Source organism: Pyrgilauda ruficollis, unplaced genomic scaffold (genome assembly GCF_017590135.1).
Source record: "Pyrgilauda ruficollis isolate IOZ18807 unplaced genomic scaffold, ASM1759013v1 scaffold8, whole genome shotgun sequence".
Taxonomy (NCBI): Eukaryota; Metazoa; Chordata; class Aves; order Passeriformes; family Passeridae; genus Pyrgilauda; species Pyrgilauda ruficollis.
The window spans coordinates 8,299,830-8,444,008 of NW_024529932.1; the positions used below are offsets into that span (position 1 = coordinate 8,299,830).

The following is a 144,179-nucleotide window of genomic DNA, read 5'->3' on the forward strand; positions in this document are numbered from 1 at the left end:
CCATGAGATTTTGTCATGCAATTTTTTCCATGTGATCAGGGGGGAGTCCTGCTAAGGCAGCTGTATGGCTTCTGATAGCCAGGCCAGTCTGGGTGTTCTTTCACAATGTGGCAGTTGTGCCGTGTTCTTGTAGCTGTGTTGCATCCTCAAAGACTCTCCAATAAGAGAGAGAATTTCCATGGCTTTTCTTTAAATTCTGAGCTGAGTATCAGAGATATGTGGTGTACACACCAAATGTGCCTAGAATAGATATATCAAATTTTCAGCTAATCAAAAGATCTAACTGTCTTTCCTACTGGCATTTTCACTTATATTTGTCTCTCCTTTTAGCCTGCTTTTAGAGACTTGTGGAGAAAAGGAATGCTTCCCAAAGAAAGACAAATGAGATAAGCCATCAAATTAGTTCATTTCAGCTGCTTTGTTCAAGTGACAGCTCAAAAGGACAGCAGGCTAAATGACTCAGAAGCGTGAGAAGAATTTTAGTACAATTTATTATCTTGACACCCATTATATAATCTTTGTTTTGTGCTGTACATCAGAAACTGTCTCATTAAATAAATTTCCAAGCATTTTATTATTTTCTTTACTTAAATCTATTTTTAAGCAATTCCTTTCCCAACACCTAAAGATTAGTTTTCTGATGGATGTCTGGGGACAGTTCACAGGATTTTTATATACATCTACATCACATGCCACATGCAGAGCAGACGCCCATGTTTTAGAATTGCTGTCTTACTGTTTTTGTCAACTTTTGGCCTCCATCCTTTTTTAGATTTGAGCTCTGTTGGCAAGTCCATATGCATTGTACTCTCTCATGTCTTTTGTCTTTTTGTCTTGCCTCAATTTACCTCAGTATTGGTGACTGGGATATTTTGGTGTAATTTTTGGTTTTGCTTTTCTTTCCCTTTCAAGGTCAGATTTTAGGAACCAGAGAGGCAGAGCTGAGAAGCAGCATGCTACTTCCCAGTGCTTCTGAAGGTTGCAGGGGGTACAGGCAGAAAAAAACACGAGAGATGCTTATGAATGCCAGATCCTGATCTGAGACACCTGACAACTCTTATCTATGCTGCTTGAACTGAATCAGACTGGGCATCAACTTTATCCACAGTTAAACAAGAGGCTGAGTTTAATAAGAGCACAGATGGAGACTGCAGTGATAGTCTGGCCTAAGAAGGTGTAGAACAAGCCATTGCAAATCTTGATAAAACTTAAATATCCTAATGGTCTACACCACCTATTTTATAAATGTTACATAAATGCTTCCTTTTCAGTTGAATTTATTACCTTATTGTTAAAAAGTTCATGGGGAAAGGACAGATCATTTACACCCTTTTACACCCTGTAGAAGAGAGATCTGCTCTGAATTCACTTCATGGCTCCCCAACAGACCATTATTCTGGTGATGGAGACTGCGCCAGGCATACTGGTGAGCTGCCTGGCTGGTGGCTATCCTCCCTCTGGAGAACAGAACTTTATTTATAACCTCAATTTATCTAATTCCAGTTTCCAATCACTAGAGTTTGTAGTGCTTCATTTGCTAGATTCAAGAGCCCTTTCACAAGCCAAGTTGAAATTAAAATGGCAATCTCTTCCTTTAAATCTTTCTGAAGCCACTCAGTACAAGTGCTGCTTCTCCAGCTCTGACCCCTCTGGGATGGATCCTGTGCTCTTCTCCTCATCCCAGGCACTTTTTTCTTCCTCCTGTCCCTTACTGTGATCCCCCAGGAGGAATGGTGTGGGTGCTGGTCCTCTGCTCTCACACAGCTGGTGAACCAGACACCTAAGGCAAAGAATACATATTTAGGTCAAAAGCTTTCAATACAAAGTAAACATTTCTGTTCTGTTAATGTTCAGTTTCAGAGCTATTTACTATCCCCTAATGCAGTCTGGTCCCTCACTGCCATCCTCAGGGCTTTGAAAGGAAATTTTCATCAGCCCATCCAAATTAGCCAAGTAAACATGGAACTGCAGTTCCTTCCAGGTGTTTTTTTCTTTTTTGCTACCTTTTTGCATTTCATCTCTGTCAGTTTATTTCATGCAGAAAACCTCTTTAACTCTGGAGACAGAGGCACTCTGTTCCATTTGGCAATCATTATCAGAGTACTAAGAGACAAGAAAATGCATTTATGAACATTTCATAGTGAAAGTCTGGCACCTCTTGTTCTGTAGTCATTGGCTTTACTGGTCCAGGAGGACAATTTCTGCATGCTGTTCTCTTTTTATAGCATGGTCCTAATCCAGGACAGCATTGAGCTGTTTTTTAGCATTCTATTCAACAGTTTGAATGCAAAAACATGACTGAACTGAGTCCTGTATTGGGACCTTTTTGGCATTAAGTTAAATGGAAAACCTGCACTACGGAAATGTAATTTGCATCAAAAATAAAAAAGTGTATTTTCATTTTGCACTTTTCTTCTACAAAGTGCTTTCAAAATATTAATTAATTAATCCCACAGTGATTTTGGCATTCAAACATCGATTAAAACTTTCTGTAAATGTTAATGTGCCACTGAACTTTGAAAATGTAGACTGTACTGGAAAGTGTGTTGAAGCACTGTAGACTGGATTGAAAATGTAGACTGTACTGAAAATGTATTCTGTCAAAAATGCTCTTCTGAAGCATAAAAGCTAAAGAATGACAGATTATTCTTAATAATATTGTTCAAAGATGCTTAAAGGTCAGATGTGCATTTTAAAACTTTCCCCTTCTGAAGAGAAACTCTTACCCCTTTGAACTGTTGTTATCAAGCCCTTCTTTGGACTTTCTGTGACCCAGCCCTTCCACTTCATCTCATCCACCTCTAAACATGAATGTTTTTTCTATTGACTCAGTGTTAGTGAAATCCTTCTGTAGCAACCAAACACAAAGCAAAATAAGAACTTCATTTGCAGATAACTTTTGTGTAATGAAAATGCTGATACGCCCAGAGCAAACAACTAGAAGTTGTACCAAAGCAACCAGCCAAAAATGAAACCAATGTAAAACAACAACTCTTCTCCAAGTAAGCTGAGCATCCTGGGAAGGAGAAGGGGCTTCAGAAATTTTTCAATGACTTTGTTTATGGAAGTATCTTGGACCTATGTCAGTGCCTACAAACAAAGATTTCTGAGCATTAAGTAGTATTAAAAAATTACAACGAAAGTACATGATAATAAGCAGTCAGTGAGCTTGCTCTGACATCCTCTGACATCTTGATTTCATCCTGTAATATTCCCAGTGGAGTTATAAGCAGAGTGATACTATAAATGGTGTAAAACTAGAGTTAGACCCTGAAACAAGACCTTGTTGAATGCATGCCAAGGTGGCTTCTTGTTCCATGAGATTGCCTTCCCTCTTACACAAACAAAATGAACATAGGTAAAAAACAGCCAAAAAAGATCTCTGAGTTTTATGGCTCCTCACACAGAATTTTGTAATGAGGACCCTGTCTGAGGACTACTTCCCAGGTGCTATCTTTCCTTGCGGTCAAGCATTTCCAGTTGGCTGTGTAAGAGCGTGCACTTCTCAGTCGGGCTCAGACCCATCTGAAAGGGTTCCATTTAAATATTCACTAAGTATCACTTGTTCAGCATGCTTAATGACTTTTGCAATTATTTACAACTCACATACTAAATTTCATATGATCTTGTGCTGTCTTCATTAGCTCTAATGAAGACAGGCAGTAAGGTAAAAAGAGTCAGATCTGCAAAGGGATTTGGAGACTAAATTTATCTTTCCCGTCCAGTAAAGGGGCGTCTGCTCCATGTTCAGACATATTCTTGTAAATTCAAAGATGAATTGATGCTTCTCTTTTGAGAAGTGGAGTTCTGTTTTCAGAAGTGGAGTAGCAGCAGCAATTGCTTAGGATTATTCTGTCCTGGTGGGCTCGCAGACCTGCAGTGTGTCTCAGGAGGAGTCTGAGCACAACTGAGAGACGTGAACTCTTAAAACTGACTCAGGTTGTTCCAGAAACAAAACTGCCCCCACATGCCCAGACAAGGGAAGAAGGGCCCGCTTGCCCTGACTAACACCAGTCTCAGTCTGATCCTCAGACCATATCCTCAGCTGATGAATTTGCCCTACAGAAAGCTCTGAGGGCAAACTCATTTTTCAACTGATGAGAAGTGAACTGACAGCTGGTGTATGGTCTCTGTCCCTTAGGGGTGGCTTTCCCAAAAGAAAAGCTAGGCAAAAGTTTCAGTATTAAGGTAATTTAAAAGAAAGAGGGAAAAAAAATTCCTTCCCTGCCCCAAGTTAAAAAGCATAACCAGGGCATCCGGGTTATGCTTCTTATACTGGTAAGAAATAATCTCCTTCTGCTGCTGACATCACTTTATGAAGAAAATTTTGCAGCTGGTGAACAACCAAAGATATTTTCTTAGGGATAAAAATGGATCTTCTCTAAATAATCTGACTGAAATCCTGCTGTGGCAAATTCCTGGAGACACTGGGACAAGGCAGCATAACTCACTCTGGAATACAGACTGACAGACAAACCCATGAGTTAAATCAGAAAGCAGAGCAAATGATGCAGTGCTCTCCCTTGCAGAGCTGTGTGAATTATTTGCTGTGATTATTTTAGTTGAATTTAGATGTTTTATGTCTTTGCTGAATGGCTCAGAGAAGACAGGGTTCTCTAACTTTTTTTCAGGTTTCTTTATTTCATTTAATCAATGTGTGTACTGGATGGATGTGAGCTGTGAAATCCTTCTACAAGCTGGTTACAGGACAAAAAAAGCCCCAAACAACAACAACAACAACAATAACAGCAACAACAACAGCAACTAAAAAAAATCCCAAAAAACCAAAACAAAAACAAATAAAACCCCACCCCAAACAAAATCAATACAAATTGATACGTTTAGCATCTTTGGAGAACTGGCAGGTTCTTATAATAAATGGTGAATGCTGGATGTGAGTCCTAGGGGAGAAGTGTCATTATACAGATGGCTTTTTTACAGTAATTTTTGTTGGGGGAAAGAGGCAAGGTCACAACTATCCCAGCCAGAAATAAGGAAAGGGGCTTAGTTAGGGTGCACAGGCCAGGAGAAAGACTGGTGAGGCTCATGCAGTCCTTGGACTATAACTCACAGTGCTCCTCCAAATGGGCACCAACAATATGGCCTGGAAGAGCTGGAGTGTGCTTGGAGTGATCACATGGCTCTGGAGAAAATAGTCAAGACCATGGGGTCCCACAAGGCTTCTACCTGATCCTACTGAGAGGGAAGGGCTTGAGGAGAAGGTGATACATCCTTCAGGTCCACGGCCAGTTCCATAGCCAGCATTGTCAATAGGGAGTGTTTGGTTGACCGGGCCCTTCAAACCACAAGACACTGTTTGAGGCTATAGGGTAAGTGTGGAGAGACAGGACACCCTGACTCAGTGGCCTTCTCTAGTAGAATGATTGTGTTTCTGGATGAAAGGAGAGCAGTATCTTCCACAATATCTTCGGATGCACGCGAGGACATGATGGTCTGGAAGGTGGACAAGCAGATGGTTTTGATAGTTGGACAGCAGTGTTTAATGGGCTGTACTCCTTCTGGAGGACAAGAACAAGGGGAATAACACATGTCTATCAATTATCTAAAGGAGAAGACAGAATTCCCCCCTCAGCAAGGCTGCAGATAGCACCAAACCTGGGGTGCAACTGGGATCCAGGACCATGTGGCAGGGAAGGCTTTCCCTAGGCACACTCTGCTCTGCTTGCCCATTGTTGCCCACTGTTGATGTTGCTAGAAGATTCCGCTTGCTTCTTTTTCTTGGAGGTTTCAGGAACAAAGGGACATCATGATGACTTAAGTTTTAAAACCTTTATTTGTGTTAGTAACTTTCCTGCTGCTTCTTCTTCTCTTCCTGCTCCTGGTAGCTTTGAGTGTTGCTCATGGGGAAGAAGAATGTGAGAATTCTGCCCACATTTGGAAACCGAAGAGACAGATGATGAATTTGTCATTTACAAAAAGCTTTTACTTCTGTTCTTCATGCACTGAAGAAAGAAGTGCCTCCTCTTGAAACCAACAGAAGTGCTTTCCTTAGTAGGTTTCCCATATAGCCCTTCAAATCTCTAGGACTCACTTGGGCTTGTTTTGCCCTGAGGTCTTTTTTGTTCTTTGAGGTTGGAAGTTAGAGAAGAGGAAGCTGGTTTTGAGGTTTGCCTCTCACCTGCTCCCTCGTCTCTTGTTTTTCTTGCTTTTTCTCCTTCTCATTATGTGTTTTGATGACTTATGCTTTCAGAGAAACAAGGTGCTTCTGGGAATGTCTGCTGCTATTCAGATGCCTGGAGGAAAAAAAACTTTTGTAGGAAGTTGTTGAAGTTACTACTAAAATCATGTTCATTTTATGTTCTTCTTTCCAACTGTAATAATCTCTGTTACACTTAAGGGCATTATCCTGATCAAGAAGTCTTGTCTATAGCTTGGCCTACATTTCAGTGGAATATTCAGTAAACACTTTCTTCCTTTTTGGAGATTCAGGGACTCAAGAGATGTGGGAAGAGCAATTGCCAGTGAAAACTGATGCCAAAAAGTTGTTGAAAACATCAGTCTTCTCCATGACAGTTGTTACCAGATCCCCTGTCTTATTCATTACGAGGGGTGTTGCAAAGTCAGCAAAGCCATGCAGAAGTCCTTGGAGGTGTGACACATGATGCTACCAGAAGACACAGCACAGAGCAGTCTCATTTTCTAGCACACATGTCCTGATGCAGAGAGGAGTGCAATACAGAGCTGGAGGCATTGCAGTGATTGCTTTTGAAATTAGGATCTATCAGAACATAGTCTCAAATTTCCCTAAGTCATGATCAAAATGCTTCCATTGTGCAATACATGAAGGAAGGAGATTTCCTTGTGTTATTGTTTGGGAAAAATAGCCTTCAATTTCATTATACTCAGCTTTTTCAGTGCTGAATCCCATACTATTACATGGATCCCAGAGATGATGCTCCTGGGAAAATGTGAAACATTGAGTTACAAATCCAAATGGCAGCAGTATGTCCACCCATACTGTGGGTGGACAGTATGTCGGATCTTCTCAAGTCAGCCCTCCTCAGCCTTGCAGGGGCCTGCAAGCCTCTACAACGAGGTTTAAAGCTGCACATCTGGCACTGTGCTGCTCCCAGGGGAAGACAAGGGGCCTATGCGAGCTATGTGAGCACAAGACAGTGATCATTGTTGGACAAGCATATGCACTGCAGCCTGCTCTGGCAGGTCAGAATCGTCTCTCAAGCTGTGCCAGCAGATTATAGCAGACATTATCCAAATTTACCTCAGGAGGCCATACTTGCAACCCAGCACTCTGTGCTGAGCTCTTTGCAAATAGGGAGTCTGGCTTTGATTACTGCTTTGGTATAACTACTTGTTAAAACTGGAGGCTTAACATTTATACTTCCAAAAAATAATTCAGGGCTGTAGTTCCTTATGTTCTTCATTAATCTTGCAATATTTGTTGTTTCTAAGGCTGCACAGATGTAGGAACATGATTATCCCAGGTAGGCTGCACACATGTAGGAACATGTGCTTTTGGCTTGATCTGTAACCACATCCAGGTGGGTGCAGATGCCATGAAGCTCCCTTCATCCATCAGTGCCAAGACACTGTGTGTGTGCTCATACTTCAGCTTCTCACCTCCTGGCATGGAGCAGAACAAGCCACAGCCTTTGATGTTTTCACTGATTTTGTCAGCTCTCCTTGTTGTGGTCAGAAAGCAGGGAAATATTCGTTCCCATGCAATTAAAGGTAGTACATTTTAACACACTCAGGAGGAGGGAACTGGGCACAAATAATAATTAATTCAGTTGCCTAACTGAACTTCTGAAACCATCTAGAGTCTGATTTGATAGTGTTGGATTTTTTCCCCATAATTTGATTTTTGTGGCCATGCATTACCTCACTGGCATGCTCAGTGGAGTCAAAAAATAACAGTTCCAGCCATTAAATCTGGCAATGTAATGTAACATGCTGCTATTAAGCTTCTGAAGGAGTGAGAAGTGATTTTTTAGTATAGGGATTGACTCTCAGTGGTACAAGTCTTCGCAAGCTGCCCTGAAGCATTATTTGTAAGCAACTATCTTTTCTGCATAAGAAAGTTCTTACAGTACAGCCTAGAGTTTTTTTTGTTCTCTGGAAGCAAACATACAGATGCTTCTTGCAAAATATAGCCATAAGACTTCTGATCTTGAGTTTATTCTAAATAAGAAATCCTTTCCTATAATGGAAAATCCTGATCAAATTTAATTCTGAGAGCTGAAAATCAACAGTGATTAAAACCTCACTGTCTAGACCAAAGCGATATATGTTTTAATGATAAATCCAAATGGTTGAATTAAGCAGCTATATCTGTCTAATATTCTTTGATCTTCAAATTGGTTCTCCAGCTCCTTTTGTAGTACAGTACACAAATACATTAGCAGACTCTAATCTGGCAGTTAAGAACATAACAATGTCAAATGGCTTGAATTTGAATTAAATTAAATTCAGACTGGAATACAGCGAACAGTTTTAATAGTGAATGTTGTACCTTTTGATCAGATTATTATTCATAAACTATATAAAATTATTAAATTATAGAGACAAAATGATCCAATTTAATTTTTAAAATGCAAATTCCCTGATAGCCTTTTCCTTCCAGAACATACCACATTCCTAAAGAAATATTTTAAATGCATTAAATCAGTGGCCACCTGAGAAAACAGTAGATGCATCACTACTACACAGCAATGAACTTACTGCTCATGCCCTACACAATACATCTGTGCAAGCATGTCTCTGTTACTGAGTTGCCCCTAAAATGAAGTTGCCATTGCCTGAAGAGTTCCAGTCCAGCTGCATTAAGGGCATTGTCCAAACGTCTCTTAAACACTGCCAAGCTTGGGACACTGACCACCTTTCCAGGAAGTCTGTTCCAGTGTTCAACCACTGGTAAAGAAATGTTCCATCTAGGTAAAGAAATATTTCTTGATGTCCTGTCTGAACCTCCCCTACTGCAGAGCTGAACCATTCCCACACAACCTGACACTGGATATCAGGGAGAAGTGCTCAGCACCTCCCTCTTTACTTCCCCTCCTCAGGAAGTTGTGAAGTGAGATGAGGTTTCCACTCAGCCTCCTTTATCCAAACTAAAAAATTCCCAAAGTCAGCTTAGGTGTATTAGCTTCAAAAAATGGTCAGGCTTCAGAAGTTTGGAACTTTTTTAACTGGAAGTGTTTAACAACAAGTAGTCCTTGGGGCTGGCCATACAATTAAGTCCTGATCATCCAAGGCAGAAGGCCTGTTAGTAACCCTCATGTTATGGTCACACAGGTAACAATGGAGGCAGAATTGCCCATCATGGTGGCAACTTCAAAAGTTTTGCAAGAATGAACAGTCACAGACAAAGAATTGCAAAACTGTGTCTTCTAGGGAGCCTGGCCATTCAACAAACACATTCCCCTTGTCAAGTCCATCATCAGCTCCCTGGGTGCTTAGTCATGTTGAGGAATGCCACCACTCCTAAGAGTAGTCGGCGTTCAGTCTTCTTTATTCACTGCTCTTTATTTATTTATTTCTGCAAATAAAGCGGCCACCCCTGTGAAGACGGGTTATAACCTGATTGCAAACTGGCCAGTTTGTTACCTGTTCAGCTGGTGCCATTGAAGGTTCTTCATGCAGGACTGTAGGACTGCTGAATCTTTCCCTTGTTCCTGGTGAAGAATATATTACTCACCAAACTGACTCCAGATTATCTGTGCTCAGTCTTACACCACAGGGATTTCAAAGACTGCAAATGGAAGAGAAATGATAGCTTGGAACTTCCTTAGTAGTTAGTGAGCTGCATCCCTGTGTTGAACACATATGCTTAACACCAGCAACTGTGAAGACAGAAACATTTTCATGTGTTAAACAGAATGAAACAGAACCACACATCAATCAGTCTCTGTGACAAATAACATGAGATGAAAAGAGTTCTGAAGCTGAGTTGCAGATTGGAGAAGTACATGAGCATGTGCAACCAGGCTGAGCCAGCTAGTTAGTACAAAAGCACATTACAAGGATTATTTTTGACATACATTCCTAAAAGTCTAACACTTGAGCTAGCTTCACACCAAAGAAGACCAGATTCAAGTCACACTTTGCAATGATATTTAAATATTTGCACTCACCACAAGCAGAAAGTTATTGACAGTCATCCTGTTGGACTCATTAGAACAGAATCTGTTTTCTGCAATATTCTACCATCCTTTTCCTGTCAGAAATGAAAGTAGACCATGCTGGCAGACTAAGGCATGTCTTCACTATTTTGATGATCTATGAGTAAAAAGGCAGTGGCTAATTAAGGTGCAGAGGGTTAATGTGAATGGAAGCACAGAGTGCCCTAAGATGTTGTTGACTTTCCGTTTTTTTGCAACTATTTGTTGGGTACTGCCAAAAGTGCTTGTTTTGAATAAACAGCTCCGCAGAACTTTTTGTTTTCATAAAATTCTGCTTTTGTTTCTCTGAAGCATCAGTGAGAAAAATCAGGTCTGCGGATTCTGTACAGCTCAGATAGCTTTTAGATTTGCTAAATAGCACATTATAACTTGTTTGTAGTTGTTATTTCTTCACTAAAACCTAGATGGACTGGTTATCCAAATGTTTTCTATTCCTGTCATATCTACTGGAGTATGACTTGCTCCAGTAGAATACTCCAATGTTCAAAACCTACCAACAGAGGGGTACCAGAAAATAATTTGACTCACAGCATTTTCTTGATAGGGCAGTAACCACAGGCTGGGAAGGATCTTTGAAAGTTTCCAGGTCTCTGAAAGTTTGTAAGTGCTGTTAGCCCAGGACTTCAACTGTGTTACCCAAAGGTGAGCAGTGTCAGGGCTCTGACAGCACTGAGAGGCTCTGCAAGTCCTTCCCCTCTCCCGTGGATTTGGCTGCCTGTGTTCCAAGCCTGCCCTGATACAGTGTGCCTGGGTAACCTTGGCTCAGAGATGCAGCACAAGAGCTGGAAGACTTTGGGGCCTCACTTCACTGGGGAGCTGTGTTAAAATGACCTCAGTCCTTGCTTGAGCTTCATTGCAGGGTGCCTGCACCCAGCGTTGTCCCACACTTCCCCTGCCCCAGCCTGGTGACCTGAATTCCTGGCTTGGCCGTGGCCCTGCCTTGCCACTGCAGACCTGTCTGGCAATCACTGGGCTGTGGATGTGGACACAGCACCTGCTCTGCCCTTACTGTCTAGGTGCCATGGGGATGGCACCTTGGCGGAATGGGGACAGCCGTGCTACTGTAGCTGTCACCCTTGGCTCCCACACCACCTTCCTCCATGAAGCAGCCCGCAGCTGCTGCTCTCTGACAAGCAGATGGTGCAAACAATTTCAAAGTCTGTAGAGGATTTTTAATTTCAAGTACATAAAGCATTCAGAAATTAGTATTTCTATTGTTCCTGCATTTTCTTTCTAAAACTGAAAAATGAGCATTACTCCAGGGGCTGCCAGTAGCATATTTGCCTTTCAAGACCGTTTATCAGTTTAATGCAGAGATTTGCATTGAATCCATTTTTATCTGAATTAGATCTAATGAGCAGACACACATTTTCTTCATGACTGTTCTATGTGCCAAAACTGCTCAAGTTTAGAATCAATATTGCATTATTGTGCACCTGTGACAATATGGCTAATAGCTTGTTTCCCAGCTTTTTTACCTGTTGGCTGCACATGAAATCTTTTTCAATCCAATACCTCTTAGGTTGGAATTTAAGCTTGCTATTTCAGGACCTGTCAATTTAAACATTCCCATATCACACTGTCCAAAGGTTGCTTGGCACCCAAATGACACCATGACACACAAAGCTGCCCATGTGTGGGAGTATCTTCCTCAAAGGAATGGCAATTCTGAGCGGTTTTGACAAACTGGAACCAAACATTGAAATCCAGCTTCTGAAGAGCAAAATTCAACACCAGGAGATCATATTATTTAGCATTTTCAAAACTTACTGTTAGTAATGTTAGACATTTTGTGACTCTTTTCTGAACTGGAGCTGGTATAAAGGTCTACTGACACTTTGTGGATGTGTTTAATCCACATTTGGGAAGTCTTAGAACTGGTTCATAGACCTCTTGTTCCCAAAATTATAAACAAGTCCAGTCTTTTTTAATGTTATGACTAATTTTATGTGCCAATAGTAAGAGAGTAACTGTAATGTAACACAAATTACAAATTTTTTTTATCAGTATTGGGAAATAGCTATTGCCCCAGGTGCAATATTTCGGAGTAGTGTGATTTTAGAACTACAGAGGGAAAATGAATGATGAACATCTATGTCAAAGAGTATGTCTTTATATAAATGTTGAAAAACACCTTGAATTGCAGGAGCAAAAAGAATGTACTTTGCTTTTCCAAAACAGCATCACAACAAAATTTGAAAAGAGAAAAAATATTGTTTGAATGAAAGAATATGATGAGCAAGGTCACCTTGTGGTGACTTCATGCCTAAACTGCTAGTGGTGTATAAGCATGCCTGTTAGACTCTCACAGGAATCAAAACAAAGACCATCAATTTTGAATGTTTTTAATCCATAATCTCAAAGTAGGTATCAGATGTCCAGCAGGGAAAACATGCAGATGAGGAACGGTGTAGCCTGATGTAAGCAGTGATGGGAGCAACAATGAAATCATACATACCATGAAAAATGAGATATGAACAATGGCGATTAAGAAGGCACCTGAGAAGGTGGGGGTTTTACACCATTTGGTGTCCTCAGCTGAAGATTTCTATTATTTTCAGGTGAAGATATTGATGTCTTTTGGGAAATATGCTATAGCCAAGCAGATAATGATTTACTCAAATATACAGTTATATGATGAAAACAAGTACATTTTTTTTTCTGCCATTTTGGTACAAACCAGAGAAAATCAGACACTCAATTAGATTATAATTGGAAAATGGATGGCTATCTGTCAAACTCCTTTGTAAAAGCCCTTTCTAAATCTGTCTGATTGGTGTTGTCATACTCGATTTTTCCTGTAAGGAAAACAGATTGCTTGCTTCTTTATGATAAATTGCTGTACCAATGTACTCAGAACACCCCTTAATGCTGGTATAACCTAGTTAGATGCACCGTATTATCAAAATTTTCATTTCTGCATAAATTTATCAGGCGACAGGACTGCTGTAGTTTTAGAGCACCTGCCCATCTTATGTCTACTTATTATATTACAGATGCTGCTTCTTTAATTTTCTTATGTGCTTCTCTGGAGTTCATAGTGTTCCAATGAATTTGTAGTTGATATTGTAAGAGTGCAGTTTGTGTTAGCTGAGCAGAATGGTTGTGCATCAGTCCTATTTTTTGTTTTTCAATGAAAAATGCACATCCAGGCACTATTTTCCAGTGAACTCAGCAGTCACTGTACAGATGTGTAATGGTGTTGTACTAAGAGAGGATTCCTATTCCAACCACTGGAGTTAAAACTGAAATGTACAGAAGAAAATCTAAAGCATATCATGCTGGAGTTGGGCTCTAGACTATTACAATGGTTTCTCCCTAAAATTAACAGCACATTTGTGAAATTTCCTGTTAAATATTATTTTTAAATGATCACTGATTGTATTTAATGTCTGATTTAGTTATACACACAACTCTCAGACACAAAATCAGAAGCCAGGAGGCACTATAAAATTAAAAATAATTCAGAAGTGGTAAAGCAAAGCATCACTGAAGAATTTTTTATTTCTTCTAATAAAAGAAGTTTTATTTGTCACCTTCAAAACCAACAGGTTTCTTTTCAAAGTAAAGCCAAAGCTTGTTTCAAAACTGTATTGTGTCACAACTGACTACACATTTCAGCCTCACTTAGGTGGCCCTTTCCAACAGGGAGCTGTTTAACCAGAAAGCCCTTGAGAGTCTCTGACCTTGGGAGAGTGGATCAACCTGCCCAGAGATGCTGACCTGCTTGGGCAGACCAGCAGGATGTTTGTGGCTGGGATATATCAGGACCCCCTCACCTCACTGTGGCATGTTTGGAGAAGCTCTGCTCAGCTTTTGTGTCAGCTGTGCCTTTAATGCAATGCTCTCCTTTATTTTTGTGGTCTGCTTCTCCTAATTCCATGTTCCCACAGTCCCTTAACCCATAATTGTGTTCAGGGAACTGAGGCAACCTGCTCTTTCTGAGGCTATTTTCCATGATAAACAAAATTACAACATGTAAAAGTGCTAATAAATGGCACATCCCTCAGGAGAGAAGGCATTACCTCCGCATTATCCCATTTTCTGCTTATTCAAAGACTCTCAAGGTCAAAGAGACCGAGGCTTCCCTCGAAGCAATGCTAATGCCAGACTGGCTGTGCATGCCAAGCTGCCAGCCCAAAGGTTATGTGTTACAGGCTTTGACTGTCAATATTACTATACTGCTGCTTTTCTTTCCTATTTACCATTCCCCTGCACTGCACCAATTTTATGTCAGGCTTTCAAAAAGTCTCTTCTTCCCTTTTCATCTGAAATTTTCGAAACAGCAAGTGAAGAGGCAGACTATATATAAATATTTACATACATTATGCAAAAAAAAAGGAAAAAAGGTTGAGGGAACTATCTTAGGAGGATAAAGCACTTGAATTCAAGAATTAAAAAGAGTAGGACTATCTGCATAGTTTTAATTTATTCTCCTGCCCTCCTTATATAAAACTGAAGTGCTGAACTGAGTTATCGTATCTCAAGAGACTTGTAATTTATTCTCTTTGGTTTTTTTAAGCTCAGACTGAATCACATTTCTGATAACCTAATGCAAACAAATACTCTGGGCTGCAGTGTTCCTTCCAAGAATGGGTGTGATCATACGCTGCTACAGAAACTGATAAGCAAGCAAAAATATTACAAAGAAATCAAACCTGCAAGCTTTGTATGACGCACTAAAAAAAATCTTCAATTAAAACATGGTCTTAAAAGAAACCTGTCATCCAGGCTGCTATGTGACACACTGACAAAAGCAAATTCAAGTTGGCAGTTCCATTCCAAACTTCTTTTTAAATTTTTAATCTATTAAAAGGACCTGTGAATATATTTGCATTAGGAAAGGCACATACAGAGGTTTAAAAGCTGTCTGTGCTCTTACGGAGGGAGAGAACACTTGGGACTGGGATTTTCTTTCTCATCTGTCCGCCCTACATGTAAGGACAGCATCAGGTTGCTAAGGGCAGAGAAAGAAGGTGTGCTACATTCCCTGGCTGCCTGCTGGGTCCTGAGAGAAGGGGAACTGGGAGAGAAATGAAAGGAGAATTCCTGTACCTCATGACTGGCACATGAATTCTGCTGTTACTGGAATCAGAAAGTCAACATTTTGCAGTGTTGCCATTGGGCTCCCTTAAGGGCTGTGCCACAGCAGACAGACCTGAGGGTGAAGACTTCTTTGATGGTGGAATGAAGATGACAATTCAGACCAAACATGGGGTTTTTTAACACCTAGTGTACACAGTAACAGTCTCCACCCCAGCTTAAAAGAAAAAACTGAGTTTCAGAGAAAATATTGATGGGAGAAGGGACTGGATGATCATTCTTCCCTTATGAGACAAAAGTAAAAGGCTTTGCATGAGGCCATAAACTGAGAGACCACTATTAAACCTGTATCAAGTGCTGTAGAGATTGTGCTCCTGAGGCTGGTGCAAACAGTTTGCACCACGGTATATCCCAGAGGGAATTCCGAGTTACAAAACCTTCCACTGACCCAGCATCTTTAAATCTTTAAACTTTAACCTTCCACTGACCCAGCATCTTTAAATGCGTCTTCGCAGAGTTCAGCTCTGTTGCAGTTATATTTTTTATTCTCCCTCTGTTCAAATATTGCATATTCTGGTCACAGGGTCAGACACTTTAAAAAACATGATTTTCAGTCAGTGCCCAGTCCATTCAAAGAATTTCAGATACAAAGTTTGCAGAGCTGCCTCTGCTCTAATTCTCTGAGCAAATGTTGCAGGCTGCAAATGTCTGTGTTTGTGTCGGAGATGTTTACAACTCTGTACATGGAGAGAACTTCCCCAACAGGGAAGTGACGACTGCTTTCAGGCTAAAAAAGATCTATTTCCTATCTTTCTTGAAAATCCACAGCAAAATCTGCCCAAGTTCTTCTGTTCTGAAATTTGAAAACTAAACATTGTGGAAAACTTAAGGAAAACGTTAAGATATGCACAGAACATTAACTATAGCTCATGATTTCATAAAGTGTTGTATCGTGATTTTTGTTTTATCAGTGGGTCTATGGTTTGATTTGTGATTTAGTAGTTTTCCTTGGTGCTGGTATTTCTTTTGTCTCCACCCTTTTCCCAGAAATGTCGTCAGCTAGTTTCTATTTCTCCAAATTTTACCCATTTCCTAAGACTGTTTTTCTTCCTTGGAAGTTTATTGGTTCGCTCCTGTTATCCCCCGCCTGGGTTTTTACTCCCAACTCTCCTGATTTGTTGGAAGATGGGTCTGCCCCTGCCTTTCCCCTGAGATATAAGTCTTTGTCGGCCCCCGAATCGGGGCCCAGGAAGAAAGAGGGGAAGAAACACCATCAAATAAAGTTTCCCTGGGACCCCTGTGCGCTGCCTGTGTTTTATTCTGCGCCGAAACAACTGACAACTGGGATTCAAGGAGCTCCAGGGGGAAAACTGCCGCCCCTCACTCTCAACATCAGCTAGCTGGGGAAGCAAAGCGGCAGAATAAAGTAAATTTTAAAATATTTAAACTACGTTTGCTAAAGTGGATTTCTTCAAATCCAAGGTTTTATCCCTTCTGCTAACTTTGCATGAAAATCAGCTATTTCTATAATTATATTTTGTAGTGACATTTCAAATATTGTTTAATTACTGTTCACAGCAGCCTTGAGAGTTGATGGAAGTTAGAATAAATCAGTAGATTAAAAAATCTTTAACACAAGTAGTCACTATTTGTTCAGGTTTTAATCTTCAAAACCCAGCGATTAAGGATAAGGTGATGAGACAGCACATCACATCCAACAAAGTGGACTGAAAAGCCAATTCTGCAGATACAGATCTCCTCAGGACTCCAGCAGACAGATGTTGCCTTTCCCAAAGGATACATTGGTGGGAGGCTGACCACATAGCTGAGTGATTGTCACTACTGTGACCTTAGCACAAACCAGAGACATTCCAAAAAGGGGAAACTCCGTGCATGGTCCCCACACCTGCAACTGCTCTTAAACTTTTATCTGCAAACTGTTGCTAGAGGGAATTGTTTGCTCATATGTAGTTTCTGGAAGGTTTAATTTCTGCTTTAACCAGATGGATTTCCTTGGAAATGTTAGTTGTGAGAAGAACCTGAAAGAGAATCCATAGACAATTGAATTAAAGGTAATTCACAAAATATCTACAATAGCACTCAGGGGTCATTCCATCTATGCTTTTTACTGTTATTCTAAGATATGCAATTATTTCCTCAGTGTCTTAGGAGAAAAAAAAGGTTTAGATTATTTCCTATTAACACTAATGCCAGAATACAAACTTTACCTGAATGTCTTAGGCACAGTGTAGTTGAAAAAGGGCCATACCTTTCAGTAGTGTACGGACAAAAAACAACAAATGCTAATCCTTAAAGTCTTTGGGATTTGCTGCAGCTGCCACCAATTAGAAATCACATATTCTGCTGTTAAAAAGGAGAATAAAAATAAAAAGGATACAAAGGTTTTAGTTTACTCCCTGTGTGACTGCAACTGCAGGTCACTCAGCCTCACCTGAAAACTTCCTCCCTGAGTGAGGCCTCTTATAGAGCATTTCTGAGGACAAGAAGCATTTGGCTGGGAACAGTTGGTACAGATTTACTAAGGATAAACTCTGCCTGACCAGCTTGATGGCCTTTGGTTATAAAATGACCAGATTCTTCAAGAGGAGAGCAGTACAGAGTGGTTCAAGGAGAGCACCACACAGGGGTCTCCACTGGGACTTGTCTGCTTAACAACTTCATCAGAATCTGGAGGAGGTGACTGAGTGCACTCTGGTTGTGCTTGCACACACCAGCATGGATTTATGAAGGTGAAATCTTCCTGACCAACCTGATAACTATCTGCAGTGAAAAGACAGGTTTGGTGGCTGTAGAGAGAGTGGTGGAGTGTTTTTTCAAAAAAAAGAGTATTTAATTATTACATTATCCTATAAGTGACTCCCTGATAGCAAATTAAAATTGTATTGCAACTATTTCCCTTAGACAAATGTAAATTTTGTTCTCAGTACCAAATATTTTCTCATTCTGTGCTGTGGTGCTACTTGGAATCAAATACTGTTGGGAGGATGATGTTGGCAAAGGAGCAGTCAGAAAAAAAAACCAAAAAATGAGGGATAAGGCAATGTTAAAGACAGTGAAAGTTACAAAGAAACCCTCTCCCCATTCTCACCTCTCTGTAACTGCACTGGGGTACTCTGGAGAGGGGAAAAGGTGAAGTGAGATTTGTCTCTGGTTTCATTGGCATCAAAAGCGAGCTTCATGAAGTGAAAAAGAATTTATACTCTGTATATAGTGTTGCCATCAAAAAAAGCAATGAGTTTCAGAGCTCTCTCTGTACATTGCATCTTGAAAATTGAAGTAATCACAGATGATTGTTTAAACATGAGTGGAAAACAGCTAAGCAAGATTTTTAAGAAATGGTTTTTTCCTCAGCAACACTTGGTCATGGGGCTTAATAGTGACTTACAATGGCTATAGCTATTTAGTCAAGCAGTTTTGCAGGAAAAGTTAGCAGTTATTAGTCTTGTATTTCTCTTCTCTTGGACAGTTCTAGTCTAAGACTGGAAGAACAAATTACGCTAAGTTCTGCTTTCTGCCATTTTTAGATAAGCTTCTGAAATAGGTTACAGAAATACAGAAAAAAAATACTATATATTCTCTGAGGAAGACTCCTCAGTTGCAGACACCTCAGATCAGCAGGGCAGGAGGCATTCCTGCCTCCTGCAAGATATCTGCACTGGGATCAGACTGCAAAATAAACACCTGCTCCCTACACCAGCACCAGCACTACTCCACATTAGGCTGGATTTAAGTTGCTATTCTCACTGAAGTCCGTACACACTCACCAAAGCAATTGTCATTGACACAAATGAAATTGCATTCTTGAAGTAATTCTCTGAGCTTTCACCAATGAAGCACTGTGCAAAGCACAAAGCATAATAATGCTTCTTAAAATTACAATGATGGTAGAGTAACCTTATGTCTGTTGTGCTTCTTAGGGGGGTTTTTGATCATGTATAATATGATATGATAGATTTTAATGTACTGCAAGTCACTGAAATGCTCTCATTTAAAAATAATTTTGAAATTACTGTTTTCCCAATTTGTTGCTGATGTCAAGGCTTTTATATTGTGTAAACTCTTAATCATCGATTCGTCAGAAGGCACCACCTTGTTTAGGTAAGTCACTATTAAATTTTTTAACTAGGAGGGTGGATGAAGATTCCCAAAGCCAAGAACATCAACATTCACCTTTCGCTCAGAGTAAAACTGAAAAGCAGCTAAGTGCCTCCAAGAAATGAGAGGAGCCTTTGCCCAAAAAGCATATTGCACATGAATGTGGTTAGAAACTGAGCTGCATGAAAGGCAGAGGTGGTGCTGCTCCCAGGCTGATCAACAACTGAGTGCTAAGAGAGTGTGTGATTTTGGGGTGGGGAGTGGTAGATGGGGAATGGGAGATACTCAGAAGGAGCTCCCACAAATTGCTTGTACCCTGAGGAAACATAACTTGGAGCATCTCTTTGGAGAATTAATCAATTCGTATGATAAATTCATAAAGCCCCAAATACCAATAAATCTGGCCAAATAATTAGCCTTCTTTCACCATCTGTGAGGAAAGCAGGCAGCAAATTACAGCCACTCTTCTCACGTTGGACAGCACAATTTACAGCATTTAAAGCCCAACAGAGCACTTGGGCTGAGTGCTGGGCAGCAGAGTGCTGGGCACTGACAGACTCATTTAATGATGTATGTCTTCCCCCAAAGACACCCACGTGCTCAGCACTGCTGAATGTAAAGGCACCTCACTGACATTTCAAACACATGGCTGAAACTTTCCTCCTCCCCAGAGCCTGTGCCCCAGCACCAAGAAAAGCTAAATCCACTGCTAGAAAAAGGACCTTGTAAAAGGTGAAGCATGGGTTTAATCCCTCAGCTTCAGCTGTAGTTGGCTGTTTTCTGCAAGCCACAGAGCAGGCTGAGGGCATTGCAATCATCACCTGCTTCTGGGCTGAGCAGGTACAAAGACTCTGCTCCCTGTAAGGAGCATCCCCCAGGCCAGATTCAGGCAAAATTTTTGTCATCCATGTGGACAGCAAGACATCAACTCCAGCCCACCAATAACTGTGGGGCTTCAACATGAACCCTTGGTCTCCACCAGTATTCTTTTTACAACATGAAAAGACGTAAGTGATGAGGTAAGAGGCAGGGATATCTCATCAGTTTTGTGCTGAAATAAATGCTGACCTTTAAAAATGGGCTTTTATGTCATGTGGAAACTCACACAAGATAAATGAAGAAGCAGTTAGAGGCTGTGATTGAGGCTGCTCCACATGCCCTGTCCTCTACCACTCAACCTCCCCTCCCAGGTACCAGTGCTGAAGCCATGGTGGGCAGGTCTGTGAAGGGAACAGAGCCAGCTGAAAACTGTGCCCTCAGATGTCCACGGGCTTCTCCAGAGGACAAACACAACACATGCTTTGTGTTTAACTTGTGCTGTCAAGCAGTACCTTTTAGAAGTAGCATCTCATTGCACTTCAGTTCTTCAGCATTGTGACAAATTCAACCTTTTGCTTGATGGATTGCAGTAGTGAAAAGGGGACAGTAGCCTAAGCATGTGAATCATGAATAGGATGAAGGAGGTCTTTTACAGCAAAGAGAGGCAAACTGGAAGAACATTTATTGATTCAGCTTTATTTATTATTTTGCAATATACCAAGGTACAGGACCTGTTCTAAACACCTAATACACAAAACATTTATTAAAACTTGAGCAGTTTATTTTTAAGCAAAGAGTTATAATTTAAAAAACCTCCACATCTGTTTCTTGCACCGATCAGTTGTATTTTAGAAAGTTTTAAGTATTCTTTTCAGAAAGTTTATCAAAGCTCTTTTCCTGACAAACTAAGTGAGACAAAATGACAAACATAGATATGAACAGCAGTGTTCTCATTTGCATTTAGATAAACATTGTAAACACAGCTTAAGTAGTAGCGATTCTGAGAATACTTAAATGGCTTCTAGTTGTAAATGCTACGCTCCACTTAGCTTAAATAGTTACTTTCTATGCATCATTAGATTTGCATTAGACACCCTGTACTTCTACATTCAAACCAAGGTCAGCCTTGAAAACATCAGGCAGGGTGTGGATTTTGAATGGGATCATCATATCCAGAATATTGGGCCAAACTATAATCTGGCGGAAATAGGCTGGAGGATTTCGAAACAATTGTACAAAAGATGTGACTTGAAAATAAATTTGAAACAAAAAAGTTAAATATGGCACACACCTAACTGGATTGAGTGGATACAGCCCCTGCTCTTCCTAGGCACAGCTCCAGATCCTCTGGAAATTCAAACCCAGTGTTTCCACTGGGACCCTCTGAGCCTGACACACCTCAGTGGCAGAGAGGTCTGCCCACATATCTGTGTTTGCTGATTCAGGGTAAACTCATCCTCAATTATATCCATCAAAAACTGTCTGGCAATAGCACCAGAAATGTGTTCTCCTGCAATAATTTTAATAATAATTACATTATAGAAATAATTTAAAGGTAAATTTATATTGGCTGTTCTGCCAAGTCTGATTTATATGAATAGTTCTTCTTATTCCTTCATCATATTCTGTAACTTGTTTCAAATTCAAGAACAAAATATGTGGTATTGAAGTAAGGAAAGTTAGAGAAGAAACTTGGTCTAGTCAAATTTAAAGGACACAATTTTTACAAACAAAAAATCATGGATAAAGAACAAATTTAAAAGCAATCAGAAGCCTAGTATATGGAATAGAGAAGAGAAACTGGGAAAGGCTTTTCTCCAGAAAGCTATTTTAACTTCTCTACATTTTTTTATGATTATATCTGACTTGAGGGAGACGATAAGCCTGTGAGTTAAAACCAAAAACTAGAGCAGAAGCTTAAGTACAATTTTAAAATGGTTTCTTCTTTTTGCAACTGCTGAGACAAGTCACAGAGAGAGTAAAGAAAGAAGCTGATGAGTGAACTTTGCTTTCTGTTTCTTTCTGGAGACTTCCAGTGCCTGGAATCAAGGAGGAGAAAGTCCCATTTGCTCCCATATGGCAGTGCAGCTCACACACAAGGGTCTGACTCTCTCGTGGCCCATCTGTCAGTCAGTGCCTGCAGGACAATCACCCAAAGGCACCAGTGCAAACACTCCTCTGTTTCACGTTGCTCTACTGGCTCTAATACTCTCCTTTGCTGCATCCAGGTAGGACTAACTACAGGCTAAGCTGGATGCTGATCCTGTAAATGTGGGACAGTAAGGCACTTGCAGAAAAGGTCCAGCATCAATAGCCAGCCCAAGCTTTTTATCCCATGTGCATATCAAGTTTTCCTGGCTGCAGCACTGCTCAGTGATCACACAAGTCCCAGCTGCCTTCAGGCACAGGCAGGTAATTCAGCTGCCATGGCCAACAAGGAGGCAGGGGTAGGCACCATTCCTGTGTGACTCCTTCTAAGGACCTCCCCAGTCCCAGTGACAGCTGGGCCACCCTGTTGCATGTCCAGCTCAGTCTTTGTCCAGTGACTATCCATGTGCCACCCCTGAAACAGCGGAAGAAGGTCAGAATAGAGGAATGTCTTTACATTAGACATGGAGCAGAATAAAGGGAGGGAAGCACAGGGTAACGATATTCTCTTCATCTCACCCTCTCTGCATGGCAATGATTTATTTTCTAGTCCAGCCAGTGCATTCTCATTATTTTATTTTCATCCCTTTGTGGCCAAATTTGATTTTGCCTCCATTGCTTGCTGTACAGGGCTGTACCTTGCAAGGAGTCTGAGGTCTGTTTCTCTGAGCTACCACTGCATGGCACCAGCCAGCTCTTACCAGAGTTCAGTCAGTCAGAGCTTATTACATCTTCCTTCCCTAGTCAGACATAATATTAAGAATTAAAAAATTAACATAATACTAAACTAACATAATACAGAATTTAAAACCCATCATCCTGTAACCTGTAACAGTTTATGAAATTCAATGGGTGCCCAGAAGGGCATGGGATGATCTGCCTTGCCTCTAGTGCACTTATTTCTCAAATGGTTGTGGGCATAAAAGGTCTGGGGTCTCTGCCTCTTGGGCTTTGTCACCTACAATGATGGAATTCCATCTCATATATTGACCTGTTGTCTGTTCTCCAGGAATGAGAAGATATTGCTTCCTGTTTCACAGTACATCTCACAGTTTATATACACCTCTTTCAGTTTATATACATCTGGGCCCAAAATCTCTTCTATTGAGAATGCTATTTAAAGGCTTCTAGGTTGTAGAGTCCCTTCACTGGCTCATGCATACCTTTTGGACACGGTTGCTCCTGAGATCTTTTTGAAGTTATCCCAGGATGTTTAAAACCCATTAAAATGGCTGGTACTTTAAAACCTTGAAGGTATTTTTTCTAGATTGCTTCATGCTATTCTCACAATGACAATCTTCTTCATTTCTTATGACTTACACATCCAGTGGAAGAGAAGCAGCAAACTATGACAAGTTTAAATGCTGCTTTGATTACAGCTTTGTTCACTGTCCAATACAAGTCAGCAGCCAGAAGGTGAATGTCCAGATACACGATTCTCTATCGCAGATGACATAATGAGTGATTTGAACCTCGTAAGTTTGCTGGACAAAGATTGAAGTGAAGCAACAGCTCAGTTTATATTTATTGGATAATATATTCAAACATACTGAAATATTTATATTTCTCTCATGGGGAAATAATAGAAAACTTATTATGTACTGCAGAAAATAATAAACTCATAAGCATTTTACTTTTTATGCATAATTAAGCTAGTCACTGTTTCTGTTCCTGTGGTGTGCAACATAAATCATTGATAAGCAATTAAAATACAAAATAAGCTTTTGAAAACATTAAGCTAACATAAAATTATTCACTTGTCACATTAAATGAACATTTATCCAATTCCTACAGCGTAGCTGTGTGACCTCCAGCTATCTACTATATTTTGATACCTCTGAGAAATAATTTTATCCTTAGAAACTTCTAAACACCTTAAGACTTAAAATGAAACTTTATATGCTCTTTATGCAAATGATCTCATCAAAAATTCCAGTTGCACTCAGACTGATCACACAAACCAAGGAAAACCAGTGATCTCTTTTGACTTGCTGCTCTGTTGGGGTACCTCTTCCAGTTGCACTCAGACTGATCACACAAACCAAGGAAAACCAGTGATCTCTTTTTGCTGCTCTGTTGGGGTACCTTTTTTTTTAAGTCTTTTGGTTTAGTTATCTGCTTTTTGCAGTCTTTTGGCTAGTATCAATCACCTCAGTGAGGAGGCTTAACTGTCCTGTTTGTGATTTCATCCTTTTCATGAAACCAAATTAAACTTTTGGTTTAATTGACTCGATGCCAGACTGGACCAGCCTGGGAGATGCAAAGAAGTAGCAGTGGCTCAGCACATGTCAGGGGGCTCACAGTGCATCTCAGAGGGCTCACAGAGGCTGTGTAGTTGGCTTTTTTGGCTCTACCTGCACTGCTAGAGGTAAAGAAAGCAGTAGGCTGCCACCTAAATCCATTCAGGTATAGTCTAAAACTTAACTCTATTCTGCTGGTAGTGTGTGTGGATGCACTCAAAAACCTTCACAGTGGATTATGCTGATTTCTGCTTGACCACAGCTACTAAAGCCTCTAAAATCCATTGATGTCTTTCCAAAACCCATAGACCCAGCTGGAATAACAATTTTTAGGACATTTTCATCTCTTTAAAAGCTTGAATCTGAGGCATTAATAAAACAAACCACTGGATAATAGAAATGTATCAGCCTATTTTACGCATGGGGAAGCAAATGCATTGATAACTTGATGCAGGTCCCATGTAAAGAGGAAAACAATGCCAGCAAGACCCATGTGGCACAAACTCATACACCTTCCTAAATTCAGGTCCTGCCCCAGAAAGATAAAATAAAAATATTTATTAAATCAACATAACCCTAGTCTGACTGCTGTTCAAAAAGAGTGAACATCATCTATGCTGGAATCTGGAAGACTCTACTCCTGCCTGAAAACAGTGTCACAGAGCAGATTGAGTCAGTCTAACTCAGTGCACCTTCCCCACCTCTGTAGCCAGCACACAGCAGTGTGAGATCTACAGGCTGTGAAGAGAGAACAAACTGGGAAGTAAAATGTGGATTTGTTTTATGAGAAAAAATTGGAGAGGTTTTAGATGGAAGAAGTGGAAAACATATCCAGAGACAAAAAAGGAACTGAGAAAGAAAAAAGGGAAATTATAAAAGTGGGAGAGAAAATATCCAGACTCACACTGCAAGTATTCAATTTCACTTGTACAAAATGAGAGTCTATTGCTCAGAATGCCTTTGCAGTCAAGGGAAAGAAAATCTCCACTGCAAGAGGGATTCATACTCAGTCCCCCATAGAGGGAAATTAAACTGAAATGGGTAAAAGAATAGGAGCAGGAGGAAGAGAGTGCTGGAAATGTGCTGTGATTACAAAGTGTTTGTGAACTGGCTTGGGATGCAAGCAGCATCACAAGAGACCTTGGCCAGCAGAAGATAAAAATAATCTGTCCAAGAAGTTGCAGGTTAAGCAGGAAAGCCTGACAAGCAGAGGCCATATACCCTAAGCACAACTGAATTATCTTTTTGTTCATACATACACTCACATTTAATTAAGTTATGATATTGTCAAGCCTTTGGCATGCTGCCTGCTGTATAAACATTACTGGCACAGATATTCTATAATTCCATTACAGACTTACTAATTCAAATGGAGGAGCAGGCAGGCATGAAACCAGCTGGAAATTTCATCTGAAACTCACCTCCGGTTCAGACAGAGAAATGCAGTGTGCCAGGGTGGCAGCAATGTCTTCACTCACAGGAGCCACCCAAGGTCTCTGCCCTTCTCTTTAGTGTATTAGCAGACAAACATCCAAGTCATTCTTGTTATCAGCACAGCAGCTAAGGATGATCCCCATGCACAACATCATCTGAGCTTGAAGGAGCTGCTGTTGGATTATTAGGTTTGCTATTGGTGGGATTCAATTATTCCTGCAGTATTTATGTAAGAGTAATGCAAAGGGGCTCCAGCTGGGACCAAGCTTCCATTTTACTGGGAGACAGTTTCTTTCTCAAAAGGGGCTTGCAGTTTCAGCTGATGATACACAGACAGAGGGAAAACAGAGGCAACAAGAAGAGATTTTATTATGGTGGCACAGAAATACAGGCAGCAGGCAGACACTAATTCTAAAATGACACTTTTATATTAGCAGACATCCAGTTAAAGCATAACCACGTACCCTTTAACAGTTAAAATAGAAGAAAGGCAATTTTAGACCAATAAAATAAACAAAATGTCATATATCATAATAACAAGAAAATGTATGTTAGACATGCAGAAACATTACACTGTGGAAGCTAAAGATGGAGAAAAATATTTTACCAACAGAAATGGAATACTCCTTAAAAAATATTTTATCACCATTATCACCAGATTTGGAAGCTCCTTAATTCTTATCTCCCCACTGTGCTATTGTCCTGTACTATTTGTAATTGAAAGTCCATGCTTTGACATACATAAACTAAAAACTGACAGACTGGGGCTCTTATCTTAGATTCCACAAATCCTAGAACAGTAGTTTTCACCACAAACAGCACACTAGAGATTCAATTTTTAGCTGCTTTTTTTAACTTACCTTAAGAATTAAAGCTTCTTCTTCCAAAGTCTTGTTTGATGTCAGCTCAGGGGCTAGGCTGGTTTGCAGTGCTTGGTCTGATTAATTTTCCTCACCAAATTTACCCAGCTTATGTGAGTCCTCAGAGACCCTCCTGGGTCCAGGAGGGAAGCCCTGCATGCTGTAATGGACAAATATCTGACTCCGTGTCCTGTGGTAGAAATGGGATACTTTAGAGCTGGGGAATTATCACACACAAAAGATAACAGGTGGCCATTCTCAGAAGCTCAGGATTGAAGAATTCACAAGGATTGAGATTCAGACTTCCATTAACACTTATGCTCTTGATTACTCTTTTACCAATAATGTTATTTTGCCGACATCAAGAGCAGGTTTGTCTAAGTCCTAAGGACCTGTACTGCACAAAGATGTAGGCAGCATTTCTGATACTCTGCCTTACACCAGCATCATGAAACCACCTCTTCAAAGCAGGACACTAGTTATGTGACTGTGATGTGCCCACCAGTTTTTCTAATTAACAGGTGTTTTTCTACCTGCCAACCCACCATGAGCTTCTCTTTCTCAGAAGCATTTGTTGAACAGTAGCATCTGGTCTCTTCTTTTAAAAAATATTGCAAGCATGTAAAGATTTTTGTAAAGGTACCATGGATTTTTCCTGTGTCCCACTGAATGTTGAACTAGGAAAGCCATTAAGAGCAATGGACTAAAGCAAAATAAATTCAGTGCAGTTTCTTCAGTTCCTGTTGACTTCCTTCATACAAAGTACCAATCATTAAATGATAAAGAAAATAGATATTTGCCTACTATATTCACTTGTTTTCACAGTATTGTAACTCATGTATTTTTAATAAAAGCTTCCAACATAAAAAAAATTATATCTTAATCTGCTCCTTCTCCTATTTGTTCAAGGCACTGTTTTTTACTTCTCAGCTGCTGGATCTTAAATTTTCTTTTGCATCAGCCCAAGTTATTTGTACCATTTGCATTACCCACTCTTGAAGCACTTCTCTGACACTCCCTGGTTACAGAGTTAATAAAGATGGGGTTGGTTTCTAGTTCTTGTAAGGCTGATTATGTGTGTGTTTATATATGCATACATACATGTGTGTACTCTACATATCTGTATCAACGTAGCAAACAGATACTTGCATCAACACATTTAAACTCTAACGCAACTGAATTTTCACTTGTCTTTTAAAAGCCTGTTTGCACAAACTGAACAACTCAATCCAATCAATGCTGCACTCCAACTGCTGTTGCTCCAAAAAAAACCCCAACAAAACCATAATCATTCTATTAGAAGACTTCTGAAGTCCCCAAATTGGCTTCTATAAATAAATCATATGTGTTTTAGAATTCCTACCACATTCAGGAGGTCTTCACTCTTTCAGCAGTCCTTCAGGAAAAATTACTGCTTTCATCTGACCTCCCTCCCTCCCTTCCTTCCATTTTCTGATTTCTTAAAGGCATTTAGACAAGCAGTGCTACACAGCCCTATGGCCAGCACATCTGATTTTATCCAATCCAACTGAACCAATGTACTTGCACTGCAACCAGCAATCTGTTATTTTCCCGTTTCATCCCAAAAGGTGACCAAGAGATAACAATGATTTCTGCAAACAGGAGCAGTCTGACTGCTAGAGTTGAAATGCAAATAAATATCCTATTGCACTCCAGGGAAAACATTCTAAATGAACAACGCAAATAATCTAAAGATCCTAACAAGTAATTAGGCAGAAACAATGATATCAGAAAGATCAGTCTCTTTGTAATTCACTGTTTTCACTCACATGAGAAGAGTAATTGTGGTATGTGGAAATACAACACCAGAGTACAACCTCTACCCACACAATTTTACTATACAAAATTAATCTAATACATTTTCCTAATGTTGTACAGGCAGCTAATTAATTGTAGACCACATAACCATCACAAGATTAACAAAATGCTTTTATGCAGGTAGAAAACACTGCTGCTGAGAATATTATTCTATTCAGTAAACAGTGTTTGAACTTAATAACTGCAGGAAAATTCCATTTCTCTAACAAAGAGACCAGTGACCTCACTGAATAAGCAGTTCACTGTGCCTTTCTTAAAAGCTCTCAATTAGGATGAGGAGCACATTGTACAACAGATACAAGGATTGAGAATCCACTCACCTGATGGCAGCTGTGATAAATTACTGAAAACTTTGCTGCTGAAGCTGAGAAAACATAGGGTATTCATTTTAAAAAGAAAACATTTTCAAGGCATTATTTTTTTGATTTTTGTCTGTGCGCTGTTTTAAATGCAAATCCCAAGTTATTTCAATAGGGAATAATTTAAATATATCAATATGCCCCTATGATGAAAAATAACAAATGAGTATTTGTGTACTTATTTGCAGAAGATAACACAGACCTGTGCTTAATTGAAAGATACTGTAAAGCAGTGTGTGCATATATATAGAAGTCCACTTTAATAAATACGTAATACATTCATGAAATTATTATTGTAAAATATTACATATACAGCTTACTACATATAACATGCAATGATACATATAAAATCTTTAATCATTTTTATACAGGTTATTAATATTTTTGCTAGTCTTATTGCATTTCCCTTCTGCACTAGTTATTAAGATTGCTATCTATGATACCTTAAAGCCAAAACCAGCAGTTTTGATATTGATACAAAGGCAAAAACTGAAAACAGTGGTGAAAACAGGTGGTACCAAATTCATGGGGCAGAATGTTTAACTCCAACACTGCAAAACAAAAAATCAAAACAGTCACACCATGGAAAGTTTGATATTCGTTGACACCAAGTAGCAGTATCACTCAGCTGAGCGAGGTAATTCCAGAAACCAGGAGGGAGCTTTAGAGCCCCTGCAGCAGGAGCACATTCTCCCCTCCTCTGAGCAAACCAGTGTCACATCCAACAGCTGAGAAACCACTGCCTGCTCAAGCAGCACCAGGCTGCCGAAGCAGGGCACACCAAGCTCCTGATTTCTGTCTCTGGACAAAGATTCCCAGGGATTAAGTGGATCTGACTGGCTACTTGGGTGAACTTCAGCCTACTTCATGATTAAAGGAAAGCAATTTTTTAGAACACTGAACCAAGTCTGGAAACATTAAGCTATAGGGACAAGAGAAACTCACAACTGGGAAATCTTAACCAGGACTTTGAAGTTGTAACACAGATACTACTATTTAACCTTGAGGGCAAAAAAACCCCAAAAACGCAAATAATAGGATTGAAGCAAGTTCAGCTGCTTTGAGTACTTAGAACAAAGGAAAACTAAGAACTTCTGTGAGTTAAAAGCTAGCATTAGTATACCTTTTCTGTTATGTTTACTTTTCATCATTTGCATTACAGTATTGAAGTCTTTACATGCAATTTTTTTACTCATATCTTCCATTAACTTACTAGAGTTTGGTAATGGTACCAATACATTTTCTCCTCAGCTCAAAGACAACCTTGCCAGCAGGAATTGTAAGCATGCTGGGACTAACCCCACTGAAAGTTGTTGCAGCAAAAGTACCTCAGATGGGTGTGTTAGAGGTCCTATGGTACCAAGGGCACAGCACGAGGCACACCAAGACACACAGAAACAGGACAGAAATGAGACACCTGTCTACTCAGGCGTTTTAACAAAAAAGGGGCAAGTTTGCAATGAAAATCTCAGAGCTCTTGCGGAATACCTGACTAGACTTAAATGCCTGTGTTTATGAGGTGATTACCAAGTCCAAAGTGAGACATTTATACAACTTTAATAAGTATGAACCTGAAGAAAACTCATACAATCCCTTCAGAGCTTTGCCATTTATAAGTATAGCGTTATTATTACCAAAGCTCTTTAAGTCCTTCCAAGTTCTGGCATTGCCTATTGGTCTGGCATTCCATCTTGGTTATGCTGGGAACCTTGGTGTTCCTGCCCCAAATGTCAAAAGGCATCACTAAATCCCTAGGACATATCTGGCAAGCATCCTGGCAAACCTTTGAAGTACTCTAAAAGGTGTTGGAAAACAGAAGATGCGTTTCAATCGAAATACCCGTTTCCTTACTGTTTAAGTCACTTATAAATACAAAACAGGTTTTCACATGTTTTAAAGAAAAGTCTTGTGCAAGTAAAAGAGCTTTTTTCTGTGTGAAGAACTACAGCCTAAAAAACCTTTGTGTTCCATGTCCTAATTAATAAACAAATCTTCAGAAATTTCATTTTAAGCAACACTGGGCAGCACTGTAATCTTGTATTTGAAAATGTGCATCTCCCTAAGAGTGTTAAACTTCACAGTATGCCAGTTTCGACCACAAGATGAGAAACACTCCAGCACAGAATGCACCAATATTATGTCCTATTTGTCAGAAACTGGGTTGCATGTCATAAAATTAAAATTGGAAGACGCTAAGTAGTGGAGAACTGGTCCAGACCTTGGCTTCATGATTTATCCCAAGGATGTCATTAAGAGTGTACAGTTTCATGGTCCCACAATTTGTTTCCAAAATAGCAAAGGAGTGCTAGACAAGTGATTCAATAATCTTACCTCTGTCTTGTTCTAAGTAATAGCAAGATAAAATAATAACCACAAGTCGTCAATACAAACACAAATTAGTCCACATTTTATTGCAGTAAAGAAAATATACCCAATCTTAAAAGAAACAGGACTCATATACAGTGTCTGACCACAAAAATCTGCATGTGCAGAGCAAGAAAATAACATATTACAAAAAATGACTTTTTGAAAAAAAAAAACACTTTATTTCAAATGCTGTCTCCCTTGAAAATTCAGAATTTTTTTTCACGCTTACATTTTCTACAAAGAGTGAAGTAATCAAAACTACCTGAATTCTGGAGGATAATGAAGCACACCTGCAGAAATAGGCAGCAGTTAAGGCTGACAGTCTCAACTGCTGTTTTAGACATGGTTGCATCAATTCTGCCAAGAACCACTTATCTTCTTGGTAGGATGTAGCAGTATAACCCTGTAAAGCTCCAACAAAGGGCACTCTATGCTGACTTGCATAACCATCTTTTCACCTTTTTTGCAAATCATCTCCTTATTGCAGTGTCTTGGGTAAAGACAGTTGTTTAAGGTTGAGCTGTTGCCTGGATGTTTCCCAGAGCACACATACAACAACCTCATATACATTACTTCTGCTGATACATCTCTGATTTCTTCTTCAAGATGAGCATACTTGATTAACATCAGCGGCCTTGATCCCAAGAGACAGTAACAATCTACATCTTGTAGTTTACAGACTCTGTAAAATGCTGAGTGAACTCACATGGTCCACTTTTCCGTTACAGATTTTCACATCAAATGGCACCTGTCTCTTGTCACAGAGTTAATAACTGCCTTGAACCCAGTTTTACCCCCTGAAGCTCCTAACCCACTCGACCGTTTTTGATGTTAAGATACAAAAATTTTGAACAAGTCCAAAATAAAACACATCTATTCACTTTTAACAATCTTTTCACTGAAGACCAAAACTTCTACAATTTATTTTTTGGTCAGAGACTGTTAATAAATACTTCTCAGAAACACCGTGTTGATATGCCACCTAGGACAACCTAGCATCTAATCTACATCTGAAATCTGAGAATTTGAGAAACGGGAGGACAGGTCAATGATGATCCATAGGGAAAAAGTCTACCCAGCTGCAGCCACTGCTGGGAAAGGCTCATGTGGAGCAGAGCTTGTGTTTTTACAGCTTCTTACCCTCACAGGCATGTGGTACAGTTATGTCAAGGACACTATGCAGAAAACAAAACAGATGAAGGAATGGAGCTCTGGAGAAGGAAACGAAAGGCCCTGAGGCTTTTAGATATAAATGGGACAGAAGAATGATGGGAGACAGCAAAGGTCACCTCACCTGCTCTGGACTGGGCCAACAACTTGACCTAGCGAGGGAAGCTGGAGCTGTTCTCAAATGGCAGAGGGACTCCGTGGCCATTAGGACTGTATGCTGTGGACATGCAAGTAAGTCAGTGTTGTGGCTTGTGTGGAGAAAAGGCTCAATTATATTTTTATCAGCAAAAGGTGTGAGGGTGAATTAAAAAAGAAATTTATCTTTTTTACTGTGAAATTACATTAATTTATTTGTACACACTAACAACACTTATTTCAGTATGTGCCTCCACAGCACAGATATCCAGAAAAACTTACTTCTGACTTTAAGAAGGATCATTCACATTCCTAAGGAGTCAGAATGTCCTGCTGGCCTTTTAGCAGCATGCTTTTAGTCAAAAATTCCCTAACGATCCAGCTGCTCTTTCCCACTGAGGTAAAACAAGTATAACAATTGTGTCCATTTGCACTGACATGAAACAACCTGGCTCAAGTGGCTCTTCAAAAGGCATTACCATCACCTACCCTTATCGCTATTAAAATTAAAAAAGAGATTAACCTTATTTTTCAAACAGTTCAGTGTAAATTAAAAGACAGAAGAAATCACATTGTGAGAAACTGCAGTCTTCCAGAAAATTCTTTATGAACCACTCTAAACTAAGATTTTACTTCATGGAAAACTAACCAAAACAAACTCTTTCCAATTAGATACAGTCTTGAAAACTATCATATTTCTTGCAAGAAAACCAAGCACAATTTTCTAATTTAACAAAATTGGCTTCTCCTCTACTTACATGCAAGCACAATAATAGAAATAATTTCATTAATACTTTTAAAACTCTTTCCAATGAAAGAAAATGTCTGGTTTAAGACACTTATTTCATGCAAAAATAACTACTCTCTAATATGAAATTAATTCTCTTGTCCTCAGAAATCTAGATTGGAAATTCTTCTATTCAGCTTATCCCATATTTGCAGTTTGATTCATTGTCCTAGCAAAAAAATTGGCAACTTCAAACTGTCTGGCAAAGCTGCAATTGATGGGTCCAGTTACTGACTGGCATACACTGGACCTCTGTGGATTGCAAATTATTTATTGCAAGTTGAATTTCATTTTCCTAAAAGACAAAAAATCTGGAATACATGACTTAGAATTTGTATATAAAATATTCTGTATTTTTTTAAACTTCAGACATGAAGTTACTGAACATCTAATTTAGCCCCTGTGGAGACTGGAGGGAAGAGTCATTGCTTCACTGATTGGCAGTTTTGGAGGGGAACAAAAAGCAAAACATGAAAAACTGTGATTAGCATGCAGGATGAGAGACTCAGAAATGGAAAAAAAATTAATCAGCACTGGAAGCAGGAGAGTTTAGCAGCATGTTTGAATTCAGAATTATTCAGTGGAGTTCAGAACTCCAAATGCTTGTATAATACTTGTAACATTCATCCTCTCTCACAAAATTTTCTTCATCTTTGTAATAAGGCATAGATTCAGTGGTTACTCTACAAGTAGATTCTCCTTTTCATGGTGTACACCAGAACACAGGGTGCACACTAGTTGTACACAACCCCAAATTCAATGAAAATCTATGTTTAACTGTAGGATAGAAGGTAATTATCTTTGTGCAAAGATCATTCTGTTCAGTATGTTTTCTTAAATTTAGATGGACCACACTGTATCTATGATTTCTAAAAAGAAGATTGAGAAGTAATGGCACAAAACAGGATTCATTTTGAAAAAGAAGACAAAATATTTTAGATGTGTACTCAAGATCTACAGATCTCCAGAAACCTTCATTTGATGTTAGGACAGCAAAATGTTGTGTCATCAGACATTACAAGACTATTTGGAAAAAAGTAAATAGCTTTCTTTTTCTCTTTGGGCTCCCTCCCATGACTGACACAAATGCAAGCCAAGGAAAACTGAACTGCTGCTTGCCTTGCATCTATTGCTGAGAAAAAAAATACAAAAAAGAAGTGTTAAAAGACAAATACCAAGTAATGTACAGGAAGCTCTAATTAACAAAGATAAGAAGTGAAAAGACTATGAAATATTTGCAAGTTAATTCCCTGTCTCAAACTATTTTTGCACACATGTAGCTCCAAGACTGCTACAGACCTTTTCAGCCTGGCATTACACAAAGACCAAGTATTGTACAGCATAGAATTTGTATCATTTTTTTAATTTGTCCATCTGAGAATAAATGAATAATTTTTGTCAGAGAAAAAGCAGTATCATAATTTAAGCTTCAGCATAAATTAGTATGGAAACACATTTTTATATACTAAATACTTCTTCACTAATAAACAACATTATTGTACAACTGCTTTCTGTTCCTAGCCTGGATAATTACTGAAATGTAAGAACCACAGGCAAGGAGATGCAAAAAGGCTGATTTAGGCTTCTCATTCGGAATTCCTTCAGTAAGGAAATGTCTTCCTTACAATTCCAATGCAGTGCAATAAAAATCAGGTTGTCAGCTTAAATAGGGAAAGGTACATTTAATTTACATATGTGCACTTATTCCCATACTTCAAATTAAACAGGATAACAGCATAAGAACTTTGACAAGTTTCTTTTTCTTATATACAGTCTTATCTTGAATGTGAACTCTGTTTCACTGGACCCTCCTGCTTTGAACAGAAATTGTCCCAATATGCAGAATCCTCAGGCGCGACAGGAATACCAGATGCAACTAAATCTTCAAAAGTCAATACTGTAAATTGTGGTTGGTTAGGCTCCATGGAATGGACCTAATGAAAACACAGATTAGCATAACATTAATCAATAAATATCAATTTTCTTCCTGTAAAATTCTCTGTAAAATTTAAACTACACATTGCTTACTGAAGAAGAAAGAAGACAGTCTATATTTGAGACTAATGTCACTTCCCCTTCATTTAGGCTATGCAGTAACTATTAGAAGCATGTAACAGGCCATACAGAAAAATCAAGCTTTTTGTTGAAACACAGTTCACAAAACTGATGGAACAAAGGCTACAGAATGCTGCAAGTATGCCATAATGACTGTTTAAGTCCAGTAAAGAAGAGGAAGACTACCAACAAATTGTACTTCATTCTTCAGCAGATATGATTATTTGAGACAATTGTGCGAGGATTTATTCCACTAGGTGTGCTTGTTTGTACTCATTTTTATACCAGTAGTCACTGATGTTTTGCATGCTTCTCTCAGACTCAAGTGCTACTTAAACAGTAAAGCGGCCATAATCAACCCGCAATTCCCCATGTTAAAACCAATTAAATGTGGACTGAGATATTACAGATGATGGTGTCACACTCTCCATGTTCATCACTCCAAGTAAAAAAAAAAAAAATCACATTTCAAAGAAGAAAAAGATTTGGGTTGTTTTTTTTTTTTGAGCACGCTACTGCGCAGCCTGCTGTATGCCATCTCCAAATGTAATTGTTTGCAGACAGCAGGGCAGATAGTACAGCCTGCATGAATCAAACATAAACATAGTTGATTCTTCTAAATGGGTATTTGCTGGAGCGACCTATTCTTAATGTTTAATATTTCATAAAATTCTGTAGGGCTCCTCTGCAGTGGTGTTACTCAGTACATCAGACAAACGGACTCATTTTTGATGAGCCTGTCAGGGTCTCTCTGTGTGGCACTACAGCCCTCTGTTTATCAGCCACTCCTCCCAGTTTGGTGTCACAGCAAACCTGCTGAGGGTGCACTGCACCATCATCCAGTTCATTAAAGAAGGTCTTACACAGGACTGGACCAGTACTGATCACTGGTAACTGGCCTCCAACCAGACTTCGTACCTCTGTGACCACACCCTGGGCCCAAATGTTCAGCCAGTTTCCAGTACACCCCACTGTTTGCTTACCCAGCTCTCAGCATTTTTCTAGGAGGATCTTATGAGAGACAGTGCCAGAGACAGAAGGTAGTGAAATACAGGTAGACAATTAACCACTGCTCTAACCTCATCTACCAGGCCAGTCATTTCATGGCAGAAATGTACCAAATTGGTTGAGCATGATTTTCTCTTGGCAAAGGTAGGCTGACTAGTCCTGATGATTTCTTTGGCCTTGCTGCACCTGGAAACGGTGTTCAGGACTGGTGTTCAGCACTAGCTGTTCTACCACCTTTCCAGCAATCACAGTGAAGCTGTCAGACCTGTAATTGCCTGGGTCCTCCTTCCTCCAGTCTTCGGGCACTTCTCTCAGTCTCCATGATCAACCAAAGATTATTGAGAGGGGCCCTACAATGCCAGCTGCATCCCATAAGTATTACTGACTTACACACATCCAGTTTGCTCAAGCATTCCCTGACCTAATCCTTTTCCTCCAAGGGTGCATCTTCCTTGCTCCTTCCTCTTCCATCCCTGCAACCTGGGATTCCTGATGTCCAGCCTTGCTAATAAATACTGATGCAAAGGTGGCATTCAGCACCTCAGCCTCTTTCAACATTTGTCTTGTTGAGTAAAACCCTTCCCCCTTGGCTTCTTTGCACTAGAGAAGTGCTTCTTGTTGCTTTGAACATCCCTGGTCAGATTAAATTCTATTTGGGCTTTAGCTTTTTAAACTTCATCCCTGGATGCTCAGATAATATTTCTGTTTTCTTCTCATGTTACCCATCCTTGCTCCCACCCTCTGTATGCTTCCCTTTCTATGTCCACATTTGGCCAGGAGCTCCCTGTTAATCCATGCAGACCTCCTGGCCTTTTTGCCTGACTTCATATGCAGTGAGATGGAACTCTCTTGAGAGTGGAGGAGATGATCCTTGAATGTTAAGCAGCTTTCTTGGGCTCAGCTTTCCTCTGATGCCTTATCCCACAGGACCTCTCTTTGTCATTCGAGGAGGAGAAAGTTTGCTCTCATGTTAAAGATTGTCATCCTCACTGCCCTAGGATCCTGAACTCCACCATCTCGTACTGTTGGAATCCTGCAGCCACAGACAGATCTGTGACTCATCATGTTTATTCCTCATCCTGAGTGCACTGATGTACAGGCACTTCAGAGGCACTCCAGCACGTTGAGTTTCAGGAGAAGATTTGGGGAACTGTGACTTGTAGACCCTTCCTTACTTACATCCAAGTGCTGGAGGTGACTCAGTCCAAGGTCAGTTTTGAGAATTTTGTTATCCCTTTCCGTCACATCGGTGAAGGTAGGTCAGTAAACAGGCAAAAAGCAAAAATGCTCCACTTCAGTATTTGAGCAATAGGCTACTATTAAGAATAAATGTGGAGAACAACAAAATGGTTTGTGCTTGTTGTAACAACACAGAAGAACTCTTAGCTGTCAAGCAAAAAGCAAAAAAGACTGAGCTGCCTCTCACTTTACATCCCTTGCACAAGTGACATGGTGGTGAGACATTTCTGCTCATCTGACAATTTGGTAAAGCTGCAGGAATGGTGCCTAGAGCCATGCAAGTGACATTACAGATGAATACCTAATATGAACCAAGCCTCTGAGATAAGCAGTTGTTAACAGATGTAGTGTGAACTTCAGCACAGGCTTGTCTGAAGGAAGCGCATCCTGACCGAATGCATCACGACTCTTGTGAAGTACAGCAAGCAATAGATAGAAGACACCTTATATCCTAACACAGGATTTATAAAGAATTTTAAATGCAGCCATCTTTTATGGAGACTAGCCTCAGATAAATGTCTAGATCTAGGTTAAGAGCACAGATAAACATTCTGTTTCCTCAAGCATTTAGCAGTCACTAGCATTTTAATAAAATTGTTGACACCAGAGATTTTTAATTACAGTACATCGACATAACAATTGGTCTTTCCTGGGAATTGTAGGTATATGCCATCATTTTGTGAAGAAAGCTGAAAATAGATGTTCTTCAAGCAGGCCATAATGAATTACTCTTGCAATTGTAGAGAGGGAACAGACACAAACACTGACATCCTAAAACAACTGGGTAACATTTATACACACGTTAAGCTAGAATGAACAACTTTTTCTTTCAACACACCTAGCAATAAATAGAATAATTTTTACGGTTCTTCTAAAAAGAGAGAAGGCAATGTTCATTTTCTCCATGTTCCTGTTAGAAGGAGGCCTAAAAAGGCACAATGCAACAGTACATAAATTTTCACTTAATTTCCTTACTGGAGAGTCTCAGAATGCTCTCTTGTTCTGCTTAAAGTGACCTTTCTTCATTGAACTGAAATAATGAAATTTAGGCCATCAAAAATTTAGTCAGTGGACAAGGAAGCCTTTGAGACTCTTGATTCAAAGACTTTTCATCATAACCTTTGATATCATGACTATTTTTTCTATGGTACGTTTACGGTAAGTAACCATGATGGTGAAGTACTTAACACTTAAAAATCCTGGATTCTTGTAGAATGCTTAGGTAATTGTCTTTCGAAATAACAGCCACCTTCTTTTAACCTCAGACTAAGAATTATCAGTATTCCTGTCAGAAGGATAATGTGCAACCCACCAGGAACTTAAGTATGTCCTGCCAAAAAAAATGAACATAATTTCTTAGAAAAAATTTGCCCACTGATTTATCAGAGTAAATCCTCAAAGGGAGTTAAATACCTCTTTTTCTCAATCTAACCAATACTAGTTAAAAGGTCTGCATCCCTTTGTTATCCACATAGACTTTGTTACCATGATAGATAGTGTGCATTACCACTTCCATGCTTTTATCCTTTCCTATACTAATTTTCTTTTTTTTTTTTTTTTTTCTAGTTCCTGGTAGAATCTTTGTATCTAAATAACAGAAAACAACTAACCAATTTTCTTGTGAGCAACTACAACACCAGAGAAAAATCTGGCAATTTGTCACACTCTCATCTGCTGACTGTCTGGCTGTTTTGGCTACAACTTGCCAATCTGCCTGTCCCTTAAATTTGACTTTTATTGCTATTTTCATGACTGAGGTATGTTTTAAATTACACAGAAAATCATGAAAATCTTTTAAGTAGTTTTTCTCTTTCTCTCTACAGAGACACCACATGGAATGAAGACTAACACTGCTGCTCTTCCCATCTGTTGGTTGTTGCTGCTTGTCTCAAGGGTTATCTTGTCATAATGGTGTTTGAGCAATGGATCTGCTCTGGGATACACGCACCAACAGTCCCCCCCTATAATCAACTTGGTGAGGTGTCACACAAGTTTAGCAGTCCAGATTGGCTCACTGTTTCCATTTCCCTCTGTGAAAACCATCTCTCCCACATGAGTATTAGCAGGCTGTGACAATAATCACTTAATCTTCTCTTGAATGAACACATTAAATACATGCATTACAGACTTGATATAATCAGTGCTGTCCTCTGAAACTATTTCTCCTTCCCAGACCTTTCCTGAAATAGGCACAACAGAACTAGAGGAAACACTTCAGTAACACTGCTTGGTTCTGGTTAATACCATGCCTAAGATAAGCCTTCTTGGCCCTGTATATGAGATGACACACTTTAAGCTACAGCGTAAGTTTATATTCAAATGATCACCAAGAGATGACACTACTTCACAATTCCTTACATCAGAATCCTTCTGTACAAATCCCTCCTGTTTCCCAAGCGCCACTGCAACATGATGATTGTCATCCAAGCGGGTTTCCTAGTGAAGATGAAAAATGGCAATGTAAATGCATTTTCTTTACTCTGTTTCCAGAGTATAGACTATATAAGTATTTACAGTATGGTTCAGAACAATAGCACAAGATCATTTAAAATACTTTAAAATAATGACATTCAAAAAGCAATAGTACTTGTCAGCAGCTTTGTAGGAGAGCTCAACGATGCAGATACATTAAAATGTTCACAGGGCTGAGGACAGATTACTATGGGTTACCACCACCTTATCCATTTGTAGATATTTGCATTCAAGTGTGTGATCTAAGCATTCCTTTACCAGTCCCTTCTAAGCTCAAAACCATATAACCCATCTTAGCTATCCTTTTCCAGTGAGATGAACTGTGAACCTCAAGAAGGTATTCTGAAAAACAGTGATGTCCGTGCAAACTTAAACCAATTACTCTCTCCCTCTTGGCTTCAGACAGCATGTAAGAGCACAACTTTGAATTCCTGACATAGTCTGAGTACTGCTACGTGTAAATATGAATCAACATTTTTACATGTAGAACTATATATTTAGTAATATAGTTTTTTACCTATTTAATAGTTTGGTTTGAAAGTGTTTTATTCTAGAAAGACTAAAAAATTATCCTAAACCATTTCAGGAAAAAGAACCCCAAAGACATTTACTGTTTCTGAATAACGCTTATTCCACAGCCAAGCCATTGACTTTTAAAAATATATATATATCTAAGGGGATGAAATAAAATTTTCCCTGCTGATTTATTCTGAAGTTTTCATGTAATTTCTAAACTAGAAATAAAGAATAACAAGAATTTTTCCTAGGAAGGTGATCCAATATTGCCATTAGTTTGAAAATTAGAAAGTCATTGGGATTTTCTCCTGGGACTTAAGACTGAATCTCCAATTTTGGCTTCCTTAGGAAATATTCTAACTGCTGCACTATACTATAATATAAAGAAAGCACCCTGATTTCCTCCTATTTCCTCTGACAGGTTGTTGGTTGCCTCATTTTTCTCTCCTTTTAATCTAAGCAAAATGTCTTTTAGAACAATGGTGTCAGTGTGCATCGGGCTTTTCTACAGTTCATCTACTATATAGAATTTTCAAAGGCTTAGGTTGCCAGGATACCATTTCTGTCATACCAAAACAGCCCTCTGCACACATATATATATATATATATATATATATAAATATTTTTATTTTTTTTAAAAAAGCCAAGCTGCTCAGCTCAAATCTACTCAGCCAAGGCAGCAGCCACTCCAGTCATGTGCAGCACCAGTACAACTGTAAGGTTGGGGGATGTGTCCGGCAAACCTGGAGCCTTGGCTGAGAGGTGCTGGTCTATGGTTTTACTTCGATCTCTTCAACACCAAAACTGTGCTTTAGCAGTGAAGTTTAGAACTCTCACCTACTTAAAAAAAAAACAAACCATCAAGCTTGTGTTGTCATACCTTTCTGCAAAGTGCTAGTAAGAAAATGAATATTTCAATTCTGTCGAGATTAAGAAAAAATACTTAATATAAGAAAAACTAATAAACCTACAGAATAAGCAGTACTTTATATGACTGCAAGAGCTATAAATGTACTTCCTATGGGGTATTTTACTGGGTTTTCCACTCCTTTACTAGGATACAAAACTGAAAGTAAGTCAAGCATAAAGAATGCTATCTCAGAGGTAACCACTTGTAGTCAGTGTGCACATTTCTGTAACTTCCTCAAAAATAAGAAAGACTATGAATACTAGGTGCTTGATCAGGTGTTGCTAAACCGCTTCTGTAGTTCTGGGATGGCAGTGTTTTGTGTTCTTCTAGATAGAAAAATTACTATCCCTTTTTAATTACTTCGTTTTCCACTCTTCTTTCTTTTTTTTTGCATGTCCAAGAGGTCAAGGACAGATCGGAACAGAGGGCACAGTACAGCACATTCAGCAATGGCTTACACCTGTAATCAGAAGCCTACAAACAGCTTTAAGCACAGAATTTTCTTTTTGTGAGGTCAACTTATATTACTTCTTGTTTGTTCAACTAAAAACATATTACAGATACTATTTCACATATTGTTAGGAAAATCATGGTTTTTTTACGTTCAAAGCTGCATTTAACAGGCAGTGATTGTTTAGATAGACCTTCCCTGCAGAGACCCTGCCCAATGAACAGTAAATGAAAAAAAGTTCCATTTCATTTATTTCATTTATCCTCTGTGGTCACAAGAGAGTTTTCAGCATCTTACAATAAAACATAAACTATGTCCTTCATCTATCTTTGCTGTTTCAGAGCAATGTAAATCCAAATGAAATACAGAAAGGAACATCTTTCCTGGCCTTTACTAGTGGCCAGCAAAAACCTTAAGCAATGGAATTAATGAAACATACTGAAACTATAAAAAACAGTGGATCAGCTTGTTTCCCTGGAGATATTGCTATACCAGTTTATAAAATTAGTATCTTAAATGGAAATAGATGATTAACAAAAAGAGGACAATCCTATAGAATTCCTTCAGGGTAGGGAGATTGTTCTATTAAGACTCCTCTCTATAAACCAGAAGTCATATAATGGACCAAAATTTGTTTTTGTCTGCACAGAACAAAAGTGTTACTAGAGCACACAGAGATTTACAATGATCTCATTTCAAAGACTCGGCAGAACGATGTGTCTGGAATTCAAATCACTATGAATTCACTCAACAACAGACAGCTTATGATGAATCTGTATCTTCCCAGCTAGCAGAACTGATTGATGAGTGAATCCAGTTGGATTAGCTAGTCTTAGAAATGAAAGTTTCTATTCTTATTTATTCCTGACAATGCAACAGGATTAACTTCTCTTATTGAGGGTGAAAGATGCCAACTACAGTTGCACACCAGCAATTACTAAATATGTTTCAAATTGACCCAGGCAATCTCTCTTTTGAAATTCATGTTCTGGAAGTAATTTATTTGCATATAAACAAATCAAGCAAATATTTGTTGTGAAAAAATGCAAAAAGTTATCTGTGCAACAGCAGTCCTGCCAGGTGATTCTTAATCCCAGAGCAAAGTTTAGGACAAATCATGTGCTTCCTGTAGAAAATAATTGTATCCGAAGTTGAAATAGGCACAAAAACAAGTGCGTTATGTCTCATTTAAGATTCTTCTTTAATATCGATTCCAGTAAGTACTATCCAGTTATTCTTCCTGATCAATTGTACACAACTGGGACGAATAAGGGAAGGGTCACAAATACATTTAACATTTTGCAAATCACTAACTAGGAATTTATTTTTCATAATCTCATAGAATGGCTTACATTGGAAGGGACCCCAAAGATCATATCGTTCCAACACCCCTGCCTTGGACAGGGACACCTTCCATTACACCAGGTTGCTCAGGGCCCCATCCAATCTAGCCTTAGACACTTCCAGGAATGGGACATCCACAACTTCTCTGGGATACCTTTTCCTGTGCCAATATACTTTTCCATACACAAGATCTGCTACAAATCTGTCTATCTTATAAACTTACATTGATCTCTTTAAATGATGGAACTTTTCATAGCTGTTTTCAATAAACTTCTTCCGTTTTTACTAGAATTAACTACTAATTCCTTCTTGTCATCGTAGTAGGCAGCTCATACCACACAGCAGGACGCTATGAGAAACTGGAGTCCTTGACTTTGTTCCAATGTGTTAACAGCACTGTTCTCATCCTGAATTCAAAACACAGCAGTATGCCAGCTACTAAGAAGAAAATTAACTGTACCAGAGATGAAACTACGACAATTTCCCAAGTCTATTTTCTTCAAAGGAAGTAAACGGAGCATATAGAATAACCCATAATAATCATCATCATCATCATCATAATGACTCCATACTAAATCAACACCCTGACAAAATACTCTTATCACTCTTCACTGGCCTAGCTGTCCTTTAGTTATTGCCAAACAAAGTCACCTTTTTAAAATGAGGAAAGTATGTACTGTCTACATGAATAAAGCATATTCAACATATACAGCAGACATATCTTAAAATTAAATTGATGCTTTTAAACAAAGCTTTTTTTCCTCCAACTCCTTCCAAAACAGCTGAAGGGAATCTGCGTAGCACTCTCTAGAGTAATATAAAAAAAAAGACCCTAAATCAAGACCAAACAAGAAGAGCCTGTTTCTGATCAATTGCCTTCCACTCAAGCCAAAAAATGTGGGGTGTGAATGAGGGCAAAGATATCCTGAGCAAAACTAAACCCTTGGTAAAAGGACAACACACAGTCAACTACATGACATAGTAGTTAATTTGGTATTTACAATGATATAAGACAAACCTTTTTTTCACTGTTCATAGAAAAATCTATCTCCAATTTGAATTGGCTTTGCTCCGACTGTGAACAGTTACAGGGTGTCTAAAAAGTGTCAACTTTGATTTGTTCTGATTCATTAGTATTTCTCTTGACCTTTTAGTCATGACAAGCGTAAGGTGGAGGATCTTTTCCTGGTCTTTATGAATTTAAAGTTATCTTTTTCATATTACATGGTACTTTCTGAATAAAATTTCAGAATATTTTGCGCAATTTAAATGGATAAAATCCCCTTTACGTCTCCCTTCCATTTTTAGTAAATTAGCTTCTCTTTAAAACTGAAATGAAAAAATCAAAAATATGTGATAATTGAATTTTAAACAGTCTTGTTCTCTTTGATCATTTCCTTTCACTAAGATATAGGCAGTTCTGAATGTAAAAGTGAGGTTAATATTTTTTTTTATTTGATAGAAAAAGCTCCCTAAAGTAAAATTGGCACAACAGGGAACCTAAGGAAAAGACTGTATCAGTAATATGTAGTTTTACAAGTGACTCTTTCAGGTTTCTCCAAATTAGTGTTTTCAGCTAAAAAGTTATTTCAAAAATCTGATGATACAAAAAACCCCCAAACTTTTCTAAGTAAGAAAATGGACACAAAATTTAAAAAAACTTGGGAAGAGACAAAAGAGTAAAGCAACGCTTAATTTTTGGCCCTCTGGAGATTGGTAACTGTAAAATATTTTATTTATTTTAATGAATGTTGATATTTAAAAGAAATTATATCCCAACTGAGCTTGTATTTAAAGGAAACTTGATATTAAGCCCTTTCTTTGAAATACAGGAATCTGCCTCATTATAATGCTGCACTCTTGGGAAGCAGGTTGGCAAGCGTGGAAGTGGAGACATTCCTCAGACAAAAACTGCACGAATGTTCTAACAGTAATTACTAAGTAATATGGAAAATCCAAACAATTAGAAAGCATTTAAGTATTACAGGGAGCAATCTGCATCATCATCTTCAGGCTATTTCTGTCAATCAACCACAGGCACATCAAAGTCCAAAATTAGGAGCTCTAGAATTCAATGGAGACAGGCAGTTGTTCCCTTGGCCATGGGGCACTGCAGCAACACAGAAAGCATTCTGGCACAAGAGATATCACAGGCCTTCCCAATAACTTCCTTTGCCAGTGTAATTCCAACTAGCGAATTTCATGACATGCTAATATTGCTATACTATAAAGGAGTTGAGTAAGAGGACTGATTTAGTATGCATAGACTTGTAACACAAAACCAAAAATGGACAGGAATGCTGAATGAAGGAATGAACTGTGAGGAAAGAAACTCATACTCTGAAATTAAACATTACTGGAACATTCATGCTTTCAGACCACATACACAGCGTATGTGTAGTTTGTATACTAAAGAAAATAAATATACAGCAGAAATTTGTCATTTAGACAGTTCTATTGGAACAGCCGTCTCCAACAACACAGGTATTTTCAAAATGCAAATATGTATTTGAAACTGAATAATCTTACTGAAAAGTGCAATTGACAGTTTGTTCCATTTTTTGCTTTTTTTAAAGGGGTTAAACAAACATGCCTCTGGGGTGTAGAGATATGGGGTTGTCATTTATTTTGTTTTTAAAGCTTGTTTTTTAGGTAATTAAATAATTTGAGATTACTATGAATCAGAATCATCTCAGCTGGAATACACCTTCAACACCAGCAAGTCCGACTGTTAACCCAGCGCTGCCAGGTCCATCAGAAAACATATCCCTATCAGTTTTTCCCCATGTATCCTTTAAGCTACATGAGATGGTATTTTCAAAATGCAAATATGTATTTGAAACTGAATAATCTTACTGAAAAGTGCAATTGACAGTTTGTTCCATTTTTTGCTTTTTTTAAAGGGGTTAAACAAACATGCCTCTGGGGTGTAGAGATATGGGGTTGTCATTTATTTTGTTTTTAAAGCTTGTTTTTTAGGTAATTAAATAATTTGAGATCACTATGAATCAGAATCATCTCAGCAGGAATACACCTTCAACACCAGCAAGTCCGACTGTTAACCCAGCGCTGCCAGGTCCATCAGAAAACATGTCCCTATCAGTTTTTCCCCTATGTATCCTTTAAGCTACATTAGACGATACTGATAATTTCTTACCAAATCTGAAAGGTAGATATTTTAGTGATAAGCCCCAATAACTCTGAAGAAGGAAAACAAAAGCCTAAACTCCATGATTCAGACTACGGAGACCAAAAATTCTAGACCAACTGATGAAGAACTTTAAAATCTTACACCTGTTCAAGAAATCAGGCCTGAATATATTTCTGTGAATCTCTTGCATAGGAATGTCGTTCCCAGAGTGCAGGAAATATATTCCAGGCACAGGAAGACACAAAAAGACATTATGACTAATCCTTCTATGGGGTGTCTTTGCAATCTTAAAAAAATATTTAAAATGCTGCAGATTTATATTCTAAGTTTTGATAATATAAGCTCAATGGGGTTCTACAGAGGAAAGATGCAACGCTGCTATTAAAAAAAATCAGACATGCAATGCAATGATAAGGAGTTGAGACTGCTTATCACTTGTGAAAACATTTCCTTTACCTCAAATGTCCACTCCTCTTCTTTTTCTCCATCCAGAAGCATTTTTGTCTCCTTATACACCTTCCCTATTTCCAGTTGCAATGGAGACACATTAAATTCAATTCTTTGCAAGTTAAAGCCAATTCCAACTCCAATGGCTTTCAAGAAGCTTTCTTTTAAGGCCTAAAAGACACAAAAATGTATTTTATTTATACTGGCTACAAACTGTTTTTTTAAACTGCTATTTACTGCTCTATAAACATTACTTCTGAGCATATATTGCAGATAAAATAAATTTAAGACTTACACTACTGTAAATGTGAGGGTAGACTGATGATATTATCAAGAGAAAAAGTTATCAGCATACTTTATACCCAGCCTAACCTGCTGCAATAAAATAAATATACAACTGAAATTATTCAGTGGCACATACAGATACGAATGCTTTACCTTGTTCTGGCTTTGTGTTTAAAACTACTAATAAATACCATTGGAAATGTCAGCTATACTATGGTTCTCATAGTTATTCTGATATTAAAATAATCAATGAAATATAAAGTCCAAGAATATCTTCACACGAAATGGTATCAGGCAGCACCAGGGGAGTTTATATTGGATAATGAGAGAAACTTTTTCATCAAATGGTTTTTCAAGCATTGGAACAATCTGCCCAGGAAAGTGGTTGAGTCACCCTGAAATTCTTTAGAATATGGGTAAATGTGATTAGGATGCTTAGGAACATAGTTTGGTGGTGGATTTGATGATCTTAGATGTCTTTTCCAACATAAGCCATTCTATGATTCTACGCAAATACAAAAAGATTACATTTTTACTATAATGAAAATAAAAAATTATATCAGAAAAGAATGTGAACATTTGCAGACTTTAAATAGGAAAAGAAGTATTACCCAGTGCCGATAAAACATATCCAGCTGCATCCATTCATTACTCATTGACTTGATTACATCCCACTCTGTTTCAGTAAACTGTCGCTTCATTATGTGAAAGAAATTTGGAATTGAGCTACTACCTATAAATCAGACAGAGATATTTACAGAAATTTTAACAGAGCAGTAATAATAAGCAAATTAATTACCTCACATTATTGCTCTAGAAAAAATTCGCAAGAAAAAAAAAAATTATGAACCAACTCTGCTCCACAATTTGAATTTATACAGCCTCACAGCAGTGAGCTGATGGTGGTTCAGGATGCAGTATTTCCAGCATTCTCTAAAAGGCAAAGTATTTAACCAATGATAATTTTATATAAACATAAAAAATTTATATTCAACTACAAAAGCAGGATATACAGTCTCTGGCATCTGACAGCTTGATCTAGTAACATTTTATAAAACAGCATGCTGTTTGTCAAAATTTATCAAGCTATTCTGCCTCCCACCCTTGGATGCTGGGATACAGAAGAAACACTTTTTTAAGCACTTGTATAAGCACAGTCTTCTGAATTTATCACATACATATTAAGCTATTTGGATTGGATTTATTCTGGAAGAAAAATGTGGGTAGAGAGGTGCCCATAATAACAGTAAGAAATATACCAACAGGAAAAAATCCTCCAGAAAACCCAGCCTCAAACTACCAAACCTTCAAATCCTTAGATTACATTTAAGCTTCCTCTAAAAATAATCACAGCTGTGTGGCACTGCAGCAGCTCTTTGGGGACTACACCACTTTTCCCCACTAGTCTAAATTTACCTTATTGAAGACACTGCAGTGTGTGGTTATATGGATCAATGGCATTTCTATGGTACGTTGAAATCTATGCACCTTGTTACAAGCTTGGCTACCCATAGCCTATGTTAATCAATATCCCATGCAAACATGCAAGTTCAACTGGGCTTACAGGTGGCTAAAGGGACAATGGCAGAAAACAACCTCTTTTCTCTAGAAGGGATAAAAAAATCTGGATAGAGACAATTCCACATGTTGAGACAATTTCTTTGATAGGTTACTCAATGTTCTTACTAAAAATATAATATTAGTCATATTTAATCCAAAACATTTTCCCCCTCCCAATACCATGCTCCTTTGAAGAACCCAGTCACTAAATAATTGCTTAAGATGCAGATTCTAACTGTAGTTGTGCCAGTAATTCTTTGAGATGGGCAAGGAACTTTCCTTTTCTATGCTCATGTTCCCCATCCTAAACCAAGGGTAAAGGCATCAAGCCTTCTCTATAAAGTGGTTATCTTATACAGATATCTAAGCAGTAAATAAAACCAGGCAGCAATAATAACCGATCTGGACAAACCAATGTTACACTAAAGCACATATTCAGGTTTTCTCACAATTTCCAAACCATACTGCAAAGTGTTATCTGACATACACATCCCACAAGACATGGCAGTGACTCTTCAGAGATGCTCTCAATTGCATTTTAAAGTGAACACCTTAAGAGAGAATTTTTTTGACAGCTGCAGCACTTGGCTAATGGAATGATCCAGAACAGTCTAAGGACAGGACTAACTTCCCTCTGGAGAAAATAACAGTAGAAAAAAAAACCAACCACAATGTTAAGTATGCCTTAATGAATTAGCGAGGCAAATTCCATATCCATCTACTTACACAAGCCAACTTTCATGAAAAAAAAAAAGAAAAAAAAAAAGAAAAAAAATTGTTAAACTTGGAGAAAAGTATTTTCTTTCAGCTCTGTGTTTGTATGGCCCATTTTACAATCAAATAACTACAAATAACTACATTAATACCTGCTCTAAACAATCCCCTTTTTTTCCCCACTTCTCTCTTTTCTCGAGTATTTAAGACAACAGTGGTGAGGCTCCAGCCTGCTCTTGTAATTCAAACTACAAAACATTCCAGAACGTCCTGATGTACCCTTCCTTCTCTATTACTTTCAGAGTTCTCCTCTTTTCAATAACCCAGGACTACCAGAGAAAACCACCCCAGACTATTCACACACTACCTTCAGCATGTAGAGGTACATAAAGGCTCCTGCTTTGTCAGTCCTGCATGTGGTGAATACACTTCATGCTTAAACCATTTAGTACACCAAGTGCATATCAAACCCATATGCTACTGCTTTCTTCCTCATTGTTCACCGTTTTCTTGTCCTAGGTTTCTTCAACTGTTCAGCTACCCTTCTCAACACTCAAGTTCAAATTCACACAGCACTTTCCCCTCCACTCGCACCGTCTGTCACGTTCCTCCTTTGAAAAGCTCGGGCACCACTTTGTCCTTACGTGCACTCACTCCCTCTCTCCTTAAGGCAGCACAGCTGCTTTGCTCTGAGGAATGGATCAGGATTCCAATTCTTCACAAGTTATCTGCAGTACCACAGCTTGCCTAGTCCATTTCCCCATATTTGCTTCAGTATCAGAGACAGATTCACAGCACAATGGGGAAAATGTAGGTTGAAAAGGACCTTTGGAGACCACCTGGTCTAACCTTCTGGCGAAAAACAGAGCCTTATGTTGGGTTACCCAGGGCTCTGTCAAGCAGAGTGTTTCACCCCTTCTCTGGGGAACCTAGTCCACTATTCTACTGTTCTCATGGTGCAGACTTGTTCTACAGAGACAGAACTCCCCCTGAAGCAACCTGAGCCTGCTGCCTTTTGCCCTGTTCCAGTGCACCCTCATGAAGAGAACTATGTAAGTCCTCTCTGCAGCTACATTTCAGGGAGGCTGTGATTAGATTCCCCTCTTCAGAACCTTCACCTCTTCAGGTTCAACAAACCCAGCTCCATCAGCATTTCTATATCAGTCAAGTTCCCCAACCCTCTAAACACTTTGGTGGCCCTTTGCTAAACCCCCTTCAATGTCTCATGACACAGGAGATATGAAGGGGACAAAACTAGAAGCAGCAGAAAGTTTCTGTTTAAATGGTATGTTTCTTGCTTTTAGTTTGATTTAAAAAAAACAGCCTCAATACTTGCCACAATTTATAAAAAAACTTCCTTTGAAAGAATTGGAACAAATCCATATAGCAATTAATTATTTGGTTTTAAATTTGCATTTCTAAAGTAGCTTCCCCTTGTCAACTTATTTCAGAAATAAACAGACTTACTAAGTAAGTACTTCTTGTCAGGAAATGGAGTTCTTCAAAATAACTAAGTCCTTTTACTGCTGAGCATTAATTATATTGCCCTCTCTGATTTTAAAATACATGCCTTGTTAATAAACTTTTAAGTACAGTAGCTCCTTAAGAATATAAACTGACTAATCTTTCAAAAATTGCATTCTAGTCATTAAAAATAAGATCTAAATCTAAAGTTAAGTTTTTTCATTGAATTAGAAGCACATAGCACCCTGGAAATTTCAGGAAGAGTGAGTGATACTGGAAAAAATACTCCAATATTAAGCCTGGAAAGTAAACACGCTATATGCAGGTAAGTGTCTGTGCTCATATGTGCCTATGTCTCTGCATTTTGTATTTTTTGCATGAGCTATTTACATTAATACATAATGCCATGTTTTCCACTGCAATGACAACTTGGTTTTTGTTAAAATTTTTTGAAGACTAGGAAAAAAATATGCTTTTTTTTTTCCCTGTAGAACAGTAATGCCACAGACCAGATATAAAAGACTGATTTTAAAAAGAGGCAGGAGTGAAAAATAAGGAAACAGACTATATTCTCTAGTCCTGTTTGCAAATGCACTGTAGAAACAGTACATAAATACACCGTAATTTCCCCCCATTTTTCTGCCTGCTAAAGAATCCCAACAAGCTGCATTTGTAGGAAGATGAAGGCAATCAGAATTAAGATCCATGTAAACTCTGATGCTATTAATAGTGAAAATTACTACCTGTAAGGCTAATACAGAATTTTTTTACATTTTTACAAACATCACGTTAATCATAAGTCAGCTTTGGTAATACAATGTATACTTCACAAAGGCAGGGTACAAACTTATACCAAAAATTATTAAAACCATGCCATGCATTCTCAAAAACAATGAGAAGAGTAGACGATCAACCATCTTCACTTCAGGTTTTATGAGTTTACAGTCTTCAACTTGGTTTGGTCAGATACAAACAAACTAGCTTATACAGCTACTACTGCCAGCTCATTGATCAACTAATCTCCTGAAAAACACAACAAACAAACAAAACCAAAAAAAACTCAAAACAAAAATACGAAACAAATCCCAGAATGCAAACAGCCTCTTCACCAACTTGAACTGCATAAAAGAAACAGGTCAGTGATTAAGAACCAATTATCTAATCAATACAATCAGTTCACTCTCAGATGGAAAACAGGTAAAGTGGCAATGTGACATCTTACACACAGCAAAACAAACAACTGAAGCGTGAACAGCTCAATCTACCTAATAGTGTGAAACACAATACAGCTGTGGAGCTCCTAGACTAACCAACTGTAGTGGATGAATGTTTCAAGTCCTGGATGCTTAGGCTGACAATCCTTTTGGTGTAGGACCATATTTGATCACATTTTACTGTCTCTAAAGGAAACCAAACTGACCTGATACAGAGAAAACATGTCTGCTGCAACAGATGCCCAAGCCCTAATTGTTTATTAATACAACTAACCCTTGTACAGACGTTTAGAAACAACACAAGGCAAATAATTAGCGAGATAAATGAGTAACTTACAAGAACCAGATAGAACATTAACAATGCATGTTTTCTCAATCTACTAGCTCACACAGCTTTCGTGTGAATTGGAAATTGGATTTACATTCTCTGACCTCCACACTTCCTGTCAGTATCCTGCAATTCTCCCAATTACATGTATGTTAAACATCTATTCTTGTTCTGTTAACGTTGATGGGTTTTATCTTGGCATACTCCAGAGAAGCACTAACTCTAAAATGCCTGAAAATTTGACATTGCCTCTTACCAATTACTCAACATTTTGCAGATTATAAAATGTTAATCTGGAAAATTCAGTCATAAAGATACCGAAATAATTTGATAACGTTTGATATTTTCTCTGCAGATAGCATCATTAAGTCTCTGCAATATTAGAGAAACTGCTAAGGTTTCAGCTGCATTAATGTGGTTGGGTCTAACAGCAGTGATGAAGATTTAGAGCAAGCTGCCTTGATAGTCAATGAAAACAAAAAGAAGTAAACAGTCATAATGGCTTAGATAGCTCTACCTCTAAAACTTGACTGGAAAAACAGTAGCTATTACTTGGTTAAAAAAACCCCAAAATAAAATTAGAAACTGTTAACAGCATACCTCATAGCTGATCAATTTAAAGACAAGTAGCACACAGTCTGCAACAGATTCAAGCTTTTTGTCATTTATTCTAAAAATTAAAAAAATAATTCCAGATCCTCTCAAATTTTGTTCAGACTCCAGAATATTTCTACATGTTCTTTCCATGCCAAACATTCAGGTGGAATAAACACTTGCTATTGAAGATCTTGCAATCAAACACACCTGGGTTCAAGCTCATGGTTTTAGCTTACTTCTGAGTGGAGAAAATAAAAGCATTAAAAATACAAAAGGTCTTAATATCACTAATATGACTCAGGGACCTCAAATTCTTTGAGAAAAAGGCACTTACAACTAAATAGTGATAGCAAATAAGAAAACCAGCAGTAAAAAAAATAAGAAGTTATGCTGCATCACACTAAAACACAACCCTCAAAATCGAAATAAACATAAAAAATACACTTTCCTTGATAAAGCAAGTCATGAGGACACAACTACAGATGTAAAACAAGGAGTCCAGATAGTGTCTGACCACCTACAGCCTTACACTACCCAGTACCACCAAGCCACCAGATCTCTGAGAAGTATTATTACCTTTCATGAAGTAATATACTAGAAGGTCTTTCTACACAATCAGAGATATTGACTGAGATCTTAGGCAATTAATCCCTTGCTTTAAAATTACGATTTTAAAGAAAACCTACAACTTAATATAATTTACTAGTCCACAAAAACAGACAAACAAAAAAAAAAAAAAAAAAAAAAAAAAAAACCAAAAAAAGGAGATTTAATCACAATAGCAGATCTCCCTCTCACAGTTTATCAAGCAGGAAGAGTTAGGTGTTTGGTGACAGTGTAATTATAGGGAACGCAGGCCCATCTTTAAGAAGCTAACACCTCTGCAGACCCTGGGGTTGCACTGGAATCCAGTTGGTACTTGGCACATAAAATACTATACGGGATAAAAGGGGTGGGGGGGTAGCCAAGTCTCAGTACCTAAGTTATCCTCATCTTCCACATGAATTTCACGACAGGATTCACACTTTCTAACACCTCCTTGATCTGACTAATGCAAATTTTTCCTGGGAAGCTCTGTGACCTTAGAAAGCAGAAGCTGATTCAAACTGAGCTGTTTCCCTCAAAGAGTCTGATGAGATGTCTCCTCTAAATTTGGTGTGGAAATAGTCCTCAGTACGGAGACACGCACTCTGGGACTATGTCCTTCAACCTCATGATATCCTATGCAGTAAATGAATCCAATGAGCAAGAGAGTTGCTCTTTAATGGCAGAAGTCAGGACACTGCACAGAAGCCTGTCCCAGAACATGATTTGCACAGCCAAATGCAGTAAAAATAACCCTTATTTTCCCACCTCTGTCTGTACACCATCCTTCCCTCTTTTCCCCCTTCATAATGAAGTCCTAAAAACCCCACATGATGACAGAAGTAGTATTAGTGTTTTAAACTTGGGAATCAATCTCTCCTACATAAGGACATTCTTTAGAAACAAATGAACAAAAATCCAAAAAACCAAAACCTTATGAAGCCTTTTGTTTGGCTTGCCCGCAGATGAAAGACTGTTTGTCTCACTTGACAGCTAAAATCCAGCATGTTTTGCTTTGTTAGTCTTCCCACAGAGAAGAGACAGCAGTCAGCTAGTCACTGGCATGTTGTCCCCCCACATCCTTCCCCTTAACATCACACAAATTAAATTTTGCCACTACAGGAGCTGTCTTTTATCCAGCCAAAATATACAAGGAAAGATGCAAGTGGAAGATAAATGTGCTGCAACATGGCAAAAGCAGATGAAAAAGCAGAGGCTCACAGATGAAAAACTGATGAACTTCAATGGTCTATTCACCTGTATCAGCTGTATCTACTCTTGTAGATATCATTGCAAGTGTTTGCTTTGCTTTTATTAAATTTGTTTTTACTAGGAAAGAAAAAGGAAGATATACATGCTTAACACAGAACCCAGCAAGTCTGATGAACAAACCGGAAAACTGTGCAGGGCAAGTAATAACTTTTTAATACATTGCAAAATTGGATTTTCTATCAAAATACAACACAGCACATAATAGCTATGAATGTTTAAAATTCCCAGCACCAACCCAATAAATGGAAAGAAAATACCTACCTGTGGAACTAGCAAATGTATCCCAATCTTAACACTCCAGAAAATCTGACATAACATAAGCAACCTGTCATCTTTATTTAAGAAATATAAAAATATTTGTCTGGTTGAAAATCAGAATTTCTCTGAGAAAGGAAGTAGATCAGGGAAATACAGCTGAGGCTATTTTAGCTATTTTTCTTATATTTATTGAGAAGAGTTGTGAAATATTTAAGATAAGTTTCTAGCATTTTGAAAGTCAGTATAAAAAAAATCTGCAAGTCTGTCTCTAAAAGACTGTCTCACAACCTTGAAACCAGTAAGGCCTCCAAACTGTAATACCTGTACAGTCAATATCCAAATAAACTGCTGACAACACAAAAAGTCAGCTTCTGTGTTGCAGTCCTGCAATAAATATATGTATCTGTAGAACTGAAGCTATTGGAACAGGGCAGTGCTAGCAAGAAACTCCTCAAAAGGCAATTTTTAAACACCTACATAGTAATTACATAACCTTAGTCCTTGGATCAGATTTTTTGCTACACATTCTTCATTTGGAAAGCCAAAGGTAACTGTCAAAGGCTGAAAGCACTTTTAGTTTTGTTAAAAAAAAAAAAAAATCAGTTCTACTTAGCTGCTCATTGAGACTGTATAACTTAGTTTCCCAAAACACCAGTTTAGTAATAAATTGTGATTATTGTAAATTCAATGTTCAGAATGAAAAAAACCCCACAACACCAAAACAATCTGACAAGCATTTTTATAGTTACTCTTTATTCCAACTCCTATTTTTAATAAAAGCCCCTAGATTTAGGATTTTTCTTTTCCTAACCACTAGTGTATCCCTCATTTTAAACATATATTCTTCACAGTCTAATTTTATAGTTCTGCATTTTTCCACCAGTTTATATTTTAATCCAAATGGTTTCACATTTTTCTATTAAATATATAGTCATAAAGGATTAAGAGTGTTTCTTTGGAAAATAAAGAAATTTTCCTTTAAAGAGAAGATTTAACCATAATATCAACTTTCACAGTTTATCAAGCATTGGTGCTTTATCAATTACAGACTTGTGTAATTCCTGGTAAAAACTGTGGTAGAAACGTGAATAAAGCACAATAATGAAATTGCTATATATTGTACATTCTTTAAGAACATGTTTAAGATGGCTGTTTCTTCCCAGTTGCAAACAGAACAAGAACAAAGAAATGCCTCCCTGTTTACTCAGTGTAAGTGCATAACATCACTGTGATTCTTTAGCTCAACAAGGATGTCAGCTGTTTTAACATCCTTCACATCTAAAAATTGTACTTACATCATATATAATATTTATAAATCATTACTCCTTTGATCTGTAATATTTAAATCAAACCCTTTGTTAATTTCTTCATTCCAAGCGTGCAGCTACACACCTAAAGCTGTAACATTAGCTAACAATTTGGTGATTATCTCCAGCAGTAAAAGATTAGATACTGACTGCTGCCACAAGATTTATTGAAATACAACAATAAAACCAGGGACAGTTAAAACTTTGTTTAAGGTAAAGATAAATCACCTTAAAGACAAAAGCACTCTAAAGAACAATCTGATTTGGAATTTATTTCTAGGTAAGGAAATTCTTACTGAAAAACTGAAATGAAGCAATTAAATAAGGATTGCGATTCAAAAAATTGAACATGGCTGCTCGCTAAAAGACATGCCAAATATCTGAACTATGGTGTAGGTGAGCCTAACTCAGTTAGGCTTAGGAATACACCAAAATTAACAGCACAAAGTTTAAAACTGGAGAGAGAGCTTTCCTGCACGAGCTAGACTGAAATACAGTATTTAGCTTCCTCATGTGGGACTTATATACACATTTGACCTGTCTCTGGTTTGAAGAGCTCTATCATCTCTCGCATTACCTCACCTCAATAATGTAATAATGAGAATGAAAAGAGAAAAATGAGTCAAGTTCTTTTTTTATATTTCCTTGCCTCAGAGAAAACCAGTTTCAAATAATTAGGTGTTTGCACATAATAGCCTACTTTCTTAAAAAAGCATTTATTTGAGTATTTTTAATTTTGCTCTGAAACTCATATGCACATAATAGCCTACTTTCTTAAAAAAGCATTTATTTGAGTATTTTTAGACCAAATTAATTTTGCTCTGAAACTCATATGCCGAAAATTTACCCTTTTGTGTCTTTTAACAAGCAAGCCTAGCATAAAATCAAAATATTAATGAGAAAAGCTAATTCATGCAGTAGCATGTCAAATATTTAATTCTGAAATAAAACTGAGATTGGAGACATCTGGTTCAAAGTAAATATAGTGGGATATGTAAGAAAGATTGCAGGCTGATTTTCAAAGATATGGAATGAACTGTTAATTTATTTATCTATGCAAATCCATCTAAGCTAAAAAATTGCATTAGTGAAAAGAAATTCAACTGCACAGCAGGAAAGCTCTTGAGCCTAAGATCTAAACTTTTTCCAAATGCTCAAGGCAATATTTATTAAGCTATAATTATTTCCTAAGTTTCTGAAAACGTTCTACTTTACAGAGCTTAAGTGACTGGTCAACCAACATCCCACACACCACTCAAACCAAGTTGACACTTGTTGCAGAATTTCTTTTCCATAAACTAAAAAAATCAAACACAAGCTCAGTTTTTTCCACAGGAGTTAACAGTACTGTGAGAATTCTTCTCATTTCTTTTTTGAAAGGCTTAAAATAAACTCGTATGCATTCCCTGGCTAAATAATGTAAGTTACAGACACTCCTACAAACAAATTTACAGGACAGTGTGCATTTTTCCAAATGACTCAAGAGTTCACCTTAAACTGATCTAAAGAGAAGAAAATAATCATTGATTTCAGTAATTCTTCAAAAGTCATTGATTTCAGTAATTCTTCAAAAGCAATTAAACTGAAAGACTTATTTAAATCTAAAATAACCTGCCAGATAATCAAAAGGCAACAACACACAATACCTGAAGAGGATATTTTCCTTTTCTACCATCACTACAGTATTTACTTCAATATCTGAATAGAGGAAAAGTGATCAGCTGTTGCACACTTGTGGAACTTTTGTAGAACTGCTGCTTTTTGCAGTGGTAAGAATAGCTTCTAGTGTTAGAAGCTATTCAAAAAGCCTTCACCTTAGAAGAAGGCCATGTCCTGTACTAGTTTCACTTCTCAGATTTCAATAAGGAAGCACAAGTAATATGGAAAGAGGCAGCTTCTTACAAATAATAAGTAAAACAAAAATACATAGGATGGATTAAGAAGTGACATAAAATGTTTACATGCACCAGGGCTCCTTGTTACACAGTAGCACACAAACAGCAGACTGCTGAAAACTTTCAGCTGCATGATATTCTTGTCTATCTGCACTACAGATTTTGCGTGCTCGCTGTTTGAACAATAAAGGAATATAAGAGCTACAATACTAGAGACCTCAATCAAGATGATGTTGGATAACATCACAAGATGAAAAACTTTGTATTTAAACAAGCATTTGAAAAAAACCAAACAAACCTACTGAAATGTACTTTGTTCATAGGGAATTCTTTGTCCTTGTAGCTGTTCCAAGGAAAGAGATTTATAGTGGATCCACCTTCAGAAATATAATGTACTTAGCAAGTGCAGAACAAGAGCACCACTCAGTGGAACTATCAGAAAAAATAATACTGGTAAAGTCAGTGTTACCTATTCATAGCCCAGCAACAAAAAAGAGTTGCAGGTGATTCTACTAAGAGAAAAATCTTCCTCAGAAAAATTGCAGGTGAAAAGATGGCCAGCTTTAAGTTATAGTCTCTGTAATATGAAGTTCTATCTTTAATATTACTTATTTACTGGCTCTCTTTCCCACATATAATTATTACATTTCCATTAGTATCTTATTTCTTTTTCAAAAATACAAATTATAATTACAAAAAGGAAGACATATGAGTAATCTTTCACTGTTCACCAGCATCTCCCAAAAACACTAAAGCCTGTCTGTATCAGATTTCAAAGTATTACTGAGTCAGAAATAAAGTTTAACAAACTTCATAAAACTTGTCAGCTGGACATTGTCAACATGCCTTTAAAATGCCAACTACATTTATATTTGCATAAATTACCAGTACAGGATGTAACATATCCCTACTCCCACATATAAATTTTTCAATTTTTCTGTTTAAATTTGAATTTTGCAGTTCCCAAGAAAAGCTTCAAATACAACTGCTTAAATGTTTTGATTTTCACTATTTACCCACTGAAACTAGAAACTTTTTGGAATGAGGAATTAAAATTAGTGAGTCCTGTGGTAAGGCCAGTGGCAGCCCAACCAGAGTGTTTCCAAGGGTACTGGGTCCAGGTGTTACCTTTTCCAGGGCAGCCTGTGGAGTGCTGTGTTTCAGGTCTATGCTTAACCCAGTGTTGATACCACATCGGAATTAGCTGTGTTTGCACAGCATAAAGGCCTTCTCTGTAACTCTGCTCCCCCAGTAAACACGCTGTGCAAGGGTGTGCAAGATGCTGTGAGGAGACACAGCTAGGACATCACCTTGCTTGCTTTGCCTGAGAGAGCTGTGATAAAAGCACCAGCTTCAAGTTTAATCTGGTTATTTGGGCCCTGTGTTACTGCAGTCCTGTCTGGTGTGTCCCTGTACCAAAGCAGCCTTACCCACTAGACACAATTCCTGTCACAAAACACACAACAGCTCTGGTGGAGGACTCTCCAAAGGCTGTCCTGTGGCCTCACATGCTGACCACTGTGCTCAGAGTGAGGGTCTATGGCAGGTGTGAGTCGCAGCAAAGAACTTCAGGTTGCAGCAAAGCTGCTGTGCATCCTAGCTAAATGTGACAATCCAAAACTGTACACTTGTAGCTGTCATTAAAAAAGTATAAAGTGATCAGACAGAAAGTTACCCAGTCAGGGTTTACCTGAATCTCTCCCTTACAAAACAACGTATTTTGCAGCAAATAATGCTGGGCAACTCCAGAAACTGCAAAGAAAGATTCTCTAAGAACACAATTACTACTGCCATATCTGGTTAAATGTTTAAGGAAGATTCTAAAAAAAGCAGAATTCCAGTGCATCATAAATCCCAGTAGGTTTCTCCTTTAACCCATGACTATGCACTGATGAACATTTGCAAAATAAATCATCTCCATAAAAGTGTATTTAAAAATACACTTTGCTACAATCCTAATTTTGATCCTGAACTTCACTAATCTATACAGTCATGTCACAAATAAACAGGCTGATAAAGTCTAGTCTTTTCCCAAGAGCACCTCACGTGTTCCCTCCTCATGATCCCTTCTCACTGAGGATTACTGCACATTCACAGCAAATCTGTGTTGCCAGTTGGCTGACACATAAAATGTCCATACATATGGGACAAGTGAGTAACACAGTCTATGAAGTTCTCATGGGGATGGATCCCATTGTCCCTGTTTGGAAAGATGTTCCTTCTCCTGCCTCACACACAGCAAATCCATAATTAAAGTATCTGCAGATGCTGGTAGTCCCCATATGGTAGAAGAATTCATGATTTTATTTTCCCAGAGTTCTGCTTCTCTAAATGAGAGATTTATCCGTATCTGTCCTACAATGTGCCTCAAAATAAACAATGAAGAGTGCATTTAACAGCTAGAAATCCCAAATATACAGTACAGTCATACACTCTCTGCTAATTACACTAAATTTCTAGGACACAGATTGGTTCTTTGGGAAATGTGACAATGTTCAGTACTCAAATACTGCAGAATCTGCTTCAGTCACCATAATGAATTACCTGGTAAATCAGTCTTCATAACATCAATGCCAACTTGAAGCTCAGGCTCAGCTGCAAGGACTGCATAATCTCCTTGATGAGAGACGTTGAAGTTGTAATTTGAGTTGATACCGACTAAGTTACTGGCCAGGAAAGGTTTTCCTTTTGGTGTCCTTTGCAAGTGTACTTCATTCCAAGGTATGCACAGCTCCTCTGCAATTAATTTCCGCATCAGCAGGCGACCAGCCTATGAAATAAAATGGAAATAATTCATACAGAGCTATTGTGCTACGTGGGTGCTAGAAAACCACCTACCTAAAAAATGTTGGTTTATTACTGTTGATATCAAGCCGTGTGTTTTAGCCACATAAATTAAATGTCCCCCTTTCATAAAAGCCGTGTCAAGTAAGTTTAAGCAGAAGAGTCCATCAGAGCATCAAATACATTGTCACTATTAGCACAATTAACACAAGTCCCAGCCCAGACAAATCGCAGTTAGCTCCTTTCTCTACCTTAGTAACTTATTTATGATACTTTATGGGACAAATACTTCTTACACCACCCTGAGCAGTAAAATTATCTCAACAGCCTTCCTTTCAGTACACCTATTCACTACCTAGGTACTAAATGAAATACTCAATAGCTAAAAGTGGTAACTCCTTCCAGACTAATTAGCAGGTGTGTATTACTGTTACTAGGCGAGATTTAACCCCTGGATCTTGTAAAACAGCTTTATTCTCGGGGTCGTTACCCCGATGTCCTATGCAGAGTCCCTCAGGGTACGCTGATTTTGTCTCCTGACTTGGTATCACGACTTAGAAGTTGTGAAGGCTTTCAGAGTAACTACTGACAGCAGCCTGCCGTCCCTCCTGGCTCCTCAGCGCGGCAGAGCTTCATACTTTTACACAAGCCTTATCCTTCAGCTTTACATCCCTGAAATGCCCTCGTACGGCACGTTTTCCTACGACAAATCAGGAATTTGGGCAACGCTGACTGCGCAGAGAGACAACCGCGTCCCGGCTCCCCATGTACCAAGGCGGCTTTGGCATCGCGGGCAAAGACAAACTGGCCGATGCGCTCCTTCTCCTCGGGCTGCACCAGCTGCGCGGCCAGCAGCCACTCGCGGCGCCGGGGTCGCCATGAGCCGCAGGGGAAGGCCCAGCGCACGCTGCCCATGGCCCGGCCCCGCTCCCTGCGCCGACCGCCCCGCTCCGCCATGACCCGCCCCCTCGGGCCTGGCGGGAGCCTATCGGCGTGCGCGAAGCACGAAAGGCCCCGCCCCCAAGAGCACTAACTAACCCACTGTTAGGCGCCCTGTGAGTGACAGCGGGATGCGCCAGGTAGCGACCTATCAGGGGAAAGGCGGTGCCTGCGGCGGAGCTGCGCCCGCGGTGCCGTCAGCCAGGGCAGATGGGCGGGCTCTCACTTGGAGTGGCGGCAGGCGGAACCATTCCGAGTGCAAGGAGCAGGAGAATGACGCCGGAAGGAGCCAATCTGCCGGCGCGGCTGCTGCGGAGGGTGGGCCAGACCGGTCGGTGAGCTGCGGGTGTTGGCTGCAGGTGGGTGTGCGCTGCTCGGAGGGAGCGCTCAGGGGGGACTGGCGCCTCGCCGCCTGCGGAGAGGCGGCAGTGGCGGGGAGCGCCGCATGCCGCGGCCGGGTCGCGCTGTGAGGGAAGGGGATCCCCTTGCCCCATCCCGCCCGTCCTGTCAGAATTAGTCCACCCTTAGAATGAACGGAGCCGCCGCGGGGCGCAGGCGCGGGCGGCCTGAGCATGCGCGGTAGGGGCGCGGACGCCGCTGCCCTCCCCCGGCGGGCGGGGCTGCGGGCGGCCGATATCTGGGGCCGTGGCGCAAGGAACGTAGTTGCCCGCTAAATTCTGCCTCCTTCGGCCCTGTGCGGCACAGGGAGGTGGTTCTGCCCTCGAGGGGGGTCCGGGGCAGGTGGTTCTTAGTGGCAGCGCGCCCCGTTGCGGACAGGTGATGCGCGGCCCGTCTCTGCCCTCAGCGCGTCCATCCCGCTGCAGAGCCGTCCGGGCCGCTGGCAGAGCTGGCGCAGCGGGCTGGGCTCTGTTTACCTTTTATTGATTATAAAGAGGAGCTGATTGTCCCCAGAGCAGATGCAGCGCGCTACTTCACCTTAGCGGGGTTCTGGCTCCTAAGGATCTGTGCAAACAAAAGCCTCTTGTATCCTGTGCTCATTGTTCCGTTAAGAATTCCAGTGGTTGTCAACTGGATTCCCATTTTCCCTCAATTATAGTCCACCTGTAAATCCTCAAAAGGTAATAAATTGTTTGTCCTTTGGTTCTGGAGTTGAGCCGTAGCTAAAAAACTGGGGCCTATTTGAAAATTTACAACCTTTCTGTTGCTTGTCTTTAGAAATACTTACACTTCATCCATCCTCTATAGACCATGTACAAATGATGCAAAAATGCTGAAAATTGTATTATTGCAGGTAGTTGTTACAATCCTCCTTTTTTGTTGTTGTTGTTCATTGTTACTAGCTCACTGTTAATATGGAAAACTGCTGTTTCTGCAAAGGCCAGAAGGTCTTTCTGTCCAGAGTAAGTCTCAGTTACAGCTGAGTATAGATTGGTCTTTGCAAAATATTTTAAACACAGAAGTAATGTTGAATAAAAAAAAATGTTTAATCAAGGAACCAGTTGGGTTTTTTGACTTTTTTCAAAATATTATTCCTATTTTTCTCCGTGATTTAACAAAGCAAGGAATGGCATAATCTTATGCATTATCCAAACCCATAGACAAAGTTAAATGACAGCACAGGAGGATTTAACACAGTCAAGAAAAATCCCAGGAAAATGCTCTTCACCAGTGTCAAACTGTAGCTGAGGCTTACATTTCAAACTTTGTATTCTGTGCACTTTGAAGAGAAAATTGTGGCATTTTGTATATTTAGTTACTGATAATACTAATGGATTGTGGATTTTCCCTAGTCCCAAAAAAATCCCCTCTGGTTTGATTGATAGGTTTAGCTTGTCCATGCTCTCTACTTAAGAGATTTAAATATGTAGCACCGTTTTCACTGGTGGATTATATATATTTTTTTTAAATGAGCTTTGTGTGTAAATGCAAACTGAAGCTCAAGATGCATTGTATGATATGTAATGTAATTATGGATATAAATATAAACCCACACTTTAAAGTAAAACGTGCTATTATAATAAGGCATGCTAAATTATTCACTAAAGGTGCTCAATATTGCATACATGTTTTGAAAAAAACCCACATTTTAATCACATGCAAAAGTGACAGACTACAGAAGCCATTAAAAGCTGTCATTTTCTTTTACAGAATTTGCAGTTATTTTCAGCAGAATTAGAAGTACAGTGTGTCATTTTAATTCCATTTTTTCCTGAAAATTAAAATTACAGTTCTTGATCTTTTTTGGCTAAGAAAATAATTTGTAAAGTAACTTGATAAATTGGAGAAATTTAATTTTAGGATAAAATGCAGCCAGTTTTACTTATTTTTAGTGATTACTGCTTTATCTTAATGGGTTCATGTGTTTTATCAGGCAACATGCATTTAATGATCACTGCTTGCAGAGTGGGAATCTTCCACTTTTGGAATGCTTCCAGGAATTAGTGCAATTTCTTTACTTCCTACTGGTACCATGCTGGGATTTTTTCCACGTTGATTTTTTTTTTTTATCACTTCTAAGGAACACAAAGCTTTAAAGTCTCTGTGTCACCTTTCAATCTGAGAATACTATCCCAACATTTATTATTGATAAATGTCATTTTTGTGGATTAAATGTCTCAAAATGTCCTGTGCTTTTTTTTTTTTCTTGCTAAAATGATTGAATTACTGAAAATTATTGAATGAATGAAAATTACTTTTCTTTGAAGTTCAGTTATTTATGAAAAACCTGTGAGACTCAGTTGCATTGGAATTTCCAGGCAGGAAGCAGGAATTCTTTTAGTGTTTTCAATCTTAGGCTATCAGTGGCAATCAACACATTAACGGAATATAAAAGCACAGAACTAGTACTCAGTATTTATAGTTTAATTACATTTTAAACCACTCTTGTCTTTTCAGTCATTAATTAGAAGTGTCGCCAAATCCTACAGGTATGTGTTCCACTCATACTCATCTCAGTGAATGTTAAATTAGATGCATAGTGTAGAGTGGTGTCTTGAAAACTTATTAACAAGTCATTCGTTTCTCTCCTTTTGAATGGACAAGGAATGAAAGTAGTAGATCATCTTGATGGGTATATGGTAGACTCAATAATGTAATACTTTCAATATTAGATCTTAGAATGCTGATCTTGACCTTTTCAAAACATATACTAATGCACTGTTAAATTTTATATGGAAAAGACACCCTGAAAGTTCTTTAGAGAAATCTGTACAATTTCTTCATCTTCACTGTGGTTAATTCTTTCATCCTGTGTACATAAAGTGTTCTGTAAAATACCAGCTCTTGGATTTCCCTTTTTTAAAATCCTGATCCCTAGTAAGACATACTATCCAAGCTGGGAGAAGGCCATGTAATAAACATAATGTTCCATTGAAGAACAATCTATTTCTCATAAGTTACCTGCTATGAAGTACGAAGATTTAATTTTTTTTTTAATTGGTGAGTGCTGTAGCCCTGCTGTGTTGTGCTTTCAGATAAAAGCAGACAGATTGTTTTACAATTGGTTGTAAATAATAAAGTACCAAATCGGGGTTGAGTTTAGACTGGTTTTGCCAGCTTTGTTGGAAGAGGAGAGAATGTCTGCCTGCACAGTGTTCTTTGTAATTCCTGAATGGCCGCTCCCTTGTGCTGGGTACAGTCTCGAGCCTCAGTCCCATTCCAAGGGTTTGGTCCTGTTTATTGTCAGGCAGACACAGCCCTAAGGGGCTTTTCCTGGCCAAGTACAAGCTGAGCTATGTGTGATACTTATCTGTGCTCAGTGCTTCCACAAAACAGAATTCCCTAGGCTATTTCAAAGTCACACATATTTGTATGTATATTTTTATCTCACTATTATAAAGTGAGCAAACACTTTGCCACTGCCTTTGCCACTGCCTTTCTGGACCCTCATTTGGGTGTTCATGCTTCACTGTTGTTACATATCCTCTCCCTAGTTTGATATCTTTTCCTTGGTTATTCACCAAGAAATAATTGCAAATCTTCCACCATTCTCAACTTCATTAGCATATTTAAACTACAGTAACCATTTTATTTATCAGTTGTAGCAGCTAAGGCTATTTGGACTGTTGGTTTAGCAAAATCTTTTCAGCAAAAGTTTATTAATATACATACATTATGTATGTTCCCATCAGTGCTATGGTAGGAACTGCAACAGATTCTGCACAAACAAAAGTTCATCTCTTCTCAAAGGTCACTGCACAGTTCTGTTTGCTTTACTGTTTCTGATCTGGTAAAATGGATATGAAAGTCATTTCTAGGAGGTCTGCTGCAGTGGTTATTTTTTTAGTGTGTGCCTGAATGTTCTGAAAATGTCTGTCCTGGATGTTTTTGGTCTCCTTTATGAGTTTAACAGTATGCTGTGTTTATAGTCTCCTAGTATAATATCTAGGATTTAACATATATCCAGGTTATAAAATACACATATAAAGGTCATTTGAACTTCCCAAAGGAAAAGTATAAATTACACATTTCAGTATCTTCTAGGTACAGAATTATAAGAACACTTAAGAAGGATTGTTGATGGTGCTAACTAAAAGACAATCATAAATATGTTACATCCTCCATATATCTTTGGAAAGGGAGCATTAGCATTGGTGAAGTGAAAAGTTCCACTAGAAATTCAGTGAGGTTTTGGCTGCTGTTTGCATGGAATCAAGGTCAGTTAAACACTTGTAGCTTTTAAAATGCTTAGATACTAAGAGGAATGTGTGTATATCTCATATTTTGACTATGGTCTTATCAGAGTTCTCAGTGTGGCTACCTGGCATCTGGATCAATGAGCCCATTATGTTCTAGACTGCTCTGTCCCTTAGTGTCCTGGGAAAAGGACAGTGTTAAAACTGCCAAAGGCTTCTAATTAGGTGATCACTAATGGCCCTACCAACCCAAACCACTCCATGCTTCTATGACAGAGGAGTCTCATAAACAGCACAACTCATGAGGTCTAGGCCCTTATTACTGGATTTTGTGACAGATCACAAGAATGCTCTTACCCTCCAATATCCCAGGCAGTCCCTTATTTCATCCACCACAACGACCAAAAGTAGCTTACTATCCCCAGCCTCCTGTTCAACTGCTGGCTGCTCTGTGGCCCTACACAGACTGGCCATTGCTTGCCACTTGACTGTCAGGCATGCAGAATGCCTGACCCCTCAACTGGAGACCTGTACAGATAGTTTTGAGAGGTACACATATGTCCCCCACACATGTGTTGTATGGGGTTGACCTTAATAACTGTGAAGTTTGTATCAGTTTTCACTATAGCAGCCAACTGGCCTTGTGTTTTGAGGTGTCTTACAATAAATATAAGCCTGGGCAAATGTTTAAATTTAAACTTTAACTTTAGGGGAGTTTAGTTTTGGAATAATTTTCAGTTGTGTTTGTCAACCAAATTCTTGGTTTGTTGTCTTTTGGTTTTTTTGTTTTTTTTTAGAAAAGCAGGCTAATAGCTAAGGGGGCATTTGCCAGTGTAAGACTCTAAAGGTCCAGTACGCGAGCAGGGAGATTTTGTCAAGTGGTGAGAGATTGGATCACGTACGGCAGTACTTGTGTCATGTTCCAGGAGAGGCTGAAGGCTGGTTGCTGAGCAGCACACAGACATGTCTGAAAAAGCAAGAGTAAGAGATCCCAATTCTAATGAACCATTTACTGGAGCTTGGTTCTTGGTAATCCACATGAAGACAGGCTTTGTAATTGGAATCCTGTGGGAGGTTATGGAGCAAATTCCTGAGCTGCAGACCTCTTCAACATATATCTGCACCCCCTACGTTTCTTATCCTTTTGTCACAGTTGATCAAATATTTATAAAAACCCCTACTGATAATTAATATGGCTTTGTAGGAGAATGCATGAAATAATTATAAATGCCTTGTTTAACATTCCAAGTTTAGCTGAATTGTTAAGAGAGTTTGGAGGGCTCTAAAATCAAGAGATTCAGTGAAGTGGTACATTAATACCAAAATTATAAAGTAAGTCAGGAATTGACTACAAGACAGCTGGAAATTGAATTTATTAATATGTATTTTTTTAATGGACTGAAGGGTGAATTAGGCTAAGTCGTTGCACAGTGTTCATTACTACATTCCTTAATTGTGAATAAAAACATTAAAGATACACTGCTGAATTTTGCTTTTAAGAAAATAATGAGATACTGCTATTAGAAATTAGGATTAGGATGCACTAGATGACTTGGAAATTGGTCTAGTGAGACAGTGATGAACCATAATGTTGTACAACAAATCTTGTATCAGGGAAAGAAATTTAGGATCAAACTGGAGTAAAGAGAAAACTGCAAGCAATAATAAGGAAAACCAGAAACTTAGCCTTTTAAGTGGACCTTGGAAAGTTTGACAATTACTAATTGGAATGAAAGTTGAGAGAGGATATCAACACTCTTGATAATTGTAAGAATGAATAAATATACAAAGGAAAATTAAGTCAAATAACAATTTTAACAGAAGAACAAATATATGTAAGCATTAATAAATTGATGTGTAATTCAGAGTCTCTATAGCAATGTACTGGAATAGAGTTTTTGTGGTAATAGTGTGGTAAAAGAAAACTTTATGAAACATTGATTGCTTGTGTGAAAGTGATCATATGATATCTTGCCTAAAATAGCATAGTTAGACTTGATTACTGTAGATGTTTCCATGTTCATAATACAAATACAAATATTACTGAAATTGGTAATTTTATCATAAGAAAGCACATTGTAGGTTGGAGCTTGCTACAGAAATTACATGTAAGTGGAGAAAGATGTCTAGTATCAATTGTAAGTTCCAGAATTTTGCAGAAAGGTTTATGTTTCTTTTAGAAGAAGTGTTATTTTATGTGATGCCAAAAAAAACTTTGAAATTCACTTTCTTTTTTTAAAAAGTTTCATTCAAATGTGGGAGACTAATGTTGTTGAAGTAACTCTGCTTTTGAAGATTCAGCCTTTTGAGGAGCAGGCTTTTAAATTCATAAGAAATGGATATTCTAGAGAATTCTGACATACGAAAAAGTTTCATGATTTATGGAAGCTGGGGTTTATGAGGCCATACATTATCAGAATAAATGGTGGTCTTGTCTTCTGTATTTTCCTAGTTCCTCAGGCTTAGAATGGAAAGAGTGAATACGTTGAGATTGTCTGACCATGGGAAGGAGAAGATGCCTGCTCCAAGGGTGCCAGTGCTGGCAGCAAGATCACTGGATCTCTTCTCTTCCAGGAGACATGGAGGTCTATTTGTGGTTGGAGCTACCTGACTAGATAAAGTATAGATCAGTCTGCTGTGAAAGTACCTCACATGAAGAAGACTGCCTGATGGTTTAGTTTGCTCTGAATATATTGTGTCATCAGATGAGCCTTTTCAGAAAATTAAAAACCAAAACCAGTATTTTCTTGTTTCTGGGTTTTGTTTGGAATATTTTGTCCCCTGTCAATTCAGGTGGGCCATTATCTGTTGCTGATTTTAATTGCAATTGTGGAAGCAAAATCCTGGAATAAAAAAAATTGGAATGATTCTTTAAGCTTTAAAATAGGCAGTATTGACTCAGATTTGCAGTAAGGGCATTTTATGCATCTGCAATATATAAATAACTCTTTAAATAGGTATAAATAAAATATACTAATGTTTAAAGTTTCTTTATATTGACAAAGTGGTATAAAATATTTTCATTGTAAAAAACAGTTCAAACCAATTTACTGTAGAAAAAAAAACACACTTCAGTGTAGGGATTTTCACCAGAAAGAAAACTTGGCTGCTGAAAGGGAGATGGTCTTAAATTTAAATGTGTTCTAAAGCCAGTTAATTTATGCCTCTGTAAATGAAACAGAGTGGGCAAACACAAAGCTTCCTAACAAGACTAGAGGTACATGACAAAATGAGTTTCAATTGACTAAGCACTCAAAGGTGTACTGTCACCAAACTGTCTCTAAATGACCCTGTTTGGTAAGCCCCAGCAGTCCTGTTATTCAGCCAGGCTCTTGGTGTTGTTTGTATTCCATTATTGAAGTCCAGAGCGCCTCCTGGGAATCCACGTAGGATGCAGTCTGATAGCCTGTGTCTCCCTTCCACTACAAGATATAGAGTGATCAGCCTTTTGGAATGTAAAATATGTAACAAAGTTTTCTTTTTCCATCTTAATTTTAAATAAAATTGTAAGTATTTGGGTTTTTTTTTCTGAGGGTAAGCTTAGGACTAGTCTTGCTCTTAAATGGCAATTAAACACACTCCTTGATATGCTTCCTGTGGACTTTATTTAAAAAATTCCTTCAGGTGGGTATTATCTGTAGAATTGTTCATTGATATATGGCAGATAATCTACTTGACAAAATTTGCTGTGTGTATGTATTTTACAAAGTAGTAGTATTATCAAATTCAGTGTAAAAGTCAATTGTAACACAAATTTCTAACTGCATATGATATACAAACTAAATTCAATGCTGGGAACTTCTTTCTTTGTTTTATGGTGTATTGATTTTGTTTGGTTTTTTTGATAATAATAAGACTGTAGAATCAATTACTTATTTTTCCATTTCAGGAATAGATTGAAGAAAACATGGAAAATCAACGGGATTACATTAGCAGACCTATTTGCAATGGAATTTCTGTTCCTGAAAATAAAATAAATTCCTTAGTGGCTGAAGGTCATGGACAACAAATTCTAAAAGTACTACAAAAGTTCAGAGAACAAAATATATTTTTTGATTTTAAAATTCGTGTGAAAGATGAAATAATTCCCTGTCATCGTTGTGTACTGGCAGCATGCAGTGATTTTTTCAGGTAAACCTAATTTTGGTGTGAGTTTGCAGGAAATAGATTCTAAGTTCTCTGGGAGGGAGGGAGGGAATAGAGTTAAAAGTCAAAACAAAACACAGCAAAAGTTAAAAAAACCCCCACAATTTACATATACCTGCAGAGTTTTGAGCACAGCATTCAAACATCGTTTTAGTGGTATGCCACATATGGCTCTTTGTATTTTCAGAAAGCCATGAAGACTCTATGAATCAGATTCCTACAGCAGTCAAAACTGTAATACAAGTTCCAAATCATAAATGTGTGGTTCTGCTGTTAGGTTGAACTGACACAGGTTATGTTTGTTTAAGAGTTACCTGTTGCCTGTATCAGTACTTGAAGGTCTGCAAGGATATTTTTTGACTTTTCATGATAGTCTACTTACTTTGACACATTTATACTGTGAAACGATTGATTACAAATACATCTTGTACTGAGCAATTGTGGATAAATTGTACATAACTTTGGAATGGAACTGGTTTTTGTTTGTCCAAGAAGAGTGGTCAGTATAGTGGAGATTTTCTTCACAGGTATTTAAACAGATATGCATACTTTTCCTAACTACAGATTTCAGCCTTTCAGCATGAAATTAGTCTTCCTTCTTGTGCTTAAAGCTATGTATTCTTAAGGGACAGCCTTCATTCACATACAGAATATTAATTTATAAATAAGCCTTGCTAATCTTTTTATTAGAAAGGTTCACACTTGCAATTCCACACTGAAAGTGTTTCTGAATACCGTTTACTAAAAACAAAACTAAGATCTAACAATGAAAAAATGGACTCTCAGGAATGAGTTATTAACCTCTGTTTGGTTGCCTATACATAGGTTAGTGTTGTTTTCAAGTATCCTGGAACATCCCATGGTCTAAGTGAGTCTGCCGTATATGACAGAAGATAGCTAGATGTGTTCTAAGAATTACTGAAAAAAAGAAGAAATACAGCTGAAATGAGCACTTTCTCCACTGTAGGAGCAGATTTGTTTTTTTCTCTGACATACAGGACTACTTTAATTTGTCTTTAACTGCTTGACAGCACTGAGATGATCTGGTAGAAAGAAATACTAGGATGAAATAGCTTCCAGTGGTAATTTTTAGAACTGAAGTTAAGCACATGGAAACGCATGTATCCTTTTCATTACCTACAGACTCTTCAGATTAAAATCTGCCAGGAGAGATCTCTCCCTGCTCCTAATGGTTGATATGATGGATAATAGCAGCCATCAGGTTCATGAGTTGTCCTGCAATGCAAGGCCCATTTTTTATCTTCAAGGAATAAAAAGTACCTACGTACACTACATACATTTGGAAATTGAACACCTTTTGTCTTCCTTGGCCTTTGGACTTCTCTTAGTTTTGGCTTCATTGTGTAAACCGAAGAATCTGCAACATTTTGATCCTCACTTGTTCGCTTTCAGAGTTAAAGACTTTGCCTGCATCACTCTTCTTGTACTAGTATTGTTCAGTTGCTATTTTACTCCCTAATTAGAGATTTCATACCTCACGGGTTAATGAGGAGGATTGTAAGGGTCATCACTTAGTATGCAAAGAGGTCTTTGGGACACAGGTGTCTTATTGTAATTTTATGTTCTTGTTTGGGAAGTCAGACAAGTTCCTGCTTTACCAGATGTTCACATCCCAAAGAGTATTTGCTATACAAAGGGATGGTTTTTTTGTCCTCTTTGGCTTCAGAAAAGGATGAGATTTTAAAAATCCCATACAACAGAGATACTAAGTGTATAACTTAACTATAACACTTTTTTTTTTAATATTAATTAACTATGATGTATTAATATCCAGATTCTCTACTTTGCATTTGATGATTTATCCAACTCTTCCTCCACTATTATCTTGTGTCATATTCAGAAGCCACTGCTATCCTAGCTTGAGGCTTAATCTCTGGGAGGGTAGGACAAGGGATATTGCAGCACTGTTCTGTTGCTAGCACTTACCCAATTGTAAAACTTTATTTTACCTTGCCATGTGAGATTGTGTGAAAGAGTTAAATGTTATTACAGAGTTAGAATAAAGCAGTTAAAGCTGTAATAAAATTTCCACAAATCTCCTGGTCAATAGTTCATTCCACAATTTCAACCGTAATCTTTGTATTCAGTCACAATCTACTTTCTGCACAGTTTCATTGTGTCCTGCAATCATATCAAAATCTCATTTTTTCTCTGACATTGGCCTGCACTCATACATCTCTCTGTCAACTCTAAAGCAAGAATTAAGTTTCCTTGTGTTTTTTCTCCTCACTTACCCCTTACCTACTTTTATTTCTGAGGACTACACCCATCATCTCTCTGGCCATTTGCTCAGCCTGCAATTTGGAAGGGGTGTTTTTTCCACATCATTTTATGTACTCATCCACATTGCATGACCTAACTCATGGGGCTTTTTTGCTATGTATTTTTTTAAATCAGGCTTTCTTTCCCAATGTGGAAACTGATGCTGTCCTGAAAAATTTCACATTTTCTCTCATGCTGAGAGCTGCAGACTTCATCACGGTTTGTGAAAATCCATACAAAACACAGGTGCTGCTATGATGTTGTTAAGCCATCACTTTGAGTATGTTCTTATCACCAATCATTTTTTTCTTCAAACACACCAAGTAAATTCATTGTTCATATAAGAACCTCCACATTTTAGACCTATTTTAGACCAGCCCACATTATTACATGCTCCTAATTGTCTCCTTCCACATCAGTGTTCTCATCTGTTTGCTAAATCTTTAATTTGTCTGTATATCTTCTGTATTCTATTCACAGAGCCATGTTTGAAGTTAATATGAAAGAACGGGATGATGGCAACGTTACTATTAGTAACCTATCACCCAAGGCAGTGAAAGCTTTTCTTGATTATGCTTACACAGGAAAAACAGAGATAACCAATGACAATGTGGAAATGCTCTTCCAACTGTCATCATTTCTTCAAGTTTCACTCCTTTCCAAAGCTTGCAGTGACTTCCTAATAACAAGTATTGATCTTGTGAATTGCTTACAGTTGCTTTCTCTGTCAGAAAGTTACGGGTCCGTCCGCTTGTTTGATCATGCACTAGATTTTGTACAACACCACTTTTCATTGCTGCTCAGATCGAGTGACTTCTTGGAGATGAATTTTGAGATATTACAAAAATGTCTCGAGGCTGATGAACTAGATGTCCCTGAGGAAGAATCAGTGTTGAAAGCTGTCCTCCAGTGGACCAAACACAACTTAGAAACACGGCAGAAGTACCTGCCTAATTTGATTAAAAAAGTGAGATTACACCAGTTACCTGAAAAGACTTTGCAGGACTTTCTGCATTCTGAAGAACACTTACTTAAGAGTGCTAACTGCTCAGTAATAATCAATGATGCAGTTAAAAGTGTGCAGAACTTCAGTGGATTGTTTCCAGATGCACGTCCTTCAACAACAGAAAAATATATATTTGTTCATAAAACTGATGAAGATGGAGAAAACAGACATACATTCTGCTACAACATCAAAACAGATAAATGGAAAGAACTACCACATACGCACATGATTGATCTGCCAGGGTCAAGTTTGTCTAGCTATGGAGAAAAAATATTTATAACTGGAGGATGCAAGGGTAATTGTTATAGGACTGTCAGGCTTCATATTGCTGAACCGTTCCATGATGCCACTGACCAAACCTGGTGCTACTGTCCAGTCAGCAATGAATTTGCCATAGTGTCAGCTATGAAAAAACCAAGGACAATGCACACATCTGTTGTAACCTTAAATCAGCTCTTTGTAATAGGTGGAAAGACCAGAGGAGCTCAAGAAACTCGGAGTCTTTTGGATGTAGAATCCTATAACCCTCTTTCCAAAGACTGGAAATCTGTAAGCCAGTTACCAAGAGGTATCTACTATCCAGAAGCAAGTGCATGCCAGAATATAATTTATGTCCTTGGCTCAGAAGTAGAGATTACTGATGCCTTTAATCCATCCCTTGACTGTTTCTTTAAGTATAATGCTATGACTGATCAGTGGTCTGAGCTTGTAGCAGAATTTGGGCAGTTTTTCCATGCAACTCTAATCAAAGCTGTTCCAGTGAACTGTACATTGTACATATGCGATCTCTCCACCTACAAGGTTTACAGTTTCTGCCCAGAAACCTGTGTTTGGAAAGGGGAAGGATCTTTTGAATGTGCTGGCTTTAATGCAGGGGCAGTTGGGACAGAAGACAAAATTTATATACTAGGTGGTGATTATGCTCCAGAAGAAATCACAGATGAAGTTCAAGTCTACCACAGTAGTAGGTCTGAGTGGGAAGAAGTTTCACCAATGCCAAGAGCCTTAACTGAGTTTTACTGTCAGGTCATTCAGTTTAATAAATATAGGGATCCCTGGTCACCCGTACTGACAATTTGCTCTGGAGAATTTTGAAACTCCCAAATCAAAAGAGTCTATTTAAATGCACAAGTTGTAGAACAGTTTTTAAGTATTAGTTTACAGATGGAGAAATATGTACTAGTTTGTTTTAAATTTTCGGTTTAGATTAAATACTGTAGGATTGCTTTTGGAAGACTCCATTAAAATATCATTCATGCTAGTCGTTATACAGACAGTATTATATACTTAATTTTATATACAACTCTGTAATTATCAGAATAATTTTCAAAATCATATTAATTTTCCAAAAGGAATATTCATGAGGAATTAGTTGTGTAATATGTGTTTATTTCTGTAATATTCACAGTTGTCCCAACAGACAAATTGCTAAATGAGAAAACTGACTGTGATACTGTTTTCCCTATGTAACTGAAGTTTAAAGGACATTTTCATTAGTGTTATTTAGATTTTCTCTGTTCATAAACCTGTAAGAGGAATTCATTGTCAGCTTTATCTTATCAAAATGACCTTAGCAAGGACAAGAGCCAAAGTGACCTTCACAGTATTAAAACCAGGTATCTAACATGAAGAGACTGATAATTCCTGTCATCTTACTTCAGCTCTTCAGTTTTGCCAGTTTTTCTCCATCCTTGTGCCTTAGTAGTAGTTTTATTTTCTGTTTCCATCCAATTAACTGTGGCAAAGTCCACTGCAACAACATACTGGAGGGTAGGTAAGATTTCTACAGGACAGATGATTAATGTGATATCTTTGCTTCAGTCATGTTGCTAATTAAAGAAAAAACACTTCAGGAATGTTTTCTAACACAAGTCTTCATCTCTGAAGTCTTCAGTGCTACCTACTAAGCTGTCACTAGGCTGCTTATAGCAGCAAGCTGTAAACTGAATCCGAGCTGTTGCTTCCGTTAACTATGGGAAAAGTTTGTATCTTGTCATACATCAAATACAAAGTTACAAAACTACACCCCCACCCCCATATTAAAAGTCAGTAGTAAATAGTATACTGGAGATGAGAAATCATCTCTTGTGGTTTAAATTAATTAAACACTTTATCTTGAACTTCATTGTATTTTTAGATGTTAAAATATTACACAGTAAACACTACACAATATATTGCTTGATAAACTTTAAGTAGTCAGCTATGATCATGTTAAAATTGTAAAGGACTTTTAGTGCTAATATTAGTCTAGCCATACGTTTGAAGTAAATTTGATCTCATGCTTACAAAGTCAGTCTTCTTTCTGACAGGAGGACACTGAAATTAGCTAGGTTTCATAAATTAATTTGTAATCTTCCACAGCCTGAGAATTTCCTTTCTTCCAGGTATCTAGATAAGACACTGAGAGCCCTTATGTCCCATATAAATATTGTGAAAGCAGTAAGGTTGTCTTCTGCCAGAGAGAATAATAGTTCTAAACATTTAATCATATCTTTTCAAGCAGTTTAGATAATGAATAAAATTTAGTGAGGCATCAGAGGCATCTTTCATATGTCTTGAGATAACTGTGGTAAGTTCATTATCACATCACTACTGCATGTACTTTTTGTAAAACCCAAGCTGAATATTAATGCTTAAAACTTAATATTACCTAGAACAGCCTTCTCTTTTAAGCAGTACACAATGGAAGGTTCTGATTCTGTGACTGACTCTGTAATTTGTTATCAGATACCTTTACAAATTCATTCATCATAACAATTGTCATAAGTATATAAAATAAAATCATGTACATTTGGAGAAGATGTTAATAGAACAGGACCCTTTCACTCAGTAATTTCTGTATATTAATATGTGTGTCAGTTCTGTAGAAGTAAGTAGCTTGTTACAGTATTTCAGGCAACTTCCACATTTATTTTGGTTTTTTTTTCATAATAAATCTCCAAATCATATTTTAATTAAATGTAGCTAGGTAACCTTTACAATCACCTTGCAGAAATGCAAATATTTTTATATTTGGACACAACTGCTTTTACACTAACGTGCAAAGCAAATGTATTGAGTAGAGAGAGGAAGAATACTATTCCTACTTACTGAAACAATAGGAAAAAAACAAGCACATAGGAAAATGGTAGTTTTAGTTTTAATGAAGCTACTCAGGGTAGCATAGAGACTTCATTCCCCATTAATTATTGCAACTTGTCACGTAGTTGGAATACAAGGCCCAATTCACCTTTGCTTGTGTATTTGTGTTGTGTTTATACCTGAGTAATATGAGTAGACAATTTATGCATTGAGAAAAGTAACATATTATGCCCGTAGTACAAGGGTAAAAATAGCTATGCAAATTGGAAGAGACTAGAGAATTGCAAGGGTGTTTTAATTGCCACTGTCATGACCAGATTGCTGGGTCACATAAACAGCAAGCGAGGGAGTCATTCAGGTGATGCTCTTTCCTCTAAGTTTTTCCCTACAGCAGATCTTTTTGGCAGTCTTCCACCCAGCTACTAGCTATAAGACTCTGGCATCTGACATCAGACAGAGCAATGATGTATGTGAGAAATTCCTGAGTACAGAGGAATTATAGACAGTGAAAACTGACTGAAGCTGAATTGGGAAAATAGACATGCTTCTTTAATATTCTACACTATACTTGTGCAGTAACTAATGTCAGTTCCCAGTTTGACAAATCATTCATGGATTTCACAGGGAGTTGAGCTCTTACTCAGTGATCAGGAAATAATGTAGTAATGTCAGTTACTTTCTAGCATTGCTTACAGAAAAGTTACTGTGAAATGGCACTGATTTTCTGCAGGTAGGCACGTAAACCTGTCCTACAGCTCTCACAGAAGGAAAAAGGATCATATGCGACATTTCCACATACAGAGTATTAAATCTGGTAGCAGAACGGAATGCAGAAGAAGCAGAAGTGTTAGAAAGTCATGTTTAAAAACAAGGCTTTATCATAGAAGAAAGGACCTATGTTCCAAACCCTGTGATTAATTGCTAATAATGTAAGAAATCTCAGTGAACTACACAAAAAAATCTGAATTACTTGCATGAGTAACTGTTGTAGTCTGGATGAAACATTTTTCAGTCTACAGAGCATTTATGCAATTAAAAAAAAAGTCACAAAGTTAATGCAAAGTGAGTTTTCTAATATCTTTTATGACTTTTCAAAGCTCTTTGAATCAAAGCTTTATGAAAAAGGACCTTCCTCTAAAAATGGTAACTAGATTAACGATTATGTATGTTCTCACTGAAACAGAGTGATGTTTAAACATACAAAATGCATGTAAAATTATAATCCACTATTTGCACTTAAATGATGTAACCAAAACATTTCTAATAGTATTCTATTTTATGTCACAGAATACATTATAAGCATGACCAGTATAATATACACAAAGATAATATATATTGTATGTGGGATTTTAATATCCAGTGATGATTATATTGGATAATCTTAATTTTTAAAGAATGCTATCAAAACATTATGGCACTTTGGTAATGTTATCATACTGGTTTAGTTGTTATAATATATATCAGTTATTCAGGTGTTTTATTGATTATGTTTGCACAGATCTGATGATTATAATTAAAGGACTAATTAATTTGTTTTCTTTATTCTAAATACATTTGTAGTAAGTCAGTTTACTGCTGTTAAAAATTCGTTATATTCACAAAATGGAGTAGATTTTCTGGGTCAGATTTATTTATGGTATTACTCTGTAAAGAAAACTGTTTACCTCCTCTGGTTAATATAGGGTAGTAGGTAAGGTATAGGCTATAGAATGTGCTGACTGCAGTTCCTAATGTGGAGATAAATTTTAGATGTTCTGTTTGTAGGTGACCAACAGGAGGCAGCATAAGATCTATTTTAATTAAAACAGACTGAAAGCAGGGATGTATTTGACAATATTTACAGTTGAACATTATGCTCAATTTACTTTTTTCCTTCAAACACCCAGTAAATAGAGAACAGTAACATTTCGCTGCTGCCTGGGCTCTGCTGATATGTGGAAAGTACGATACTACACATTTGCTGAGATGTTCATTCTTTTGTGAAATAAAGCACTGAGCAACTGAATCCTTCTTGGGTCTTTTTTTTTCCTTTTTTTTCTTTTCTTTTTTTTTTTTTTTTTTTCCAGTGAGTTTTAAACTGCAGACTCTACAGTGTTTCTAATGCAGGTAATCTCTTTTGGGGTTTGTTGGTTTGTTGTTTTTTTTTTTCAGTTGGAGAACATTTTGAATGCCGTAACCAAGAATGCAGTTAGTATGAATGAGGGGGGTTTATAATAATCCTCGGACCTTGTATTTGTATTTCCTTTGCATACTGAATTACTGTTCCCATGCTAATTTTAATTGTCTGCTGAAAAGTACTTAAGTTTACCATTATAAGGTACTTATTTAAATTGGCATCAATTTTAAAAATTAGATCAGATTGATATACAGGGATTTTTTAGCAGTTTAAGTACTGCAAATGACTGGGTGTTTATTGTTACTGAAATGAGCCTTCCGTACTAGCAGAAGGAGCTTTATATAGAAGGAGATAAAAGTTACAGAGTCCAAAATTTGCATGCCAAGGCTTGCAGAAATGGCATCAATGCAAAGTGACGGAGCCCAACGTTGTCCTGTATCCTTCCAAAACTCAAAATTCTGTAACCCCGAGATTCCTCTACAGATTAGAGTTATGGCAATATAAATTAACTTTCAAACACTCTAAGGCCTTTGCCCCAAAAGCCTTTCTGCTAGCAAAAGCCTTTTGGAGACATGTACAAAGCATTCCAGCAGCACTCACAATGTTAAAAGCTTATATTGAACAATGAAGGGATTCACAGACCAAATCTGAGAGCTTAAGTTGTGTAACCCTGTGCACAATCAAAAGGAAACTGTATATGTATGTTCTACAAATCCAGGGAATTCACCATGGACTTAAAAACAGTTTGCATCTGAAGTAGACCATATGGTAGGGATTTTCTTCCTGTCAGCAAAAGCAAGGAAGAAAGAATCTGGATTTAATGATTAAAATACACATACGTTACACATAAATTCAAGACAGTTCATATAAATGAAGGAGGTCCAAGGATTTTTGTTGGAGGAAGCTGGTATACACCAGGATTTTTCACTAATGATCCACAGCCTCCATAAAAGTAGAGTAACAATTCTGGGAGAAAGTAGAGGTATTTAGGTTATGTACACAGCTACTCTAGGAAATAATATGATTTCTAGTTAAAATTATTCTAACAGATACTAATCATATTTAGTGGGTTTGTCCTTCATAATAAAAGAAGGATGTTCAATGAGGTATAATTACGACTAGGTATTTTTGTAGACTAGCAGAGGATCACACAGTTAATGACCTCCCCTTTCCATCATTTCTCCACCTATTTGTACCTGAATCTAGTTTGAACTAGCTTGTAAGACCTTTATGATGTGCTTGAATTTGATTTCTGAGCACCAGAAAATTGCCAGTTAAAATACTGGTAATAATGTAAAGGGAAGCCAAGTTCGGGTATGGGTCTCAGTAAGAAATATCCCAGTATTATATATGTCAGTAGTGTGGCACGGTCTTGCTATGCTACTCCTCACCATTCTCTTTTTTTAACTGGATTTTCAGTACACAGTGGACAAGTATGGCAGCAAAACTATTTACCTGCTAGCAAACTGATAAACGAATAGTTGGCTGGAACCGGAAAATACCATTTTAGGGAGAATTGTAGTTTCATCGCAGTTATGATCCCTTAAAGCTGTATTAATCAAACATCCGCCGGTCCAGTGAAAGAACTTGGATGTAACACAGGAGACAAGGACCAGACACATCTTGTGTGGCGGAGGGGGCGAGGAGCCCAAGCCCGAAAGCTCCAGGAGAGCCTTTTGTGTGTATATTCACCACATCAACGGCGTGCCGCAGCGCTTCCCGAAAACTACTTTTATTTCTTTAATTACAGGATGTGATAGACGTCATTTTTCCGTTTTAATCACAAACTGCGAAGTTGAGGACGAACAGCCGGTTGCCGCGCGCTCGCTCTGGGCAGCAGCTAAATAAACCTGGCGACCACACCGGTAGCTTATGCGCGGTTATCCCGCACGGTTAACCCGCACGGTTAACCCGCACGTTTCGGCTGCTCCTGATTCTCCGTCCCTCCGTCCCTCGCAGACCGCCGCCGAGAGGCACCGAGCCCCGCCCCACCCCGCGCCGCGCCCTCCGGCGAAGCGGCAGCACCACACCCACCCCGCAGAGCGTCCCTCGCTGAGGGGGGCGGGCCGCCACAGCCTGCAGCCAATCACTGACACGCCTGGGGAAGACAAGCGGCGAGTACAGCCAATGGCTGCGCGCGGCGCGGCCCCGCCGGCGGAGGAGTGATGGGGATTCCGGCCCGCCTGGCGCGGCAGGGCGGGGCGGGGGAAGCGGCGGACACCGAGCACCAATAGGCGAGCGGAGAAGAGTGACAGGCAGGCAGCTCGCCCAATGGGAGGGCGGTGGCCGTTAAAGGGCCGGCGGCCCGGAGGGGAGCGCCGGGCGCAGGTGAGTCGTGCGCGCGGCCCCCGGGGACCGGGCGGGGCGGGCAGCGGCACCGGCGCCGGCCCGGGGATGGGGCGGCCGCTCCCCCCGCGGCGTGTGGGCCGCCCCCGCCGCACCCGCGGGGGTACAGCGGTGGGGCTCCGCCGCCCTCGGGCCCTGGGGGTGATGAGGCGATTGCCCACCGTCTTCTCTCCCCACGGGGAGCCCCCGTTCCTATTTCTCCTCCCGGGGGAGTCGCAGGATCCCGCCGGCCGGCGAGGCCGTGGCTTGCAGCGGGCCCCACGGGCCCATCTGCTCCGCGGGCCTCGGGCTGTGCTGGCCGGGCAGCCGGCCGTGCCCCCGCCTCCCTTTGTTGGCGCCTTGTTGCTTTCCGTGCAGCGCCCCGGGTGGGACGGCGCTGAGCCCGACCCGCGGCCGTGCCCGGCCTGGCGCTGCCTGCGCGGGAGGCGCTGGGACCCGGCCTGCTGCTGCCCGGCCTGGCCGTGAACGGCATGGGCAAGGGGAGCTCCGGCCTCATGCGCCTGTGCCTTCAACTGCCTGAATCCCCGGCTGCTTCCCATCTTCCGCTCTTTCTCCCTGCTTCGTTAAGTTATCCTTTTAGGTGCTGTTGGTTCCCTTCTGTGCCTGCTTTTTCGTCTGTGTAAACCGCGGGCTTCTTGCAGGGCTGTGTTGGGTGATGTGGTGTGCAGGGCCCAGACCCTCCTGTACTAAAAACCTTTGTACAAAAGCATAAATTGCTCCAAGCCGATGTAGCCATCTGTTAGGAATCACAAAAAAGTTTTCTAGAAAGCCTTAGGCAGAAGATACTCAAGACCCTAAATTTGTTGAAGAAAACTTAGAGATTGTAGGTCCTTGTAATTTAAATGTTGTTGGTTTTTTTTGGTTTTTTTTTATTCAAGCATAAGCCGTAAAAGTTTTTTTTCAATAAAATCAAGACACCATCTTTTGTAAAAAGTAATGATTTTTGTAAAATTCGAGTTTGGTGCTAGCAACAGGCTTCCACTCCTGGTGAATGCATGGATCTTTTTGTTAGCTTCATTGTTTGTTTGGTGCATTTGCTATTTTTTTTTTTTTGGTTTTTTTTTGTTGGTCCAACATGTGGTCAGACAATAAAGTGTGAACAAAGGAGACAGAAAAGATAGAGGCAGAATGAGGATGCTTCTGTCTTTAACTATGCCAAAGGTATTCAGTATATGCATATTCTGTCTGTTTATCGAGTGTCCAGCTTAGTTTTACAATACTTGTTTCTTTCCAACCCCAACAGTTTGTTTTTCTTTTGTGAAGTGATGACACCCTTCTTGATGACAGGTTGCTTTTGGCCTGACAGGCCCAAAATCAGAGCTCCACGTTGCCATCATTTCTGGAAGACCTTGAAGACATTTATGACGTCATCAGAATTGGTTTTTTTTTAGCCAGCGCTTCACGTTCCTACCCAAACTGTCAAAGTATGCATTTTGCACTGCAGTTCTCCCCAGCTTCTTGTGCACCTCCTCACTGGCAGAGCGCAGGAAACTGAAAAGTCCTTGGTTTAAAGTAAGCACTGCTTAAGCACAGCCAACACATTGGTGTGTTGCCAATATGAGTGGCACACTAATCCAAAACACAGCATCGTCCCAGCTACTAGGGTGAGCATTAATGCTGTCCCAGCTGCTGAGGTTGGGAATATTAGGTTTTTTCCTGTAGCTATCTAGAAGGTGTACAAATCCTAGCATATTTACATTCCCGTCTCTTAGGTACTTTGAGTATGTAATGGCTCATTTTTCCTCATTAAAGAGTAATATCCTGGAGACCATCTGGCAATGTTAAGAACTGACTATCCCAAACCTCAGCTTTTGTTAGATAATAATGTTTTTTAATTAATATATCAGATAGGTACACAGAGCCATCTTTGGGAGTAAATATACTGTTAAGACAATTCACTAACTCCATTTATATTAATTAGAAATGCTTTGTTAAGGACAATTCCATGTGCTTTCAAAAAGGAAAGAGTTAAAGAGGCAGGATGTCCTTACCAATTGGAAGTTGATAGTCATGAGCTTGAAAATATATAGGTTTTGCTGATGTTTCACTGGGAAAGTTTGGCTTGTATCAGATGTGTTCTAGCAAAAGTTTTAAATAAAGTCTAAAAGAACACTTCACCTAGTAAAGGAATTGGATGCCAATAGTTTCCAAGTTAGTATTGCAGTTCTTAAAGGTTATGTCCTTGGCTTATGGCATAAAATCCAAAACTGAGATTAGACACCTAACAAAGCGTGGCTGGGGAGATGAGTCAGGTGATCCTGAGCACCTGACTCATGAGCAGGGCGCTGGTGCAAGGAGCACTGAGCCGGCCCAGAGGGTAGCTTGACATTTGCATGCTTTAACTCTCAGCCCTCTCCAGAGCTAAGGAGAAAGCTTACCTGTCAGCATTTTCCTTGTTGATGTAGAATTGTATTTGGAATCCTGTTTATGTTTTGTTTTGTTTTTCTGTGTTTGTTGGCTATGAAAGAAAACACAGATGTGGAAAGCTGCAAGTGAGCCGCTTATTTACAGTCAGTAGTATATCGGAGATGAAGAACAATGTCTAAACTACTAGACCTTGTTCCCCAAGTGGGGAGTTGTAGTGCAGTGTGCTGACGTGTATGCTTTAACCAAGTTTAGGGAGAACAATAGGAGGAAAAATACTTAGTAATTTAAGAATCCTGTATAGCTGGGAGGGGGTTATTTAAGAATTAAGTCCATTAGTTAGTAACAATTGAATCTATAATCTGGAAGCCATTTCCCTTCAGGTGAACCAATATCTCTACTGCATGAACAGTGAACAAACAGCAGCTTGAAGCTGCCTGTAGTGTACAGTGAATCCCTGGCCCACTTGACTTAAAGCCTTTTAAGCCTGCCTGCAGTGGTAGGTAACATGGTACAAAAGACTGTTCAAAATAATCCTAAATTGAACCAATTGCCAAGCAGTCTGTGATGAAGAACCATTTTTGAGTCTTAGTCTTTGCTTCCAGGATTTGGTGGATTGTTTTGGTTTTTTTTTGGTAATATGATCTGTTATTAATGTAGTAATGATAGTCATTGCTGTGTTAAAAATCCCCTCACTCTCCACTTCTCTGCAGAGTTGCACACAGTCTGTCAGGTGAATTATGGAGATTCATGTTCTCTTCAGCATCAGGCGTGGGACCAGCTGGTGCTGAGGGGAGAGCACTGGATGAGCTGTAAAGCTGCCATGGTATCTGACATGAGATGTTCAGCAGCCTGAGAAGGACATGGAGGGTTTTACCATGGGCATATCATGACTTAAATCTATTTTCTGTTAAAATGTCTCTAATGAATGACATTTGTTTGAACTAGTTATTTTATGACATTCAACGGGATTGCTCCAGTTCTTTTATTTATGATTATGTTAAATTAAAAGAGCCTCAAAAATGTCAACTTTTCTTATTAATTTACTTTTTTTAAAATGAAAATGGCATCTTATTTTAAATGTGTCTCAGAAATTTCAGTCCCCTAAACATTTCATGGTTTTGAAGTAACTTCTTTTGTAAATAGTTGAGCATTCAAACTGAAATATGTGTGTCAAATTTCAATCTTAACTGACTGACAAAACTCTTAAAAGCTGAAGTAAAATATTTGTACTTCTGTAATGGAAATACCAAATCAACCTTAACAGTTTGTGACATGGATATATTAATATATCCATTGTTTTATAATTTATTGGAGATGAGAGGAAGTATCTATGACTGCTTTGTATTGAAAGTTTAACAAAATGGTTTTCCTTTATCAAATAAACAGTTATTTCAAAATACGCATTCCTTAAATGATGACTTAGGAGTCAAGTTGTTAAATGAAAATATCTGGTGTATACCTTGGAGATTTATCTTGTTTGCTCTTTTTCTCTTAGGAAGCCTGACAAATAGAAAAATACAACAAAGTGAAGAGAAAATTTACTTCATGAGAACTGAGCTCTGCTTTCATTTGCTTTTAAATTTATTTGTATTAGTAGCTGATTAGTGTCAGATCATCTCTGTAGTCTGCTGTGGTGAAATTACTAGGTTAAGTCTGGAAAAAATGAAACAGTTAAAAAGAAAAAGAAAAAGCAATTTTAGTGTTCAGGAAACTCAAACTCTCCTTAAGGAAATCAGAAAAAGGAGAGAAGTACTCTTTTCGAAGCAACTTAATACAACAATTAATGAGATGAAACGGAAAGCTTGGGAGGAAATAGCAGAGTGTGTGAATGCTGTAGGTGAAGGAGAGCAGAGAACAGGGACAGAAGTGAAAAGGCGATACCTTGACTGGAGAGCACTCATGAAGAGAAAACGTCTGAATGCAAACATCAAAGTAGTAGGTGCTGGGTTTCATCTTCCTTCATCCAATTTAGATGACTCTCTCAATGAAGACATGGATGAGAAAATGGGATTTGCAATTGAATCTAGTTTTGAGTGGCAAAATATCACTGACTTCAGAGAAGCTGGTGGATCTTTAACAGAAATCAAAGTAGAAGAGGAAGAGGAAGACCCACAGAATTTTGAAGTGAGTGACTGATATACATGAGCTGTATGCAATATGGCCTTTGCTTCATTTCAGCATAAGGCTTTTTACTGTGTTGCTTCATAGCATCTGTTTCTGTTTAGTTCTGAATGTGTGAATTAAACTGTAGAAATAAATATAATTCCGAGACATGATATTCAAATCCAGCAACTTGGAATTGTCTGTAAGGTCTTAGATGTTGATTACTGATTTGATATCCCTAAACTTTGAGTATGTCTTTGTACGTGTATTTTCCATTTGTGTGTGACACAGAGAAGAATTAGTTGAGTCAATGCAAGGAAAATGCGCTGTTGAAGGAAACTGGTCATTTTAGTATTCAGAGTACCTGGGTAGGTGAACGGAGAAGTGCTTATCTTTAACAAATGAAAGTAAATGTTACCTGCAGGTACAAAAAGGAATAGATTGCAGAAAGAAATATGATACAGAAAGAAATATGGTACTGCTTGCATTTCTTGAAATGAACCTAATGGAGATGAAAACATTACTTGAATTAGTCAGTCGGCCTTTTCTCTCTGTCAGAATTTTCTTGTGAATTTGGCAAGCAGTAGTGGATTCTATAGACAAGTTGATACTTGTAGTAGTACTGTGACTGTCCTGGGATAGGCAGCCAGCTGGAGTGCAGTCAAATGTTGGGATAGTTTTGCTGTTCTCTTTAAACACATAGTTCTTTTTTCCAAAAGGGGTACTGAAACAATTTTGTGTGGGGTATTTTATTGCTTTCTGGTTTTTTTGGGGGGGGGGGGTTTTTTTTTTTTTTTTTTTTTTTTGTTTTTTTTGTTGTTTTTTTTGTTTTTTTTTTTTTGTTTTTTTTGGGGTTTTTTTTGTGTTTTTGTTTTTGTTTTTGGTTTTTTTTAGTGGAAGGAGTAGGGAGGCAACTCCTGTCTTAACTCCGTTGATATGTATGCTGGGAGCAAACCAGTGTAAGCTGTTAGATGGTAGTGAGAACTGCTGTCAGACAGTGCTGAAGAGCAGTGTGTGTCTTCTCTAATGCTAGGGAACTGGCAGTGGCTCTCCTAGTCCTAAGGTTTTTCTGAACGCTTGCCTTCCTCAGTTTGCCTTTCTCTTGCAGCTTACATATTGGGAGACTAAATAAGAATAAATAAATTTATTTCTTTTGTACTATGAATTTGTAAGGGCTGTGATACTACATAAAATGTTACAGTCTGCTGAGAGCAGTGGTCCTAACCACCTCATCATGTGTCACAAATAGCTTTACAGCAAATGTGATAATAAAAAATGGTTAAACAAGTCCTGCTTGTTGACCCACTTAATAGAGTTGGAAGAGTTAGGAACGTGTGAAAAATGTCAGTGTTAAATGTTTTTTAGGAATGGAATAGCCTGAGTTTTTGAAGGTTAGGCTAGCTTACATAACACGTACCCTATGGATCCATCTGCTCTGATAAATAATTAGTCACAACAAATGCCTGGTGGCTTACATAAATGTCACTCAGCTCTATGAAAGGTAAGAACAACATATGGTCTTCTAGATCCAGTTTTTTATCAGTTGTTCTAAATTATCTGTAATAACTGCTGTATTTTCTGGATGTTTTTGTATGTGTACTGACAAGATTTTCTTTTTTTTCATTACCAGATATTAACTTGCAGATAAAGCCTGTTTCTCTTCCTGTATAATGATAAAAAAAAAAAATCTTCTGACATAGCATGGTTATTTCACAACATATACATTAAACACTTCTGAATTGCTTTAAAGATGATGAAAAAAGTGCAGTATGTTCTTTTCAGTCAAGTTGTATGTAACAAATTTGTTCTGGCCTAAAGACTGGAATGTAAGTCTTGTCTGTCGCATTCCTCTCTGCAGTTTCCTATTGAGGAAGAAGAAGAAATATTGTCATCAGTTCTGCCAGATTCAAAAAAGGAAAATGACCTACCAGACTTCCCCCACATTGAAGAGTTTGGAAATCTGAGCTCTGCTCAAGCTAGGCTAGCCTATGAAGATTCTCACTTGCTTATAAATCTGGAGAAGCAAAAGGTGGAGCTGGAGAAACAGCGACTGGACATCGAAGCCGAAAGGTTGCAAGTGGAGAAGGAGCGCCTGCAGATTGAGAAGGAGCGGTTGCGGCACGTTGACTTGGAGCGTGAGCGGCTTCAGATTGAGAAGGAGCGACTTCAGCTAGAGTGGGAGAAACTCAGGCTAGAGACTCTGCATGCTGAAAAACCCGCCCTGGAAAATGACCTCACCCAAACTGAAAAACCCATCATGCAGCCTCTGGATCTAGAAACTGAAAAGTTAAAACTTGAAAAAGAACGTTTGCAATTAGAGAAAGAGAGGCTGCAGTTCCTAAAGTTTGAGTCAGAAAAGCTGCAGATTGAGAAGGAGCGCTTGCAAGTGGAGAAGGAGCGCCTTCGAATTCAGAGAGAGGGTCACTTGCAGTGAACATCTCAGCTAAGGTGTCAACATTAGTGTTTTGATGTTTCTAAATTAGAAGTAGTTCTTTCCTTGATACTGAAACTGTCCTAGAGGCTTAACATTCTTCTGTTCAGAGTTGAATGTTGATGTTAAACTGAAAAAAAAAATGGTGCTCAATATGTCAGTGTGCCTACATAAATGATCTTATGTGTGAAGTTGCTTTTCAATGTATCAGAACTTAGTGTTATGTTCTCTTGTCTTCAGTATTGTGCAGTATTAGTTTGGTGTCCTCCCCTCATAGAGGCCTTGAGAAGAGTCCAGGCTGAACCTTGTACTTTTTGTCACTGTACTAACAGGAAGGAAGGATCAGAATAAATCATCGTTTGCTGTGAGGACATAGTGCTGACGATAGTCTATATGGTAAAGGAGTACAATTTCAGCAGAACACAGGAATACAGAGTCATTATGAGAGCGATTCATTAAATTTTATTCCCTCCCCCTCTTTCTTTTCTCCATCCCCATAATTGGGAAAAACAGTTGAAGAGTTATCTAGAAGTTAAAGTGCAAGTTAAATTCATTGCAGTTGTGTTTACTGTTGTTCCATGGCTTGAAATGAATGGGAGTGCAGAAAATAGGTTTGAGTTTTTATGGTGGTTTTTTTTTTTGTGACATTCATATTAGGCAAAGTTACACATCAGCCATACATACTATGAGCTGGCCTGTTGGTTTCACTAGGCCATTAATAATGCTGTATGGAGTAGAGCACCTGTGTTAGCATAGGACAGGGATTTACTGATTGATCAGGCATGCTGTCTAATGAGTCTGATGACCCCCTGAAGGAAATTGCTAGACCTTGTTTGTCCTTGGAAAGCAGTAGCTGGTGATAGGAATCTCAGAAATGGAGACTGAGCACAACCCAAGAACCTCTGAGTTTGAACGCTTCTACACTCACTGCTGGTTCTGCCTGGCCAGCACCAAGATCTGGCTGCAAGGCAGCCAGAAGACACTTCTGTGGCTCTCTGTATAATATATTTTAATTAAACAAACAGAAATGGTTAGTGCTGAAGGCTGTTAGTATTTTTCATAGGCAATGTAGTCATATAACAAAAAGCAAAAAAAAAAAAAAAGCCAAGGAAGGAAACTTTCTATTATTTCATATGTGTTTAAATCCCAACTGAGCCAGACTTCACCTCTCTCATCTTTCTGCAAGTAACTGTCTTGTTAACTCCATTGGAAATGTAGAACTGTGGGAAAAATAAGTCTAAACATATGTTGAGTGACTTAGGTGAATTTGTGTGCAAGTAAATAATATTTATACCACTACAGGTTTACTTTTATTCTGCAAAGATTATTTTTTTATTACTGAAACAGGCGTGCTTCTACAGTGGAAATAAATTTGACTACTACACTCCAAAATGGCTCTTGAGGCTTTCTTCACAGAGAAACTAGGCTACATCTGAAGAGAAGCCTGGGTACTGGACACTGCAGCACACCCAAGTTGCTGGTACCTGTATTCCCTGTGTAGTCAGTCAGAAAGATGAGGCACCTCAGAGCTGGACTTAAATCACCTGGGACTTATTTGAGAAAGGAAAAAGGAAGGAGATACCAACCAGCTAGATAAAAATGCCCTGGAGAAAGTTTCCCTGAGCTTTTTCTTCCTAAGTGTTGTGGGCTGACCTCAGTGGGATGCCAGGTGCACACCAATATTGCTCCATCACTCTTTAGCTGGACAGGGGAGAGACATCTAACAGAAGGTTCAGGGGTGGAGATAAGAACAGGGAGAGATCACTCAGCAATTACAATCACGGGCAAAACTGGCGTGACTTGGGGAAATTAGTTTGCTATCAATCAGTTAAGAGTAGAGTAATGAGAAATAAAACCAAATGTTTAACCACCTTTCCCACAGCATTCCCTTCTTCCCAGGCTTAACTTCACTCCTGACTTTCTCTGCCTCTCCCTGCAAGGGGTGCTGGAGGATGGGGAATGGAGACTGTGCTCACTCCAGCACATGCTGTCTCTTCCCCTCCTCCCTCAAGGGGAGGACTCCTCACATGTCCCCTGCTCCAGCGTGGGGTTCTTCCCATAGGAGACAGTCCTCCATGAATTTTTGTAACAGGCAGCAGTTCTTAATGAAGTGTTCTGATGTGGTTCCTACAGGGTGCAGTCCTTGAGGAACAGGCTGCTCCAACGTGGGTCCCCTGTGGAGTCTCAAGTCCTGCCAGCAAACCTGCTCCAGTGCGAGTTCCTCTCTCCACAGTCCTGCTGGGAGCCTGCTCCAGTGCAGGCTTCTCCCAGGGTCTCAGCCTCCTTCAGATGTTTCCACATGCTCCAGTGTGGGCTCCTCCACGGGCTGCAGGTACATCTGTGCTCCCCCGTGGGCTGCTGGAGCACAGCTGCCTTGCCATGGTCTGCACCATGGGCTGCAGGAGAACCTCAGCTCCAGCACCTCTGGCACCTCCTGCCCCTCCTTGTGCACTGACCTTGGTGTCTGGGGCTTTTTTGTCATTCTTCTCTGTCTGCATTTGACTCCGTGCATTTTCCCCTTGTTAAATAAATTTTCTCCGTGTCACTAGCACCTTCACTAGTGGACTTGGCCATAGCCAGGGGCAGGTCCATTTTGGAGACCCCAGGGATTGGCTCTGTTGGACATGTGGACAACTTCTGACAGCTTCTCTCAGAAACCACCCCCATAGCCCCTCCTGCTACCAAGACATTACATCACAAATCCAATACACCAAAATAAAGGGACAAATTGGCAGCTTCCTGGTATGCATCGTGCAAATTGATATTAAAGTAACTTTCTGTGATTTGAAGAAAATCTTTTCCTTTTAAAGCAGGAAAGAGGCAGAATTCACAGTTAGTCAGGTGTCTAGTGCATAGAACATTGACCAAGAGAGTGGGATAGCATGGATTTTATGACTGTGTGCCCTGAGGTGACCAACTTTCTAGATCACTATTCTGACTGACAAAGAAGGTCAGAGTAGTAATGAGGGGCAACATCACCAGCTCTGCAAGAGGTAGTGACCAGAAGGACCAAACCAAGAGAGAGAGAGAGAACATTCCTACAGTCTTATCTGGAAGACATGTCTTGCCAGGAAGGAGCAGATGTGGATTCTGGCTCCTGTTTTGACAGGTAGTTGAGCTGCTGCTTGATCCTAGCATCTCTGTCTTCATTAATTACTCCATTTATCCATTAGGATAATGATTTGTATTTTACATTTAATGTCTTCAGAATTGTACCCCAAGAGCATTAAAGGTTTTAGGGAAAAATAGGTAGATAAATCTGAACCATCTCTGAATTCTTAATTGTTTCAGAAAGTTGAACACTTTTCCAAATGTTAATAGAGCTGTATTTAAGCAATTACTTTTCCTAACAACTGTTCAGCCTCCTAGGGAAATGATGCATCTTTTAGTTATAGAAAACATCTTGGAAAATACTGAATGATGAAATTAAGTATTGAGATAAATAATTGAAAATACAGTTTCAATATAAAATTTAGAGAAAATTACAGAGTTTAATACATCTATTTCATATCTTGCTTTTTTCAAAATGAAAATGCAGTCATTTTGTGATAATTTGAATTAAAATGTCATATATTTAAATACTAATCTGCAATCCCTTAGACTTTAATTGCTTGATTTACCAACCTGTGATCCTGAGGTTAAGGATCCTGTGATCGTTGAAGCCTAAGGTCAAGATTTTGACCCTGTAAATGTCACCCAAGGTAGGACATACACATAAACTTACTGTTCTACCAACATTGATCATGGGGTAAAGGCTGTAAATGCAGTCCCCAAGGAGAGCCCAGGATGAACCGCGTCCCAACAGGACACAGCTAACAAAGCACACTAGGATTCAAAGACAACTTCCTTTCCTTGAGTCAGTGGTCTTATGTTATTTCTAGGACATTTTGAGCTACTTTCATTGTGCACAGAGGTGCTGCAACGTACACAAGGTATAAAATATTTGTTTATTAAGATAAAAAATAGATGGTTAGGATTTTATAAGCATTTGTATCCTTATCACCTCGAGGTATTTTTACTAGCCAGGGAATTATCAGCCAGGAGAGGAGGAGTTTCTAAAAACTGCCTTGCAAGTGGGAACAGAAGTCTGTAATCTATATTTCTTCACCTTTTCACAGAACTGTTCATGCAGTTGCCACAAAAGAGCATCAGTGATGAGTATCCTCTCTGGCTCATTCGCCCCAAAAGCTCCCTGCAGAAAGGCATGGAGTGCTCCAAGGAGATGGAGTCAGACCTAGGGCTGATATTTTACAAACACAAAAATACCCTCAAAAATCCTACTCTCTGTCAGTCAGGAGCCTTGACAGAAGTGATAGGTGGGAGAAGAGGGAGGAGGAAAGACTAATTTTTCTCTGTTGTTGCTGAAATTAATTAGTGAATTTAAGCCAGACTGTGTCAGAAAATGTCACCACATGCAATAGTATTCATGTTTTTTCTTTCTCTTTTCTCTTTTTCCTTTTTCTTTTCCTTTTTCTTTTCCTTTTTACTCTTTTCTTTCTCTTTTTAATTTTCTTTTCTTTGTATCGCTATCAAGTCTGAATACCTGCATCACTCAGACACCATTGAAGTTTGCAGTTAACATTAAGATGAAATATAAGTAGGTTGGATTATTCTGTAGGATAATGGGTTTGTTTTGCATCAGAAAACCAGAATGGGCCTCAGAATGTTTGTAGATGCTCTTAGGACTATGGAAAGATTTTAATCCAAGTTAAAAAAAAAAAAAAAAAGACAGAAGAAGAGAAAAATTATTGCATGTTTAAAATAAATTCCCATCTGTTTTTATTGTTTCCAGATAATCAATTTATTTGAAGATGCACACTTCAAGGAAGTATGAGGAACGAAGAATGCCTTTAGCATGGGCTTGGGGCAACTTGTAGTACTTCATCTTTTCCCTTTTTTTTTTTTTTTTTTTTTTTTTTTTTTTTTTTTTTTTTTTTTTTTTTTTTTTTTTTTTTTTTTTTTTTTTTTGTTTTTTTTTTTTGTTTGTTTGTTTTGGTTTTTGATTTTTGTTGCCAATTTTTACCAAACCCATGGTTTCCAAAGCACTAGCTATGCCACTTGTGCTCTTGGCTTGGTGCCCCAGGTGACCTAGCAGTGACACAGTGATCAGCCTTTTGCCACTCAGGCAGCATCAGATGGGAGTCAGGGAGGGAGCTCTGGACAATGGGAGCTCTTGCCCACACCTCATTGGGTTTTTCTCTCTAGTCTCTTAAAGCAAAATCTCCTGATGCCAGGTCTCATGATGCCAATGAATGCAAGAGTTCTCAGCCATCACAAAACATGCTAGGAAAAAAAAATAGATCTGCTGACAGAAGACCAGAAGAAGTCCTTTTCAGATACTGTGTATAATCCTTGTAAACTTGACCTGCTTTAGAGGACACTTCCATCCTCTCCTTTTACAGATTATTAAGAATGCCATTGTTATTTTCTGTTCCAGTTTTATTGGTTTTAATTTCCCTGCTTCACTCTATCAGTAGTTTTATTCTATACATTAGTAGACTGTGAAATACCTTGTCTTGTTACTTCGATACTTTCTAATTGCAACACTCCATCATTAGTCAACGGGTTCATAATGTGGAAGGCAAAGTTGCTATTTCATTTCATGCCATATAATACAATGCTTTTGGTTCAGTAATTACATTGTGCCAGACTTGTGATCAATCCTGAGATAGCTCACTTGTGATGGATAGCCCCATCACAGAGCGTATAGGAGTTAAAGGAAGAAGCAAATTTTTAATTTTGCTCCTCTGCCAATTTAGCTACTTGAATATTTCTTTGTAGACCAATATTTATCTCACTGTAGAGATTACAGAAATGAGAACTTAAAAGAGAGAATTGAAGTTTGAAAAGCGTTTTGTAAAGTTTTGATTTGCAAACCAGGAAAGATAAAAATTAAATGTTCTTCCACAGAAAGCTATTGTGTGTGTTATTCTGTTAATGGATTGCCAATCTTCTAGTCACCTGTTTAATGTACTGGAGAAAATCATTACCTGCTTCTTATAACTATTCTAAGGGTTATGTGAAATGAGCTCATCATCTTACTATTACTATTGCTCACTGCTAGGCCTGTGTAAAAAAGATTTCCAAAGGTTTTTTTCTCTGTCATAGAGGCGTTTGTGAGTCAAACACTTTTCTGAAGTGCTGGAAATGTTCAAACAGTCATAGGATATAGGGAGTGCCTTTTCCTAACAAGGAAAGAGTTGCAAGTATGGGGTGCAAGAGTGTAGCATGGGTTGTAGGGACAGCCAGGACAGCCATACCAGTGCAGTAAGGGTGGAGAGAGTTGTGGCCTTTAGGGACAAATGACATCCTAGTGCCCTGAGGTTACAGCAGAGGAAAGCCTGATCCTAGCAGGGAATGTTTACACTTTTCTGGAAAGGACCTGCTAGGAGCCAATTTCACAGACAGAATTTCTGTCCAGACAGACTATTGCTTTGGTTCAATAAAGCAAAGTTCATGTTCTTGCATATCTTTATAGATAGAAGGGCACAACCTATTCCAAGTTTTGAACATAAATAGAAATTTTTCCTATTTTATACCCATGCTGCTAGCACAAAAGTTTTTTAGTTCAAGGACTTCAGGTGGTTTATGAAAACAGCAAACTACTCCACCCAAGACAATTTTGGAGAAGTACTGTGAAGACAGATAATTTTTTCAGTCACTCCACTTTTGGCATGCATCTTTTTCACTATTGCATCAAAATAGCAATTAAGAAAGTAAAAACACAGCAGAAAAAGTGGAGAAATTGCACATGCAAAGGTGAAGAGATGAATTATTAATTTTACCATGTCTGGGTTCAGATATGCTGAGCAAGAGCAGCTCTAGTGCTTTGAGCTCTTGCAGAACTGAGGTCTGCTTGCTGATCCCTCCTTGGGGAATAAGCCTCAAGATTTCTGGAGAGGACCTGAGAACTCAGGAGGTGAAACTAAGAAGGTGGTTGGTATCAGCACAGACCCCTGGGGAGTGTGACTGCCCCTAAGCCTGGGATCCCAGGGGTCAGCCTGTGCCAACTCAGAGCAACTGGGGGACAAGGAGAGGTTCAGCATCCTACTGAACTGTGGCTGTCCTCTTCCAACTGCCCCAAAGCATAAGGAATTGCAAAAAATACAGAAAGGAAAGGAAACATAGATAAGTGTTACTATTCTTTCATACTGGTTTTAATACACAATAAAATTTCAGAGTTGAGGGCAGGAGACAAAAATGGACCAATCTAATGAAAGCATTAAAAAAAAAAAGAAAAGTTTTTGTTGTGTGACTGTGTAGGTACTACATTTCAAGACCTGCACAGGGCTTGGGCAAGAGTACAGTTGCTTTTAGACGTCTCAGAGACCTCCCAGAGCACTGGCACGAGGTCTGCTCTAGGAATGGTGGCTGGTGCACTAATGGCTCTCTAAATTACTCAGAGTAGACTACAGTTAAAATAACTAACACTGTTTTTCTTACAGGTTGGAGCTGGAGAGATCTTTTGGTTCAGAAATATAAAGGGAAAAGGGTGGGCTAATCCAGAATGGTTTGCAGAAGAGCTCTTACTTCTAAGGGACAAGCTAAAGGTTATTGCCAGCCTCTGAACTGTCTCATACCCAAGAAAAAGCATTTCTGTCAAGTCAAATAGGCATTGTCACATAAAACACTGATTTATAGTTGACCTCATATAAAAGATTTAGATAATCTATTTTTTGGCTTTTTTTGGTCCTAGATCATCTTCATAACAAAATATTTTCTGGAAGCAGTTCTTTCAGAGGCAAGAGTGAACACAAACACTTGAACTACTTCATTTTTATCACAAAAGGACCCTTCCTGTGAATCAAAATGCACGTGCCAGCTCCTCCTTCTTCCTGGAGCCTGCCAGCTTTCCTTCTTTCAGATTGTTTTTCCATCTGCAGTGTTTATAATAGTTGCAATGTTTCTGCAAGACGGAGACAGGGCTGTTTATTTAGGAGGCTGTACTCAGAAGCTTGTCAGTTTAGCTGGACTGTTTGCCAGAAAAGAAAATTCAGTCTATTAAAAGATGCCAGCTTTTATTCAGGATGAGCAAGTCCATTCAGAAAATAAATCCCTTGTGCCCTCTTCATACTTTCCCTTTTGATACATGAGCATTTTTAAGTCTTAGTTCATATGTTTATTCTTTTTGTAGAAAAGAGTTATTTCCTGTAGAATAAAAGTCTTTTGGGAAAGAAATCAAGCTCTGTGAACTTCACAGCTTTTTATCCAAGAGTTCAGAAAGAGGTTAGGGGAAAAACAAAAATGTTGTAAGTGGATCAGACTTTGAAAAGCTTCTCCTGAACCTGCTCTGTCAAAGGGAGGGAACAACCTCCAGACTTGATCTGCCAGCTTCCCTTGGCGTCAGCAGAACCTTCTGCATGGCACAGATGGTATCAGGGCCATGGTCCTTCTCCTGATGAGCACTGTGCTGGCATCCTCACCATTGCCTGCACCAAGGGAAGCTTGGAAGGCTCAGCAGCATCTCCACTGCTCTTTAGTTGATGGAGACATGAACAGGAATGTGTACGTCTATGTGTGCATATGAACCAAAGGGCATTTAGGAGAATATAGGTTCTGATGGAGATGGATCCCATGGACAACAAGATAAGAGCTGCCCCTCAGCCCATGGGTAATGCAGTTGAACGCTTGTCCCAGGTGTTGGTGTACTCCTACCCAGGTGCACGTGCAGACCAAAAAATCTGACAAGTGACATTTTTTGTTGGGTGGTTTTCATGAGTGAGGCGTGTTGTGGTACATCCCTCCTTTCCTCCCAGGCCATACTACGGTCTGGGAAATGCTCATGAGGCCTCAGCCTATGACGAACAGTACTTGGAAAGAGCTCCTCTTGACCTTATCAGAAACACCATCTGTTCTCAGGAACTTCTGATGCCTAACAACCTCCTGCCCTTGGTTTTTTATAATGGACAGCCTTAGAAGCTTTTGTTGCCTGAGTAATAACCCAAGTGGAATGACATTTTTGTTCTCAAACTTTCAAAGAAAGGGTGCCGAGCTGAAGTGCGGCCAGGATGATCATTATGACTAGAGTCCACTGTCTTGGGGCCCTATAAACAGCAGTCCAAAATGAGACCCTTTGAACTCTCCTGGACCACAGTGTCTGTGTGCACACAAATGTCTGTGTGCTATAGCCAGTGTGGGAAAAATGCTGCTCTCCTGGATTCTTAAGTACTTTAGATCTGTAAGTAAGTTAGGCCTGTAAGTAAGTTACTGCTGTGTTATTGCAAATCCCATATGAATCCTTTACTCTCTTCCTGCACCTTCCCCCTTTCCCCCGTCTCTGCAAAGATGGTTTTGGGTTTATTTTGGTTCATTTTGGTTTGGATTGATTGACCCTGGATTTCTTCTTGCTGTTTTTTCTAGCTGTGCTTAACCATTTAGTAAGTAGCAAAGTGAACCTTGCCAATGAACTTTGTTGTGCTGTCGCTTGTATAATTAACTTGTTTTTACTGATACTTTTGCTGGTGATTCTTTAAGCAATTTACAACACTCACTCACAAAAGAAGGGGAGGAGGTTGTTGTTTTCCCTTATTAGTCTTGTCCAGCATGCTACAAATATTCTGGATCCTTTGGCAAGTTTTCCATATGCTTCACAGCCTCCCCACCATTGCTGTCCTTCTATAACTGGAACCAGCAAAGAACAAAAGGGTGGTGAGCCAGGGCAGGTGAAGCATTCAGAGATACTATCAGGAAGAGACCAAATTAACACTAGTAACTCCTAAGGAAATTTAAAGCACATTCCCTATCAAATGAGCAGGAGAACATAATTTACTCAGATCCAAAGTCTAAAAAGGAAAAAAAAACCAGTGCCTCTTTGAGAATGAAAAATAAAAGGAGAAAGCAAGTCCCATTGTTAAGAAGTGACTATACTGGTTATTCAAACTGATTCTATGATACTGAGATAAATGGATTTTGATCTGAAATCATTCCTCCAAAAACAATGAACTTCTGTGAACTTCTGTGGTGAGACCTTCAGAAATTTAGTGGTGCATCCAAGGAAAAGGAAATCATAAAACTGAAAGGGCAGAAGGGAGCTGCTCAGGTTAGTTGCATAGCAGATTTTCCCGATGGAACATTTCTTGAAAAAGACCTGGGCTATGGAAGTGTCCTGGGATGAGTGTCTAAGAAGAGTGAGTATGTCCAGAGTCGTGACAGATACAGTTTACGTGGCACAATGGCATTGTTTAGACTTAATGTTAATTTGACAGCTAGAAATGAATACCAGAAAGTAAACAAACAGGGAGCTTTGAGACTGTATTTTCAGGTGAACCAATATCTTCCCATCAAGCTGCTTTTCTGACAGTGCCTTTGTTTTTCCAATGTAAAATCCACACCGATCTTATTAATCCTGTATTTTTATTAGAGATATTTTTTCCAGACTTATCTCTGCTCCTTTGTCATATTCAACCTGGAGTTCAAACTGAAATTTTAAATTATTTTTGAAACCAGTACAGTGAGGTGGGTAGTAAAACTGAAGTGTCCTGTTTAGATTTCCCAAATCCTGGGTACAATGGCTACCTGGAAAAGTTTTTGCCCAATATACAGATTTTTTTATACTGGAGAAGGAAGGGAAATAATAGGGACTGAGCAAAGGTAGAAACTTTTAAACAAGTACAAGAGGAAATTCTAATGAGGTATTTGTGAGAACAAAAACCAAACATCTACAGAGTTTTTAAATGCAACATTTTTGGCTTGTTCCTTATTGAAGTTTGACCTCCAGTGTAACTACTATCAATCTCTGCAGCCCTGAGAAATGCTGTTTCTTAGGTGATGAGAATCTTCAGGGACAAACAGGTTTGCAAGAGCTGAGCATATTTATGTCAGCAGCAGAAAGAATGGCCCAAATAAATCCTCAGGTATTCTCCTACAGTGGTTTCCCATAGATCAGCACCCAAGTTTGACAACGTCACCAAGCTGACCCAGGAGGGTTACAAATGGACAGACAACTTTGTCACCATAATACCTGGCAGTTCATCTCCAGAAGCAAAACACAGAGAAGGATAACTGAGGTGTGGTTTTCTCTTTAAATGAAGGCTGATGTCAAGATTTACTGGTGTGGTCTGGGGGCAGCCAGCACTGTTACTGCCTGTGAAATATTTTTCCCAGGGCTATACAAGAAATTTCAGTTTCAAACGGAGTCTGTTTGGTAAATTTTAGCAGTTCTTATGTATTTGGCAAAAAAACCAAAACTCCAACCCACCAACCGTGCTACTAATATATATGAAATACAACAGCCAAAAAACTTTCTGTCCTTTATTTTGTGTATGTGTGGGTATATAGGAAATCATCCAAAAAAAAATCAAATTAAGAAATGCATCACCAATTATCAAATATACATAAATTAATCTTTTCTGCCTGAAATACCAATTCAGGGGACATATTCACCTACTCATCACATTTCCCACTGAAATTAACAGAACAAAGTTGTCGGCCCGCAAGGAGTAGGCAGGGAAAAAGCCACCACATGTTCACTGCAGCATGTGATAATAGCTCACTGCTGAGTGTGGCTGGGCTCTCATCCCACCTTGTCCTCCCTCCGACAGTCTGTGACTGCCTTGGGATTTGGCCAGTTGCTCCAGGATCAGCTCTGGAGGGGTAAACCTGTCCTAGGGGTCCTGGGTGGGAGCTTGCCTTTGTCCTTCTCTTCCCTGAGTGTCCATCCAAGTGGAATGTGGTGGTGGCTGGAGGCTGTGGTGGGATCTGGGCACTGCCCTAAGTGACTGCTTTTGGAGGAGAGGTGGCAGCAGGTAGGAGCATCTCTTCATTTGGGTCATTGCTGGGACAGCAAACCTGCCACATCCCTGACGAAATGTCAGGCAGATCTACAGCTAAAACCAGGCAAGGCAGAGCTTTCTGTCTTCAGCTGCACACATCTGAATGGGTCTCTCACTGCTGCAGAGAGGTTTCCCTTCCTCCTGCCAAAGTGGTCTCGGATTGACAAGGCTTTTAGGAGTATGAAATATGGCTGACTAAAGCATTGTGCTGACACAGCCCAAGGGTGCATGTGTCAAGAACTGCTCCAGGTTGAAAAAAACTGCTGTACAATCAGCTATTTAAATAATAGATCAATATAATTTATCTGAGAGAACATGTCATGACAACATAACTTGATTAAGGTCTAGAAATATCTGCATAGGAGATTTCAAAGGGTAGGGTATTCTAGCAAATAAAGGCAAAACAACACAATCAAATTCCTGGATACAGAAAGTAGCTGTGTTTAGCCTTGAAAAAGTTAGGGTTTAAGTCAGTTCCGAGTGGCATTTGGAAGCCCATGGGAGGTGCTGTGGGCTGTGACAAATGTGCCCTCCAGTGAGATGCTTGTAATTTTCCTCTCTCCACTGTGGCCCTCTGTGTGAGTCTCCAAAAAGAGCAATTTGGGAATGCCTGAATTGTCCGTGCTGATAAACAATCAAGGTCTAAGTGCCTCTCAGGAAGACAGATAAACACCCCAGGTGCTAGGTGGGTATCATGAGATGGAGTCAGCATGTACCACACAAAAAATTAGCTTGTGAAACCAAGTGACCAGCCTACACCCCACTATTCTTCCCTGTTATCTTTATATGGTATAAATTATATTGCATGCTGGCAGATGCTCCTTATGTCTTTGCAATCCTGCCATTATGATGTCTTTTTCCAAAATAAACACCAGAAAACAGCAACCTCTTGAGATTTATATTTTAGTGATGGACTTGTGTTGGGTGGAAGTGTTAGGTTTTCAATTGGACTCACCGATCTTGAAGGTCTTTTCCAGCCTAAATTATTCGATTATTAATTTGCAACAGTTTTCATTTACTCTGCTACAACTGTTTGCTCCCTTCAGCAATGATAACCACCTTAGCACTGCATCTATCACACGTCTCCTTTTCTCTGCTGGGACTTTGCTATAGCTGCTCTCCCCAGTCTTTTGTCCCTGTGCTTTTCCTTAAATGTCTTTTAGAAATGAAACTATCTCTCTTTCCTGTATATAGGGAACTGTGTGCCTATGGATAGTAGAAGTCCAGGCAACTACACGTGGATCTTGCAAAATGGGGGTACTCTTAGTGAAAGAGATGTGGGGAATATATGGTTATGAAAGGAGCCGAGAGAGCAAAGGGGCTGTGGGGAAGCCGAGCATTATAAGGAGCAACTGTTTAATATATGGTCTCATCCTTTTTAAAATAATAATTTACTAGATGTGAATAATCCTTGGTGAAGAATGCCAGTTCCCCACTGGGATGGACGAATCAGGATCTGTGGGTGTGCTGTTGGTTCCTAAATTTTGTGTATGATGAACACCTTAAATTGCACCCTCCACATCATCTCCCAGCACACACTGCTATATCACATGCTAAGCATAAACCTCCTGCTCAGCAACCTGTTCCTTCTGTCCCAGGAAACTTGTTGCTTCCCTCATCTTTGTGACTCATTGCTGCCACATTGGCTGCAAAGGGTTTAAAAGTCAGAAAATCCCATTTATGGAATGTGCTTTTAAGAACAACTCCAAAGTCTCATGTCAGCCAGTTCTGCTGCCCTTTTCTCTTTAGTTCACTACACAGGATCTGCTTGGCCACAAAACAACCGTTTCTATCTCTCTCTAGATTGTCCATTCAAGGAACAAAGCTGCTCCATGTTGAAGAGCCAGTGACAGGAGGGAAATTGTCCTCCACTGAAAAATGTTTAGAGAATATCTTTTAACTTGCAAGAAGCTCAAGGCCATTACAAGTTTCTGTGCCAACCCCTGCTCAGATCTAGGACATCTCATCTCACTGTTAGATCAGGCTTCTCAGAACCACATCCAGCAACTTTTAATTACCCCTGAGAATGGAGCCTCCACAGTCCCTCTGAGCGGCCTGTCTCCATGCTTGACCAACCTTTCTGTAAAAATTTTGTTTTCAATTGTGTAACTTGGACTTCTGCTATTGTTACTTCTCTCCACTGTGTCATGTCCTTTCTCTGCCTGTATGTCCCCTTCAAGCCTTTGTATGCAACTCTTAACTTGACATTTCAGGAAATGCTCTCGCTTTCCTTGGAACAATCTCCCATTGGATTTGTTCTAACAAGATGTTTGGATTTCTGTTTGACTATTAGGACCAGCTCAGTACAAAAGATTTAGCCTTACTGTGACTCATTCCAAGGACTTTCTCCAAGTACTGTCCGGTTTTGAGAATACTGCTAGAATTCTTCCTTTGTTTTTGTTTCAATTGCACATTTTCTGTTTGACATTAATGGTAGCTGGAACTGTGGAGTTTGGCATTTTTTCTTTTTTCTTTCTTTTTTTTGTGAGCTGACACCGGTCTTCCTATTGACTGAAGTGTTGCTTAGTGGCATGTGCTGATTCCCTATAAAAATTTCAATACCACAGTTGGAAAATGTACAAATCTTTTTCTTTCCTCTTCTTTCTTGTAACAAAGAACATAAGAAAGGATGTCCTAGAAAGGGACATTTCTTTGTCTTAACATAATTTTACTGAATAAATGGCGTTTTTTTTGGCATTTATCAAAGAGAGCTAATTAAAAAACAGAAGATAAAGTTTTCTGATTGATGACTTCATACCATGAAGGAAAAAAATATTATTCTGCCTAGAAATGACTTCTGTTTTCTAACTACTGGGAAACCCTTTAGATATATCAAATTTACTAAAATGTGGTGTTTATCCCTTTGTACAAGCTTACTGTATGGGTATAAATCTTATTTTCCTAAGGGATATTAAAGTAAATAGGCCTGAAGGAGTACTGTTGAAATATTTATCTTCTTTTAGCTGTAAATTTGGTCAGAGAGAAGTTAGGATATTTGGCATTTTATCCACAGAGAAGCTTTAAGTTTGCAAAGCTTCATCTCTCTTTCTTCTTCAAAGCCAAGCTCATAAACAAAGGAGCTGTTCCCAAACTGTCACCATAATGTCACTCAGTTCCACGAAGTCACCACACCACTTCCATCGCTACAACAACTTAATATCATCTGTTGCTAATGCCTCAAAACCATTTCATGACCATCATTTTGAAAATAACTCCAAAGTGACGACTTTAAATGCACTCTTTCTGCTATGTTTTGCAGAAAATCACCATTTTGATAAGAAAACTTTAGAATGAAGAATTATTTTATTAAATATTAATAGCATTGGTAATTTGTGATAATAAAATCATGTTTCTTACTATCAAAACATACTTTTCCATTTTGTTCTCCCTTGTTATTTTCTATTTCATATGAAATGCTGAAAAGTTTTATATGAACCTAAGGTTTTGGATAAATAGTTTAGAAAAATTGAATGCAATTTAAGATGGACAAATGTAAAACTGTACACTTGAGTAGGAGTAATCCACGTCAGAAATGCAGGATGAAGGCTGAGTGGCTTTGTAGCTTTACTGCAAAAAGTCAAGAAGAAAATGCACCAACACCCTCCTACTCCTGCAGATAAAAAAAAATTAAAAAATTAGGAATTCTGTCTGCAATAAGCATGGAAAGGAATCCTTCTGCTTTTATTGTGACCACTCATCAGGCTGGAATTGGAGGAGGCTTTCGAATGGGACTTCACAATTGATTTGATTCAGTTGGAAAGAATGCCAGGGACAGCAGTGTAATCAGTCTGAGGTTTAGGAATTAGTCTAAGGTTAGCTGTCATGCAGAGCTGTAGGTATGATATTGCCTTGCAAGGGGGCCCTGCGTGGTGACAAGATCACAACCTTTATCATCCTGGCACAAAGAATAGCTGTGAGAGTGGAAGAAACTCCAGTGGCTGGGAGAAAGACTTGGGGTTTGATGTAGGTGAACAAAGGTGGAAAAGCTCAGGGCATGAAAGAAATTCATGACCAAGTGGTGAGCCATGCTTCGGCAGAAGGAGCTCTGGCAGGAACATGCTGAAGACCAGAGCTGTAGTGGCGCTTGAAATAAGGAAAGAGATCTAAGAGAGTGTGGGAGAGAGCAAGGGAACTCTAAAGAGGAAAGGCAGCCAAACAGCAACCAGTAGAGCATGTTCACAACTCACTCATTCAAATTTCCATCAATGCCTTTCCTCCTCACCAGCTATAGCTCACTAATAACTGACAGGGCAGAATTCTAGCCTAGAATCTCACAAACAGGGAAAAGGGCCAAAATGGCTGAGCAGGGAGGGAAGAGAAGAAAGGATGGGACCAGAAGCAGGACCTGAAACAAAGCACCTCAGAAGAGGTCTTTCTGCTCCTCTTGTTTGCTGATCCACAAATGGCAGATGAGGATCCCACAAAGTGACATGTTCCTGGACTGTGGATTGTGACTATTACTGAGACTCATAACAAGATGAGACAGTGTAACTGTTTTGGGTGAACTTCATGCTGATGGAAAGTCAAAAGCCCATGTTGCCTTGTGGGAATAAAATCTCCCGAGTGCTTTTTTCAGATTGACCACAACCTGCTAGTGCGCTGTGATCACACACACTTCCAACAAGCTTCACTGGCCTTCAGAAAACAGCATGGTTACAACAATGCTGAGTGAAAGCATCAGCCAATTTCCTCTTTGGGTCAGGACTCCTATGATTTATCTGTAGAAACATCCTACAGAATTTTCCAAAAGTAGGAAGAATGGATTCGTGCTTGTCACTTCTTTTTTCCTAGGTAAATTTAATGTCACAGTGACTCCTGATTTTCAGTTCCTAAGAGAGGATGTGATAATCAGGTGGACAGCTCTGAATGCATGGAAAGTATATCAGCATGAGGGACCAAATCCTATCAGTTGTGCTTGCTAATGGCTTTGATGTCTTACAGCATTCTCTCAGGATTTGCATGGCCCCGTGACCAAATAAAATGGGAGAAAAAGGATGCAGCAGCATTTCCACATCACCATCCTGCCTTCCAAGCACTGAGGAACCTGTCTGAAAGCAGTGACCTTAACTGCACTCTCTCTCCTGAAACAGATTCTGTTTGATGGGGAGAAAGAGGAGAGGAGACAGGTTAGAAGTTGTGCCCGCATGCTTAAGAAGAAACCTCCCCTTCTGTTCAGGAACTCTGCAGGAATTTCAGACTCGATTGCATCACGCTTGCTACTTCAAAGCCTTCAGCGACTGATCACACACTTGGAAAATATCAAACCTAACTGAACCTGACATGGTTATCAGTGTAACTCAACCTGTTTGACAGCCTCCTTCCTCAGGGTTCCTCCTTGTACTCAGAAATGTCTCTGGGGAAAGAGCAGGCATTTCTTCCTAACATTATTTAGAGTGATAATTGCTTGTTTTAAAAGGAAGCACCTCTTTACATTTTCCACGGGAATGATGCGATTCAGTATTCATACAGTGACTTTATTTTTTTGCTTTGTGTTAGAATTAGTTTAAAATACTCCCTAAATGAAGAAATGAAGTCTTACATCTCATCTTTATATAAATTATGTCCTTTTCATGTATTTTCAGTTTCTTTGTTTTCATCCTAGATCTGATTCATGGAATAGTTCCTGTGGTGAGGATGAAAACCAGTCTGCCCCTGGCTTGGGTTTCTTCTGAAGACATTCCACTTGGTGTGAAGAAATAAGCATTAATAGAGTAACATGAAAATGGATATTTCTATATTGCCAATAGTTAACTCACTTGAGCTGTAGGAAATACAGGCTCAAGTTCCAGCTGTAATGAAAATGTTCCTAGTGAAATGCACAGGGAGAGTGCCTCAGGCTGCGCTGACCTGCCTTCAGCCCTCTTGATCCAAAATGTCATGCCTGAGGTTTGCTGAAGATACACTTGCCACTAGGGGATAATCTCCCCACCTACTCTCACCTCTCCTTTGAGAATTCAGATTTTGGGGCATCCAGCTGCTGCTGTAGCCAGGGTTCCCACCAGCTTAGCAGTGGCTTATATTAATCAAAAGGCAATTTGAACACAACGGGCACCAAGCAACTTAATCTTTTGGAGCCGAGGGAAAGCAGTCATTGCTGGAGGCTAGTGGTATCTCAATAGCAGCTGTGAGAGCAGCAGGGAGTCCAAAGTTGTGTGTTTACACAGAGTGGCTAGCAAGCAACCTCTGGCATCAGGTACTGTGTAGCTGAAGGTAGTAAGCATTCCGTTTGGAACTGATGGCAGCAGCTCTTTCCTTGTGTCCCTGTGCCAGTGGCACTGCTGATCAGAGCTCGTCTCACTGATGCTGCAAACGTGCCACACTCACTCCATTTCACAGTGTGCTGGCTGGCCCTGGGTCCCCAGGAGGAGGAGTCATCTGCCCAAGTGTGGGCATCTGCACTGTAAATGTCAGCTATTGAATGAGTCATTCTCGGTTGTCTTCACCAATGAAACTCAGAACTAAGATTGTTAGGGCATAACTATCCCACCCACAAACCATCGTCTAAAATCAGTCTTTTATACTGCATCCTACAAGTTTCTAGACAGTTAAACTGGAGATGTTTAAAGTCAGTGATTGTCACCAGGAATATCAGATGTTTTCAGAATGCCATTGCATTTCCTGTAGGCTTTCCAGCAGTTATTTCTTAATCCTTGTGATGGAACTTTTAACAGATGAATTTTTTTTGTAGAATATTGATTCTGTCCTTTAGCCAAAAAGGCATTTTTTTCCCTTAAAATGGTTTTAGAAATGTCAGGGAACTTCCAGCAATTGACAGTATTGCAGGTAGCCAGAATATAAAAGGGAAGAAGGGAAGACACCATCTCTGTTATATATTTATGGACTTCATGACTACGGTAGTGTTTAGAAAGACTCTTTTAACAGAATTGCTGGATTTAAACTGCTGCAGTCTTATGACTTCCAAATTCTCCACACCTTCTACACAGTTACACCAAAATATGTTTAAAAGTCCCACCAGATCAGATCTTTCCATCCACACTAGTGGTAACATTTTTACACCATTATGCATGGCTTTGAACAATTAGTATCAGGCAAATGGCTAGATAGAATCAGAGCCTTAGCACTGGAATACTTACAGGAACAGCTAAAATACACAAAACCTTGAAAAGTAATATAATTGTTTTTCCAGGACTTAGGAAAAAGTGCAATTTGTCTTACAGCACTTGAAAGACCACTTCAACAGTTTAACCATGTTGAAGGTCTTTGAAGCTCTTACAGATACAACAATTTAAAAAGACAATCACGGTCTGGCCTTTAGAACTTTGTAGTATTTGGTGCTAAAGGAATATGATGGATTGGTGAGCAAGGGATGTGAATCCTTGCTTTAGCCATAAGGAAAGACTGACAGCAGGGCACACTCCTCTGAAGTGTGATGATAACATGCCTTGATCCCCTCACAGATAGGTCCAGATTCTGAGCTCAGCAACAAAAATGATAATGCACATCTTCATTCAGGTAAGCAGCTTGGGATATGTGTTGCAGCTTTTGAATCTACTCTCAATGCAGAATAACAACAAAAAATTTAAGAAAATTTTGCCCTTAGGAAAATATTGAGGGTGGTCACAACTTTTGAAGAGGTTGCCCAGAGAGGTTATGCATTTTCAACACTGGAGATGCTAAAATTATGATAGAATAACATTGAGAAAACTCTTAAGCTTTGAAATTGGATCTAACTTCAAAGCTGAATGTACTTCAAATGGATGTTTGAAGGAGCTGACCTCCAGAAATCCCTTCCAGTCTAAATTATTTCATGTTTTCTATTTACTAGTTTCAGCTTGCCTGACCTTACATTTAATGCAACTGTTATGAAATCAGTAAGTTATTTGGAATCTGTGGCACTCCTCTCACTTAGAAAAGGAAGTGGCTCTAAATTTCTATTTATAATTCCACTGGTGACTTCTTACCCTTAGACATTTTAGCTGAAGCTAAACTTGCTGTTGCATACCAATTACACATTTTGTGGTAACAGTGTTAATTAATCCATGTCTGCAACAAATCTCTGCAGCTCCTTGCAGGCTGCCTTTCTTTTCTTGTTTTCAGCATTAATGAGGTAGGTAAATTCAGCAGGTTGAGAGCTCTAGGAGGTCCCTTTTGCTGTAATTTTCTAATAATGGATGAAAGTATACTTACACTGAATGTTAAAGAATATTTGTTCTTCATTCTGACATCCTATCAGGGTTGTTATTACAGAATTGTTAAGCAACAGAGGTAAAAAGGTGCCACTGCCCTCCTTCACCACATGCAGTGATTAGAACCAGTTGTATAAAGCTATACTCCTTTCCCCAGGCTCTGTTCTCAATTGCACCGAGGCAAATTCAATTCAGAACATGTACATTCAGTTCCCAGAACAGTCCCTAGGTGAAATTCAGCAATAACAAGTGATTGCATAAAACAAATTCTACATGTGAGGCTCTCAGACAACCCAGCAAGTCTGTACTGATTTTAAATTTAATAGGTGTTTAATAGAATACACAACCAGTGTGGGAGGGTTTATGTGTAGGACAAGATACTAATATAACAGTGATTGTCAAAGCAGGCTGGTCCTACATTACGATTCACATCAGCTTAGAAAACTTATTTTGCAGGTGAGTCTAATACTGTTGTGAGTGTTCATGTTAATAATTGCTCTTGATTACATTGAAACTGAAATTATTTTAGAAGCAGATAAATGCTGATATTATTCAGTTCATCATTAAGACAGCTAAATTTAGAAATCTATAGGAAAATTATGTGTCTGAGGTCTTTTCATACTCCATGGAGATCTAGTCAATGGAGGCTTGAAAAGAACTCATCTGTAGGGACTGGGACACAATTAATTTGTTCTCCCACAGACAGTATGTGAGAAGCCTTAGGCCATCTGAGACATCTGCACAGGAGTCCCTTCTCTTCTCCAGACTGAACCACAACTCTCTCCGTCTGTCTTCACAGGAGAGGTGTTCCAGACCTGTGATACACTTAGAAGCTTTCCTCTGGACTCCAGCAGGTCCACATCTTCCCTGTGCTGGGACCCCAGAGCTGAAGCAGCCCTGCAGGTGGGGTCTGAGCAGAGCAGAGGGGCAGAATCCCCTCCCTGCCCCTGCTGCCCACCGCTGGGTGCAGCCCAGGACACGTTTGGCTCTCTGGGATGTGAGAGCACATTGCTGAGACATGTCAAGCTTGCCATTCACCAGCATCCCTCATCCTTCTCCCCAGGGCTGCTCTCTGTGGTCACAGCAGTCGTGCAGCAGCCACCCTCTTGGAGTAAGACAAAAGAGTGAGTCACTGTGGAGACAGCAGACCAATACTCTGAGATTTCTTTCTCATCCACTTGAGCTGTAGGGCAACTCTCCCTGCTGTAGCATTTTCCTATCTAGATTTTTTGCTTTTTTTTTTTCTTAAAATATTTTATCTGCTTATGACAGGGATCAGCAAAGTGAGAGTATCATCTTTACCTCAGCTGACCAGGTTTTCTTTCAGTAAAACATTTCCTTGGCCAGGGCAAGGCATGGAAATGGTAAGAGGATGTGGTGATCCCCACTGTGGCTGCTGGCCCCATGGCCTTGGCGGGTCACGCCACTCCATGGCCATGCAGCTCAGTGGCTGCACTGCTCATGCTGCTCAGTTCTGAATCCTTCTTGGTGCATGGTCACTGACACTGGGCTTCTCAAAGGACGTGGGTGCCTCATTGCCAAGTGGAAATCTGGCTTAGGGAATTACTAATGAGCTCCATGGAGCAACCTTCCTAACAGCAGTGATGGGCTGTTTAATGAAAGTGAAAAATAAATATAATGTGTTAAAGAGACAGAGGAGTAACACTGAAAGACAGTAAATATCCCAAGACAGCCCTTGAACTGCTCACAGTCATGGACAAAGAAAGGATGAAGACAAGCTCCTGAAAAAACAGACAGACACAGTAAAACAAAACAGACATCTTTCTTCATACTCAGTCTCAATCTGTTCAGCTTCTAATATGTTACTAGGTTAAAAATGAAGGCAAACACTTTTTTCTTTAAAAAAAAAGACAAGCTCAGAACCAACCTACCTAGAAGCTGTTTTTTAAATACAGCTGTAAAAAAAAAAGGGTGTTTCCAGATTTACTCAAAAAAGAAAAAAATCAGACAACTCACCTAACCTAGCCCGAGAAACACAGAACAATTCACAGTAACTCATGAATGTGCTAAACATGCCAGTGAAACATGGATACAAAGTAACCTTAGTCACAGTGATTCATTATCATAACATTATTATCTGTCTTTTTTCTCTAAGAACCCTGCACACACTGTAGTTATTATGCCTGATGGGCAAGAATCACCTTATTTTCATGTTTGCCCGCACTGCCAAGCTCTCTATAAGAACTGGTCTCCATCAGCCTGTGTTAAGGCTAGCGGAAGGATTTAGGCTCTTGCTGCTGTGGTTCAGCTGTCTGATATTTTCAGGTCTACTTTAAGAGGAAGTCATTCACTCTCATTCTTTATTTCTCCCCAGTAGTTATAAAGGGTCTCTATAGAGTATTTGAGGCAAGAAACTCGTATTTTTATTGTTGATATCTGGAGTGAAACTAAGCCCTGCTTTGCTGCTCTGTGGCTGGCTGTGCCGGACAGCAGGAGCATCAGCTCAGCAGTGTCTGCTTGCTGGTTTTGGCAGTAGCTGGGGCTTGGTCCTTGCTGGGCAGCTTTGGGCTCCACCCAGGGCACGCTTTCCTTCCCAGGAGAGCCCTGGGGGCTGAGAGAAGCACCAGCACCAGGCTCATGGGCCTGGGAAACTCAGGAGTTGTGATTACTCCAAGTCTGAATTCACTTGCAGTCTGGGCAGTGGCATGTGGCTGTTACACTGGTGGCATTACTCTGGATTTGGACACCACTGCCAGGCCTTGTGAGCCCAAGGAGAATGACCATCACAGAACACACTGGCTGCAGCTTTGCACCTACAGACATGCCTGCTCCTGCTGACATCTGGCTTTTATTCAAATGGTGGCTGCTAGTCTTTCCCAGGCATGCCATTGATAGGCTGCAGGATGAAAAGTGAGGCTCCTGGACACCAAGCAGGCTGCAGCCATCATCTATCCCATCAGTCTCAAGGACTGTCATTTGTACTTCCGTGCTCCCTGGCATCTCGTTCCTTGACCTACCCAGAGGACAAACACTGTCACTAAATGGTTCCCTAACACTTCAAAGGTGTTTAGTGACTAGTACTAAAATACCTAGTGAGTAATTATGCTAATTCTTTAGCTGCTCAGAGTCCTTCCTCCCTATTTCAGTTCCTTAAAAGCACTTTAGAAATGTGCAGGGACTCAGACTGACTCTGACAAGATCCTGAATCCTGTTGTAAGAAATGAACGGCCCTTTTCTATTTTCCAGGTGGCATCCCTAATGATCAGAAAACAACTCAAGCTCTGTCAATATTATAAGAACAATTGTTGTTTTATTCTTTTTGGTGGGTACAAAAACCACAGTTTCTTACACAGAACAAGATTATAAATAATATCTGTAACATGAGTGACCCGTAGTCTCTTTTGATTCTACACTGCAGACTGATGAAGTACTCTAAACATTTTATCATTTTGTTTCTTGTATTAGACAGATGCAAATCTGTGGAACACGGAATGATGGAACAGAATGAAGGTAACAGCAAACAAGAGGATGACCAACAACTTTTATAAAAAAAAATTCTCTGAATTTTATTACAGTGATGGCATTTTATATCAATTATTGCAATGATTTTTCCCTAAGATGGTTAGAAAAAAGAATTGTGTTGTCCTCTACTGAATTTACATCAGTTAAAAAGCAAGCATGTTTCAATATTTCTCTTTTTCCAAAGAAAATGTAAATAATTTCTTTATTTTTTTCACAGGATTTACATATTTATTATTTTTTTATCACAGTTTAGTGATTCATTTCTACAGCTGAACAGCTGAGTATTCTTCCATTGTATATATTGATGTTCTGGAGACACAGGTTAGCATGTTCATTGACTTCTATAGCTATTTTTCTCTCTTTGTCAAGACAAATACCAAAAAAATGGTGTCCTTTCTGAGCATGTTCTTCACAGTTTAATGCGCTAAATTGGCAAGTCTTATTAGTTTTAAGTCCACTCAAGTGAAATTTGTTGTTGTTAATATACCCTTCCCAGCCCCCTCCCCCCAACAAAACTAAATTATGAATTTTCCTGATATAAAATCTGAGTTTGGGTTTCCGAGCTGAGCTCATGCACACATTGTTGCTGATGATGTCTGGCGCATTTGGACGTACTTCCCTTTCTCAGCCAAATTATGAGTTCATCAATGACACTCCCATGTCGTTACAGTCTGTGCTGTGTTCCCATCAGTCACCAACACAGTTTGATTAAGGCACTCAATTATTTTTTTGGTTTTTATGGTAGGTCCGATGCAATAACAGCCAATCCTGAACTTTGTCTAATTGCAGTTCCAGTGTGCACGGCCTTCGGGCAGTCGGGAGTCAACACGCGTCCGTTCTCTCCCACGCTCCCTGTGATGGATAATCTGGCTTTGTTTCTTATGGCTTCAGAAAAGGTAAGCTAGGTTTGGAGAAAAAGCAGAAGAGAGGAAAGTGTTATAATGTTTCTGTCCTTCAACCAACCAGGACACAGCAAACACCAAAATATTAAATTTTAGACATCTGCATTTTTTCGTGTTAGCTTTAAATATAGAAATAGTAATCACCATAAATATAATACAAAGCTCTTAAGTCTATTGGGGATAAAAAAGACTAGCAATTCTGAGGGCAAATTTCATTACAATAAATTGTTACTGATTTATTTAAATATAAAATCTGAATTTGATAATGAAATTAACTGAAAACGTAATACCTTCATCTAAACTGCTTCAAACTAAATTTATATACAGTGAGAAGACCTTTTGGAACCTGAAAGTATTAGCATCTGTGAATAAAGTCATGAACAGGTGTTTATAGGCTTTGACCTTCAACTAGGAATGCCAGGATTAAATATGACTACTGAAAATTGTTTATAAATTGCAATAGCTAGTCTATAAATTGCAATAACTACAGAGTACCAGCTATCTGGCAATTCCATCATTCAAATCTAAAGAAATTATTATTTATTTTCACAATGGAAATATTTAGTATCAGGAAATATCTGAAATCAGGAACTGTCCTCAAATCTCTTTCATATAAATATATCTTTTCCTACAATTAGAGAAGGTGATAACTTTCAAAGAAAATGTAATTTATTGAGAGAAAATGCAGTTTTATACAGTTTTTTACATTATGTATAAATTTCCCATAAGATGGTTTAAATTTTTGTTCCATGAAAATCTTTAGTTTCAGCTAAATCAGAACAAAATACCTTGTTTAGGGATTAAATTACTCAAGAAAAAAATCTGGATTTTTAAAAAGATTTATAGTTATGACATCTAACTTCAGCATTAAAAAATTAGTAGCTAAACCTAAAAATCTGATAGGGCTCTCTCAAACGAATGTAAAAACAAGCCAAGATGACTAGTTTAAAGTAAATGATTTCCAGATTACTAAAATTAAGGTAAGTGTCTAAGGAAAAAAAATTCAGCAAGGCATCCAAAGCATAGTACATTAAAAGAGATTTGAGAGATAACCATGTTAAGATACTAATTAGTGGGAAAATCTGATTTCTAGTCAGGAGAAGCTATGTAAATGGTATGCAGGGATGCAGTCTGAAATAGTAATTGGGAAGAAAGGGAGATAGGAGCATTCACATAGGAGCAAAAGGATAACAAACATCATAAAGTCACTTTGTTTGCTTTATTAATAATCTCTACGTTTTGAACTTTATCCCTCTGAGCCCAGTTTCTCTGGCTGAGGTAGCAGTGAAATCCTGAGCTGCTGTTTCATATGTGGAGTTTATTTTATATATGATTATATAGGGATGAGCCCTTAAAACTCAAGAGCCCTTAAAACTCCCAAACATTTCCACTGCTTCTGGTGCACTTCTGTGGAAATGCACCAGTCTAATATTGCATTGTTATCAGTAGCTCTTTCAAAAAGTTGTCAAAAAAATACAGCAGCTTTTTGTGGCACAGTCAGAGCTTGGATTTAAAAGCAGCTTTCCAAAACAATTACCCTAAACACTTCAGCCCTCTAAAGTACGCAAATTCAGGAAAAGGCCTCGGCTTACAGAAGGCATTATGGCATTCCCCTTACACTGGAAAACCTTGGCTTTGGTAAAGGACACCCTTTGAAACCTTTCCCTACCACCCTTGTACTTTGTGACAGGGACTGTTACCAAACATATCTTGATCTAAAACAACACCCAGATACAAAAAGTGTAGAAGAGGTGAAGAGGAAGTGGGGAACTGGCCTATACATTACCAAAAACTTCAACTACTTCCCAGCAGCAAATAAGAATCCCTGCATTTGCAAAGCACAGACACAAAGCAGTGCAGTACAGATCCACATGGTGCATGTCCTGAGTCCCACTGCAAATGGATACTGGTAACTGCAGAAGTTCAGAGAACATGTTCTGATCAATGGCAAGAAAAAAACTAAAGGAGAGGGATGAGAGTCCAAACCAGATTAGAAAGTAAACTTGGGTGGAAAAGGGACAGCTTGCTTCAGACGGGTTAAATTTCCCAGAAAGTCATCACTGTCTACCAGAGTCTCTCCAGCACACCTATCAGCTATCTGTTCATGGCCATTCAGAGCTTCCCACTGGGAAATCTGAGTGAGAGGACTCTGATTTGTATGGGATATACAAGTTGTACCTAACTGTGCTAGCTCAATCTAAATAACTTTCTGGCCATTGACAACACACTCAGGACAAAAAGACAATAAAAGGGATTTGGGATAAATAAAAAGAGATAAAAAAAAGAGAACAACACTTTCTCAGCAGCCTTCCACAGAAGAACAGAAAAGCTGCAAGGAAATAACTCTTGTCCTCAGTGCAAGACTAACAACAGCTCAGCAACACAGCACAGAACAACTGAGACACTTACAAAGCCAGGAGGAGCAGGTCAGACTTGTACTTGGGACAGTGCCACAAAGCCAAGTAACCGGTTGGCATCTGCTCTCTGTTTTAAACTATGTTATAGGTAACAAGCCAGGCTAGTACTCTGCTTAACTGTGCTGCTACAACTTCAGATTTATGGCCTGGATGCAGAAACAGTTTCAGGAGTGGCTGGGATAAGAGGGAAAAGTTTCGGTATTTACTGTGAATATTACCCAAGCCGTGAAATCTCCTTTCAGTATGGTTAATAGTGATAATGTATTTTCAAATTTGTCATTAGTTTTGATTAGATTAGTTGTGAAATGAATCACGTGAAAACACTGACTGCTCTGTTCCTAGAGGGGAAGAGGGAATTTTGGAAAATGATATCCTCAGTCTGTGTAATACAAATATCCTAGCCTGTGTGGGTTCTTTTGTTGTTCAGGCTCCTCTAGTACTTGGATCACATGGAGGTGGCTTTGGCACAAATATCTAAGATGAACTTTTAATGTATTCTTCTTTCTTGACTATGAAATTGCAAGTATGTAAGTCAAAATAAGTACATTACACACTTACTGAGCCATCCTGTAGCACTTCACCTTTTTTGGTAGTTAATTGTAATAGTGATGTTTTTCATTGCTTTTTGTAGTTTTGTAATTAGTTTCATTCATTAGTTATAAACAACAGCATGGGATGGGAGAGCAAGAGAAGGCAGCTGAGCTGGAAGCTGGTTCCTGAGCTTCATGGCCCACTGAGAAGGCCACGGAGAGGTGGTGGTGGAGGCTGGCTGGATACTGGAACAACCCCTTCAAAAGCCTGTGGGTTTGGGTTGAGGAACTCAGCAGGGCTTTGCCTTGGAGCAGATGGACAGAAGGATGTTAAGCTCCTCTCTGCTCTCACTATCAGCTCTACTTGTACACTGAGGGCTTAATACTAATGGAAAAATTGCCCAGAGGAGGAGGAAAGGATTGTTCCCTCCTTAAAGCAAACTTTCTTCCCTCTCTTCAGCAGATGCAGCTGCCTGCCAGTGCTTCTGAATGTCTTTATCCCACAGACTAATCCATTATCATATAGACCAGTCCACACTTACAAACTAGTCCTTCATTTTCATTTTCAGCTGCCTTGCAGGCAGGGTGAATTTTCCTGAGGTAACTCATGTTTGCCTGTATGAAACTAAAATAAAAATCAGGGTAATGAATATTAATTTTCAGGAGGGTTATTTAAGCTATTTTATATTAGTTTAAAACATATTGATGTTAGCTTAAAAAGTCAGATGTGTTGGTTACTCATGCAGGTTAGAACCACCAGGCATCTTTCCATATTAGCGAGTTTTAGTTCCAATATGATCTCTTTACTCCTTGGATAAAAAAACAAAACAAAAAACATATAAAAGTTTTCAAAATGTGTAAGACAGACATGTTTCCACAGAAATATGTGCAGCCATCATCGTGGGCTCTGTAATGCTGCCAGCTAAACAGGGGTTTATGACTAGCATGTGTATGAACAGATGGCATAGTCCCCCTGTGCAGTGTGGCACACAGGCACCTCTCGCTGCCAGTGTGGCCAGGAGAGGATGACTGGGCCTTGGCAGTGTCCCACATATTACCATAAGCATTTTTATAAGAAGTTCACTTGAAATTTCTCTATTTCATGTAAATATTGCCAAAATATTTTTTTTCTGCCAAATAAGCAGAAAGAATTTCAGAAGTCTGTAAATATTTGTTCAAAATCCTAGCAATTTTTTGGTGAATTTTAGAAATCTGAACGCTAAATTGTTAATTATCAGAAGTTTTGACTGACCTAAAAAAGAATTTTCAGTAAAATAAAATGCAACAATTTTGTATCTTTTTTTGGTATTGTTTAAAGTATATTTTCAAATAGGAATTCATCTCTGTGTTAGAACAAGTCCCACAGAAATCCAAACTTTACAGTAAGTATGATTGTTCCTTTAAATACAAAACTCAGTTAGCTCTTTTTTTTTATTATAAGAAAACACTAAGACAAAAAGAAGTCCTGCAAGTATAATCAGTGTCTGTTGCAATGGAATAACAGAGCTGGGTGGCAACTGTGGGGATTATCAAGTCATGCCAAGTTTAGCATGCTCAGCCAATTTGGGTCAGGTCAGTCTTTGAAGGAAAGCTTAAATTTTTTGTTTGCTTTTTTAAAGACTGTATTTTGAATGCATTGCACTCTGTAAACTTGATAAGGAATATGTTTTCTGGGATTCTTGCTTTTATACCAGCCTGGGGACACTCTCAGTTGTGAGCACCTCACTAAAGAATTTAAAGGAAAAAAGCACCCTTCACTTGCATTTTGCACAATCGCGTGCACAGGATTACTTCTTTTTAAGATGCTTATTACTGACAGAAGGGAGTGGACTTGGGAGATTAATATTAGCATCTGGAAGTCCTGCGTTCCAATTCACAGTAATGAACACTGGTCTATAATCTTGGAGTCCCCTTGGCACATAGCATGCCTCACATTTTCTCTAGTGAACAAAGTGCATAGCTAGCACTTTTTTTTTTTAACATGGGGAAATTGGCAGTTCTGTTGCAATTAGAATATACCCAGGGTTGTAACTCTTTCTTGAACAAAGAAGAGAAGAAAACCCCACAGAACAGTGTGCAGGGGACAGTTTCCCAGCCAGCCCCCTCCCTCGCGCCCCGAGAACCCACCTATTCCTCGCAGCGCTCCAGCTATCATGCTCAAACACCATTCTCTGCTCACTCTGTGTTTGCTCTGTACTGTATGGTTCGGTACTGAACGGGCTGTGCCTTTAGGCTGTAAGCTCCTCGGGACAGGGACCTGTTGTGTGTCTGGCACACTTCACCTACTGTACAGCGCCGTCTACTCCAGCGCTATATAAATAATAAATAAAAAATAATAAGTGCATCTCCAGTTGTTTCCTACAAGCTTTGTTTTTTTTTCCTTTTTCTTTTTTCTAGGTGGCAATATAAGTATTATATTCTTCATCTCATTTCCCTAAATTTGTGTTTTCTACTTCCACTATATAGGGATGGCTCAGGAAAACGTAGATGAAGATAATTGTTAACAGAGGAGACGTGGCTTGCTATTTGCAAAGGCAAGGGAGCTCTAGTTGACAGGGTAGGGTGCTAGCTGCACGTTCACTTATAAAGCAGCCAGCATAGCTTGGGAGCTACGTAAAAAAGTTATATTTAGAAGCTCAATTTGCTTCTGCTTGCCATTTCCAAAGGTCATGGAGTTGATTTGTCTAATGATTAGTTGGCAAGATACTCACTGCACGGATGAGAGCAAGTACATTAGTAAACCATCCTTGCACACCTACTCAGGGGAGCTATGCAGGATGCAGCTCAGCAGCATCAGTGCTTCAGCCTCCAAAATCACTGCATGAATGTCTAAAATACACTAGTCTTGATCTAGGTAAGGGGGCTTGTTACTGAAGGCTGAGGATGATAATCAAGGTCTATCCACTAGTTAGTGACTCTTTGTGACTATTACAGTGGGTAAAAGTTGACCTGAAGCAGGATATTGTGGGGAGGAAAAAAAAAGAAAAAAAAAAAGCCACACAATTAGCATAAAACATGTATCAAGGGGAGGGTGAAGGCACAGGGAGGGGAGGAGGGAGAGAAGGTAAAACATTTAGACTTCTTGTAACAGTGCCTTTTCTTCCATTAGGTTAACTATGGTTCAGTGATGTTGCCTATCCTAAATCTTGGTTACAGATAGGGCCAACATTAAATAATAGAGGCTTGCAGCAATTTGTCACTAGTACAGTGCAAACCTTTTGCAAAACAGACTTTCCAATCAAGTACTTAAAAACTGGCCCTCTGGATATATACTTTCTTATTTAAAATAGTTGTCTTGTCTCAACTGATTTGACAACTTTGAGTTGTTCAAAATGTTAGAATTTTTCATGTTAGAAATTCCTTGCAATGCAGATGTCTATTAGCAACAAAGAATAATATACTGTACATCTGCAGCCAAAAGAACTGAACCACTTTGCACTGAAGTTTTCCAAAATATAAAGCTCTGTTCAGAAGCAAGCACCACTAGACAGACATGTCACAACACTGCGTTACAAGATGCATCACCCACTCGCTGTAGTAGGCCCTAAGTCCTACCCCTAAATTTTAATACTCTCGGTTCCATATACGTTGTAACCTTCTCTATAAGTTGCTAAATTCTGGGTATTCTGCGAGGAAGTTGGGTTAAAAGTCTGTGCACTCTTTGCCACCTTCATTCGTTTCGCCTCTGCCCTGGACTTGTAACAGAACTCTATCAAAGCCACCAGCATTGCCAAGCCCAAGCCTCCAACCAGAATGTAGAAGACTCCAGCAACGTTGCTGAGACTCAAGGCACTCGTCTTGTCCTGGGAAAACAGAAGTGACACAGTTAACCCTGGAAAATGGATACCAAGAAGCACAAAACACACATTAAAACGTTAGAAATAGACAAGTAACAATGTTTAGCTCAAATTTAATGACAGTTGTTTACATTAGCAAAATTTGACCTATCTGGATCTATAAAATACATTTTAAGCAACTAGTTTTCCTGGTTGGCATAAAAAAATATATTCTATGTATATTGCCAACATATCAGGATGTCATGACTTGCTTACTGCAAAGCATTACTTCCATTACATGGAGAATTAAACAATGACATGTCTAGCTCTATTTAGGGGACATTTCAGCACTGATACGAAACTGCATTTATGTAAAGCTCTTCAGAAGCCTTGGAATCCAGAAATCCATTTTATATCAGACAAGACTCTGCTTGATCTTTACAAAAACTTGTAATTGTACTTGTGATAGGCATTGCTGTTAATTTAAAAGATCCAGACTGAGCTTCTGATACTTAAATGACAGGCAAAAATAACATGTGAGGCTTAAGTTCTTTCTTTGAACAAACACTTCCTTTGAAAGTGCACACTGTACCATACACATTGTGATATATTTGCCTCTTACCTATTATTATATTTTGGTTTTATTTTACTATGGATACAGTTCTGGAACATGCCCATGGACTGCTAAGCTCAGTAACAGTATACTTCTAAATATCAATTTATGCAATTTAACATATTTTTCATAATTTAGATAAAAGTGAGGATTTTCTTTAGCAAAGTATTAAATATTCATCATTTTACAATCACCTTCTTGGGTGCATTGTAGTAAATAACTATTCTACATTTCTCTATACTTCACTGCTTGGTTATGAATCACATTTTTTTGACTTGAAATCCATGTGCTTTTTCAGCATAGTTCTCAAGGAACTCTCTCAGGATTGACTTCATACGCTACATCGTGTGCCTTAAAATACTTATAAAGCTTTATTCTTATGCAGACTATATAATCTTTAGCTAAAGTAAGGAGAGTATTTAACTTCTGATTGTAATCTCTATGAAATTTTAACTTACGTAGACTGCAAAAAATTTGGATGTTTAATTTAAAGAGGCACTATTCATTGTGTAATCAGTAGATTAGCACAGCAAAGGTTCCCATGGATGTACAGAGGTGACTGGGGCTTATAGCTGGGTTCTGCTTTGTCTGTGCCTTTTTAGCTGGCTAGGAAGAGCCTGAGTATCTTGGAGATGACTCTGGTGGCAATTGCTAACATGGTGCTTGCAAACCAGGAGGAGGCAGGATGAGAAAGACCTGCCCTAATGTAGGTGGTGGGTTGAGGCTTTCTCAGCTGTTATTTACAGATACTTTGCCATCCTCTTAGATGGTTTTCACTCCTTTTTTTCCAAAGCACTTGCCAGAAAAAGAGAAATGTGTTGAAAGCTTGTTTCCCACACTAATTTTATCAAGGTAAGTCTCGAGACATGCAGGCAGCAAGCAGTCAGTGCCTGTCATTCTCTCCTTTTAGCTGTGGCTGCAGAGGCTGGCATGCAGTCAGGTACTGTGAAGAAATGTCAGATTCCTCAAATACGGGGCTGGCACTGACTGTGGTGTTTCCCAGCCACCAGAAAATACCCGATTCTGGGTGTGTCCCCATAAAGAGAAGGAGCTGTCAGCTCTCTGGAGCTGCCAGGATTCCTGTTTGGGTATGGACTAGGATAAACACTGGAAACTGTAGAAACTATTAATTGCTGAAGCCTTTCACTTCAACGCTCAAGTTAAGTTTTCCTTGGCCCTCAAGGAGTCAGGAACATCCCCAAACACTACAAGACACCACCTTCCTGACCAGCAATGAAAGGCAATCCTTCCTGCTAGCATTTCTTCTTCTCAGAAAACTGCTGAGATAGGCCAGCTCCTAAAGAAGGTGTGAAGAGCACTTCCTAAACAGTCAGTGGGACCCTCCAGGCAGGAAGGAAACAGCTAATCCAGGCTGCTTCTTCCAAACCCAAAAATCTGCTTTGTATTTCTTCAATAGATGCTCTGAATATGTGGGATGATGTTTGGTGATTTATATCACTGAAAATGCAATAGTGCTTCCTTAAATTAAAGTGTGACCGCCATCAAGATGGGCCAAAGTTGATTCATTCTGTGTCTACAGCTGCTTATTTTATTTCTATGTCATTTTGTTTATTACTTCCTCTACTGCTTTGTGAACACGATAGTTAGGTCCCGAACTGTAGCGACTGACCTTACTTCCAGAGTCCTTGGGTCCACATTCACCTTTATCGTACCACCATTTGTTTTTCAGCTTGTCTAAGACGCCTGCCTCACTGAGTTTCAAAACGGCAAGGTTTACAGGAGTTCTTCACGTGGAAAATAACATAAATAACATTATATATGTTATTTTATGTTATTCAAGTAAAACTACATAGAATCGCATTGCAAAGTGACAGAGCAGAGGCCACAGTGGGTGCTATGTCATGTACTGTTGGCCCAGGTTTAGAGACAGACATAAGACCGGGACCTGCTCCATCGCTTTAGGTAACAGGCACATACTGCTGGGGAAGATTTGTAAATAAATCGTATGCAATTACTGTGAACCCAAAACTATTGGCTTACACATATTAACAACATACCCTTCAGAGATATATGTAAGAGAACTGCATATGCGACTTAAAAAAACATTGATTTGTGTTTCTTGCTTTCAATCTATTTCAATCTATTGTTAGTTTGGATGCATACAAACTAATAGTATGATTTGGCCATAGGTATTTCATTTACTGCCCTCAAAATTATCCTGGCAAGAAAAGAAGATGCTTCTTGCAGTGTGCTGCCCATAACCATTTGGCACAGCCCTGTAATAGGAGGCCTGCATGCAAAGAGCTTGGGGGGAGAGCTGCAAAGATCCCCTTATCTCCTAGCTAAGAAGGACAGCGAGTCTTCCATTTTAATTTTCCATTTCAACATTATTTTAAAATTCAAAGTTTTTCCTTAAATCTCACATATTCATGTCAATATTTCAAGGGTCCCAGGCTGGTGATAAATTTCTACTTTAGAAAGTTCTACTATTTCTACTACAGCTATTTTTACTGGTGGTATTTGCTGTGGGTGATGTAACAGAGTTTAATATTGAAATGAAACCTAATCCAATGCCTCAGAATCATGAAATGCTATAGGTTTATAGTGAAGTTGCTTAAACTCATTGAATAATCTCAGAGTATTATGGTAATGCCCCACTTCATGCAGATCTATCACTATATGTTTTAAAAACGTATTAAATTATTAACAGACTTATTTTATGTACTTTCCACTTCAAATCGTTGTCCAGTTCTTAATGTGGTAGGCATATGGGTATCTATTTATGTGCAGGTGTGCATGCAAATACAATATATATCAGAGAAGCAGGGAGATAAAGAGAAATGGCATGTGATAGATAGCCTTCTGGTGATGTTAAATGACATGATCCCATGTGTGCCAGCAGATTTCTATGGGAAAATTTATCTCCCATAATATGCCATAATTAATTCATAACTTAAACATTAACTTATGGATTCAAGGTTTAATAAATAAATAACCAGTGCAAACATTAATTTAGTATAGTGTAACTGCACCTACTAAAATAATTTGCATTGAAGAGGAAGGGGGCTTATTGCACTATATAACTGGTTTAACTGGAAATCCCCAAATGCTTATGTATTAATAAATTTGTGCAGGTTTGTATATAGCTATTTAATTCACAAGTAACAGCTTCTGAGCCTTGTATGCTATTCTTAGCTCTAGGGACCCTGCCTCTTCATACATTCTGGTTACTCTTTCTATATGTACCTAAAGTGGGGGGATTCACCTCACCTCAATATTTACACCCCTAAATTATGCCCCAAGCTTTGTCTGTCTGTTCAGACCTCGCTGAGGTAAATGGGAAAAGATAGGTCCTCCAAATGGTGGGCCTTGATACCAATATTAACAAAGGATGATGTTGAGATGCCTGTCTCTTCATCTACTGCTGAGGAAGCCTTGGTGCCTTGGAGAAATTTTTGACAGCCACAGTTGGGTGAGAGGATTTCCCAGGAATTCTCAAGTGATTTCCCTAAGTAAAGGAAAGGCTTCATCCACTTTTCAAATCCCACACATTTAATTCATATGCAATACTCTGCTTCTAGAAACAAAAATGCCCATTTTTTGCTCTTTTCCAGTATTCAAACTTAAATTTTGCCTTAAGGCTTCTGGCAGCAGGCTGTGCAGGTTGACAGTGGAAGATGAGAGTCCCACAGCTGTGAAATGAGTGGGCTTGGGGTGCTGGCAAGTTGCCTGTCAACATGATCCTCTGCTGGCTTCTAGTACAAGTGCAAAATAATTAATATTATTTGAATAGCCTTCACCTGTAACATGTCATGCACTGGCACTGAGCCACATTCCCATGCTCCTGACTTCTACCAGTGGAACAGGGCTGGTAATGACAAAGGTAAGGGGACATACAGGTACTGTTCTACCTTGGAAAATCAGAAGCCTATGGAGTTGTTGCAGATTAAACTGATCAAACTGATAACTAGGAATAGATATGAACTATCAATGCCAACTACCAGCAAGGTGGGAACAAGTTAGAAAACAGATGCCTGCATGTCCTTTGCTTCTTTGTTTTTTTTCAGCACTAACACTTTAGGCATTTAAAGCCTGAAACGGGCTGGGGATTTTTTCCTTTAACTGTAGTTCTGTTAGTGTCATCCTTTCTGCATTGTCTCTGCAAGGAAACTCTCAGGTTTTCCTTTGAGAAAAACTATCAATTTCACATTTAAATTGCCATGCTGCCCTCAGTTTCTAAGTGATCTCAATGGCAATGGTCAGCAGAGGAAGTTCCCATTTTTCACTGGGATGAAGCAGTGGCGTGACTGATGTCAGGCCCTTGTTTCTCCCCTCCAAGAATTTTGGCGGAAAACTTTCTGAATGAAAGCCCTGTTGAAGCTCAAAAAAGCCTGTTCTCAGCCCCTCTCCTTCTTGCCTGCCTTCACAAGGCTCTGTGACATTTCCTTCACTTCTGCCCTCAGACAGTTCCAGCTGTGATGAGGGAGAAACATTCTGAAAAAAACCTTAAAATTATATATTACAATTTTAAAAAATATTTTACACCTTCAAAACAGGATTTCTGTCCTAATGTAAATCAGTCAGCTGAGATGGGAAATGCACATGGTCCAACATAAGAAGCCCAGACTAAGGGGCTGCAGAGTGGAAAAGGAAGATGTTTTGCTTATGTTCTTCAGAGTCACAGCATATATTCAGATTGCACCTCTTTGCAATCACAGTAAGTGATTGCAGGTGTTGTGAATTTTAATGTATTTTAGGCTTTTATTTTGTTTCCTTGTTTCATTTCAGTAGGAGATTTTCAACAGCTCTTAAGGGAGAGGCATGTCCAGATCACCTTGGCTCCCAGGGCAGGTCACTTATTTCGACTATGTTGGTCACAAACTCAGAGACTACAACTTGTTACTGGATTGCTTACACAATCAGTTGGTGAGCAGTCCCACTGATATTAAAGGGGACAGAAACAAAAATAATTGTTTGGTTTGCTGTATGTGAACAAGAGGAATGTACTGAAGTTACATATAGGGGATAAATTCAGCATTTATAATTAAATTCTCCATTAAGTTCAGTATTGAATGTTTAATATGGCAGTGGAAAATGACTACAGATTTGAGTCTTGTTCAATTGCTTAGTGACTCCTGAATTACTAATGTTGGGCTAAATCTTCAGCTAGAGTAAACTGGCACAGTTTGTGAAAATCAGTATAGTTTTTTCCCAGTGTACAGCTGCCGAGAATCCCTGTTGTTGTATATAAAGAGAATCCAACTGTCTCAAGTTCATGTGAAGATAAAATATGAGAAGTAATAACTAAAATTACCCTTTATCTATGGAGAAGAATTTGCCCCATGTAGCCGTAGAGGAAAACTGCTGTGTGACAACCCAAGCGCTTCACCCATGTGCAGAATCAGTGTTGGCACAGCCTGACCTGGGCACAGGGACACTGGTTTTCTAACTTTTCATCACGTTCTCAGCTCTTCTACCTCCTCTCTTGGCTTCTTACTCATTTCCTCCTATCCTGTCATCAATCACTTGCTGTTGGAAGGACCATTTTTAAGAGCCTCAGGCTGGATCTTGAGCCAGCAACATCAGCAAAATCAGAGTGCTTTAAAATGGTATTAATGAAGTTCTGAGCTAGCTGTGTTCAGGACAACAAATGGGAAATTATAACATTTAAATCACAATACTAAATGATTCTGAAACAAATATAGAATTCTGGCAGAGAAGGGTTTTAAAGATGCAATCATGGGTATATTTTAGGAGCATTTTCATTACCCACTCATGGCTGAGCCATTAAGTGTAAGGTCAGTCTCATAGCTGACTGGAAAAAAACATGGGCCACCGTGTTCTCCTGCAGGCTGCCAGCAGAGACTGGAAAGAATCTCCATCAGCACAGCTTCTGTCCACTCATACTTTATAAAAACAATGGAGCAAAGTGGCAGAAACTGTGTTTCAGTACCTTCCTGTGCACCACATGAAATGATGGCATACAGTTAGGATCTGAGGTAATACTTTCAAAAACACTCAAATGGCTTGAGGAGCTCACTTTTATCTTCAATCATGAACTAATTAATCAGATCACTAAACCACAGGTGGCTCACACAGGGCAGCTTTCTGAACTGTCTTTCTGAATTTTGGAAGATTGTCCCTTAAAGGGAACAATAAATGGGGAGGATAGAGGTGACCTTTTAACAGCAGAGAATGGAGGTAGGAGACATCTCATTTTACAGAGCAATACAAGCCTTTGGAGAACAGCTGAACTCTCTGGAAGCTCCCTCATTTCTGTGCTCCTCTGTACTGTCATGAAGGGATATTGTAGGTCTACACTCTCATATTCTGCATAATGAATCTCAAATAGCAACAGCACAGTTATCAGTTAAGGTTCAGGTGCTGTATTTTTTTTCAAGTGCAGTTTCTTATTTTCATTTATGAGGGGACTACAATTTAAACTGCTAAAAAAGCTTCTTTTTAAATCTGTACAATAAAAGAAGTATTCTTAACCTTCTTAGGAAGGTAAGAACTTAGTTCAGGACTTGTTGGTAGTTATCAGGTTTACAAAAGTAATGCATAGGGTGCTGGTTTTTCCACTAATGATAATTTGCTAGCAGAAAAGAAATAAAATACATAGAGCTCCATTAATTCAGTAGAAAGTGTTTTGACTCCAATTGATCAAGACTGTTTCTCAGCAAGGAAATTAATTTTACAGATGATAAATGGCTAAGTTACCCTATGGAGAATCAGCCTGGCTGCAGTTTATAACCCAAGATCAGATGCTGCTGCAGTGCAGACTTTGAGAAGCGTGGGATGCCTGCTCACCTGCACGATGTGTGCCTGGTTCCACCAAATGTGCGCAGTGTAGGCACACGATAGACCTGCAGCTTCCCAGGACTGCTGGTACTGCCTACTCACTCAGCTGTGCCTGGGAAAAATTGTGGCAAGAAACAGGCCCAAGGCCAGATAAATGCTCATGGCAGGCTGTGTCTAGTCCCAGAGCCACGGGCTGAGCTCCATCATGTTCTCCATCCTTTGCTAACACTGTCCTGCCCACCACATTGTCTACTGGATCCTGAACTGTGTCACCTACTGTTTATTTCCACTGGCAATGTGTTCCTCCCTTCCTCCTGCATTCACAGCTCCTCTGTTTCTCCCTGAACCACAGTCCTCTCCTTTTTTTTTTCTTTTTCCCTCCAACTCATTTTTCTCTCACTATCCACCACACCAAACTTGCTCCTTCAGCACTTCCAGACATTTCCCCGGTGAAGCCCTGTGTTCCCTCCACCATGAGCTGCTCCCTTTTCCCTGCTTCATGACTCACAGCACCTGTGGCTGGTGATTAGGGAAAGTAAGTTAAAAAACATCCTTAGTTTCCTATCTAACTTTTATCTCACTTGGCAACCACTGCAGGCTTATGAGGAGGATATTCTAAGAAAATTTAAGTATTATAATGATTTTATCCTCTGCCTGTGATATTAAAAAATAATAAATAAATTAATAAATACCCTCCCACAGTAATGCAAAAACTCAGGCTTGAGTAGAGGTAAGTGCTATTGGCTCTAATATATCTGAACATTTTGGAAGAGAAAATAGAGACCATTTTTGAAACTGTGACTGCTGGCGAGCAGAGCGGTGTGGGGAAAAATAGGCAGAGCAGCAGGATTGCAGGCAAAGTGAAGAGGATTAGGAGACCAGTTCTGGGTGGGTGCAGAACAGCCCAAGGGATGGTCCCTGAGGCCAGGACACAGCACGAAAGAGCAGAAGGACTAAAGAAGGAGAGAAAATGGTAAGAAAAAAATATATGTAGGCAACTGTAAAGAAAGCTACATAAACTGTGTATGACAAATCAGTCAAATTTAATCTGTATCTGACTAGCTCTGTGCCTGCACAACTACCTGTGAAGCATTCTCTAATATATTGTTCACACACAAGCACATAAATAAATATTAATACATGCTGCCTGCAACAGAAGGGGTATTTTTAATACCTCAATTTTCCCCCACTTCACCGTCTTCCACATTTTTGCTTCTTTTCAGCACCAGGCAGTTTCTCAAATGAAGCTGTGAGGCAGCAAGGAAGTACTGGTACTGGCCATATGGAAGATAAGGGAATACAGTAAGAATATGAAGCTGTTAACACCTCAGCCTAGCATGCAGCCTAAAATTCCTGTCTGATAAATTCTGGTAAATTATGCCTGGGGAACCACCGTGGATTTCAGTTTGTTGGAAAGATATCAGAAAATGTCAGTATGAGGATATTTTATCTGAAATTTGTCTTCCTATTTTGGATACTTGTGAAAATTGTAATTTGTACCAGTATTGTTTGTGTCTACAATGGATCCCTGAGCCTGGACCATGCATTAAATTACCCCTCAGAGACAGTCACAGTGATTTTTTCTCCTTTTCCTCTAATGTCACTGAAAAATATTTTTAGTAGTACCATATAGTAGGAAAAAAGTCTTAGCTGGTGAGCAGGCTTCTGAAGGTATTTAACAAGCTTGGAAAAGGTTCACCACAATTTCAGAAAATGCATATTTCTGAAAACTGGTGATGGATCTCACCCCAGAGACCATTTATGAGTTCCCCTTTGGGTGCTTAAACAAATGCAAATATTTTTGCTTTGACAGTAATTGCATACACCTCGGTTTCAGCTGCAGGTACCAGCAGTGCTGTGCTACTGGTGAAGCTGTTTCGTCGCAGGTGAGACCCCAGCAGATGCACCAATTACTTCACATACTGTTTACCCGCTTTTGGTGACATTGAGGCTAACCTTGGAGTCACCTCCCCCGCTGCCACATTCTCCTTTGTCGTACCACCATTTGTTTTTCAATTTGTCCAAGAGGCCTTGCTCATTCAGTTTTAATACTGCCAGGTTAACAGCATTTCTTGAAACGATAAAACATATTTTGTAAGAAACTGCACAGCTGTTAAGATGTTAGAAGGAATGAGGACTTAAGCTGTTTATAAGCTTGATCCACACACTAAATAAACCTCTCATTTCCATATTTCCAAGCCCTTGGCAGCACAAATAATTGTGGTTACATCCAAATGTGAAAAATGTGTTTCCAGTTCTAGAAACGATTTTCAGAACAGCTTGGATTTTAATGCAAAAATTCTATCAACCAACCCAAACTATTTTTGCAAAATGGTGATAAAACTCTGCCTGGAATTAAAAACGATTTACACAGATTTATTTGAATCTATATTTAAAATGTGGGCCCAGGCTATTTTTCAAGCAGATGAGAAAATGTATCCCCATGAACTAAAGAGGCAAGATCCAGACTGCCTGTGCTAGAGGCTGCCAGTCGCTGTGTCACTACAGTTCTGACATGCAGCACTTCAGACTGATCCTGAATGAGCTAAGGACAGGCTGTGGGAGGAAGAGCTGAGGAGGACTAACAGCTCACACACTGACTAAGATGCTGTCCAGAGCCAGTCAATAGAAAGCATGGTACGAGCGTGCCCAGAGGTCTGTCTGTCTGAAGCCCTGCTGCTGGCACATCTGTGCATATGGGATGCAGGCTCTAGAGTCCTGCCCCCTTTGCACATTAGAGGCTTAGCTGAAAGGCAAGACCTGGGGTCTGGCTCAGTGCCATGACTTTAGGGCAGCCCAGCCCAAAGAGCACCTGAGGAATGCAGGAGGAATGTGATGATGAAGGGTGTCTGCGCTAGGGAAACCTGAAAACAGTGTGGCCAAACTGAAGTTCAAGCACTGCTGGAAGAGAAAGCCAGCCAATTTGCTAAGTGCTGAGAGACAAGAAGCTTTTTTGGACATCCTGAGGACCTAAGATACAATGAGATTTTTTGGACATCCTGTGAACTTTTCTCTGGAGAGTTTGTACACGTCATGCTACCACTGGATGAAAGATAAATCCTGCTTTGCTAGTGACACAGTGGTATGGGCACAACAGACTGAAAGGGGTTCTGCGAGCCTGGTGTCCTCCACATCATGTTTAAATGCTCTTTTTTCAGATGAAAGAAATACCTGAGAGAGACTTTGGATCTGTGCAGGCAGAGGGGCGTTGCCGACACAAAAGCTAAAGCACAGAACCACTGCTTCTGCAGGAATTCAAGGCTGCTGGAATTGTACTGAAACTCAGCCATGAACAAGGACACAGCTGGTCCTAGGTTGCAGTTCTGTGCTCAGAGATTTTCCTTTAGGTGTCCAGAGAGCATCAGGACTGGATGGCAGCAGTTAGACAGTACAGACCACCATACAAACCTGAATGTAAGGCATCTGGATTTATGACAGTGACTATAGCCACTATATAACATTTTAAAATCAGCTGATAACTAATATTCCAAGATATTTATGCAGCCTTCATCATCTCCAAAGGAAACTTTGCACTTGTTTAAGTGTACAACTTCCTGTCGGTATTACTAAGACCCTAAACAGTCACATATCCTAATGATACACAACTACATCAGTATCAGTAAAATTGTATCTTCCTATTTTTAGGTCCAGAGGTCCCTAGTGCATCCATGCCTATGAGAAATGTACACTCTCTCTGATGGGTGTCTGCCCAGGCTCGTGTGTGGCTCTGCAGAGGCACGTGGAGCAGTGGCACAGTTCATCTCCAAAGTACTTGAGAGGTGTCAGTAGCTTAACTACTGCTCTTTGGGGATGATTTGGGGTTGAGAAAGATGGAGTTTCTCTCTCTGAATTTGTTTAATGCTCTCAAGATCTGTCTGTCAGGACTGAGCGGGATATGACAAGAACTATGACTGTCAATAATATTCTCACTTCAACAAAGAGAGGATGCAACACCTTCAAAGCACTCGGAGAAGGGCCAGGAAGAGATCCTCTGGCAGCAGGGCTCTATCAAACCATATGGCACTAGAAGACACTGGGGTTTGCGATTCAGCTTCTCTAGAGGTGGCTGATCTCTCATCTCTGGGGGTCCTTTCTGGTCTTAGAATGGACATTTTTTCTCTAATTAAGAGAGATATCTTCCTGGCAACCAGGTACAGATAATGGTATTTCACAGCTTATGGACAGTCCTTTACTACTCTGGTCCATCTGTGGGACAAATGTCAGCTTCAGGACAAACCCTTCCTGTCTTCTGGTAACAGCTTTTCATAAAACTCCTCCTGGATGAAAGACAGGTCCTTGCTGGCTGGTCATGAAGTTTGGAAACTACTTGTGTGTTGATCTGATTTTCCTTAACTTCACTGCAGTTAGACTTACATGAGATTTTCAACAGAGATAAAGTAATTGCTTGTCTGTCCCTGAAAGTGAAAGTGAGAACTGCAGGCTGCAGTGGGAGTGATAACAGACTGCTCTTGATGGATAAATCTTTAAGGGGAATTTAGCAGCCAGGCTGAAAAATATGATTTTGTGTAAGTGCTCTAATTATGGTTCACACTCCAGAGGGAGAGAAGCAATTGCAAAATTGGAATGAAATTGTTCATTTCTCCCTTTTGTTCTTGGAAGCAACTGCTTTTGAATCAGTCATATTTACTACAGATTTTTCATACTCAGCTTTTCATTACAAAGCCTGTGCTTTCAGTCTGTTTGCCCCCATTCAGAAAGGTAACTATGTGGCTAGCCTTGCCACTTAACAGAGAGATTTCCAGTACACTAAATATAAATGTCACCTTTTTAAGGACATGGGGACTGGGCCATAGATGAAAGATGATCCTGGAAACATATTTCTTTGATGCTGAGCAACATTACTTATTCTGAAAATCACTTAGATGTATATCTGGAGCCTGCTGTCTACAAAGTCAATGTCAAAACTCCTTCTTGCTTCAAGGGATCCAAACCAAGGTCTAATTTAATTTTGCTATGTTGAATTGTCACATTGGGCAGCAATAACACAAGCAGCTGCTTTGACATTTCTACAGATGCCGGCAGGATTGATCACTCCCACAAAAAATGAAATGTATCTCAAGGAATATCACTAACTCTCAATTCAACAAGTCACTTAATCTCAGTCTGATTTTAAAGCAGATGGGAAGCCCTATCAATCTGTCTATCTGAAAAAAGCATCTTCAAATTCTTTCCTCTGAGCTGTAGTCTCTCAAGTGTGAACATTAAAGCTCACCAAATTAGACAAAGTCCTTATGCCAACATTCTTAGAAAGTTTTTTTCTTTCCAATCTTTATCTTATTTTGGGTGAAAATGGTACTTGATAATTTACAATTTCTTTTTCAAGTTAATGTCTACTTACACCTTTCACTTGGATACTCCAAGTTGAATTAAAAACAACTAGGTGATGTCTTTGACAAATAACATAAATTTTCATGTTTAGTTTTCGTGTTGAAGGGAAAGAGCTTTCTCACTTGCCAAATGTTTAAATTTATCTTTCAAAGCATTGAAGATTATCAAGGAAAATTTTCCCACAGTCATTTAGAGAAGCTGCAGCTGGTTGATAGTAATCCTAGAGTAATAAATAAATAAATGAAACCCATTCATGAGAGGGTTATTTAGCTGGGTTATTAGCCATATCCATAGACATTTTCACAGCACAATAGAGAAATGAAAATAAAAAGGATGAAGAAGTAAATGTGGATTTAAGCTGCAATCATCACTCTGAAATTAAACTGTATTGTTTATAAATGTAGCACATTATTGTCCTCATCATGTCTAGCAGGCCATGTAAAACCAGGTTAGTTTCACACTGCTTTCTCTGTTGCTTTGATATCCAGGTCCACCTCAACATTTGGAAATAAATAATTTCCCTCTGGTCAGCAAAACACAGAGAACCTTTGCTCAACACTGCTGTACCTCCCAGGTAGGTTATAACTGAGAGCCTAAAACATGCCATGGTGACTGCATTGAAAATTGTATACCCAGACTTCAGAGCCAGGCTAGATCACCCACACGCATTCTAGACAGTGCTTCATTCTGCCACACAGGAAGGCATCTGGAGACCTGAGTCTCCATGGCAGAAACTTTTCTTTCATCTTAAAAAACAGGACTGTATCCACAATAGCACACTTGGTCCAAACTCCCACTAAACACAATGTATTCCTCAATAAAGGAACCGACGTCTTTGCAAGAGTCAGGGTTTAACAGCAGAAAGCTGGCAAGGCCTTTAATATTTCACTCTTAATCCTTGGTGTCACTGCACAGTCCTGCCTCTTCCATGACTCTGAAGAAAACAGAGTCTTTGCATGCAACAGTCAAGCCAGTTCAGACAAAACTGCAGCCCTCACTTCACAAGTACTTGAGTGCATGGACAGTGATTTCAATGCATGGGTCACAGCTGTTTTAAATGTCTTTAGAATTACAGTATGAAAAACGTGATGAGAATTAAATAATTTTCACTCATTTAAAATCACTGTCCATCTCCTTATAAACAAACAGCAGTAAGCAGTTCAAAACATTAATTAGTATCCCTTCTTTTTTTTTAGAAGAGCCCATCTGTGCTGTAGCTACACCTTACACTGTTATCAAAAGATAAAACTCTGCAGACAGATGACAATGGGACTACCTAGTCCCTTGCAAAATAACATCAGTGATTCCAAAGAGATACCTCATTTGTTACCCAAAAGAATTGCAGCAGGGTGTTTGCCCAAAGCCCAGGGAAGCCAGCAGAGAAGTTTGCTTTGACTTCCAGTGAGTTTGGATCACATCAATGGATAGCAGTTGACCCATCTGTTGGACTTCAGTCTGTAAGAAGCAGTGAGGGAGGCATGCAACAAATGACCTGAACACCATGGGGCACCACACTGTGGTACCCAGCTCATGGTACATGCTCCACCACAGGAGGGGCATTTCCACATCTGATAAAGACACACAAAGGTTCCTGCACCACAAGGGAATGAGACAGAGGTCCAGGCTAGGGACCACCACGGCCAACATCACAAGCACTGCTGGAAATCTGAGACAGTCATAGCAGTACATCATGAAAAGGGACACAAAATTTTGCCTATTGCAACACTTTCAACATCAATTTCAGCACAGGAACTCATCACTCCTTAGAAAACAGGAACTAAAACATGAAATGTATTCTGCTCAGTAAGATCAACTAATGCCCAGAGCCTGAATACACACAACACATAGAAAAGGCTCTCTCCAGCCTAGTTAGGCTGAATATGTATCCAGATGTATGTACACTTGTACACAAATATGTATAATCTCAGCCACAGCTGCTTTTCACTTAAGTAATTCAGTTCCCAAAATATCTGGATGCACCATGGTTCAGAGGATGGGTGGAAAGCACCACCCATCTGCACCATTCAGCATCATTCCCAAATGCAATTCCAAGGACTCAGCCTTGGCCTGGTTCATGGAGACTGCCTCCATGAAATATGGTCTCAGAATATCCGCTTTTGAATACCAAATACTGAATACTGGCATAAAGGCACAGACAGGTTCCTAAGTACTCATTACAACCAAGGCAGGATCTCTGCTGTAGGCATTTAATAACAATATTTTAGGCAGCCAGTAGAGCTGTGCCAGGAAAACTTAAATGTCTTAGCTATTTAAACAGCTTTGACATTTTCCTGAATCCCTTTCCTGAACTTAGTCTCATAAATTCTGTGTAACTGGCAAGTTAGATAGCAAAAATACTTCCCTGCATCCTGGGCAGATTCTTAGCACAGTTCTGCAGTTATCATCACAGACGGCGGCACTGTTGTTTCACTGCTAGAGCTGGGGATGTTGCTCACTTGCAATAATGAATGAGCAAGATGTGCAAAAATAACGTGAGTCACTAATGAGACCCTACATACACGAAAAGACCCCTGTTTAAATTGCAGCCATACTGTACAGCCCATCATTCCAGAAATGTTGGGGGGGCCACCGCTGCAGCCGAGGGGGCAAAAGCAGAGCAGAGACTCCAATCCTCCAAAAGGCTTTTCACAAATCATTCCCACAAGGGATTTCAAAGTCTCAGAAATCACTCAGTCACTTAGAAGTCACATGGTGCAGAGAGATGGCATCTCTGGTTAACCTCAGGTTCTCTGAACATACATCAAATTTCAGCAAGGAATTCTGAATGTGACATGAACAAAGCTCCGAAGGTGGGCCATATGTGAGGTATGGACCAACTGGCAATGTACAGAGGCTTCCTTTCTATTAGGATAAAATATATGACCACATTGTCCTATAAGTTTGTTGCACATATACTCCTATATAACTGCTGCCTGTAAAGAAGGGGGGATCAGCAAACTACTGTACAATGAGAAGTAAAACCACAGATGTGGTGCAGCATCACCACTAAAGGAAAAAAGCTTTCCTGGGACTGCAGTATCACAGCCAGTGTTGGAAAGTGATGATGTGTCTCAAGCAACCCCAAGCTCATTTTCTTCCTTGCACTGTGGATGTCTTTCCCTGCAGCTGGTGCAGCCATCATGCAGGCCAGCCCCTGGGCACTCCTGGAGCAGGCTGGAGGGCTTCCTCCCGCAGGACAAGGCAGAGAGGGTGCTTGGTGAAGCCAAGGTCAGTGACCTTATTTCAGTGATGTGAACTCAGTTATTCTCTCATGATCTAATCTATATCCAGCCCAGGTGGCTTGGGAAGAGGAGGCCGCAGCTGCCAGGAGCCTCTCCTCACCCCCCAGCCTAGCGCTTCCTGCATGCAGCTGAGGATCTGTCTTCAATGTGCTTAGCGAAAAACAAGTGGGTGCATTTTCACAGCTTGTGTATATCATTCATTCAAATAATTTTTAACAGGAAAAATTAAAATGCAACCTTACCAAGCAAAAAATTAAGACCTGCATATCTTTTGAGCTGTTTATTTTATCCATGTTTTGAAAAGCACTGATGGCAGATTGTAACACGACGCAAATGCAGTGTGGTTTAAGGGTGTTTGACAATTCATCAAGAGAAATTAAGTGTAAAGCTGCATGGCACTGCTGAATATGTTTAATAAATTAGGAATGAAACAAGCACTCTGTTAACGAGGAAGATGTAGCCAAAGCTTACATCACTGTGTGCTCAGTAGGCTTGAAAGATCAATAACATAAATATTAAAAAGAAGAGCTAATGCATGAACATTATCACAAGAAAAATGATCTAAACTTTAAAGACACAAGGCCTGCTTTAAAAACATATCCTCTTAAACCCATTTAAGATCTTACAGGGGAAATATTTTTACTGGGTTTTATAAAGGGTTGCATGCTGTCATGTTACTTGTATGAAAAAAACTGTATTCAAGTACTGAAGCACAGGAGTCATTAAAACATTTTCACATGTTAGTTCACAAAAAATAGTCCTTGGCACTTGCTCTCATAACTTGGCCAGCATTTGTATTAAATAAAGAACTGCTAGTATTCTTGTTGTGAGTCTTCATAATATACTAGCTCTTCTCCAGTGTGTCTCTCAGGCTTTTCTGCTAAGCTCCTCCATTTTTATATTCATGCTTATCAAAGAAAGGAAAGGATCAGCCATCTCAGCAGAATGCTCAGGTCCAGCTTAGGACCCACCGTAACAGTGAATGCCTCCTGAATTCCATCTTGCAAAATTCACATGCCCCTGCCCTGAAGAACTGACTGGTCTGTAAAAAGTCAAAGTGTTGCAAAAAAGCTCTGGGCAGGTTCTGTGCTGTATTAGAAGCTGAAGCCTTTTAAAAACATTATTGTAAAATCCCCTGTCCAACTGCACTTAAAACACCTCTTACAGAAAAATATATCAAAATATGAGTCAAACAATAAGAATAAAGTATTTTTACAGGAATGTGTTTATTCCTGTCTATTTTAGAGATGGGAAATTTACAGCAGTGCTCAGATACTTTTTAATTGTAGCTAATTAAAATAAGCTTAGCACTTTTCATTTAGCCATCCAAATAAGACAGTTAATTTCCAGGGGCAGTGAGTATTTATAGGTTCTATGTATATCCTAAATATAGTACATGTTTAGTTCCTCGAGCTGAGCTTTGTAAACAAATATGAGCCAAACTGACACCTTGAGGATCAGCAGGAGTTCCAATTAATGGGAGACCCACTGCTGCTAAAAATTGCCACAGCTACTTTGAATTCAAAGAGGTTCTGACAATTTACACCAGCTAGAGGTCTGATGATTGTAGTTTAAAATATTTATATAGATTGAAAGCTGTTTTGCAGCACGATATTCCAATTACAGTATGCAAACACTTCTTGGCACAAGCAATTAAATATATATTTTGCCTGTGTAAAAACAACAGCAGTTGACCTGCGATTGCAACTCAGCTTGTTTCTCTGTTTTACGCAAAGCTTTGCTGTAAATAAAAAACACATAAAATTGTCCCTAGAGAAACTGCTCATATTGGCTCAGTACACAGTCTTTAGCAGTAGCAGAAATGCTAGTTTCTCCCAACTCTGAGCTATTTTAATTTTTGCTAATGACTACCTAATCCTGTTGCCATTGAGCAGTGCATTTTGGTTTTTTTTTTTTTGTTTTTTTTTAAGGCACAATTTTTCTTGCTGGTTCCAGCATAAGCAGGATTATATGAATAGGCTGCTAAAGGCCAACACCTGCAAGTTTTAAAGGCTTAGAATCATAGAGTCGTAGAGCAGTTTGGGTTGGAAGGGACCTTCCACTAGACCAGGCTGCTGAAAGCCCCATCCAATCCAGCCTCAAACACTTCCAGGGATGAGGTATCACAAAAATGCTGGGTAACCTGTGCCAGTGTCTCACCACCTTCAGCAAATCCCTCACTTGAGTGATATTTTTCAAGAGTGAGTGAGCACCAGTGTAGCACTGTCTCCATGCTGCAGGAATCACTCTTAGGATAAGCTTAGCCCACTGCCGAGAACCTCAAAACACTCTTTCACCTCATAAACATTAGTAATCCTGAGCCATTTATGGTTTTTATATAATTGAAATTGCTGAAAAAATCGACAGTAATATTTTTAAAATTGAAATGTGTAAAGTGAGCATGTGTAAGTACATCTCTCTCCCCCACCAATATATAATGCTTTCACCTCTGGCATGGCTGGCAGAAAGCTTTTTGCTTTTTATGCCTTAGGTGAAACAGACACCAACTCATAGTTTTGTTGCAGCAAGATGTTTGGATACTGTTTCACCTGCCTCTCCAGTAACTCCTAAGTTTAGGGTCCCCCAGCTGAGAGAGATGACAGTATTGGCACAGACAAGTCGGGGCTCCATGGCAAAGCACAGCACGGGGTTCAGTGCCAGGCAGAGGTTCCATCTGTGCTGGACAGGCACTGCTGAAAGTCAGGGCGTAGCAGCTTGAGGTGAGGGTCACAGCAGTGAAGATCTATCATGCCTCATGCTGCCCTGCTCCTCTCCCACTTAGACTGCATTAGTGCAAGCCTCTTGCAATGACGTTATGTTTTGTTACCCAGGCATATGTTGAAACCCCTTATGTGTCTCCATCTCAAGAAAAAGCCAAATGCTGCACAACTGATCTTATTGTTTTGCAAATGGATGATTTAACAGGATTGAAAACATTATTCACCATTACTGATCTTGGCCAGAGGATTAAAATTTTCCTTTATATAATATCTTAATCATATTTGTAAGGCCTTTAAAATTTATGCTTCTGAATGCCACAGAGGGACTATTTTCACCCAGAGTGAGGCGAGGAAAACATATCTCTTTTGTATGCAATTCAGTGCTTATTGAATAGAAATATGGTGTGGTTCCTTGTAACTTAGAAAGCTGTTCCTTCTTTACACCCATCTCAATCCATTTGATATCACTGATGGATTACTAGAGAGCCTATTAAGATCACTGACTCTGGCTACCTGATGCAGAGAAAGATTGTACTACATCAAAATCTTCCAGAACAAAGCAGGTGGCAGCTGTTTCAGCAGCTTCTAATTTTTCACTCCATTCAACATGTCCCAGCAGTGGCAGAAATATTGTCCCTTCGACTGAGCATTTCACAGCTTTCCTCTGCAGGATGACCCAGTCCTAGGTTGAATCACCTACCCAGAAGAAATGCTACTGTGACATCCAAAAGGAGTCAGAACTTATTGCTGAATCTCACTACAAACCATGAAAGATAAAATATTCTGCTGAACTAACTGCAAATATTAGGTTTTCTGATTCTTAACCAGCCCCACATCTCAATGTGCTATATAAATGTATGTTCTATTTAGTGGGTAGCAGGGCATAATAACAAACCCAAGATTTTAGTGCAGTATTGAACATACCTGGCATTTTTGCAGACTTGGTTCAAATCTGGCAATATTTGAAAATATTTCACTCTCAGACTTCTCCAGTTTTTCATTACTGTAAAGCTGAATCTACCATTTATGAACATACAATAATGGTTGAGAGGAACTACCTCTGAAATGGTCTTTGCCCGTTTTCTACTCCTTATGATATGTTGATGTATTTTCCTTCTTGCAAGCGTCAGGCTTTCACAAGAGCACCTGATTAGTTTAAGATGTCTTTAAGACTCAGATACGGCAGAAAAACATCAGGAGTCATGATGGAGTGACTTCTAGAAGTAAAAGTGCTCAACGGAGCATCTCTGCATGGCTTTTACATAAACTACATTATCATCAGCGTATGATTCTCCATAAAAAGTGATAAAAGTCCTCTATCCTAGCTAATATTTCTGAGATGTCCTCAGAGAAAAGTCATGCAAAAGAAGTTGCATTCCACCACTTTCAGGGTGACAGATATAGGTACCTGTGGCAAGAGCTGCAGTGAAAGAAAAAAACCAACTTCTCCCATCTTCCCAGAGCTGCATTTGGGAGAAAAAAAGGAAAAAAAAAGTACTACTGCTGGTCTCAGGAATTCACAGAGTAGACACATTCAGTTGAATTCATAAAAAGAAGCATGGTCAACAAGTCAAAGGAGGTGATTTTGCCCCTCTACTCCACTCCCGTGACTACCTCCATCCAGCTCTGGGGATCCCAGCACAGGAAGGACAGGGACCTGTTGGAATGGGTCCAGAGGGGAGCCAGAAAATGATCAGAGGCACAGAGCAGCCCTCCCATCAGAACTGGCTGAGAGAGTTGGAGTTGTTCAGCTTGAAGAAAACTAGGCTCCAGGGAGACATTATTAAGGCCTTTCTATACTTTAAGGGGGGGTAATAGGAAGGATGGGAACAAGACTCTTGAATGGGCCTGCTAAAACTAAACAAGGAGCAGTGGCTTTCAGCTAAAGGAAGTCAGATTTAGACTAAAAGAAGGTAGACTTAGACTATGTATAAGGAATAGATTTTTTAGAATAAGGATGGTAAAACATTGGACTAGGTTGTCCAGAGAGGTGTCTCATTCCTGGAAATATTCCAGATCAGGCTGGACTGAGCTCTGAGCAACCTGCTCAGTCCCTGCAGAAGGGTTGGACTAGATGATCCCTAAGTGTTTCTTCACATCTAAACTATTCTGTGGTTCTATGATTCTGTGTTTCTATTTATGTCAATATCTTTATTTTAGGAACAAGCCCATGCTTGTTCTGTTCCTAAGGTACTGTTCCTAACCCTTTGCCTGTCCGGTTAGACCTTTCAGCCACCAAGCCTAGTCTCACCTTAATGAGAATGAAGCATGATATGGCTGCAAAGCCAAACACTATCGGCCTTCTGTACAGTACTAAAAGTGCTGCAATACAAGCAAGCTCTTGAATAACTTTTTCCTAGTAAGAAAAGCTTACTCCACATGGGAAAGCTGTAGGGCAGAACTGCTGTTTGCTTCTGAGGGAATTTATCCACTGACATTAATGTCCATGAAGTTATTAATGAAACATGGCCACTATGCCAAAAGCTATTGGCAGCACAGAAATCAGGATGGATTCTTGACTTTTATGGCCGCCAGAAACAGATCACTAATTCATGAGATTTGTACAGTTGATACAATTTTGGCAGGTCTAAACTTAGACTGAGAAGAGGCATGAGGGATTTCTGTAACATTATATTCATGCTTCTTTGTGCCTCCATACTGATTTTTTTTTCATAAAGGCAATAAATGGAAAGATTTCAGTTAAGACATGTTTTCTTAAGCTTTGGTCTAATTATGGTGCAAGCACTCTGAAGTTCATTACTTTAATTAGAAGGAGAGACTGAAAGACAAAAAGAGGGGAGCTATTTCCCAGGTGGGAACTGGAGCTGCAACTGCAATGCAAACAATAAAGAGCACTGCGTAACTTGTGCCCTAGTGAAATGCTGGCTTGTGTTTTGCCTAATGGCAGATCAATACCATACAAATGAAGCAATTACAGTTGTGCCATATAAAGCCTTATTTGGTCAGCAGCCAAAATGGGGATTAGCTGGAAGAGTTCCTAGGACTTTCTGTCTGAATATTATTGCAGAAGTTAATGAGGAATATCTGATATGCTTAGACAAACATAATCAGTGCCAGCAACCAGATGAGATGGTTGGTCCAATAGCCAGTGTGCTGATAATTAAAATGCCCTGAAGCCAGCTGAACAGCAGCCCAAGATCAGGTGAAATGATCACAAGGGCAATCCAATCCCTCTGGCAACTCGCTATATATGTCACCATCAATACATGCATGCACACAGCAGCAAACTCTCCACCTTCCCCCAGCATGGAAACAGGTTCCACTTAAGCATGGAGCACCTTCACTTTTGCACAGCTCTGTGTCCCTGTACTGCCACTGGTGGTGGTGATGGAAAGGCCACAGTTAGCTCAATACAATGATTCTGCCAGGACTTTACTATGTCCCACTCATTCTCATCCACTACAACACCTGGTCTAGTAGAAGGTGTCCCTGCCCACGGCAGGGGCTTGGAAAGAGATGATCTTTAAGGTCCTTTCCAACCCAAACCACTCAGTCCAGTTGGACCAAGCACAATCACATTGATACAATAACACCTGCTTGTAATGTTTCAAATACAAGCAGCCAGGCTACAGAGAAAACACAGTACTAAAAGTACTACTAGATCTCCACGGTGGATATGGAGATGCAAATAATGTAATTACTGTTGTCCTGAACACATGCCCATGTGCCAATTTTAATTTAAAAGCCATACAGAGTAGGGTCCACTGGTGATGGAGATTTCTGCCATTGCTTTCTAAATGGAACACAAAACATGTGGTCATAGACCACAGACTGTTTCAGAAACCATTAGCTGAAATTACAATTTCCCCATTGTTTTCTTTCCAGATCAGTTTCTTTGACCAAAGACACTGAGAAATCTACCACCGTGTTTATCCTGACGTATACACCTCCATGGATTTGAAATAATCATAGAAACATCTGGAGTAGGAATGGGCTTCAAATATCCACAGCACAATAAACACTATGCTATTAGTCTTCACTATTCATCTGAGGCTGATGGGCAATTGTCATTACCCCCAATTTGCAAAGGTGAATCTGAAGTACAGATCTCCTCCAAGTCTCCCAGGAAATCTGGGCAGGGTCATTAACTCAGCTCACCGGTATGACACGTCTTCAGGCGATCAAACTTCACTGTTTCTCAGAAATCTGTGTCTTTTCAGGCAACCATTCATAGAGAATTTATCCTTCTGGTTTCCCAGAGATAGACTAAGCCTAGACTTCTGTGTGTATTTCCTCAATTCAGTCCTTAACCACAACATATTCCTAATTTTTCCTGCCAAAAGTGGGAGACAGCCAACCTGAGTAGCCTGACTCCCATAACAAAAAAACTCTTCCACATTTTGACCCACTCATGAGTCCCAAAAAAATCCATGCCGTCAATCACTCAGCAGCCCAATAAAGCTGCTTAGGAAGTTAACTGCTCCTTTTTCCCTGGAGAAGAAGAGGTATGAAGCACTGTTACTTCACTGACTTCAAATTCTCTCACTCTATTTTGCTTTTCCAGCAAGAAAATTTTATTCAGATGGGAATGGTCTACTTGACATTTAATTCACAGAAATTGTAACTAAAGCCTAGTAGGTCAGGAGAAGACCGTCTTCCATGCGGGAAACATAAACATCACTTTCCATAAGATACTACAACTTTCCAAATACTCCTGTAGCTCCAGGAGATTCAATGTGATGAAAATATCCTTATCATAGCCATAATTTTCAAAAAATTATCATAGCACAGTACAGTCTGGAAAGTGCCTAAGGAGTTGTCTGCTCCAGTCTCCTGCTTGTACAGGGGTCAGTCCTGAGGTGAGACCAAACTGCTCAGGGCTTCAACCAGTCACGTTTTTTACACTTCCAAGGACGAAGCCTGCACAGCCTTTCTGAGCAGAGTGTCACTGTCAGACTGTCCTCAGGCAGTCAGGGGAGATAGTTCCTCCCTACATCCAGTCTGAACTTCTCCCCTTTCATTTTATGTTCGTTGTCACTGACCTTCCTGCCTTACACTGCTGTGAGGCTCCACCTCCTCAAAGGTGAGGCTCCACCTCCTCAAAGACCCCCACACAGACACTCTGGGCTGCTCCTAAGATGCACCAAAACCATCTCTGCTCCAGGCTGAACAAGTCCAGCTCTCCCAGACTCTCCTCATTAGACAGTCCAGATCCATATCCAGCTCTATCTTGATCATCTTCCATGAAATAGGTTCAATTTATTGATGTTTTTCTTAAGTGAGAAGGTAAAAAAAATGATGTTGTGTTCTAGATGCAGTTTGAATGTTTGCAATTATTTTATCTAATGCAACAGTATCTTGTCTTGTGGCCTACAAATTGGATGAACTAAAAGCAGTCTAATTGGAAACTGCTTTGGATAATTGCCCACTATCTAAAAGAGATGCCAAAAATAGCAGCCTGCTTATTTAACTGTGACAGGAAAAAAATCCTAAATCCTCAAGAAACTGTGATGACTTTCTGTTCACTTTCAACTACACTTTCATAGACTGAGTTTGCACTATTGAAACTGAAAAGTCAAAAGTCAAGTATTCATGTGTTTTTACACCAAAAAATATTATCAGTAGTTATAGAATATAAGTAGAATAATATCATATACTATTGAGGAGCTGGATCTTAGTAAATGCAAAGCATCTGAATGTGGGTTAGTCCCGTAGCTTTGAATAGAGGGCATTTTATTTTTATTTAAAACCAGTAAGGAA

At 39.4% G+C, this 144,179-nt stretch overlaps 4 protein-coding genes across 12 annotated transcripts in view; 2 read left to right on the forward strand and 2 right to left on the reverse strand.

The window, feature by feature from the left end:
- Positions 1-33,279: 33,279 nt before the first annotated feature.
- Positions 33,280-62,268, reverse strand: AASDHPPT (aminoadipate-semialdehyde dehydrogenase-phosphopantetheinyl transferase). Its single transcript, XM_041487422.1, has 6 exons — positions 62,105-62,268; positions 61,094-61,319; positions 47,967-48,088; positions 47,080-47,241; positions 40,138-40,215; positions 33,280-35,411 (listed from the first exon to the last, which is right to left on the reverse strand). The coding sequence occupies exons 1-6, from the start codon at positions 62,246-62,248 to the stop codon at positions 35,253-35,255; spliced, it is 891 nt and encodes a 296-aa protein (XP_041343356.1). The 5' UTR covers positions 62,249-62,268; the 3' UTR covers positions 33,280-35,252.
- A 223-nt stretch (positions 62,269-62,491) lies between these two features.
- KBTBD3 (kelch repeat and BTB domain containing 3) lies at positions 62,492-79,388 on the forward strand. Of its 6 annotated transcripts, none has more exons than XM_041487392.1 (5): positions 62,892-63,049; positions 63,185-63,351; positions 69,320-69,452; positions 70,757-70,998; positions 73,777-79,388. In XM_041487392.1, the coding sequence occupies exons 4-5, from the start codon at positions 70,775-70,777 to the stop codon at positions 75,395-75,397; spliced, it is 1,845 nt and encodes a 614-aa protein (XP_041343326.1). In that variant the 5' UTR covers positions 62,892-63,049; positions 63,185-63,351; positions 69,320-69,452; positions 70,757-70,774; the 3' UTR covers positions 75,398-79,388. The 6 variants fall into 6 exon arrangements, with proteins under 6 accessions (XP_041343325.1, XP_041343328.1, XP_041343326.1 ...); XM_041487393.1 differs by having other exon boundaries at positions 63,190-63,351; XM_041487391.1 differs by lacking the exons at positions 62,892-63,049; positions 63,185-63,351 and adding an exon at positions 62,492-62,631.
- A 2,360-nt stretch (positions 79,389-81,748) lies between these two features.
- MSANTD4 (Myb/SANT DNA binding domain containing 4 with coiled-coils) lies at positions 81,749-90,138 on the forward strand. 3 transcript variants are annotated; one of them, XM_041487383.1, is made up of 3 exons: positions 81,749-81,827; positions 85,708-86,336; positions 88,174-90,138. In XM_041487383.1, exons 2-3 carry the CDS (start codon positions 85,875-85,877, stop codon positions 88,747-88,749), a joined length of 1,038 nt encoding a protein of 345 aa, XP_041343317.1. In that variant the 5' UTR covers positions 81,749-81,827; positions 85,708-85,874; the 3' UTR covers positions 88,750-90,138. The 3 variants fall into 3 exon arrangements, with proteins under 3 accessions (XP_041343317.1, XP_041343316.1, XP_041343318.1); XM_041487382.1 differs by lacking the exon at positions 81,749-81,827 and adding an exon at positions 82,920-85,035; XM_041487384.1 differs by lacking the exon at positions 81,749-81,827 and adding an exon at positions 82,920-84,942.
- A 21,775-nt stretch (positions 90,139-111,913) lies between these two features.
- Positions 111,914-144,179, reverse strand: part of GRIA4 (glutamate ionotropic receptor AMPA type subunit 4) — a 215,392-nt gene continuing 183,126 nt past the window's right edge. The window contains exons 14-16 of one of the 2 annotated variants that reach the window (XM_041487172.1): positions 122,016-122,130; positions 119,665-119,799; positions 111,914-113,048 (exon numbers count right to left, since the gene is read on the reverse strand). In XM_041487172.1, coding sequence (XP_041343106.1) covers positions 112,884-113,048; positions 119,665-119,799; positions 122,016-122,130 — 415 coding nt within the window. In that variant the 3' untranslated portion in view covers positions 111,914-112,883. Of the gene's footprint in view, positions 113,049-119,664; positions 119,800-122,015; positions 122,131-129,103; positions 129,219-144,179 lie in introns of both variants that reach the window. The other variant, XM_041487171.1, reaches the window with a different exon arrangement.

Coding starts and splice junctions, on each gene's coding strand:
- AASDHPPT (XM_041487422.1), bottom strand. CDS start 62,248: ATGGGCAGCGTGCGCTGGGCCTTCCCCTGCGGCTCATGGCGACCCCGG. Junction 48,089..61,093: donor TATGAAGACTGATTTACCAG/GTAATTCATTAT, acceptor TCTGATTTATAG/GTAGTAGCTCAATTCCAAAT. Junction 35,412..40,137: donor TTGTACAGAAGGATTCTGAT/GTAAGGAATTGT, acceptor TGTTTTCATTAG/GTCCATTCCATGGAGCCTAA.
- KBTBD3 (XM_041487391.1), top strand. CDS start 70,775: ATGGAAAATCAACGGGATTACATTAGCAGACCTATTTGCAATGGAATT. Junction 70,999..73,776: donor GCATGCAGTGATTTTTTCAG/GTAAACCTAATT, acceptor TTCTATTCACAG/AGCCATGTTTGAAGTTAATA.
- MSANTD4 (XM_041487383.1), top strand. CDS start 85,875: ATGAAACAGTTAAAAAGAAAAAGAAAAAGCAATTTTAGTGTTCAGGAA. Junction 86,337..88,173: donor AAGACCCACAGAATTTTGAA/GTGAGTGACTGA, acceptor TCCTCTCTGCAG/TTTCCTATTGAGGAAGAAGA.